The following is a 144179-nucleotide window of genomic DNA, read 5'->3' as shown; positions in this document are numbered from 1 at the left end:
TGGGCTAAAATTCCATGGCACGCCTCATAGACAAAATGTGTGGTCTAATCACTTACATTGATAAATCATGGTGTCTTGCGTCCGAGGCAAATGCTCACTGCATATTTGATTTATTTTAAAGGCCAAATTTTCCAAATCTCACAGGCCCTCAAACAGTCTGTTTTGTGTTGCTACAGTGTAAGCCCAAATGCGAATAGAAAATATGCCAGCAGGGAAGTCAATACCATGTTTGAGCGGCAGCACACAATAATCCATTCTTCATTGCAACAGAGTATGTGAAAATATCACATTTGTCCCACCAAAGACCTCAAAGTATGTGGCCGTTAAAAAAAGGAACAGCTCTACCTTCAGCCTTGAGGGACATGATTGTGATACTACTGCAAAATGTAGAATTGATGTAAATTAAGCTCTCAGTGATGTTGAATAATGGGTTGAAGCATGTTCTGGTGAGTAGGTTAGCATAAACATTAGTCATAGGCAGGAGTGGGGTGTTTGAAAAAGTTGGTATGTGCTCGTATGTGTGTGTGTGTGTGCAAGTGTGAGCATTTGTGCGCATTTTAAATAAACCAATTGGATGATGCTGCTTCATCCTCAGAGCACATACACCACATGCTGGCTTGCATACGGACACACCAAAATGGAAACCATTGCCAGCATTCCCCAAGCACAATAAACACAGCTGTGAACACAGAAAGACTGGCCTGGCACACACAAACACACCTGAAAAAGATGGCACAAACCATTAAAAAAAACTGCCACACAAAAAATACATTTACATAGACAATACATATCCCGTACAAATATTAGCTAACCTGGTATACAAACATAGCTTTAACAACCAACACTAAATGCAGAAGAAATGCTGTTGGAAAACAAAGCACAAGTAAGCTCAATGGCAAATCGCAATCAAACTGTCAACTATCTGTGTTTCATATTGTGGATTTCATGCAAAACAAATATTGAGTATTTTTCCGCGTCACCATACATAGATGCTCATCTGCTGTTAAAAAAGCTTTTGTTTCAACAATGCAATTCGAGCAGCGCCACTTGATAATCTACGAGAAGGTGAAAAAAGATTCAGATGGAATGAGGGCATGGCAGCAGCGACCTGAAAGTTGTATTGAGTTGTAGTACAAATCCAGATGGAACACATGAAATGTAACTATTGTGTAAAAATCACATAGCGAATTATTGCAGTTTTGGGTTTTCGAAGCTATGATGTTCTATCTGTACTGTGAATATCCCATCTATCCTGCACCCCATTACAGGTTTGAAATTTGAATATTTTATGTATCTGTCTTATTTATCGCCTCCTTGCCTACTTCGCCACTCTATCCTTCAGTGTCCTCCTTCAGATTTTCCTCCTCCTGCCAAAGGAGAAATTAAAGTGAAATCATGCCACAGAAAGGGAAGGATTAATGGCAAATTAGAAATCCGCAGCAACTTAACTAATCCCATGAGTTTAAGTTCTACTAAGCTGTCTGAAAAACCTGGGAATGACAAGAACGACTATGTGTGTGTGTGTGTGTGTGTGTGTGTGTGTGTGTGTGTGTGTGTACGTGTGTGAAAAAGGTTTCGTTACCTCAACCCAAGCACTAATGAACCTTCACTGGTGGTTCCATACCTTGCGTCCCAAAACTGACCAATGGCACACAAGGTTGCTGTCTAGCCAGAGTGTGGGCTGATCCAATCAAGAGAAAGCACAGTACATGCCATGAAATGGCCAGAGGACATGAGGAAGTACAAGCTGAGAAGAAGGAGGTGTATTATCCCAAATCCAAGAATTAAAAAAAAAAAAATCAAAATCTTATGTTGGAAATAAGAAGATTTTTAGGAGCTTATTGAGAATGTGCTGAGAATAATTGTATTATTATTATAATTAGCGTATGCCCTTATCTCTGAGCTGTATTAGGGGATTATTCTTTTATTCCACATTGCAATCCATATTACTGAGAAACCATTTCCACAGTAATTAGGTGTAAGTGCCCTTGTTTAGTTAGCACTACCAGTATTCTGTCAGCATGCACTGCATGTATTATAATCATGAATTGGTACCCCACATTAGTTCCTGGGTGACAGTTTGCTGGAAAGAAATAGCTAAGCTTTTTAAATTTTAACAGTTTTTCCACAGGAATGTCCCAAACTGTGGGAAAAGCTTCTACTTTGTTTTCAAACAATGGCACAACCTTCATTAGTGAAACCGCTGGGATTCAGTGAGAATGTAAAATTTACAAAGAGAGAAGTCATTACTGTGCACAAACAACAAGAACATAAAGACTGAAATCTCTGGAAAAAGGCTGTTCATGCTGAATATCCCTGCACAAGAACTTTACCCTAATAGCACCTTTATTTGAAATTGTTTGCATTGAGCTATAACAGATGTAATTTGTCAGCAAGTCATTGTGAGTCATTGAAATATATGAAATGCTAAAAGCAAAAGGCCACTAAACATATTCTCACAGAGACAGGAATCTGAACGTAGGTGAATTCTCTTCAAAACACTTTAAGAGCTGCTCCTTGTTACGCTCTGCCAATGCCAAGATTTTTGTGTGAGATACATTGTTCAACACTGTAATGGACTTCATTTTATACCCTCTTTTCAAAGTACGAATTCATGACCGCAACAAAGAGGCTATAACACTGAGGCTTACCCCTAGATCAAGATAGCATTCAATGGGTCTCCGAAATCGGGCATTCAAATCCTCAACCTCCTCTTGAATGCAAATTAAGAGAGAAGAAAGTTTGATGGACAGATGGAATTGCATAAGGCTAATAGTATAGCAGAGATTTTATGGGAAGCTGTCTCCTGTCATTGGATTTGCATTACCGTAGAATATATTTCTGCTGAATTAAGGGATTATTGTTGATAAAGGCATTATATAGGAAAAAAAATACATTTCTAGCTGTATTACAAGGAGTATGTATGAAATTAGTCTGTATTGTCAAAAACAGCAAGAAAATTCCATCAGGATGCAAATATCAAATGGTAAATGGCCACCACTTATATAGTATTTAATAACATTGCAGTTCCAAAACACTTTACACTGGATCCCATTCACCCATTCATGCCACACACATGGATGGTGGCAGAGCTGCCATGTAAGGCGCTTGTCAGACCATCAGAAGTAAATAGGAAGTTGTGTCTTGCCCAAGGACATTTAGACATGTGGACAGGAGCAGCCGGAGATTGAGCCACACCTTCCAGTTAGAGGGATACTCGCTCTACCAACTGAGCTACAGCCAAAGTAGTTCTATTTCACAAAGGAAAGTCGTGCATGTTGTTTTAACTGGAAATTAAAATCTAAAATACTACAAATCGAAATAACAGTGTTTGTGTTTGTGTTTGTCTTTGCAAAGGACATTCTCTGTAATTAAATAATGCTTGACACAGTAGAGGCCACATTTTGCATAATCCCCGGCTGAAGTGAGGAATGGCTGAATAAATAATCATTTGGATAAATAGCTAAATTAAATAAAACCAAAAAAGAAAAAAAAAACATCAGTCCTCCAGGAATGTCAAGGGTTGATCCCAGGAAAGCCAACAAGACCCATTCATTCAATAAAAGAAAAGAGACCCATTGACTTAAGTACTGTTCTGGCATTAAAATTCTTTAAGATACAAATTTCAATAGTCCTTTAGGATTAATGTCTGAATCCATAAAATATAGGGGGATGGATTGTGGGTAATGAATCTGCACCAACAAGAATAGTTCATTCTTTTTTCTTGCTGTTGTTTAGCTTCTCTCAGCACACCAATCTTTTAGAGCCTGCACACTGATAAAGGTGAATTACATGATCTTGATTGCACAAAGCCAACTTCAGAAAGAAGAGAAAACCCAAATTCCATTTAAGGAATAGCAAAATACACAGAAAGGGAGGAAGATTTGAAGAAAATTAAAAAAATAAGAAGGGAAGAATAGAAAGACAGAGGAGGATAAAAACAGTGAGAGGAGGTGATGAGAGTAGGGAATATCGAGAAAAGTGGTGAAAAAAAAGATGAGATGAATGTGGGGGATAAAGACAGAACCTAAGTTACAAAGAGACTTGATGCAGATGATGCATCCAAAAAAGTAACAGTTTTGAAAAACAGAAAACTATTTGTTGATGCATTTGATAAATTTGCTTGCCATTGTGTCCTGTATCAATACATAAATTAAAACAGATATGATAGGCTTTTCAAAAGATAAATTCTCAAGGTGCAACATAATAGACCGGAAAAAGGCCAGTTAATTTTAAGATTTTACAGTTCAAAACAAAGCAGCTGACATTCCAAGATGTACACGAATGTCCAACAAAGGTTTCCTGAGAAAAACCCATGTCAGGGGACCAGATTTACTACACGTCTACTATGATCTCATGCACTTGAGCCCCAGAATCTCCCCTTTCTTGCCAAGGCAGCCCAAGGACAGTTCCTCAAACAGGCCTATTTCTCTGATCCGAAACAAAATTTAAAGGTTTCTGCTGGTCAGTTCTCCAACCCTCTCAAATGCATTTGTCAACCAGTAATATCTGGTTAATCCTACCTTCTGAATAGAAGGCACACAACAGCTGTAGTTTGAAGCTGATAGCCTCCAAAGGGAATGGGTGCTTAGAGACAGGATACTCAAGATTATTGTTATGTACATCAAAGTTGGATTGAATGAAAACTGATGACTCTTTCAATTAATTTAGATTTCCCCGGTCATAGAAGAAAAATAGTTACAAATACAATATTTCCTATTCTTCTGTCAAAATCCAACCACATGTTTCTTGGTAAGACAAAATAAAAAGTGTGGTAGGTTGTATCAGCAGAGCCCAGATAATTCCAACCCCATAATTTCACGCTCAATACTTGATGCTGTTTCAACCTTATTTGCAGTACTCCAGCAGAACTACATCAGGTCGCCTCAGCACAGAACATCAGTACTTCCCCTTATCATTTAAGTTAATCTCATCCCATCTCTCATCTCATTCGTCCATTGTCTACCACTTATCTGTACAGTTAGGGTCACGCAGGATGCTGGTACCTTTCCCAGCTGTCATTGGGTGTGAGATGTTGTACTCCCTGGACTGGTTGCCAGTCAATTGCAGGGCCAGATATCAAGACAAACAACCATTCACACATAAAGACAATTTTCCCAAATTTTATCAACCTCATTATGTTCACAAAAATCCCCTCTTGCTTATCATTTATCAGCTGAATGCATGTTACAATATCCTGCCGGAGACTTCCTGAAGTTCCATATCTCGAGGACTATGATTGGAAAAAAAACTGCATACTTTTCCTCACTTTGCATTAATTCCCTGGAGTAAAAAATATTATATTTTGTTGGGACACACATACATACACCAACCTCTTGTTTCCCAGCACCAAATAAATCAATAAAATGTTTGTTTAAAATGATTTATCAAGACATGGTACTGAAAAAGAATGAATATATAAATACGTGACTTTTACAGCTTAAAAGATGGAACCATTAAATGGCAATATTTCCTTTCATGCCTGTTCTACGATCTAACCATTTTCACTGAACATGTTCCTATTTCTCTGCATTTTTTCCAAGGTACCTTCTTGGTTTTCAGAGCAAAAGCAAAGGGAAATGAGATCACTTGTGTCTCTTGGGACAATAAGAATTGCCTAAGTACTTTATCTCTCGTCTGCCTTTGAATGCCAAGGACAAACTGCAGCACGCAAAGACAGCTGTTGGGAGTCTGAAGCCTTGTTCATTCTGTAATGACTTGAGCTTCTCTATCCATCTCCAGCAGCACAATAACAGCAGAGCTGCGCAGATCAGCAGCACATCCAGCAAATGCCTCACTTGCAAAGTCACCTCTGTCTGACTGTGACAGGTGGTTATCAATGAAAAGGTGTTGAGGTGATTTGAGCACAACAAGGACAGGTAAAGACACTGCAACAGCTGTTCTGTCTTTAAGGCATATTCCCCTTTTTTGCTCTTTTCTTTTTTCACCTTCCTCTCTTTACTCTCATTATCTGTCACAAGCTGTGTTTTTTTAATCCATCACAAAGACTTGCTGAGGCTGATTTAATACAGAGAAATGCAGAATATATAGAGAGGTTCTACTCAAAAAAAATCTAATCTCTAATTTTCCTCATTCCTCATCAGCCAACATCTTTCAGATCCTTCTTGCGGTTTGACCTTTTCCCGGTTAAACTTCTCTTGGCTCACTGCTAAAGGAAATACTTGTCATCGGTGTGCATACATGAACCCTCAAAGTCATTCACGCACACTGTGGCCCGCACCAGGGTCTCCTAACATTTTCAAGGCACGCTGCCGGCGCTGCTCCAAGGATTGCAATGTGCGTTTGCTAATAACTGTTGGTTCAACAAATCGGTCAAGAGGAAAAAATCTGCAATGATTGGCAAACATATACTGCTAATTTTAAAATGGCATGATCAAGTATTTAGGGTATTCAAATACATGATTGAAGTGAACCATCATCTTATGTTGGAGAGTTGGAGTTGTCTGGATTTCTAGTACTTAACAGTAAGAGTGTCATCTGGAGAAACTTAATGATTTTTGCAGTAGGTGACCATTCTCAACATTCTCTGTCAAACTATATGACTTAGCCTGCTGTAGTTAAATCACTTCATTGAAGACACTTAATCCAAAGCTGCTCCCTATGGTCTGGTCAGCATGTTGAATGGCAGTTCTGACCCTGTAGATCAGGGGTGTCAAATTCATTTTCACCAAGGGCCACATCAGCATAATGCTTGCCCTCAAAGGGCCACATGTAGCGGCCAGTCTTCAGCCACAATGAAGCTAGGTTTCATTGCTGCAGTCTTTTTGGATGCAGCTTTTGTGAACACATTCTGCTGCCATCGTAATTTGGCTTTTAATTCTTGGACAATTTGCTGTTTTTCTCAAAGGCTAACTTTGGCATACTGAGCTCCATGCTTGGTGTCAAAATGCAGATGTAGATTGTACTTTTTGACAACCGACACTGCCTCATAACAAAACAGACATACCTTTTTTTCTTCTTGAAGCAAAAACTTGTATTCGCCTTCCCAACTTTCTTAAAACAGCCTTCCATCTGCATCAACTTTTGTCCTCCTGGACATTTAAGGATCATTTGTAATTCTCAATTCCACTTCACATGGTTGTGGATACACTGCAATCTAATGGTGGGATGCCGTCACTTCACAGGTAACATGAGCAGCATGAATTGTGGGTAATGTAGTTTATGGTCAATGCAAGTGTTTGGCTATTACTTTAAGACGTTCTCGCGGGCCATTAAAAATTACATGGTGAGCCACATTTGGCCCGCAGGCCTCAAGTTTGACACATGCTGTCAATGTTACTGTGTGTGCTATTGGTTTATAATGTGTGAGAGCACTATGTATGTGAGACCATTTCCTGTTAGATTTGATCATTAAAAATCTGGATTCAAAGCACTCACACGCAAAAAACAAACAAAAAAAAAAAACCACACACACCACATAATTATGTGTGTGTGACAAAAGAATTACAAAAACAATTAAGAAAACTAAAGAAATGTATTTCGTGTGTTTTGGAGTTAATTTTTGCCATTTACATTAAATTGTAGATGGAATATATTTAGTTAAAATAGGATTTATTACAGATAATTATTTGTAAAATTATTGAATTTTTGTCTTTCATTCTCTCAGAACTTGAAACAAGAGCTATTTTGCGATGAGGCACCATTTCATCCAAGTGATTTTTATGTATCTATTTTTTTCATTTTATTATTAACACAAGCATACATTAAGCAGCATACATTTAAGTCATAAGGCACCTTTGAGTAAACTTCAGCAATCAATTAAGTATCTCAAGGCAGAGCCGCATTTCCTCCTTTTGGGAATCAAAATATAATCACCCTAACTTGAAGCCATAGAAAGAAGTCAACCTTGCACCTCATAGATACCATTATAAATCACTTGACCATAACCTGTAGTTGAAAGTGTTTCCTGGCATCTTTTGGGCAACTGGCCAACATAAACATGTGTAATCTTGCCAACAGACAGAGTTGAGACCTTCCTGGTGTAGTTTAGGATTGTGTCAAGCTTCTATTTTTTGATGGCCTGAATTTAAAAGAAAGAGAAAACATTTGTATTTGTTTATTTTCCTCAAACAAGTTGCCTTTCACTAAATGCAACATGTGCAGCCTGATAATCTGGCACCTCTGTAGACTTTACACCAATGCAATATACACCAATGCATGTATAGTTAGAGCCCACACATGAACCCAAGCACAACACAAACAAGATGTGAGATATGCTACAAATGGAAAGATAAAGTACAGTTGAGTGATGGCGGAAAAATGATTCCCCTGACTTGGCAAGTGTTCTCACAAGCTCCAAAGATTGTATGTCATTCAAGCAAAAAACAACTGTGGAACTACTATAGAAAAACAGGCCCTATCCATTTGACCAAAAAGCACTGGCAACAGAGATTGGCAAGCGTGTTTTCATTCACACACACCGCATTAGATCTTTAATCAAACCTACAGCATCTGTCACTGCTGTGAAAGCAGGGCTTTGCCATAACAGATGGGCCCCTAGTTGAGTATGAATGTGCATTTGTGGACATGACCAAACATTGCACCCGTCTATCCATCACATCTGCATGACAGTTTGACTTTAATTACTCTTGACGTCAGGGCACGTGTAAGCCGTATCCTGTCAGCAAGGCTGGCTTTCCAGGAAGAAGCTGAATACAACTTTGTGTGAATTGGAAACTTTAAATTAAACGAATTCTTAACACTATTAGAGTGATCCTCTGTTGTCAAACAAAAAATTCAAGGTCTGATTTAGTAAACAAGCAAATGTACTGCAACTTTATCCAGACAAAAAGGTATGTTAATAAAAACTTGGGAAAAATAGCTATAGGGCTGAGATATTGGCGTCAGAGGGACGGTGTTGAAAACTGAATTGGACAGCATTCAGATTCCGATCCTCTCTGGGTCTGAATGGATCAAAGGGCATCTTTAAGAAATGAAGATCCTGACCCAGGAAAGCAGGAATGCACAGCAGAAAACCAGTTGCTACTCCATGCCCAACAATCTAACAAGGCTTATTATGCATGTTTATTATTGCTGGGGGGGCTTTCTTAGCGTGAATAAGGTGTCATCCTATAGAAAAAAAGTCAATGATTGTGAGAATGGTAGTTGGGGAGGAGTCCAGTGATGAAAATTGCAATAGTCCACCAGGGTCTCTTTGAGTTAAGAGTTGAAGGAATCAAGCGGGTGGTCGTTGGGAGGATTTCTTGCGTACGCAGGATGTAGTCTTACATCGGTCACCAGAATCACTGGTTTATGAGCGCAGGATGTTCAGCACCCTACAACCAATGCAAGTTGATGCCAGGAGCTCTGATTCCTCACATCATAATTTTATCAGGGGATAGCCTGCAGGAGAAAAACACAAGGGCCAAGTTCTGCACAGTCTGCACAGCTCCGTTTCAGACGCATCAACCTCAAGAACAAATACTTTGTGGGGGTTGGGCAGTATGAGGATGGGTGCTCGGGAGAACCTTCTCTTCAGGTCCAGGAAGGCTGAGTTTGCTTTAGGAAACTCAGAAGGTGAGCAGTCAATAGAGAAGCAGTTTGACTAATTCCTTATGAATAAGTAATAGAAGTTTGCAAATCCTTTGAATCTCTGGAATTGTTTGCAAGTGTGGGACTGGCCACTCCAGGACTGCGTTCATCTTCTCCGGATCAGTGTGACGCTGTCCGTCCTCTAGTATGTAACCGAGAAAAGAGACACATCGCTTGTGGAACTCACTTATCGGCCTACATAGCGACGATTCTCTACCAGGCGGACACGTTTCTGGTGTCCGCCTGGTAAACATCCAGGTAAAAATATGAAAATGTTCAGAAAGTCACAGAGTACATAATTTCAGGGCTTGAAACACAGCTGGGGCATTGCAAAGCCCAAAGGGCTCAGCAACACTGTAGGCAGCGAGACAGGCAGTTAGAAGACCAGGATACGATTCTGAGGAGTAAGAAAGGAATCCAAGGATAAACACTCTCAGCATCATCATGGGAAAGCAATGTGGTGAGCAATTGAAGGCCAGGGTGCACTGCAAGAGAACCCCCCAACCCCACCCACAACAGCCTACCTCACCTGAGAATTTCTCTGGAATGGGTGAACAACATCTCAGGAGGAGGTGAGGGCCTGGGAAATTAGCAGAGCAGTGGAGACCTCTGTGGGAGGAAGACATGGATTAGGCTGAAGTCTCAGAAGCAGCTGAATGAGCCGATCCAAGCACTGGTTCATGCTATCTTGTTGACAGAGAGACCTGAGAACAGCGTCATGTGAATGGATAAAAGAACTCTGTTCAGATAGGGCTCTCCTGAGAGTCTCTGCTGGGTCAGAATCACCAGATTGTTCTGTCATGTTTTCAGAGGGTGTGCCTGTGTCCAAATGCAAAGACACTCCAAGGAGGTAAGGCATTAGAAGGGTTTATTTACAAAGGGTATGAATGGAGGGCTGTGCTGGATCCAGATGTTTCTTGAGTCACATGAGTCTCAGGAACTTGTGAGGAAGGACAAGGCATAGGTTTCTTGGCTTGGGAACAAGGAAAGCTGAGGCATCAAACTCTGGAGCAAGGAAACCAATACAACAAGCTCTCCAGACTCAGGAATAAAACAAAGATGATGGCTCTTACTGAGGAGATGGCGATCCACCAGGAAGAGCTAAATGGCAATGAGTCCATATGGCAATAGCAACTGTAGTTTAACAATCTGGGGCGAAAGGGGTGGCAGCAGCCTCCTCTTATGCTCAACCTGACAAGACCTGATGACCTGCAGGTGTACACTGCACCCCAGCTGAAATCCACCCTCCTGTTCAATCAGACGCACTGGTGAAGGACTGAGGTGAAAGGACCCGCGCTCAGACGCATGGCCCCAGATCCCAACTAATGTCCTCATATTATTTAACATATTTTAAAATCTAAATGAAAACAAATTTAATTAACAGTCCATCTGAATTCAACACATGTGCATTAAACCACATGTTGACACTCAAACCTAATACATTTCAGGAGGAGAAACAATGAGTGCTATTTACAAAATAACCTAATCTCTGCAGCAAGTTAATTATCATGTCCTGCCTCCTGCATGGCAACACAGGTCAATGCTCTCGCCAGAATTTGCACACATTAACCAGAAGTGTGGGTAAAGGGGGCTTTTGATAAAGAATTTGCATTTGTGAAAGTATATCTTAGTAATTGAAATAATTTGCTGTCAATAAAGCACTGCTATGTTTCAAACTGTGGAGTTATATCTGTGCCGTTTATCTAAATGACAATTATTAAATGCTATTGTCAAGCACACTCACGTATGATTTCACAGTCCTTTAAATATTCCTCTCATCTTTGATGACTGGTGTCACTACTTGGGAAGCTTTAAACTGCTCCACAAATTTAGCCAATCACAGATATGTCAATGTCTTCATGTTGCACAGTAAGGACTCTCAATATCTGGTCTTGTTGACATTGACTATTTCCCCATCCAGCAAACACTTCATACTCTACTCACCCTGAATATACATATGTGTAAGATCAACTTCCCGTTTGCGTGAGAGCCCAACTGTACCCATCAGGTGTGTGACTCACCCAAGATTCCTGATGTTACATTTGATGTGGATGTGAGTTTGGAGGACAACCAGCATCACTGGGACTTGATTCCTATCAACACTGCATAATCTCTGTCATAGCCAAGATGAAAGATAGAACCTCAGATGGGCTTTAGCTGCTTATTTGCACACAGCGCTCACTAACAAAGGCCAGAAATGAACCCATCCCATATTAAAGAATCCTTGCTTGGTTGTTGAAAATAAGAGTGTAAAAAGAAAATACAGATAAAGAATTAAATCTTAAAATTTATTCAGCATATTCAGACTATCTTGATTCTCTGTTATACTTATCCTTGCTCAGGGTGCTGTGCATTGAAAAATATTATATATATATATATATGTTTTCATATGAACCTTGAACCTCTTTTCATCTCTTCAAACACAATAATGACTTGCCTTGCATCATCGTCTTTATCTCCCTCTGCTCTCCCTCAAGGGGACCATAATCACCAGCTATATCTTCACAATAGAAGTCTGGGGAGACAAACCAAAATAAGGTGACATGGAAAAAGTATGAGAAATGGAGACATCACACCAATACCATGAGGTCACATTGGATTCCCCTTCAATTGTTCTCTGTCTTGGGGGGGGGGGGGGGGGCTGCTATCGGGGTAAGGAGGGGGGGAGTGAGAAAAATCAAACCTAGAGAAAAACAAACTGAAGATGAAGTTAATATATTTGAGAGACAGGGCAATATAAGAGAATATATATAAATCTTTGGACTTGAAAGAATACATTTCACTTTGTCCATTATCCACTCTGTCATGGGGAAAGGTGCCTGTTCCGTCATTCAGTCCCTTCACAGCTCCAGAGTTCTCATTCCACCACAAGTCTCTTTCTGTCCATCACTTCAATTTGTTGTAATTTTTTTTTGTTACTATCTTTCTCCTTCCATCCATTTAAGAGGCCTCCTGCCCTGCAACCTTCGTCCTTCCAGCTGGCAGGTTGTCACAGGCCAGCTGCCATCCAGCAGCCTACAGTCTTAATTAGACTTTTGTGATCACAAGTCAGGTCAAGTTGAATCAGGTTTTTTTTCTAAGAGCCAAGTCACGCAATCATCTCATGACACCTCATATATAGAGCAGGTCTAGACCACACTCTTCAAAATGATTTAAAAAATGTCAACATTCTCCTATGAGCAAGCACTTGACAACAGTGGTAAGGAAAAACTTCCTTTTTGCCCGGCAAAAAACACTGGACTGATCTGAGGGTGGTCTTATGTTATATATACATCTATATACATCTTATGTTATGTATTTATACAGGTTGGAGTAGAAAGACACCTGGTATGTACCTTGTGTTTGACATACTTGGTCACTTTGTTATAGAGCCCAACACAAGTTGCTTTGTGGAAACAAATAGGTTGTGGCAGGAAAAAAACATCTTCGGTCCAAACTTCGGCTCCAACAGTGTCACATTTTTTAATCCCTTTGATTTTTTTAAACAAACTGCCTCACTGCTGTAAATTGAAAACGAGTATACCATTAAAAAATCTTTATAAAGCAGTAAGATTTACATTTGTCATTATTTTTAAACATTTTGATAATTCCTAGAGGAAGACTATTTATTCCAATATTTATAAAATTTATGTATCACCCAGAGTCATGATTAGTTCATTCCAGTGGCTGTAACACTGCATTGAATTTTACTCAGGGTTCCTTTTTATGTTTTTGTGGCTGATAAATTGTTTACCCAAAGATAGCCTGAGCATAGCCCACATAAATAAGACTTAAGCATGAGGTATTACTGCTCTGCATAGACAGTCCTATTGTATACTAATCAAAGAATTATATAGTTTTTTTTTCTCCCAACATTGCACTGTGGTCCAAAGGGTGAGTATGTGTAGAGTCAGAACTGACTGACTTGAAAAATAATTTAATCCTTCACATTAAAAAGACTGCACTTTTGGTTAGACTGCTGGGATTCATGAAGTTGTGCAAACAGTTCATATGGGGCAAATATGCTCTAAACACTAATTATATTGTTTCAGTCATTGGTATGACTATTAAGCAGGTCTCAGGTAACAGCCAAGTCTTTACATTTCGCTCTCATCCATCCATCTGACCGATGTAACCTTCTGCCGCTTACCCTGCACTCAGGGTCGCGGGGGATGCTGGAGTCTATCCCAGCTGTCATGGGGCGAGATGCAGGGTACACCCTGGCTTGGTCGCTAGTCAACCACAGGGCCACATACAAAGACAGACAACATTCACTCACTCACTCATTTAGGACAATTTTCCAAATATTTTTCCAATTAAACTGCTGCATGTTTTTGGACTGTGGGAGGAAACCCATGCAGACACAGGGAGAACATGCAAACACCACACAGAAAGGTCCTCTTGTCAAAATCGAACCAGGGTCCGTCATGCTATGAGGCCGACCGTACCGCCCACTCCACTCTCAATTGCGGGTTTTGTGCCCTCAGTGAAATGTAGTGTGGACCTTACAAATGTAAAACTTTGGCAACATTTTATGACAACTTAACAGAAAAAATGTCTGATAAAAAGGTATGATTATTCATTTTGTCCACACTTGCCATTTACAAACAAATGCTAAAGACAGAACACCTTACTTTAAGGAATTTGAATTCTTAAACTAAAAGCATACAACAGGGTGCTGAGAGAAGAACTCTGGTATTGTATGAGGAAGTCTGGCATGGCAGACAAGTATGTTAGACTGGTGCAGGACATGTATGCTAGCTGTGAGACAGTGGTGAGGTGTGCTGTAGGTGTAACAGAGAAGTGAAAAATCTAGAGAGGTGGAGGTATGCTCTGAAAAGTAAAGGAATGAAGTTTAGTCACAGTAAGACAGAGTATATGTGTATGAATGAGAGTAACCTGGGTGGAACGGTGAGCCTACAGGGAGTGGAGATCAAGAAGTTGGAGGATTTCATGTGCTTCGGGTCAACAGTCCAGTGCAACAGAGAGTGTGGAAAAGGGGTAAAGAAATGGATCAGAGCAGTTTGGAATGGGTGGAGAAAAGTGTCAAGGGTACTATGCAATAGAAGATTATCAGACAGAATGAAAGGAAAGGAAAGGTGTACATGACACTGGTGTGACCAGTGATGTTGTATGGTCTAGAAACAGTGACAATGATGAAAAGACAGAAGGCAGAGCTGGAGGTCACAGAGATTAAGATGTTGAGGTTCTCTTTGGGAGTGATGAGGATGGATACGATCAGGAATGAGTCTGTCAGAAAAACAGCATGTGTTAGATGTTTTAAAGAGAAGGTCAGAGAAGCCGGACTGAGATGGTTCAGTCATGTATGGAGGACGGATAGAGAATATATTGTTAGACGGATGCTGGAATTGGAGCTTCCAGGTAGGAGGTCTCCAGGAAGACCAAAGAGGTGATTTATGAACGTAGTGACAGAGGGTTTGAAGTTAAGTGGTGTGAGAGAGGAGGATACCAAGAATAGGGTTAGATGGAGAAGGTTGATTCCCTGTGGCAATTCATGAAGGGAAAAGCTGAAAGGAAAAGAAGAAGAAGATGCTGCGTCTCAGACGCTGTAATAGCTTCTTTTGAATTTTTTTTTTCCTAAGGAGAGTTGACCAGCCAAAAAGCCAAAGTCAAAGTGACATTAAAGGTTTCTGGGGTGAAAGTCATGTTGTTAGTCTTTTCTGATTTTGGAACTGGACTCTGACAGAAGTCTGTGGCTCAAGTCTTCATCTGCACCCCTGATGGATCTTGATACGGTTTGATTTAGTGGTTCACACTCCATCTTCTCACAGTTCAGTGAATCTGATAAAGTAATTTTGTTTGAAATAGCTGCACAGTCATCAGAGACACTTTGTAATAATCAATTTGTGTCAGTGTGATAATAATCAACAATTTGTTCCTCTCTAACAGGTCACTCACTCACTCGTCTCACTAAAGAGTAACTTGAAATATTTGTTCTTGAAAACTAAATCATTTCAAATCCATCTGGTATTTCCATGGTTATGTACTGTTGGTCACCTGAATATGCAAAAGAAAAAAGAAAATAAACAGACCTGCAATGTGTTTGCAGGCTTCTTTCATGGAAAGGAGAGTGGGGTTAAAAAAACACTTCAAAAACACTATCAATGCTTTCCAGTTAATAGAATAATTCACTTCAGATGTGCCCGCACATTCTAGTTTTGATAAAGGATTTTTTTTAATCTACAGACTGTAAAGAAAGCAAAGATTTGTGTTGGAGTGGACTGAAACATCAGCTTTTCATCCCTCCGTACAAATTACTTTAAACAAGCAGGAGAGTTTGCCTCAGGGTCTATTATGGACTATTTTGTGGGTTTTTGTCTCTCTCCCTTTCTCTTTTGTAGATGGGCATATACACATACACAAATATATATATTTTTAAGAGAAAGTCAAAGCTGCACAGAGAGTATGTTTAGCAAAAAGGGATAAATTTTGCTCTGGGCATTACGCCGGTTCACAAACATGGGCCAGTGCTCCAGAACAATGTGCCAGCAATAGACACAACCACCAGAATATCGTCATCCTGAAATGCCCCATCCGAACTGTTTGCACAACTTCATGAATCCCAGCAGTCTAACCGAAAAAAAAATAAAACTTTGTGGGGTTTTATTTCAAATCACATCTTTCCGAGATATGGCCAGGACAGATACATTTTTCAACATAATACAGAATTAAATTATTCATATGTGAACTTTGATCTCAGCTGTTTCTAATGATGCCTGTAATAGTTATATAATATGTAGCCATGGGGGAAAAGATGCATCCAATGTAAAAATTCAATTTAAACCAGCTTTGTAGTGGGTGGGTGAACTCTGGGGGGTGCTGGATAAGCAGATGTGATGCAAAGATCTGAAAATACAGTTTTCACACACAAATGAGAGTTTAATTTTGATTATTACAGATACTTGGAGGGACAAAGACTCAAAGCAGGTTTTCTCCCCCATTGTTAAATATGCCGTTAATTTGTCCAGCATCAATATATATTTCTTATTACTGCCAGGTGGAACAGTAGAAGTAACAGAAAACCATTCATCCATCTGAGACAAATGATAATCAAACAAACCATATGTTCTCTAGATGCAAACAGTAAACCTACACACACAGCATAACTCCTGGCCTCTGCAGGAGCAGATGCGTCATACCATCATACCTCAGAACGTGGGCACTATCCTTGGGATGACAGTATTAAAAATCTTCAAAATTTAATGACATTCTCAGTTATTTATTAGATTCCCACACATCCCTTGCCTCTGGCTGCGACACTCCATGCTATTTTCATACATGTTATATTTTTCAATTTTCCATATGCCTGACTGTGCATGTGCCCTCAGCAGGGAAGATAGTAACCTCAGGTGCTGACAAGTGTGTTTGCCAAACATAACGGGCACACTCCCCTGACAAATGAAATGCGCTCAGTGTTGATGACACAGGGCCTCCTGTGCCAGATGGCACAAACTCTACACAACTTTTCAGGCTTCACTACCAAGGCGGAGGTGCCAGAGACATTTTCGGGTTATCTCTTTCCAGTTTTTACAGGATATAGCTCCAAGTGCAGTCATCGTTAGTGTTAATTATGGTAAATTGTCTCAACTTTCACACATTGCGATTTCATACCTCTGTACAGAATGCATTAACCCATTCACAGACCTATGGCAGCAGAGCTGCAATGCATGACACAAGATATCAGGTGGAAGTTGGGGTTCACTGTCTTGTCAAAAGACACTTCAGCATGCCAAACAGGAAGAGCTGGGACTTTTACCACCAACCATCTGATTGGAGGGTTGCCTGCTCTACCAACTGAGCCACACCTGGTCTAATACTAATAGGAATACATACTCTTTTCTGAATTTTATTCTATTTTATTTCATCTTACAACCCACATATCAATTTCTCAGTCCCCTATAATGAAAGCCGCCAATCCACACATACACTTCCAAAGCATGTAATCTCCTCTTGCTAAATGGAGGTTGAACTTTGTGGTTGCCAGATAGAAATCCCTGATTCAGCATGCAAGGGGAACAAAGGATGAAAATAAATGCACAAAGGGCACAGAAGTTTACATAATCATACAGTGACTAATGGAATTTGTGAGAGTGTTTTGGTGAGCACAAAAAAGCAGCAATCTCTTTTTTTTCTATGGCCCTCTTCTTTTTGCCCCCCCCGACCCCTCTTTTAGATTAGTTCAGGAAAAAATAATCTAAATTCCCATTTTATAGATATTCTCAAACGTGTCTTGAAAACACGACTCCAATTTCCACTCAAACCATATGCGCATGTCTTTGAGTGCATCTAAAGTGCTTTAGCATGAAAGCACTCGGCACTGTGGTTGTACTGTACGTATCCTTACTTTTTCCCTGAGTCATCTGTTTGAGTGATCCAGAGATCAAAGTGGGGAGAGTTAGACAAATGCTGCGGCAAAGTTTCAGCAGCTAATAAATAAACATGAGGCGGGACATTTATGAAACATATACACATCTCTTTAGGATCAGCAGGCAACACACGTACACACACACACACACATACACACTAACCACTGCTGCACACATGCTGTCTGCTGAATCTTAAAGAGCAATCAACACAGACATTCCTATACACACTATAAAGGGCTGTCAGAGCTTTAACAGTCAAAGCTCACTTGTCTTCAAAGTTTAAAATAACAGAAGGAACATGACACCCAGCAGTGAGGAGTGTTTGCTTGTGTGTCTCGCTTACTGGGATTCAGCTCCTGCATGTTTGTCTTTGTGAGGCGAGAGCCAACTATTTAATCCTGCATTTATGAAAGACACACCTTCGTTGTTAAGAATTCACCCTCACACACACACAAGCCAAATGTAAGACGCACCATCACACAAACACACAGTGTAGGCATGACAGTGAATCAGAGGAAATTTGTTTTCTGTGTCTGTTTCACTCTCTCTCGGTCTTAAATCACATACAGAAACATGTTGAAATAAATTAATTTTTATCAAAATAAAACCTGCAATGACCTACACTTTGCATGTTACATTGTTGGCATTACTATTTATTGGCTTCAAAGATGTTTAAGACTGATTGGGACACTTAATGGTACTTTTGTGTTTCAGTTACTGTTTATGACATATTCATATTGTACAAGATTTTTAAATGATAATGCTCATTAATATTCATTTGTATTTTAAATATGTATTAAAACTATTTTCAGTATGACTGCTTATTCAGGAGACAATGAGACAGTCAACCTGCAGTCTGAGAACTTCCTGTTAGTCACTAATTGCATCAGTGTGAGGGTTTTGTGAGGTTCTGATATCCTTAACAGCGCTCTAAATAATGTAAAAGCAGTGAGAAGCATTGCATAATTTTGGAGAAGTACAAACAGTGTTCCAAAGCAAACTCCCAGTTTGTTTGAGTCTCATATATTGTAGTTATTTATTATTTGATCCGTGCAGATTAAAATCAATCAATCAAAGATTTCATTGTAACTGTACGTCCCTCTGACACTAATTTTTTTATCTGTTTGTTTCTGCCTGTGTTCGATTCAAAGGACCTTTTCTGGTTGTCATGTATTGTATTCCCTCAAGATAAAATGAGGCAGTGTGTAGGAAACATCACTGTGAGGACAATTTAGGCAGAATATACAATATGAAAACATTTCCCCAAAACATTGTGATCTTTTAATAAATATAAGCAAACATCATCTCATCACTGAAGATAGATTTAAAAGACAGAATCTGAACTCATAAAATGAAAACACCAAAAGATTTACCGTATGTTATTTGCATGTAAAATGTCCAACTTTTTGTGATGTGATGTGATGTGATGAGTTGTATTTCACTTAGCCATGAAATGAAGTCTATGTAAATAATGAATGATAAATAAGTCAACACAAATTAACTGTAAGCCTTCATGGGGAACAGATGTATAAAAACTAAGTGGAAAATGTCTGGATTTAATATACTTGAGGTTCTGAGCTTAAATTTTGAGTGAAAAAGGAACTAAATTAATCAGCCATATTTGTAGAGATCTTGAGGCAATCATGCAAACAAATGCAAACCAACAGCCCCATGCACACACCAAAAGTATTATGTGTGATAAAATAAATCATTATTTAGCATAATAACTGCACTTAAATTTATAATCCTAAACATTACTATCCTTAATGCACTTAATTACTTTAAGACAAAGTTATGCACATAATGTACTTAGCTTGGCACACTTAAACACGAACACACACACACACACACACACACACACACACACACACACACACACACACACACACACACACACACACACACACACACACACACACACACACACACACACACACCATGAATCACTGAGCAGTGTAATGATAGGTGGGTCCAGGGTAGCATCTCTGCAGCGATCTGTTTGACTAATGAAACAGCACCCTATCTACATTCAATGAATTATGCATCACGCACATTAAAAAATGTTCCACTGCATAGATTATTAATACAAACACACACCGCATTCATGTCGACAGATACACGCATATGCTGACACACAAAAAAAATTGATTTTGCTGGCTGATTTGGAAATCTCAAAGCAAAACATTTATAAAGTGGCCATTCTGGCACTAACCATGGTTGTAGCCACCATGATAATCTGTGATGAAACATCATGGAAACTTTTGCATCACAAATTGTTGCACTTTACAGAGGCCTTAAATTGTTACCAACTAATTATTTGTAGCGTAGTAAAAGAAATCCATTTCAGGTTCCTGTTTTCATTCAAAAACCTGCAGAGACCTGTGGAAGATTCATTCTTCGTTTTCATTCAGAGCTATGGTTTTGTCCTAGCATGCTTCAGGCCATGAATCAAGAAGTAAATGATGACGCTATTGGCTGCTGACAGAGGACTTCATGACAGAAAAGAAAAAATACCCAACAGATTTGTGTGTGGGACTTGGGATGTTAGAAGCAGTCTGAAGCTGCAGTTTCTGCTTTGAATGTTGATGGTGGAAAAGGTAGAATAACGGATCCTGACTTCAGTCTATTAATGATAATAAAACACAAGTGTGTTCAGTTTCGTGTTTAGAAAGTCTAATAGAGATCAGAACATATCCATCTTGAAACAATTTGTTCATCACTTCTGCAAATTAATTCCATAATGTTAGAAGACCACTTGATTGCTGCTTAGTTGAAGATCCACTACTCTTTTCTCAACAGAATTTCAACTTATCTCTTAAAAAGAATCTGTTGCAAGTGGGAACTATTTTAATTATCCACACCACAGTGAAAACCCATTTCTCAGTCTTTCATAAGGTGTTGTCGAGTGCAACCTATGAAAACAGAAATAGGCATATGAGGTCCCTTATGATTATGACATTCTGAAAAGTTCTCTTTCATCCTGACGGTCTTAGAGAAACACACTTGTAAACAAGTGCTGTGTCACCTGACACAACATCACTGATATGAACTTATGATCACATCCTAGTTGACTCAGGTAACCCCCCAGCCTTGATTGACATAGTTAACCCTTTGGATATTAATCATATTTAACCAATTTGGGGGCTACCATTACAGTAACATTATCTAATAACACTACAGAAATCCAGTTCTTTATCATTATAAAAGGATTTAAGGGATACGTTTGGCTTGTATGATTCAACACAATAGTGTAGCTGTCATTTTGGACCCCAAATCACTCATTATCTATACCGCTTATCCTGCCCTCAGAGTGGCAGGAGTTCTGGAGCCTATCCCTACTGTCATGTGGTGAGAGGCAGGTTCACCCTGGACCAGTCCCCAGTTGGCCACAGGCCCACATAGAGACAAACAATCATTATCTCTCTCACACATCTGAGCAATTTAGGGTCTCCAATGAACCTACTGCATATTTTTGGACTGCAGGAGGAAACCGGAGAACCAGGCCGAGACCCAAGCAGACACAGGGAGAACATGCAAGCTCCATACGGAAAGGCTCCTGTCGGAATCAAACAAGAGAGATTCTTGCTGTGAGGTCAAATCATCAACCACTGCATCACCAAGCTACCCCACCCCTCCAAAAAAACATGTTATTGTTAAAATGCTGCTGCAAAGAGTCACTGTACACATTATTCCTTTTGAGGTGACGAACATTCCTTTTTGGCTCGATTGTTAGCTCTTTTGAAAGAATTTAAAGCTGAAAGAAGCATCACTAGAGAGTGAATTATTCTCCTTCCAGCATAGCAGGCAGTGTTCATGCAAAATAGGCTGGTTTATGGTTTATCCAAACCCCGTCTGTCACTATCTTGTTCCTCAGCCACCATTACCTCAGTTTTACAGATGCATGACCCAAACCCTTGTGCTTCCACTGAACCACATTATTCAAATTTTATCATAAACATTTCATGTCTATGTAGACAACATGCATATTTGGCCTCTACCAAGAGGTTAATAAATGAAACTCATCTGAACCAGGTCCAAGCAGTTTGGAATGGGTGGAGAAAAGTGTCTGGGGGTACTATGTGACAGAGGACTATCAGCCAGAATGAAAGGAAAGGTATAAAAATTAGTGGTGAGACCAGCGATGCTGTATGGTTTAGAAACATTAACAATGACCAAAAGACAGGAGGCAGAGTTGGAGGTCACAGATATGAAGATGTTGAGGTTCTCTTTGGGAGTGACAAGGATGGAGAGAAGGTCAGAGAAGCCAGACTGAAATGGTTCGATCATGTACAGAGGAGGGATGGTGAATGTATTGGTGGACGGATGCTGGAATCGGAGCTGCCAGCCAGAAGGTCTAGAAGAAGACCAAAGAGAAGATTTATGGACGTAGTGAGAGAGGACATGAAATTAGTTGGTGTGAGAGAGGAGGATACAGGAAATAGAGTTAGATGGAGACAGTTGATTCACTGTGGCGACCCCTGAAGGGAAAAGCCAAAAGGAAAAGAAGATTTGAACTCAATAACTGTCTTAAAAAAACAAATCCAGCCAACATTCTTCTGCTCAGCTTTGGGGAAAACAATTTCTATTTTATTTGAACCAGCATGTAATCATTACTTCTTCTTATCTTTGTCCATTTGCCCTTTCTGTGAAAAATAAGAACGCATATGTGCATCATCTGCAAAGCAAACAACTTCTTTGGAGAGTCCTTTCTTAAATCCTTCATCATTGATTAGAAGTCAACAGTCTGATCAATGACAGCTACATGCTTTACAATTAAGGGAAATTTCAAAAAAAAGTCAAAAGGGGGAAGTGCATTCTGCACACTGTTTGTCCTAAAGGTTTTACATGACCTGCCTGGCAGAACAGAACTCCTGCCCTTTTCTCCCCAAACTATGGAATTATTTTCCTCCACCTCTTGGTCCTCTGCCTTGTTTAGTCAAGAGTCAAAAGGCTACAGAAAAAAATATGGAAGGGAGATAAAAATCTAATTGAACCTAGAGACATTTCTTAGTTATTTTAACAGATGCTGCAGTTCTCATTTATGGTTGGAGTTTGGCGCATATAAAAACTATCAGATTCTTTTCCACATTTTTTTTAATTGTTCAAATTTTGCCTAAAGGTTCTTCACTCTGATCGTTTGATCTACTCAGATTTCTATATTATTGTATATTATTATTTAATTTATTTTCATATTTTTTGGATAATTGGATAATGAAAGAAGAAACAGTGTATCACATTGAACAACATAAAGTCAACAATAAAGTGTAGCTTCATTTGCACATCTGCAGCAAAGGATTTTTATGAGTTTTGGGGGCCATATTTATTGGCTCTAACTTTAACAGATGGTAAACATTCATTGAGTTTAAGGTGAGCCAAATACATGTTGAGACAATGAAAACATTTTTTGTGCAGGAGTAAATATGTTCCAACTAATACAGGTCATAACAGGGCAGAATCCTGTGAGGAGGTGAAAAACACAGGTTCAAATTGTTTACAACTGTTTTCACTACATCAGAGGTCCTCAGCCAGCAGACTTCCAAAGTTCACGCAATTATTTTCTAGAATGACAGTGAAATTTGAAAGTAAGGAGTTATTTATCTTCTGCTAAAGGTGTTAAAATACTTAAGACTACAGCGGGGTCAGGTCAGACTTCACTGATGAATTTGGTGAAAATCAGTTCATTTCTGAAAGTTTGGAGAGTACATGTTTGAGTGACACTGATGAAGAAACTCCTTTATTATAAATCCAGTGAAAGCAAAGGGTTTTCAAAAAGCATGATTTTACATGATTATAAAGTGGAAAGAATGTTGTTTGAAGGATGCAATAAGGTTTGTAGAGGACAATATTAAATCAAGTTCTTGAGGCCAAAATCTTCCTGCAATGCACATACATGCAGTTTACAATAACTAACCAGTGACAATAATAAAAGGAATGTTTGCCTGGGCAGCAATTCATGCATCCTATTCATTGTTTGGAGATTCTCCATATGTCATTCTTATGCTGACACTTTAGAGACAAAGGTTTTTTCACTGCCATTTGCTTAATGTTCAACAGATTTAATAAGCAGAGGTGAGTTAAGAGGAAGTCTATGAAATTGAAGCAAGTCATAACTGTTTTCACTGGAGCAGACATGAGTGTATAGACTCTGCAATGCAGCAGATAGGCGATGACAACTTTCATAATTTCTCATGCATCACTCTACTAAGATTTGCTTTCCAATTAAAGCCAAGCCATCTTGAATGTTTCTCACTGAAGATTGTGTGTGTTGAAGTTATAGAATGAAATGAACCCCCCCCCCCCCCCCTTTATTTTCAGCCAGCTACAATAAAGTCTTATAGGCCAGATGTCACATGTGGAGAAATTTTGCATTTAATGAACCATCTCCAATGAAATACTCTTTGTTTGAAACTAGGGCTGCGTAGGACGTATCACTGCCCTACACAGGGCTGGTCTTCATCATTGTTAAGTAAAGGAAAAGTCATGAAATTTGAGTTCACAATATTGATGATATTGAAGGCAATACTTCTGTGATATCAGAGTAGTAGTGTATGTAGTACAGTTGTTCTTGAACAAGTCAAGCTCAGTTATGATATCCATTCATGATCATATGCATTTATGATAATAAGCATACATTCACTTATAATGACCATTCATCTAGTGCTCTAAAATCTGAATACACACATTTATGCCAGAAATGGTGCTAAAACCCATGAAATGCTTAACAATATATTGCTTTGACTTTAGAAACTGTTTAGTTGTACTGCATATTTGGTCGAGTAAAATTTTAAGTGGGCTAAAAGGTGCCAGCTTTTCCCTACTTTTGGCTGTAGTTTCTTTAGAGGAAATTGACTACATGTATAATTTGGGACATGCGACCAACCAAAATATTTTTAAAATCATTAGTTGCTCTTTCAGCCCTCCATCATCCAGTCATGTTTTCATTTCAGCAATATAATGACCCTTTGAAATCCTCCACCCAAGGTAAAGGAGCATTGTGGAGGAACGAACAGACATACACTGATTGTCACATATTGTTTAAGCACTTGCATCAGCAGTAACCATGACAATAAATAAACAATAATAATGAGGGCAAGCCATATCACAGTGTCAGTAGCACAGACTTTGCAGCTGCCTTTTCATCCATTAGTGTAAGTTCTGATAAGATGCACAAAGCTTTAAAGTGTAAATGGCAGCCATGAAGTGTGTCGCCCATATTATCCTGCATGGCAATGATACAAAAGTAGCTTTGGAAATAGCATGGGAATAGGGAGCTAGATAAATGTGACAAAGGAAACATGGAAGCCAGCCAAATGGAGGGAGGAGGAGAGATGGAAGAGATTTGTGTGTGACGGAGTTCAGATGGCTCTCACCGCTAAAAATCGAGAGGAGGAACAAAAAAATTCCCAGTATCTGCTGAATGCTGTAGATCAATCAACAATACCTTAATTTACTTTCATGAGCAGGCAGTAGTAACAATAATCATTGTTGCCTCCACGAGGGAGGGTATGCCAAGTCTATGGACAGGATCACAGAAAAAAGTCCTAGGAAGAAGGGAGTTGCAAGGGGAAGAGAAGAACCCAGCTAATGTTGGAGCAGCTTTTTAATTTACTATAATGGCCTTGGCTGAGGTGTTCAATCAACTCAAATATATATAAAAAAAAACAACATGAAAAATATGTATATATAAAAAATTAAAAAAAAACATATTTAATTACCTTAACACACATTAAAACACAAAAAAAATCACTGTGTGGGATTTTTCCACTGTACATTTGTACTTTTTTTATTTTATATCAGTGAAAGATGTACTATTAGGCAAAACCAGTATGGTAAGAGATTATTTTCAAAATAGTGATACATGTTAAAATATACCCTATTTCTGAGTCATACACTCATACTGTTGGCACAGTGGTCGAAGGCATTGGAAGCTAACTTTCCTAAATGAAACAGTTTGAATTGTTACTTCTTATGTTACTAGAGAATGTCCTACAACCAAAAATTATGTTTTTGCCCGTCATGAAATCTTCCCTTAATAATTATATCATGAGATCACAACTCATATGTACCTTTAATGAAATACAGTTTGAATATACTTAATACTTAAAGTAAACACCATAGTTGAAGTGTGTTAGATGATTGAACTCAACAAAAAATATATAAACAAAAAATAATTATCTAAATGCTATTTGTGACAAGTAGCAAACACATAGCAAGCAGAGATTGTTCATGATATAGGATGACCTGACACTCGTCAGTCATCAGAGAACCCTGCTGTACTCTTGCAGCCCCAGAAATATGGCCTCCAGGAATCAGGTTATTGCATATAAACCCTACCAAAGTGAATGCATTTTGCAGAACAGTGCACCTGATATCCAGTAATTCCCATCACTGACAAACTGCCAAATCCTTTCAACAGAACTATCATTCTTTAAACCATTGGTTACACTATACTATTATTGATGATGTCCTTTTGCCCAACATGATCACATCCAAAATATCAACAAACACTTTTGAAGACACATCTCAACAGACCTATAATCAAAGCCAAAGATCCCCAACTTTTCCATCACTAATGCTCTCCACCTGCCATGATACAAATCCCCAGCTGTTACCACCGCACAACCAAAGCTGCCCTGCTCCCAACCAGCTGCACTGTAAAACCCTGTGAATCCCGTGATAAACCAACCGTTCTGTTTTGACTCATCCGTATTTAATAAGAATACAGGGGCAAAAGACTGAAAATAAAAGACTGGGTTGAGGAAAAAAAAAGAATAAATAAAAGAACAGAGAGAATAGGACGAATGACCAAAAAAAGAGAAAGCAAAAGTTCAGGACATGCAACATTGACATAAGCACCTCCTATCCTTCCCTGAGTGAGGCCCAACTGTCCAAACAACCTTTAACTGTTAGAGGGTGAATCACATGACCAATGGTAAAATGCTGCTTTCCCCATTAAAAGCTGAGTTCACAGGCTTGTGAATAGGCACTGTGTACACACCCAAACCAAGCATTGTGGCTAAACAGGGGAGTAAAAGAAAATTACAATGACCAAGGGCAGGAAGAGAGTCCAAAGGACAGGGATCAAGGGAAAATACAATGAGGATAAGCTGGGCAACAGTTTTATTGAACTGTGAGATTTTGCATTCTGCCCGTTCCCCCTAATCCTCATCACACTTCTCAAAAACTCTCACGTGAACTTGTAATGTCTTAGCACATACCCAGTGGCCACAGGTGAATATCATGGCTCACTGGTGTGGATGAGAGGGGTCCAACTGCCATTGCAAAGTGTGAAAGGATACTTAATACAGTCCTTGATTTATTTGCCTTGTGAAATCACCTCTGCTAACCAGGAAATGAAACTGTGAATGGCTCTATATCCAGAAAAATGCCCACGTAACTGCAATTTCATCCACTTCCAGTCATATAAATTTTCCTTTTTTTTTCTTTAATCTTTGGGACTCCTATTATGCAACTCATCATATTCTCGGCACATGAAGACAACAAAAGCTACATCTTTTTCTCAAGTGGTTATGAGCCCTTCACTTTAACTGTTGTTCATCTGATTGAGATGAAATATAATTTTCTCTCCAGCCGAGTATTCACCATTGTATTACTTACAAGAATCCAGTAGCAAGTAACTAGTTAACACAAAAGTAGAGCAAGCTTTGGCTGCATCTGTTGAACTCTTAAAAGTCAAGAGTTAATGTTGATATAAAAAACTGTTGTTTTTTTTTAAATATACTTAAAAAAAACACTCCTGACCAGGTACTTTCTTTTTTCGGTTAGTTTAAAAAACAATACTTCATGTTAATAATTAGCTGAGGCTTCTGTGCGTCAGTTGTACTTCTTGTGTTTAAAGTCCTGCCTGTTAAAATCACTTCAAACTGGATGTTTTTCAGCCTATTGAGTCAACCTGATCCCGGAAATTAAAAGGTCAATCAAACACATCTTTTGACTGGTCTTTTCAACATCACTGACAAAACAATTTCATTGCCAAGGGCTTAAGGGAAAAGGAGTAAACCTCTGATGAGTATGAGACCTTGCCTCCTGCATGACACAATGACAGGTGTGGTGAAGGCTGGTGCACACTTGGGTGCAAGAGAGGGCATCCAGGCATGAAGAAGTCTAAAATAATTTCTTTAATCTGGAAATAAGGAGCACAAGCATGACTTCCTCGCTGCAGGGCAATGTCCAAGAAATGTGTTACACGCAAATCCCGTTCACTCGCTACTTTTTAGGATATTAAATGCGTGCCTAAGAGGTGGCTTAAATTCCACTGGGTGACAGGTGACCACATTGCTGTCCTCGCGAGAGGACAAATTCTCGTTGTACAAAAAACAAACAAACTGCAACCTGACACGAAACTCGTGCTTGTTCTTAGTGGTCCATTCATCCTGAGCGTTTCTAGTCCTAACTGCCGTTACTTGTACAAGTCTTTAACCATCTTCAATCACCTGGAAATACAAGAACACGAGCATGTGCTCTCTTCACGCGCACTGCAGGTCCATCTTTGTCCCTGACAGTGCAGTCCCGTCTCTGCAGGACCTCCAAGGGGCCTCACAGTGCCTGTGGTTGCTTTACTCAATTCACTACTTAATAAACTACTAAAATATTACTTACTGCAGGAGCAAATAAACATCTGTAAACTTGTGAGTGAACAAGTAAATGAGCAAATGTGATCAATACAAACTAAAAATGAATATGGCATACTTTGGCATCCAAGGGGTTCCAGCAGGGCCGTTGGGGTTCTGATTGTTTCAGTGGAACACTGCTTACACTTTGACACAAAACGATCACTCTTGGCTTTTCAATTGCCAGCCGCAGGCGCAAGTATCCAGCACCACTGCCAGGCCAAAATGTCAACCTCACCTTTTCTAAACAGCTCTTTCCCTTCATCCCCTGCTATGCTCAATTTTCTGAAGGCGATCAAGAAGGGGAAACACCAGAACAAACCAATTCCAAAAGGCCCTTTGTCCAATGGCAGAAAACACACTCTTTCCTTCCTTTGTCTGTCTGCCTCCTACATTCGTGCAGCATGAGCATGAGTCTTCCTCTGTCTCCAACTTTTAACAATGCTTCATCTCTGCGCCCACACATCAGAATACCATGGAGGGGTGCAGTGAACTTCTCCCTCTGTCAATCTCATTCATTGCCTCCAACACTCTGTCTGACTGTCTTCCTTTCGCTTCCTCCTCATTGGTATAATCTCTCTCAGAATCTCCATCTCTTCCCGTCGGCCTCCCGGCCCCCCACTCCTGTTGCCCAAACTGATGACCTCATCCAACACCCACATCTAGTGACTTCATCAGACAGCAGCTGTAGCCAAGGCCATAAAGCAAAGTGCTAGAGAAGTGGACAATTAACACAGCCACCATGTCTGGAGCTACACAGTGACATCTAATGAATAGAAACTTCTGGAAGAGATCAACCTCCACGGTGTCACATCTCAAACCCTTTCACAGTTTGCATCTCTTGATTTCTTTTTCAGCTCAGGGGCATCTAATTCACTTGTGTCGTCTGGGAAGGGAAGGGGTGTGTGTAATCATTCGAGGCTGTTATCGGGTCCATGTGAAGCCACCACCTTACTGACAAAACTGAAGCTGCGTTGTGGAATATTATCCCTCAAACAAACATCTGCACTTCTAATGTCAGTAGTTTGGTCATTTAATCTTTTTTTCATATTAGGACATGTGGACTCTGAAACTTTATGGTCTCTCTTTCAGCAGCTCTGACAACATCAGCCTCCTAAGAAAAGCAGCTTCTCATTCAATTATGCACTTAATCTAAAACATTAAGACTGACAGAATAGGACTCCCAGTCTTCAAGAGATTATTTTCCAAGACTTTTTCCAGACACAATTTAGCAAAAAACAGCTGTTGTCAATTTTTCAAATGTTTGTTGAAGTTAATTTTTTCCAGTAATTTTATACAAAGTTAGACTCCAAGTCATTTGTTGTTAACTTGCAAAAAGTTTCTCATTTCAATTCTTTTCAGGTAATTTGTTTTTTATACAATCTTTACCATGATTTCAAGTATTTTCTTGCTATTATTCTAGGTTGCTGTTGTTTAGTTTGTTTGTTTGTTTGTTTTGTTGCTTTCTTTTACAAATGTCTTATCTGCAAAATATTTTGACCTGCTCTTTTATGTATAGATTTTGCCTTTTTAAATTTATAGTTGTTGGAGTTTTGGGTGTTTTTATTTTTAGGAACCCAGAATTTTCCGAGATTTTTTTTTTACTCTCTCATTTCCAATGAATGAAACCCATGCATGGATGCCCATGCATGAATGCCATAAACCTGATAAAATTAGAAGTTTTATTTTTTTCAGACAACATGATTTAAGTAAGGAATAACTGGTTGCACAGATGAAGGCTGCCCCCTGCTGAAAAATTAACACATTGCATTTATACTTCAATTTGTCAAACTATCTTTAAGTCAAGTGATTGGATTCACAGTAAAATAGTAAAACACAAACGTGATGCTCATCCTCAAAATCATGCAGTGATTTTGGTATGGATTTGTGTTGACCATGACATGCATTAACTGTCATTTTTAAACTTTAAAAGAGAGCAGTATTGTTGTGTTTAGCAAGGACAATTTAATTGCGAATAAAGTCTCATCTGAAGATGACATGAGGCAGTGTGTGTTCAGATATGCCGTAGCAGCCACAGCGCTGTGTTGAGGAAGCAATCAGCTTGTGTGTCCACTCTGGACAGAGAGTGTCCATCCTCTGGAAACCACAACAACCTGGAAAGACAAAGTAATATGATTGCAGATGAAAACCAGCCTACATCAACAGTCTGATGACAGATGTGAGAGATTGTGACTCCATCCTGTGTCCTACCTGACAGGTGAAGCTCTGCTCTTCAGGGCTTTATAGAGCTCCAGACCCTGGTGAGGAGACACTCTGCGGTCTCTGGCTCCCAGCATGAGCAACACTGGAGCCTTGATCTAAACAAAACAAGTTTTTGTTGCAGGCACAGAATGGTTACCTCCTGTTTTAGAAAACATTTTATTTATTTATTTGTTTATTTATTTATTTATTTATTTGTTTGTTTGTTTGTTTGTTTATTTATTTATTTATTGCCAAAAAGTGTCCATAGACTCTCTTATCCAACATTAGATTAATGTCATTTGTGGTCAAATCAATAATTTACGCACACATTTTCCAAGTTGCATTTGAGGAGAAACATCTGATGGATACATTGTAGCTAAAACAAGCACTGACAATCAAGTCTGTCATGTGGTGTGAAATTTCTGACATTTTCAAGTCTAGCTAAGAAATCAGTTTTGTGAAAAGCATATAGAATAAGTTAAGGCTAAAATCTATGATGCCTATGTTTGTCACCTGAGCAGCATATGTGATGGGTGACTTCTCCAGCATGGCAACCAGAGCCTCCGCGGTAGGTATCTGATTGTAGGAGTACTGCAACCCCACACTGGAGTAACGCCTGTAGGCAGAGAACCAAAAGGAGTTTCTCAACAGTGTCTTGTGATGGTGGAGCAAATGTATGCGTGTGTGCATGTAAGATTTGTAGTGGTTTTAAGTGCCCCTCACCAGTCCACTATATCACTAGTTCCCAACAAGGTTGCAGCATTAATGACAGGGTTCCTTGCTGCACATGCCTTGTAGAACTCTGGGTACTGACCAACCAGATGACAAGACAGAAAACCACCATGGGAGCCTCCGATAACAGCCAAACGTTTAGGGTCAAGGGTCACATCATAGCTCAGTGCCGTGAGCACAGCCCTCTGGGTGAAGACAAGAGAGTCAGAACAAATCATTCCTCATGGCATTTTAATGGTGAAACTGAGCTTTACAGGCCTGTTTGTCCCTGTATCTCGTTCATCAAATTGTCTCCTGACATTTTCATTTGTTTCTAAATCAAGATTAATGAGCAACTCTTGCTATGGCGCAAAATGATAAAGAGGGAACTGTCTCTACCTGCACATCTTTTACATCCTGGCTTCCAATTTGACCAATGAGGGACAAAATGCTGTCCTGGCCAAAGCCTGTGGAGCCACGGTAGTTCACTTGATAGAAACAGAAGGAAAACAGATCAGTCAAAAGAGGAAATAGAAAAGAATTTCAGGAATGAGCGCAAAAGGCTTTGATCAAATGAATTTAAATTGCAAACACTACTTCTTATTTTCATATAGCAATGCTATCCTTGCACATCTTTGCCAAATCCAGTATTTAGAAATCATAGGAGTTGAAGTCCCATTTGAGCCCCATTTCAAAATATACTGGGATCATGACAAATACCTTTGCATTTAATGACTACCGGTATATTTGGATACTTTAAATTTGACATGACTTGCAAAAGTTGTGTAACAAACTTGGTGTAACAAGGGATATGACACATTAAGAGAGAAAAGGAAGAAATGTTTCTGAAATGGAAAATAGAAATCTTATATTCTTCACATAGTTGAAGGAAAAAAAATACAGTCGACTTATTCTTACATGAAGATGTAAGGGGGTACAGATATTTAGCAGGATTTGCTTAAGTTGATTCATCCCATTATTTTGTTTTTGCAAAATGTATTAAATTTGTGCTCAGACAACATATTTCTTGCGATAAAGTTGAAATGGTGTTGAGAGCCAACTCCGAATGTTTTATCGTGAAAAATAATATTGTGATTTAAAAAGAACTTGAACTCTCCTCCTGAGAGCTATGTTTACGTGGTCATCAGCCCCTTGGCTGGTTTCCCAAGGAAAAGTGGTCCAAGGTGTGGGTCCAGGGCAAGAACCGTTTAAAGAACCCTAATGATGGACAACTACAAAAACCAACAAAGCACCTCGCCTAGATTAGGGGGACCAAGGCATCCTTCTGGAGCCAAGCCTTGAAGGTGAGCTTGTCAGTGAGTGTCCAGGCCACAGGCCACAGGCCACAGGACTTGGATGGCACAGTCCAAAAACATCATGGAGCCATCCCTCTGTGTGCTCACCATCCAGAGACCAAGGTCACGTTCTCTGTACTTTGGGGAGAAACAAAAGGTGGAGACCTAAAAATGCTAATTGTCAGTGTGGAATACTGGCTTATGGAAAATTGAATTTAACCACTCAGCTGGGGAAGGACCCAGATATTGTGTGAGACATGAAGTGTTTCCAGCTAGAAATAGTTGGACTCTTTTCTATGTCTAATCATTGGACCTGGAGCCAAAATATTCATTTGTGAAGTTGTACAGGGTTAAATGAGTTGGGAAGGTGCGTGGATCACAAACGCACAGCTGAGCACCAGTATGTGGTCTTTTTCCCCAATCAAGGAGAGGGTCATCCCATTGCGATTAAGTTGTGAGGGAAGGAGGTCTCTGACTTTTTTTCTCGGCATTTATGGATCAACCAGAGTAATCTGCCTTTTTGGAGTCACTGGAATGTGCCCTGGATGGTGCACCACTTGGTGATTCCATAAGGAATGCTCATGTGGGCAACGATTGAGAAACTGGAAAGCGAGGGGGTGACTGGGAGGAATGGCCTGCCTGACTTCGGTGCAAGACATGGGTTGGCTACATCAAACGCTATGCTGGAGCTTTGGTTGTTCAAAAGTGTAGTAAGAGTTTAGAGAGACTTTGAAGAAGGACCACCTTGCATCGCAGCTCTTTGAACATCAGTGTGTAGGTGTGTGTGTGTGTGTTAATGCAATCCAGAATAAATCGCTTTGATACAGCAATATGTAAAAGCATTTTATACGTGGAGACCATTACTCTAATTAGAGTAACTTTACTCTAACTGCGGATAAAACCCTGAGATCAAAATGGAGGACAAGGAGAGATCCTTAAAGGCCTCCTTACAAAGTAGGAAGTCTGAACATCTATCGATACAAGGAGTGAATCAGAACTAGGCATTCAGAAGAAGAAAGCGTAATTAAAGCCTTTAGAGTCAATGCATGGGACACTGCTTGTCCAATCGATTAAACAAAAAGTAAAAAAAATTACTTGAAGACTCTGGGCCTTCATTCATCCACATTTCCCAATATTTCACAAGTGTAAAAGACAACTTTTTCTTTCCTTATGTATTTAGCTACCTCAGAGCACTGCACCTGAACTTGAGTCTCGTCCAATAGTTATGCTTCTTGTCTATATTTTCATTATTCCTGCTTGACTTTTCTTTGATAGCAATACATTTAAACATTTCTTAGTAATGAAATTTGCCAGTGCTTTGAGGTGTCGTATACTAGTGTCTCAGAAAGAAGAGTCAAATGTATCTTACCCATGAGAACAGCAAAGCCAAGAGAAGCCAGCCCAGCTGTGGTGCAGTTCCATTCTGCAGCAAACTGAGAGTGTGGGCCCCCTGGGGGAAAACGCACAATAAATTAACAACAATAAAAAAAATCTAATAGTATGTTTTATGTTACAGGAAAAATTACATAACTGAGTGAATTGTCTGAGAGAAAAAATACCCACCATGGATAAAAACTACAAGAGGCAACATCTTATCATTGAGGGAATGTGAAGGTTTAACCAGAATTGCTCCGAAGTCTAATCCAGCTATACAGAAACAGACAAAAAAGTAATCAAGAAGGAAATATCAGTTTGTCTTGAAAGAAAACTTTAAACTGATGGCAACTTATATCTCCATTATTTCCAAACCACGGTGTAAGACATGCTCACGGTAGTGTATGTTGTCCTCCTCTGGTTGAGGTTGAATTTTTAGAATAGTCCACTCAAAATCAAAGGTCAGGTTAGGCAGCTGCAATGTTCGCCAGATGACAGCCTCTCCTGCGGAGGGGAGAAATCCCACCCGCTGCATGCAAGAACGCACATGCACACACTGGTTACATTTAGACGGTCCTTAACAATGTTAATTGCTTTTGTAGTTTGATATCTCTGAGCAATCCATTACAGCAATCCGCTAGTTTTACCGCACTGCAATACAGCTTTGATTTGTCAAACTTTGAGCAAGATTTAAGCAGTAGAACCAAAATTTTGATTTAGTTTTTACTGATCTTGTCAGCGAGGCAGCAAATACTATAGAAGTGGGTGTGTTTGAGTATTCTGACCAGAGTGGGAGGTTTGTTTGGGCTGGAGCAGGACACAACCATCAGGTCTTTTTGCAACGTCAGTAGCTTCCAGCTGCCATAAACCTTAGAAGAATCAGAGAGACCTAGAAAATGAAAGGCCGATTACAACTGAGAAAGGAAGATGGAACTTTGGGACACAGTATATTAAATGACACTTCAATATTCCACTGTGGATGTAGATGACAAAGAAAAAATAGCAGAGTTTTAAAAAAAGGGGGGGTATACTACACCGCGTTCATACACACACACACACACACACACACACACACACACACACACACACACACACACACACACACACACACACACACACACACACACACACAAACACACACAAACACACACAAACACACACACACACACAGTTGGCACTATGATATGATAGTCTACAAGATACTTTGGTCCTATACAGTATTTTGTGTCATCTTCATTGTTGAAATTATTATTTTGATATTTCCCAGTAGAAGAGATCAAATCTGTCAGTAGAGCTATACCTTCAAGGTCTTTCTTGTGATTCATATGATGAAGGGGAGAGGGTAAAGGAGGAGGTGGTATTGGAGGGGGAGCAGGATCAGGAGGAAGTGGGGATCACACATGGTGGAAGAGGAACAGAGGTGTAGGGAAGAAAGAAGGGGGAGTTAGAAGAAGAGGGGACAGGGGAGTTGGAGGGACGGGTGTGGAAGGAGGGCAGCAGGGAACAGATGAGGATGCAGAAGCCGAAAAGGAGACGGTGGAGGCGGAAGCAGGCAGAAGAGGTGTCGGGGAGGGGGCTCTTACTATCAGAGAGGGAGTGAACTTTCTTTGATTTTCTGTTGACCATAAAGATATCCTTATAGAAAGAGAAAAAGATGAAAACTTAGTCAATCCATAAATCATTCCATATCACAAACTGAAAAAAAAAAGACTCTTTGAATTTAATGTGCTTTACCTTCCAGTTTGTGCAAGCACTACTGAACACAATCGTCTGACTGTCCGCAGACCAACAGCGGGAGGGCAGGGCTTCATATATACCTGCAAACTGGTCTGAGACACAGACAAATTTCTCTTATAGTTTAACACTAAGCTGTCACTTATCTTCCTTTTTGTATTTTAGTCTGACAAAGTGGGTCATCCTGCTTGTCTGTGATTTTCATGTTTTATGACTTTTCTACTTTAATGCTCTTGGAAATAGACCTTTAATGAACTCTAGTTACAGGATTAATAGACAACATCTTAAATAGGTCACAATGAATGAAAGAAAGAAAGATAAGCATATAAGTAGTCTTTCAGAAATTGTAATAAAACCTACCAGTCTGTTGTCTGTTGACCACATCTAACACTGTGGATGTCACCATAGTTCTCAGGTCCAACTGTAGGATGACAAACCAGTATTAATAAAAAAACACGCACGCACGCACGCACGCACGCACGCACGCATGCACGCACGCACGCACGCACACACACACACACAATACCTGCTGCAGACAAAGGCACTGGTTGTGAGGGCCAAACACTTGGCCCTGCAGATAAACCAGTGTCGAGCCATCAGGACTTAGCCGGGGACTGGATACAGCCAGGTTGTCCCCTGATAGACACTCTGATTGACATAGATAGGAAGCAAAGTGTTTCAAAATATTAAAAAAAACCCTTTCAACCGATACATTAGAATAGCTTCTTATATATGAAAAATCCCCTTCGGAGTCATTTAATTATTTTCGGTTCAAAAGTTTGTGAAAGTCTAAATCCACAGTTCATGGTTTATAAAATACAATAAAATACAATGTACAATCTTCATATCTAGACCTTTGCATGACAAAAACAATATCATCTTTCTGAATCATTTATTTGTAATCATTCATACATTTTCAGGTGATCAAGCCCCCAAGGGCCAGTGAGTTTCAGATGGTTAGAGTGGTCCTCTTTGAACCAAACGTTCCTCATTCGATGCAATAAAACTTCACAATACTGTTTTTTTAAATAATATCTAAAAACAGAACAGATTTTTGGCAGTGAACCATAGGTGGATTAAGATAATATAAGTTTGTTGATACCATGATATCACTATTGGATTATACGTAAACTATGTTAAAACCCTACAGGGGATTCAAGGGTTAATGGATGAGCGCAAAATGGACTTAAAGACATGCTCACCACAGTGTCCAGCCATGTCAAGCTTGAATAATGCAGATCTGAGAAAGAGATGAAATGCACTGTTAACAAAATGAACTGAAAATGTATTGATTCCAACAAGGAAGGTTGACTTAAATGATATGCCCAATTAAATCAATCAACCTATTCTTGTCTTCATGGATTATTCATTCATGAGATTGTGCACTTCCAGTTTTAAGAAATTGCTGATTGATTGGCACAACTTAAAAAAAACATTGAATATTTGTGCAATAACATGAAAAGTTTATTTTCAAACATGTAAGAAAAAATGTGTTGCTTTTTTTTTTTTTTAGATTATTTTATCAAGTACAACTACAGAAAATGACAGAGCTTTAACACCTGCGGTTGGAGCAGAACTTGAGTCCTAGTCTGAAAGGTTCATGGTACCAGCCCACAAAAAACACTGAGTGACTGCCAGGAGCCCAAAGAGCCTGAAGAAAATCAACATAAACACACAGAAACAACCCACAATGATATTGTCTTGTTATTCGTTACCTGCAGTGCAATCAAAATGTAATGCAAATTGTGGCACTTAGTTCTAGTGTATACTAAAAATAAGTCAAGAGTGCTATGAAATCATTTGAACCTGTCCAGGTGAGACATCAGGAGGAATCCCCTGCAACACGCTGACCACGCTGCTGTGCAGATCTACCACACAGATCACTGGAGTGCTCTTATTTGTAAGAGCCTCGCCCCAATCCTCGGAATACAAGCTTTTGTCCTGTTTGGACCAAAAAATGTATATTGTAATTTGAATGTTTGTGACATGAAAACAATTTCAGTGTCACAGACAGTCAGACCAGCATTTCTTAAGAGTTTTCACTGAGTCATTTCACATGCCATGACAAATTATACCTTAAGCCCATCCTTTAGTTAGCAGGGCTTTTCCAAGACCTTTTATGATTAGCCTTAGCTGTAATATAAATATTTTGTTGTTACATGTATGTAAACATAAACATATATATATATATGTATAAACATGTTTGCAGACAGACAGACAATATATTTTTTCATATTAGTTACTGTGATGTTAAGATGCAAAATTACAAAAAAAGGAACTGTCCAAATACTTACTGACCAGTTTATCTATGAGTGTGTGGGTGTCTGTGTGTGAGTGTCTGCGTGTTACCATTGGTTGTGCAGTTTCACCATCATTAGTGCCTGCGGTGTTCCTGCTCTTCTCTGCCACATATAGAATTTTATTCTCACACTCGGACCATGACAGACCACCAAACTGGGCTAAAAACAAAGACATATACATGTAAAGTGTATATATAAAGACATGCACACACAATAATATATGAACGGTACTACCCACACAGGAACTCTTCTTCTAATTGCCATACAACATAATAATATACCCGCAGAATGTAATATTGGAAAGAGGTCATTTTAAAAGTACATGTTTCAGGGATATATATGAATGATATAGCCAAGAAGGAAATGCATCTTAAGACTAGTTTCCTTTTTCTGTGTTATGAGGCAGAAAGGTAAGTAATAACATCTAAATCCCATCTTACCATTATCATAAACTCGGCCATGTTTGTTGAGGGCAGTCAGGTTGAGGCATTTCCTGAGGCCACAATGATCCCAAATCTAAACAACAGTCGACATAACTTAAGAAAAAAACAGTCTGGAAAAATGTCCGGAAATGAATCTTAAGCAACATTACGATATGATTTTCTTACCTCCAGGAGATGCTGACCAACTGTATCCCTGACAACAGCCCTAAGACCTCTTGTGGGAGATACTTCGCTCAGTAATCTTCAGAGAAGAAGCAAATTAAAACTTCAGACTGTTTTCCATCTTGCCACAAAGAGTAAAAGAATTTGAATTTAACTGCTGACTGAGTTTGGTCAGAAGAGAACCAGCAGATGTTAATCTATAATTTGGGGGTTTACTCCAGGCAGTTTTTGTTCAGATCTTGAAATTTGTTCTGCAATGTGCGCTCACTCTCCGGACACAGGTACGCAGGGTCCTGGAGGGTGGACTGCCTTGATGCTCTTGTGATTGTTGGTATCTGCGATCAGAATCCACTGCTGAGAGTAGCATAGTCTGGAACCTCGGACCAGATCAGTCTGACTCCATCCTACGTGCAAATAAAGAAGGGTTTAAGCATGTCCAGCTCAGTTATCTTTTTTTTAATAAAAACTTGGTGTAGTAACAGTAAAAGGAATTCCCTTAAGGGGTAATTACAAATGCAGAACAATTCTGAACAGAGCACTAAATAGACTTGTTTGTCTATAATTCTCTTTTGATGATCATATTTTAAATGAAATAGTTGTGTATTATTTATTCACAGTTGATTATTTTTCAATATTGATGAATCTTTTGTCTAATCACCTATAAATTGAAGTTGAAGTCGTGAGACTTATCGAGATATGGTATAAAAACTTCAAAGATCCCACTGCATTAAACTTAAATCAATTGGAATTGGTAGTGTGAAGAGTCTGTCTGTCACACTACATAATCCAATAAACAGTAGTCAGTTTGGATGGAAATATCTGAGAGAATCAGATGGGTGGACTCTGTAACCCTTTAAACCCTTAAGTCAAACTTATTGTTGGCACTAATCACCTGTTGACACCAAATCTCTTTGGCTGAATACCATAACAAAGAGCAAAAGGGGTTTTTGTTGTTGTTGTTGCTGCTGAATTAAAATCTAACATACACCTGCAATTAGCTAGTGCGAACATATTCTCTGTACATATTATATTGTGTGCTTGGAAAGCATAAGTAATAGACTTGAAATACGAAAAAAGAAAATCTAGTCTAAGTCTAATTTTGCGAGTTCAGTTAGGGTCAAAATTCTTTCAAAACAAAAAAAAAGCAAAACACTTTAATGTGGATACAAGTCATACATTATTTTATGCTTCATTACATTTATGGCAGACACGCAACCTGCTCTAAAACTTGGAAATGGTATCCATTTGTTAATTATGAGTTCAAATGGCCATAAGGCATAATTGTCTTTGACACCGTACTCAAATAGTGACCCAGACATAACTTGTTCACACAAATTAACCAAATCACTTCAAAGATGTGTCGTTTGTAGCAGGAAAAAAAATTCAAGCTCGTTTCAGTGTGCATATTCTTAGTGAGTTTACTGAGCCTACATACAATATACACAAACACAGTTTGTGCATGTTGCCAAGTTTATTATTTTAGCAATGTTTAAAGTAGAAATCAAAAGTCAATCACATAATCAGTGTTCCAATGAAAAGAATTAATAGGACCCGGAAAAACATGATTTCATTTTTTTTTTTTTTTTTTTTTTTGTGGGAAAAACAAAAAAAACTTAAATTTAACTACCAAAGTAATGAAAACGTATTTGCATGCAAAGCCAGCAGTTCACCTGCGGTCACGATCAAGAGCCTGTTGTCTGACAGGACTTCTTCTCTGACCTCAGCTGATAGAGGCGCGGGGAGGCTGCTGAGCCCTGAGTAGACCCCGCCGACCCTTTGGTCACTCTGTTGAACACACACACACACACACACACACACACACACACACACACACACACACACACACACACACACACACACACACACACACACACACACACACACACACACACACACACACACACACCTGACGTTCAATCACAGTCCTATCCGTTCGGAAAACACACATCAGGTAACAGCACTAACACGAAGCCGTTTGCCCATTAAAGCAGCTATGACGATTAAAAAAACAGAACTGTATTTTATAATCGCCTCAGATTCTTGCGTAAATAAGTCTAAATTACTACTTGAATGAGTTGTCGCCTCCTTTTATCGACAATAAACAATGATCAACCATACCATCGCCTCCATGTTGAACTTGTGGATGGACGATACCATTTACGGTAAGTTTATGGGGGTGCAATGGAGAAAAATGATCACGGGGGGTCAGCAAAGAACAAAGATGGCTGTCCTGTTGAATCATTTCAGCTCATCTGTCACGGCAAATGAAATGAAGGCTGCTATATTTTTAAATCTTCAAAGTTTTTTTAAGTATGCTCTTTACACCTATTTCAGTCGTTTGGGTGTCTGGTGGTGTAACTTGAATGGGGATTTTATGAAAAAAAAAAAGTTAAATTAAAAAGAAAAGTATGAGTAAATTAATTTTATCACAGACAGGAATAGCTTAAATTAAAATTTTATTTTGAGTAGATCACTGAAAAGAAAAAGCAGCCTGACGTGAATATACTTTGTTTCGAAAATGTAAACACTTGTTTTAATTTTTTTTTCAAAGGAGAGGGTGGAAAGGTTTTTCTTCTGTAAAATATGAACTGTTGTCTAAAAACTCAAATAAATGCCCATGACCTACAGAGTTCTACTTCTGACAACAGCCACTTGGAGGATCAGTTCAATGAATGAATGCCTTTTTATAAAAATCATAAAAATCATGGCTGAAACAAGCAAATTATACACATTTTATTCTATAAATGCAGAGCAAGCATACCTACAATATGCACAATTTTGTACAGTAATATATATATATGTCTATATATATATATATATATATATATATATATATATAAAACTATATGTATGAATGTACACACACACACTCACATATATATATACATATATTATATGGCTTTTCCCGTAAATAATATATATATATATATATGTATGAATGTACACACACACACATATATATATATATATGTGTGTGTGTGTGTGTACATTCATACATATAGTTTTTTTTATTTCATTTTATTCTTGATGTTCATGATTTTGATGCTGCTACCCCATGTGCCCACCCCCCACCCCCACCTCCCAGGGACAAGTAAAGTTGTTTTTTTTTCTGATCCTGATTTTATCGTTAAGTTACACTATCTGGTCTTCCCTATAAAACTCGGGTCTCGTCAGGTAATTCATTAGTGTCAGATACTATCCCAGTTGTCAAATTATAAAATAAAATCAAACCGGAAAAAAATACTATACTTCAAGAGGAACCTTTCAGGACAAAAAGTTAATGCTCAAATGCTCTTTATTTCAAGTGATCCATTTCTGTTCATGTGCATCAATACCAAAATTACTGATAAGACATTTAGGTCAGGCTGCAAAATAATCTTTGTTTGACCTTCTGAAGTTCACTGAAGGCTCACAAAAAGCTTCAAGACATGTATGTAAACTCCAAGACAAATGGTGACAATCAAAACAGTAAAATGGTGGTATACAAAGTTTTAACTTGTGGATCCTTGTTCAAAATAGTAACACCAAACCCTTCTGAGTGGCAGCTCTGGTTTGTGACCTGGATGTTTTTCCTGGTCATCAGAGGGAAATTCAGTCAAATGTATGTAATAATTCAAGTAAAGTTCTTTGCATTAATCCCTATGTACAGTTCAGCTGCAATACATACATATGTATAGAACATACATAAAAACATGTCATTATCATCCCAATTTTTTTGTAAACAGTTCTTTGCATTTTTAAGTTCCTTAAAAATAACACAGTACTGCTCTTTAAATAACTTAAAAGTAAAATATAATTACCCAGCAGAAAGTTGAAACTTTCTCAAAAAAATAGAAAATAATATATATATATATATATGTATATATGAAAAATGACATAGTTCTTTGATTTTTTTTATTCCTCATTAGGCATCGTTCTGTTTCATTAAGTGTTTTATTTTATGATCTTAAATTAAAGTCAAAGAAAATACATTCTCACACAAACATTTTCAGGCTGCATTACTTGTAAAGTCACTGCTTGGTCTGGCAGCTGAAAGAGAATAGCCCAGAGGAAATACAAAATTTCAATTAATAGTAATTTTCTGTTTGGTTTAATATGACAGAAGTACATCCTCAACTGAGCTTTTACAGATCAACCAGGAGGGGTTTAAACACAGAAAAGCGGTTGAGTATCAAAAAGAAAGTCAAGATTAATATGTGGAGAACACCTGACTGACCACCCAGGTATAATTTTAAGTGACTGGAGAGGACCAACCACTGGAGAGCAAAGTATTAAAAGTTATACTGTATTAGCACCAAAGAGGATTTAAGTCAGGTCAACATTGAAGGCTTCCAAACAAGTAATGTTCCATAAAGCTTCAAATTGGTTGATACTTACAATGAGATATAATTAAGTACATCAGTATTTTACCAATAAAATTATTTTAAAAATAACCCTTTGTGGATTCTTATTCTTTCTGATCCCATTGATTCTCTACGGAGCATTGCAATGTATTGCATACCTCAAAGTCTATTTTACTTTGTAGTTGAGTGTTAAAAATAGAAGTTTACTGCCTTGGCTCGGTAAGAAGGAAAAAAAAGCAACAGTAAAGCTGCCCTTTAAGGATTGCAGTTGTGTCTTTGTTTCTGACACTGCTGAAGGGTTGGAAGGCATCAATTAGTATGCAGCCAAGTAGAGCTACAGGAATTCCTCGCTAAATTTTCCTGTCACTCAGTCAGCTCCCTGTTCCTGTTTCACATGACATCAGCACGTTTGTCTCTGACTTTGTTCCTCTGTTTAGTTCTTGCCTTGAAAGCAGCAGAGTTGAAAAGATGCTGTGGAAGAAAAAAACAGATGAGATGTATATTTCAAACATCACCTAAATGTAAAGTAAATGCGATATTGCTTTAAATTTGAACTTATCACTACACATGATAAAACATGTCATATAATGTCTCGTACTGTCGTACAAGCTAGTACTCTAGTTCAATATCAATCAAATCTGGGGCCAGAGGAATGTTAGGCCAATTTTAGGGTTAAACAGGAACTGGAGGCAAAGAGAAGGCCTACAATCATGCAAAATGAAGGAAAATATATAAATTTTACAAACATTTCAAAAGAAAGGGACCAGCTAGGTTGGATCATACTAAGAATCACTTTGCAGATCATATTTCTTTTTAAGAAATAACTTTCTATAAATTCTATCATACGTAGGGAGTGAAGGCGACCCTCCAATTTTGAACTGATGAGTTCGTCCAAATGAGAAATACTTCTCTCATAGCTTTCCTGAGATTTGAAGTAAATGGAAATGAGCCAGAAAGACACTTGTAGCAATTGCTACAAATAGAATGAGACTTTGCTGTAACTTCAACAAGGAGGAATGAGCTTGAAGTCTGGAGGAGAAACTTTTACCTTCTCAAACCGTGAGATCTTGTTGCCTTTAACACTGGCATCCAGAATAACTGGAGGACCGAGGCCAAAGATGTCTCTTAGTAGTGGGTTAAACTGCAACAAATCCATTACACATTGAGCTTTAAATCACATCTTAAAAATCTAAAATTCATTATGAAAAAAAAGACAGTACAGAAATGAATTCAAAGAATGCAGTAACAGTCAGCTTTGTCTCTTTGATGTCTTAGAGGAATCACAAAACTTTGTTTCTTTACAGTATTACTCACCTGTAGATGGTGCCTGACTCCAGACTCAAGGATCTCCTTAAATGCGTCATAGATTCGTCTTCTCATCCAACTGTCAATGTAAACACTCTCCACTCCAAACCTGATCTTCTCTTCTGTGAAGTCTTCATTCTGACAGAGGCAAAGGGACATCACATGGTCAAAGGGCACAACAGGAAAAAAAAAAAACATCAGCAAAGACATACATAAAGAAATGCTTTGCATCATACACAATTTTCCCTGACAAATATGAAAGAAAAACTATTGAGCCTTCAACTGAGTGATCAATCTTACCTCTATGTAATGTAGCACTTCTCTGAATATGGATCGCTGCTTCCTGCGGTCATTCTTAGCTCGATGTTTGGTGCTGTCCGTGGCTAAACTTTTCAGACATTCACACAGATTTTCACTGTCAACCTCAAAGTCCTGAACACAAAACATGATGACAAAGAGTGAATTTTGTTAATAATGCTGTATGTGTTTATGCTTAAAATGTTATCATAATGATGAGTTTACTTCATCTATATCACGTCCTAGCTCCACCAGGAGGGCAATAGTCTCTCCCACTGCAATCCTGTAGTTGAGGTCATTGCTTTCCAAACAGGCCTGCAGTTTAGGGATGTGACTGCAAAGGGGGGGATGGGGAAGTTTCGGTCTTGAGTTTGTCATAGTTGATGATTTCAGTTTCATTACCATCCGGCTCAACATAATTACACTAAACTTTGTGTTTATTCCAGGCACTGTGCATTGTATCTTAAAAGTGTGAGAATGTTTTCAAAAGTGCCTTTGTAAGTTCTTAATTGATTTGCTCAGTAAATTCAGGCAAATATCTTTAAAATCATGGGGTAATGTCTTACAAGTCATCTCTGAGAGTAAGCAAAGCATTAATTTGAAATGAAAATTATCAAAATCTAAGAAGGAACTCCCTAACTGCTAAGAAAAAAAATGGCCATGAAATCGAGAACAAAACAATTATTAAAATGCATTATTACAGTCATAACAAAATCTAGAATACTAGTGGAGGGATTCTATATGCTCATCTTTAAAAAGTGGAATTCAACCCCTTGTTTCTGCTAATAATACACTAAATTAATAAACTCAATGATTTATTTTTTTGGCTATCTGATTTGAGACTTAACAGACTCCATACCTTAACAGATATCAAAAATACATTAAAATAGGAAAGAATGACTTCTTGAGGTTTATTATGGTGTAATTTCTTTGTTACAGAGCAGTTTCAACCAAGTTGCATAAGTCTGCACCTCATATATGAGCACAATTACACACCAAAATCAATGCAAAAATCACATTTAACCGAAATAGTAATGACTTCAAATAGCTAATGTGTTTACTCACATGTCAAGAAGGACAGCCAGTCTGGACGCAGGACAGAGGGTCACCAGCAGAGACCAGGCCTGCAGGGCAGCAAGGTGGAGATCTGACATGCCAGGTTTTGGTGTGGGCAGCATTCCTTCTTTGTTGGGGTAGGAGGACATGAATATGTTCTCCAGAAGAGCCAACGACTTGATCAAGTCCTGGGGGTGTAATATGTATGAATGAGAGCAAACAAGAATTCAATCAAATTCAATTTCCCTGTTGACAGGGAGCTGGTCTTACCTCTCCTTCATCAGGAGCCGACACATAACAGCACATCCCCAGAGCTCTGGCACACTGATAGAGATGTAGACAATAAGTAAACAGACATAGAAATGTAAACTGTAATTTGTGTCCTGAAAATTACAGGATATTAACATAAAAACATTTAAGAATCTGCTAATTTATGCATCAATGGCTCTAATTTATTTCCATTAATGTAAACCACATAAATCAAGTAGTACTTCCTATTGAGCAAGTTGAGATTTTTACTTCTGAGACGCTACTAAGTAGAGAACAGAGGCTATGATGGAAATTTTTAAGATGGCATTAATCAACCCGTTGGCTATGTAATATTACATGCTTCTATAATTTTAAGTTATTTGGGTGTTTTAAGAATAGACATGATACTGAGTCTATGAGAGGCACTGTATGGTCACTCACACTGTGGCGGGCTGCAATGCTGGCCGTGCTGTCAATCAGAATTGTGGTGAGGATGGGCCGAAGCAATTTGAAGCCCTCCTCTGCCTCATCTCCGCCACCCAATTGGATACAGAGCAGGGCAAATACTGTTGCTGCAGCTGCCTGTTCCTCCCCACTACCTGAATACATGCAATGATCATGTTGGGAAATTACAAGGGTTGCCTTAGACCTACAAGGGCAGCTGTTTGTTGACAAATTTGGTTTGGTTGGAGTAACAGAGGCAAAGGGGTGAATTAATACAAAATACTCCACTGGATTAATAAAACATCAGGTGAGTATAAAGCTCCTTACGACTCCAGTTCACACCTTGGATTCAACTCACCCTTTTTAAGGCTCCTCTCAAGGCAGTCAGTAACAGTAAGCCGTCTCTCTGTCAGGAAGTCATAAAGAACTTTGGAAGAAAAGGCGTTTCGTAATGACTCGAGGGCTGCAAGTCGAGTCTTTGTACTGAAAGACAGGCAGCAAAGGAGATTTTGGTGTCTTGAGAAGTTGTACAGTCATGAGATTCCAGTTTTCTAGAGATAAGTTACTTTGCCTTTCCAGGACATTTGAAGCTTTGAATGTCCATAATATGTGCCTTTTTTTTACAAAAGTAAAATGAAAACACAAAAATACTCCCCCAATAAATTTGTCCAAATCTTTGAAAATATACTGGTAATGCATAGCTAATTTCTGACTTGTATTTATGAGAATTTAAACCCATTTTTAAATTGAATCATTAATTCAGTTTTGAAATTAAGATGTTATCCTAATTTAAGTACAATCACAACACTTTGCAAATGTAGATTTTTTTACACCCTTAGATTTCCACGACACTATGCATTTTGTGTCATTTTGAATTCACTTTTCTATCCTGAAAAATTGGCATTGATTTCTTTTTTTAATTTATTTTTCAGTTTCACAGGATACATAAAAATTCTGATCAGCATACTTATTTGCAATCCATTATTTTTACGACTCAAGACATTTTGACCAAAGGAAAACAACCTCACCTCTTATCCATCAGATTGTCAATGCACTGTTTCAGTTTGTCTTCAGTTTCCTCCTGGGCAGTCACCTCATCCACCTGCTCACCTGTTTCAGTTTCATTACAAAATGCAATAGTGGAACCGCTGATTCATAATACACTTGAATTGCGTTATTTTAGTTGGTCATTCAACTTTTCTAAATAATATACAAAGTAAATCTACACTACAAATACTACTTTTTGCTGATTTTGATATTCACAAATAACCTAAGGACTGCTGTGAATGTTTTTTACTCCAATGTTAATACAGCTTATAATAAGAAAAAGGGGTTGTAAAGCACTTGCTTTGGTGTACTAACCTGTACTCTCTTCCACCACAGAAGCGGTTTCACTGGCACTGCTGCAGTGGCTCAGGACATCAGATGTCAAGTCATCATCACTGGCTCCTGACTCCACCTTCAAACCATTTTTAACAGCTGTAGAGACAATCAGAAATTGGAAAAAGAAATGGATCAGAAAAATGTAAGGTAAAAGACTGGTCTTGTGGTCTTGAAAATATGTGAGGATTTTTTTTTTTTTTAACGAACGATTTAAGTGTCAGCAGTTAAATGCATATCCCTCCTGAAAAGGATTCTTGTGACCGAATCTTGGTAACAATTTGTTTGCCCTGCTTTACTCAAAAATATATTAATTTCATTAGCCTGTGGTACTAACAAGGTTGAGGCTAATAAAGCCAATTTATATTTAGATATCAAAATGACAGGTGGCTGACTGCGACAGTTAAATGGGCACCAAAATGACCTTAACTATCTAGATTTGGCAAGCAGTCATTTCTCAGGACTGAGCGTGTTTAGAGAAGTTGACTATAAGCCTCAGCTGTCTTTGTGAGTAACTAAACACCAACAGGGTTCTTTTTATATACACAGCTGACCGAATGGCAAAAATAATTCAACATCAACAAACCTCAGCAAAAGCTTCAAGACTAGATGGATATCTGATGAATGGTTGCACTCTACTGGATTTAATGTCAGCTGTGCCCACAATGGGAGCAAATATAAATATTTGGAATACTTAGCAGGTAACAACATCAAAGATCAATTGATGATCAAGCAGCTTAACAACCTTTTCAACAATTTTACCAGTACTACTAATAAAATAAAATAAAAAAAATTAATGTTGCAATACTGCTTTGTTCTCTGCTTGTGTGGATCTGAAAGGGACAGAGGGGCTAAGAGCCAGGCAGGCTAAGCTAAGTTAACACTCAAGTTACTGCTGGCTCAGGACTTTCTACTGTGGGTGGGATTACTGATGACCAGAGAGACCATTCATTAGCTCATGCGTTCAGTGTGCCTGATCCAGAATGCTCAGAGTGTGTGAGTGAGTGTTTGTGTGTGTGTGTGTGTGTGTGTGTGTGTGTGTGTGTGTGTGTGTGTCTGTGTGTGTGTGTGTGTGTACTTTCCTCTTCAGAGGTCAACCAGGCCAGTCAAGGTAGCCCAGAGGTCATTACTGTTGTTTTAACACTGCTATGTTCAGGGTGTAGGTCACCCTCTCAATGATAGACATTCATAGTAAATCTTTTGAGTTGTAATGAACATTAGTTCTTAAACTATCAAATGGTATGCTAATGATTAAAAATACTGTCCTTTAACAATAGGCCAAGTAACTAACCACAAATATAGCAGAAACAGACAACTTCAGCAACTTCAACTGGGAAGCCACTCTCTTTTCCCCCTGCGGACTATAAATTTAGCTATTTATCATACAAATGACTAGGTGAAACCCTGATCCCAGTCTGTTAGAATTCAAAATGTGTAAATGGAGATATATTGGTTAAACAACGGCCAGTGAAAAGAAAGTCCCATTGTCAAGTCAATGTTTGGTTTTCTCTCCCTTTTTTATGGCATGGGCATCAGCCAAAAATAAATACTGATAAATGTCTAAAGCCACAAACAACCAGACCACTTCATACTAAACTCAGTTAAACTCAGCTCTTTATGCAACTGTCATTGGTATTTTTTGGTGTTATGTTGAAATTATAGTCACAATTATGACACACAATGGACCCTTTAACATTTAACATAAGAGTTCAATCCAATCCAATTTTTTGTGGTCATTTTATATATAGGACTGAACTTTGTAAATGTTCATAGTACCAAAGCTTTCAGCTAATGAGATTTACCTGAGAAAGCGGTATCAGTTGGATTCTTAGGTCAAATAAAATAATTTTTGTGCGATACATTTACACATTTCTTATATAAATATCCACGACTATTTTCAGACTTTGAGAGACTGATACAGTGAAGCCAAACAAGGAATATTTAATTTCGGATATTGAAAGATTCTTTTGTGTTTATTTATGTATGAATTACAATTCCTGCGAAAAGTCAGCATGGTCATATGTTAAAAAATATCTAATTCTCAGCAGTTTTGAAACACCCACTCTATCTTCGATAACTGCAAGTCACCATCCTTGACCCCCAATCAAGTACTTGTAACCACCTCACAACCAAACACAAATGTACACACCTTCCCACACCTACATATTACTCAGTTATCGCAAGTACTGGCTCCTGACACAACTCACGTGCAGTCTTCTATGCTTAAACTGTAATTGCTCACATCCCTTACAGTCAGTCCTCTCGCCACCAATCAAGTACGGAGCTTTAACTGAAAGTGTCATTTGGGAATGCTATCCTAAAACCTTCGACAACTGTGTTATAAAATGGAGGTGTTATGATTGCAGATTTCCATTGGCTCTTATTTTGACAGGTGGCTAATATTATTGCAGTATCCGAGGATTCTATCAGTTTCCTGAATGTTTATATGCTTGATTATAACTTACGTTATACTGAGCTGAAATTAAATGTGTTGCTGTGCGGGGAGAAGCTGACAGGCCCTAGGTAAGCCCAGGGGGCCTTGTATTGATTATTTTTTGGACATATTAAAAAAAATGATACGTTTGGATAGGAAATCAAAGTTAAAAACGGAAGGAGGGAGAACATACACTAGGAGATAGACCACAATTAGATGTGAGGTGACTGATATAAGAGAAAGAAGTTTATTTGACGAAGAAGAGAGGTGAATAAATTTTGTTAAATTGGCACTGTGCTTATGTGTTAAAACACTCAAGTCATGCATAATAACAAAGAAGAAACTAAGCTACCTTTTTTGTACGATGCCATATAATCGCAAAGAAGCTGTGGATCAGTCTTTTAGTCAGTTAAGCAGCTGGGGCAGGTGTGGGAAAGTGGAGCTCAAAATTGTCGGTGCTTGCAACTGCATGCACCAAAGTGACATTCATGTGCCAAAAACAGGCTACAAGTTGACCATGAAGGTGAGGCCGGGGGTCCTAGGAGTTGGGGTTACCTTTCACAGAGACTTTAGCAGACAGCTGGAGCTGAAGAACCTCCTGACGAAGAGAACCTGGAGATGGCGTTCAAGTGAATGGATGATTGGGGATAGTAGTATGTGGTAGGGGCGTTGATGGGTGAGAATGAAAGAAATGACCATGATGGAGAATAAAAGACCAGCATTTATCTCCAATTACCCCAATTTGAAATTTCACTGCAAAACTGAGATGCAAATAATGTCACTGGACAGGCTGACAGAAACCTTGGATTGCAAAACGTGCGTGTAGGCAGACGATACACGTGTGAGTTTCTATTGCAACGTCTCTCCACTAAACGTGAGGCCGTACCGCCCGACAAGCACATGTTCTTTCCGCTACAGCTGCAAGTTTTCTCTCGACTGATAGGGAGACCTTTGACTGACGACCTAAAGCAGTTCATCCGAGCCAGAAAAATACGTTCCACTTGTTGCATCAGTAGTTCCAGCTCTCACTCAATCCCTCCATACATATATATATATATATATATATATATATATATATATATATATATATATATATATATATATATACACACACATGTGTGTCGAACGAGAGGGGGAGGGTTGATTGCTCGCCCCACAAGAAGTCAAGTGGCCGTTGCAGCAGAAATACGCATCAACGTAACTCTGCAAGTGCAGCTTGAGCTATAAGTGTCCCAAGCCATTCATGCCTCTGGTGTAAGAAACAAATGTCAGACATGAACAGTCAAGAATTTGGACGCCGAACGTATAACATCTGCTGACAGTTACCAAACCTAACCAAATAATGCTGCGAGTAGGAATAAAGTTGGTACAACAAGCCGCGCGTTATTGCTCACGCCATATGGCGAGGGTATCCAAACTGCTAAACGGCAACTTGTCCGACGTTAAGATGTGATGAATAAGTATTTTCTCCGAATGGGTAGATGCGGTTTTGATCCCGTGTGATTTCTTGTCAGGTGGCTTAGACAAAAGAACATGTTAGTTAAGGTCATAAATATTGAAATGCTACTTACCCGACTTGCTGGAGCCACGTTTCCCTTTTTTGATCCGTGGCATCGCGAGCAGCACGTTGACCAGCCAGGACCCAAAACAGCTAACCAAGATTAGCAAACTCAAGTCGGCTAATTTTCGTTCAGGCTGGAAACAATGGTCCTTGCCAAGGTGACAGTAGGTTTAAATGTGGCGCAACAAAGGCGTGGGTGGTCCCAGTAGTTTAAATCGAAAGCAAGCAGATAAAACACACCCCAAATCTCCCAGTTACAACCTTTGGCTAACGAGGGTTAGCGTCCTTCACAAACATCCACGCTCCGGAACTCTACCCTCTCTTCAACCCTGGAATAATTTCTGTCCAGGGGCAAGAAATGTCAAAAAGTCTCCGCAGTTTTCTCGAAGTATTATCTATGTTTGTCCCTCGGTAACCTATATCTTACACCAGGTTGAGATATTAAGTATTTCTTAAAGTGTTTTGGACGGAGTTGTGAGCACGCTGCTGCGTCCACCATCTTCCCCTCAGTGATCGCCGCACAGCCCGACTGCCTGGGTTGCCAGGTTACTCCCGCTACCAACCCCCTTTCCAGTGTGAGAGCAAAGATAGCCAGCATTTTAGCAGAATGTAGAAATATTCAGAGTAACAACCGTAAACTACTCCAATGAAAACTTGTGAATAGGACATAAATATTGCCTGCATATCAGATAATCCTTCATTTGTCCAAATGTTGCAGAATTGCCCAAATTCCAAAGCAATACGGGAAAATTCAAATAAGTCAGATATCCACTTTCAACATTGCAGATAAGTGCATGTTAGATTGAATAGTAAGAGTCAGTCATATGAAAAGGAAATGGTCTTTATTAAGAATATATTTTGTAATTGAACATTTAAAAATGTTACACTAAATATACTAAATTAAATTTTATAATTTACACTCAAACAGGGCACAATCTAAACAAATAGCATCAGCTGAAAATCAGTAGTAAAACTTTTACATTCACTAAGAAGTTAATCTATAAGTTCACAGTAAAACTTAATGAATATATTAGAAGTCCGATTGAAGAAACATACATACACCAATTATATGTTTCAAGTTTGTCTTTCAAACCATGAAAAAAAAAATCTGGTCAAAATTTACATGGACCATCAACACTTTATCACTCTGAATCCTTTTAAACAAGAGCTTGATGAGTGCATCCTCAAATTACCATAGAACGGCCAATTCCACAAACTGCTGTATTTGTGATAAAATTAGGACATTCTAGGTTGGACTTTTTGTCTGAAGCACAATGTGCTGGCCCAGTTAGTCCTGTCTCAGTCCCATTGGTGATAGAAAAACGCCACTGTGGTATATGAAACAATAGAGAAAAACAAACCATTTGGTGTCGTATTGTTTTGGTTCATGTGTGACAGTCAAATCATATCCTTTAAGAAAAAATGTGCGATTACAAAAAGTACAATAAGTACTCGATTTAAGTAGTTTTACAGTACCTTGCTGTTAGAGCATTCTTATAAAGTCCAGTAGGAATTGGCTATTTTTAATACAAGACGTGTTATTTTTATTTAGATTAGCTTCACATCAATTTATAAAAAGGAACAAAAAAAGAAAACCATGTCTTGCAAACATTCTCTAACTCAACAATACTGCTTGTAATATTTTTCATTTTTTTCATCTTATATATAATTTTTTTTACCATTCACAGGTGAAATGTGTAGGAAACATAGGAAAATGTACTGACTCACTGTAACATGACATTCAGTGTTCTACAAGAAATATGTATTCACTTGATGTCCTGCCCGAATTTAAAACACATGTTGGTAAATAGAAATGTCCTCTGAGCCAGTCTTTGATAAGTGATCTGAGGTGGATCGCAATGGACACTGTGTGTGTGTGTATGTATGTGGCCAAGAGAAGGTATCTTGCTTTTCCTATCCTGAAAAGTAGTTTGTGGGAACAAATGGCATCTTGCTGACAGTGGCAGGTACTGCTTTCTTCCTGACCTCCACCTGAATCGCTGTTCCCATCTTAGCAAATGCAGCATCCACATAGCCCATTGCTATGTTCTTTTTCAGACAGGGGGATGGACAGCCACTTGTCACCTCACCTTAATAAAAAGAGAAAGACATTTGTTTTATCAGATAAAAATTAAAACAGCCTGTCTTGTATGAGTACAATACAATCCAGACAGAAGTAAATAAAAGCTGTGGAGAAATATGAAGTCTGTATCCTTATATCTATTTATTTGTCAGGTATTTCAAACTTTCTGACCTATGACCTTTCCATCAGGGCTGAGTATAGGAGTGTGTTGTCTGACAGGGGGGCCAACCGACAGGAGACCAACTCTCTTCTTGGCTGTCTTGGCTTTAATTTGAGGTATGATGATATCAGCACCTGGGAAACCCTTGGTCTGGCGCCGACGCTTTCCTGCATAAAAAGACAAAAGATGGGGATCAGCACCTCAAGATGATAATTCCAGGTTCAAGTTCTCTGGACTTTTTGCAGTCTCTAGAGTTGGGGTACATCTTAAGATGAAGCGTAAGATAAACTTCTATCAAAAACTAAACAAAGAAAAGCTTAAAACAATTTTTTCTTTATCCTGTTGGTCCTGTTAAAATTGTCTTGGTAATTAGTTATCCCTTTTTTATATTTCTTAATAAATCAGGGTTTGTTTTAGTCACAACTGAAATCCAAGAAATTAACTAAACCAGTAGTTTGGTAGTCTCCGAACATAAATTGGATTTAAGAAAATAAATGTTGTCATTTGATTTAATTAAAGCATCACCTATTGTCCAGACTAAAGTGGCTTCCACAGGCGTGGTGGTCTCGTCTATATCGTTGCCATAGAGACAAAGCCCCGCCTCCAGTCGCAGACTGTCCCTGGCACCCAAACCAGCCAGCTTCACCTCACTGTTTGCCAGCAATTTCTCTGTCAACTCCACCACTCTAGATTGAGGAACAGAGATCTACAGAAAAAAAACACAGATGAGTCTGCTCTGTATTCCACACCTCTAAATTGCAGATTTTTACTTGCTTAGGAAACCGAAAAAAAATTATTATTTATCAGTAATAGACAAGTAATGATAGTTTATTTTATTATAAATCAAACTGAGCCTCTTAGATATTTGTAGTATATAAAGACAGTGTCAGGTTGGTTTGAAGGACAGGTAAATAAATTGAATAGTTGACATAAAAAAGCAACTAAGGGAGCAGCAGATACAAACAATCCCTCCTTGTGACTGACATACTGGCAGCGTAATGCCACTTTCTGCTGAAATCAGACTTTATTAGTAACAGCACTAGCAGCAATATTATACTTCAGTGGTCTACTTATATTTACCCGGTATACATTAAACCAGAACATTTTGCTCACAGATATCTTCTATACTTATATAACATTTTATTATTCTTAGTCTTATTTAACATATTTCCCTCTTTTAATATACCAACTCCCACTCAAGTTGTATCGCCTTTTACATACCGCATATTCTTTCTTTAATGGGGTTTATTCTTGTTTCTTTCGGCCACTGGTATGTCCGCAAATGAAGATATCCTTTTGTCATTTATTGTTACCAGTATCCCATAATTATTCTAAAAATATTGACAATAGCATTGTTTTCACTTTTTCCCAAAATTGGATGAATAAACAGTGCAGGATGAATTTGATTGATTTAGATATCTTAATTTTTGTAATGTCAGAAAACAGTAACTGACCGCAAGGCTGTCTTCTTTAGGAATGCCTTCATCACACAGACACAGTAAAATAAATGAAGGCATGGAAGCTGCTGTTGTATATCTCCATTCTGACAACTTGTACAATGCTCGAATAGAAGGCATATTTTGTGTAAAACTGTAAAGGGCGTTTAAAATATATTTTGAAGCCATTGAAGAATGAAAATATCCTTCAACATTCACAATTACAGCAATGAGATGCTACTAGTAAAATTATAGCTTGATGTAATAAGATATAGGACAGACATAAATGTTTACCTCAACCCCATCCTCTCCAGTATATCCACAGCGAGTGACCCTGCAACCAGGGATCCCAAACACAGAAGCCAGAGTGGAGGTCATGAAGGTCAGTTTACTAAGATCATCTGTTAGCCCTTCTTGGAGTACCCGGGACATGGCTGGACCTGACGATACATCATATATAAATTGTTCAAATGCAACAATGTGGGTGTCTGTCACAGATGGTCAGATACGCCAAAGTGTATTGATATAAAGGAGGGAAAAGAGGCAGTAAAAGCAAGATGAGACAGTGAGGCAAAGATGTATCAGAGGAAAAGAAAAACAGAAAGGAGTTGATGGAAAACCCACTTATGTCCACAGTGGGAAATTACCATTTTCTGGGCTTACCTGACTGAGCACAAATCTAAAGATAGTTTTGAAACAGGTCATGTCGTGTTGGAGAATAATGTGTTTTCTTCAATTCGCAGTTTGTATACATTTTTTTGGGGGGGCTGAGATTTCCAAAATATGTCCAAAAGGCATTGAAGAGTTGAAAGAAAATAACCCAAATAAAGAAAAATGTCTGTAGAGTTTAGTCTGTACATAATGTACATAATCTTTATAGATCAAAGTTATATTGATGCGCTTAAGTTTTATTTAGCAGCGGCAGCAGCTCTATCTCTGACTAATATGTACAAAATGACTATGAGCCTTTTAAAATGACAATTATAATCAACACACAGCATTTTTTTTATTTTTCACAAACTGTAAATAAAAATATGTTGATAGTGCAATATAGAAGACCATGCCCAAGGTATTTATTTCTAGACCAAACTGAACAAGCGCTTGTATCTCAGAATAGTATCTTACCTTGCAGAGCAATCAGTGCTTCATCCAGAAACTCCAGGTCCACATCAAAGCCTGCTGCCTTGAACTCTGCCTGTCTGGCCTACAAGAAATAAAAACACAAATACATATCAAGCACTTGCCATCAACCTGACCCTCACTCTGTCAACACGCCCTCTGTAGTCACCTTCATGTGAGCTGAGTCCTTGTCTGCACAGCCAGCATTGGAAACCACATAGAGGTAGCTCTGGTCTGTCTTTGTTACTATGAGATCATCAATGATGCCTCCTTTTTCATTGGTGAAGAGGGTCAATGTGCCCTAAAGGAGAGGAGAGGAAAGGGTAGTGCTTTATGATCAAGCTTTTTGGTGCTTTGCACCAGAATTTTTAGCCGCCATGTGATTATGCCATCTTTCACGATGGCTTCAGTCACACGGTCTTAGAACAAACTAACTGAGCTTATTATTTAATTTGAAAAAATGGTGAATCGTGGTCAGAGTTGTAATAACAACCATTGCCACTGTGAGAAGGGTCAACGCCAACAACCTGGCCCTTTCATGTGGTTTGCTTTCCCTGTAGGTTCTCTTGCCCCCTCCAACACAACAAAAACTTTCATTAGGTTAATGACCCCAAATTGTTTATTATATTGAATGTGACTGAATTGTGATATATGCTGATATTTGACTTTGTGATTGACTGTTGACCCAGGAAGGTTAAACTGCTCCTTTCACCCAGTATCATCTTAGATTTGCTCCAGCCCCCCGGCACCCCTATATGCATGAGAAGTTGAATAGATAATGATTGAATGACAATTTGTGAATGTATCAGTGTTTTCATGTTTAAAAAGTGTAGAAAATTAGACCTTTAAAAAAATTCAGCTAAATACGAAACAATAACTGTCATATGTTATTAGAGAAATTGTAGACATAAAAATCCTGAAGAATATGTGATTAAATTTAACAACATATAACATGGTTTGGAAATGAAACATACTTACAAACATAAAAAACATACAAACATGCTCATATTTTAAAAACAAACATATGCTTTTTGATGAAACCACATAATGGTCATTTGCAATGAAAATTCAGAATGTTGGTCAGGATGAAGAAATCAGCAGCCTACGTCAGTCCAAATTTATCAAATACATAACAACACAATAAGATATCAAAACAGATGTTGGGACTCATGCATCGGCATGTTGAGAATAGGGAGTGATTTTATGAGCAAATACATGGCTTGAACCACTTTGCTGACCAAACCACAATGACTAAATTAAACACCCTTGCTAGCTGAGGAATTACCCTTGAAAAAGAAAACACAATACTTGATTAAAATAAACCAAAAGATGCAATAGTAGTAGCAGAAGTGGCACTAACAGTTGTAGTAGTGTTAGCTAAACTGATGAGGACAAATTAAATTGTTTAAATGCAGCAGAATGTAATTTCTGTTTAAGGTCAATGAAATTCAGGAATTGTTTACAACTGAATTTGAGTTTGGTAATCTATAATAAACAGAAGTCAGTTCAATTTCCAGAAAAGGAAAAGTGGGGGCCCTGAAGACCAGTTGAAGCACTACAATAACTACCAGTAGTATACATGACAAGGAGTGAGAAAGTAGAGGACGTACCCTGGTATGGTTAAGAACAATCCAAAAGCCAGAGTTTTATTATGGACAGGGATAAAAGTGATCAAGAGGTAACATTTAACCGACATTTGATAGCCAGGTTTCTAAAAGGTTTCTATGAAAATGTTGAAATAATCCTTCACCCACCTGGTTGTCCTTAAGTTCAGCGATATCTGCAACCACCAGAGACTCCATAAATTTCACTCTGTCTCTTCCATGAACTTTGGTCTGATGGAGGCAAAATCAAAATTTAGTTAGACATGAGTTTCTTATGTTGTGTCTTCCGTTCAAATATAGTTCTACAATGTGATATCACTTACATATATGTTAATCTGCTTATCTCTGCAAGTCCAGGTATGACTTTGACCATGAGGTGTGTGCATGTGTGATGTTCTTACCTGGAGCATGTGACTGACATCAAAGATGGAGCAGTGCTCTCTTGTGTGCATGTGTGAGGCAATGTGACTGTCTTTGTACTGGACAGGCATACTCCAGCCTGCAAACTCCACCATCTTTCCCCCGTGCTCCTGGTGGAAGTCATACAATGTCGTCCTTCTCAAGGCACCCTGAGAAGGATTGAAATAAAAAGATAAATTAAATAAATAAATAAAAACCCTTGGCTAAGAATAAAAAAGGAGCATGTGTTTTTCAAGATGAAGAATTTAGTTCATCTTATAGCAACTGTTGAATAGAATAAAATATCGCAACAATCATAGACTACAATATCGAAGTGATATAAAAAGACACTGTGTTCTGAATGAAGTTACAATGGTCAGATGAAGATTGCCACATAAATCAACCCAACTTTAGGGTATCTGAATTTTTTCATCTTTGATGACATAATCCCAATCCAAGAACATTAATGTTATGTAAGCATAGCCTTCCTCTTTTTGGAGTACTTCAACGGTCTGAAAATCTAGCCTTTGCTGACATCAAGTGGTGTATTCAGACATGCAGCAGTTTGAATTGAGGTGAACTCCAGGATTGCTAAATGAATCAACGTCAACGCCCAATTTTAAGCACTTATAATCACACTTTGCGGTGGATGATTTTATTTAAATATATAGACTTTTGAAAGGTGGTAATATTGATTTTTATACCCAAAAAATTACTACAATTTTTTTATATCTTGATGGTTACCATCTAGTACATTCCAGAAAAAAGGATACAAAAAAATAGCAATAACTGTCCATTAAAAGGAACATCAAGAATCATAATCAAGCTACTTTTTAACTTCTGAAATTTGTTTTGCAAGTAATTATCTAAGATCAAGAAATATTCAGAAAATAACTGAGAAAGTCTCAACAAAAATACCAAAATAGTAAATAGTTCCCTCTAAAACCTCTCATTCTACTAAACACACAAATTTAATGACATAAATATATTGTAAACATTTGGGTTTATATCTATACTGGAAAAAAAATTGTGTAAAATAGAACTACCATGTTATTTTTTCTGAGTTGAATAGCTCATGTTAAGATCCTCTTCAGGCATGCAATAAATCCTCTAAAATTCTGAAATGAACAATATGTCATGTCAATGATTGTTTTAGCCAAAACATGTTAAATTTACCAAAGAATAAATGGATGTGTAAGAACTTTTCATTTCACTAACTGCTTGCCAGGATGCATTGTACTTCAAGTTTCCTCATCAAACCAATGATAGCTGAATAGTAGACCAAGACTGGCTTCAAAATGTTTGCAATGCCAGAGATCGTTCTATTGTACACCCTCCAAAATTGACATTTTGCAAATACTCATAAAGAATATTTGAGTTCATTATCCAGCACAGTTAACTGTTGCTTTCGTCAAGCATTATCTTTACATTGAGATTGTGTTTGCTTCATTGTTAGATTCATTCTGCCCTAACCTTTGAACCCGCCAAGATGGGGGCTTATCAGTGCAGCAGGAGTGCATTATGGGAAAGAGCGACTCTGTACTTTATGTAAGGTTCAAATGCTGTTTGAAAGTTAGTTATTATCCTGAATGAATAGAGAAATAATTGTGTAGAACAGACTATACCCAACTACTTGATGGAGAACTTCAGCTTTTCTGTCTCTTTCCCCAGGTTCAATAAAACCCAGAGAATTCCCAGCATAATAGCTTTATGTTAGTAGTTTTGTTATTTTTTCCGTAAAATGTAATACAGTGCGTGCATTTAGACAGACACAGAATTGTAATCCCTCTGAGAAGCCTCACATGAAACTTAAATCAGTCACTCGTGCTTTTGATAGAATGACCCATTCCAGCTCAGTGGAGAGAGGCAGGAAATGAAGGTCTCCTTGCACAGATGTGCATTACGTCTGCATGAACTCACTGCACATCTGATGTCTTGCATGTATGTTTATAGATAATTTTACCTTTTTTGATGTTTAGCTCCTTTTCTTTCTCAAAATTCATGACGGGATCTCCTGGGATGAACACCACATTTAATCTAATAATTAGTAACATTAATACTTCTGGAACATATCACTTCAATGGTTGTAGTTGTGGTGCGGTTGTTGGACAACTATTAAGTTGACAGCTGGAGAGAGACGGATTTCTTCAGCAGTCTTTAGTATCCACAGATACACAACAATAACCCTTACTTCCTTGTTACTAACCGCATGGCAATGAACTGACCAATCAGAAGCGGAGAAACTCACACCCGGGGAAATGGGTGTGAAAATCACACTTATAACTCTGCTGTAAATATCTGAACAGGAAAATATGTATCTGATAATCAGCAACATGAGTGTGCTAACAGTAAACTATATAAACATTGCAAATTGCTTATTAATCAAATTAATAGCAATATATGAATTCAATTCACTTGTAAAGCTTACAACTCTGGTGATAATTCATCTGCTATCCGAGTGGGGTATGAAAACGGCTATTCAATTTGCTTTTTGTAGATTTCAAATGAACGTCTTGAAATAATATAAAACAGATTGGGAACACTGCTCTGGATGCATTGGCACTACAATCCACTCACCTCTCCACTTGCAGCAAGTCTCTGCTGCTGTTTCCTCCCTGTACGTCCAGCAACTCGAAGCAAACCATCCCTGGTAGCCCGGAGACCCAGCGCCGATCCTCCGGCTCCGGCTCCGGCTCCAGTCAACAACCGAGCCCACATCGTCCCCTCTAAAGCACGCAGAAGTCTCAAACTCACTCGGTGTTCCCAGGAGAAAGTTAGCACTTCCGCTGTGGTGCTAAACTGTCTGAACTCCACACTCTGGAATAACTGCTTTCTTGGCAAAAACACGAGAGCGAGAGCAAAGGCCGGTGGGAAGTGTAGTATCTCTCCGATTGCTCTGCGGGAGTTCATTGAGACTTTGGTTTCTTCAGTGACACGTCGGATCATACTTATTTTACATTGTTAACATCTCTTGTTTTGTATGAGGTTGCGTTTTATTTTTTCATTTAAACTGCTTTATAAACAAAGTTGGTTAATTGATTAACCAAGTCTAAATATTATGGGAAGAATCAGAATCACTTTATTCACCGAATGAATTTGTCTAGCCCTAAAAGCGCTCTATAGCAGTAAGTTTAAAAATGAGGAAAATAAGTAATGAAAAAAAGAAAAAGTTAACTTAGTAATAAAATAAAACTTGAACTCGTCTCTTTACCTCTTTTCCACACTCTCCGTTGCTCTAGACTGTTGACCCCAAGTACCTGAAATCCTCCAACTTCTTGATCTCCACACCCTGTAGCCTCACCGTTCTATCCGAGTTCCTCTCATTCACACACATAAACTCTATCTTGCAGCGACTAACTTTCATTCCTCTCCTTTCCAGTGCATACCTCCACCTCTCTAGATTTTCCTCAACCTGTTCTCTGCTCTCACTGCCAATCACAATGTCATCTGCAAACATCATGGTCCATGGAGATTCCTGTCTAACCTCATCTGTCAGCCTGTTCATCACCATTGTAAACAAGAAGGTTTTGATAAGATAAGATAAGATAAGATAAGATAAGATAAGATAAGATAAGATAGACTTTATTGATCCAATGATGGGGAAAAGAAGAGAAGAAATGTGTGCAAGCAGGTTGAAATGGGTGAAGAAAAGAATTGCGTGTGATGTGTGATAAAAGAGTATCACTCAGGATGAAAGGGATGGTTGTATGGTTTAGAGACAGCAGCACTGAGGAAAAGACAGGAAGGAGAATTTGAGGTAGCAGGGATGAAAATGTTGAGGTTCTCTGGGAGTGACAAGGATGATTGAATCAGGAATGATTATCGTAAAATGGCTGCTCTAGTAACTCATTGGAGGATGACCGAATCAGACTCACAAATCATAACAAAGATCAGGACTCAATCAGGAATCACATTCAGCTTTGCATTAAAAACATTGGACTGCAGCTGGATCCTTTTCCACTGCCTGCTTTCATAAACCTGGTTTCATCTAATTTCTATCTAAAGCCTCAGCGGATGGATACCTTAACAAGGAATATTTTTATTAATTCAATATTTTGTCAAGTGGAGTATTGATCCCAGTTAGCAATAAAAGGAAACAACAACATTTATCGCTCAAATCAATTCATCCACCAATCAAGTATTCTATTAAAACATCAGATTGTCTTAATTAATATTGTTTTAATTTGATTGATAATATGAAATCTGAAAGTCTATGCATATGTTTTGGGCTTACATGACTTGTATAAAGATTTTACACATCATGGTATTTGTTTATGTTTGTTAAATTCTGTCTACCCCTGCCCCCCTCCATTGCCCAGCATTCAAATGACTGACTCATCCTTTGTCCAAAGAAAAGGCTAATAATACCTCTGAGTCCCCCCTGCTATTTTTGGCCTGCAGGATTTGGCAAGTGCATATTTAGAGGGGGGTAATGGTGCTCAATACACGTCTGTAGCTATCTCCACCTCCCTCATGAAGCAACTGGCTGGGCTAAATCTGAACCTAGACACACACACATACACACAACAGGAGGGGGACACACTGAGGGAGACACAGTTTCGCTGAGAAGTACCCACTGATTTGGATTGGGACCTTGAGTAAAATGTCAGTTTCTTTTTGAATTTTTTTTTTTTTTTTAAATCTCAACTGTATGCTTTGGTGATTCTTACTAGTTGATTTAAATTCAACAAGGCTCTGGCCCTGTGAGCCTCCTGGATGAACTTGTACGGACATATTGTTTGTTCCTGCTGCTCACGAAGCCAAGATAATGAATGGTTAGTTGCGTGATTGTGTGTGAGGAGTTCAGATGATCATTGAAACACACATGAAATCCAAAACAACTCTGGCTCACAATAACTAGAGGTAAGTTATCAGCTCAGGGCTCAGTTGATATCACCTTATCTGTCTGTACAGTCCGTGGTACATGGCTTTAGTATGGTAATGAGCTAGTGAGGCAGTTATGTAGTTAATCATCAATTAATTAATTTAGTTAAACACACAGACTGTAGATATGAGTCCTTCCTGTTTTTCGGCCCTTGATTCAGATTCCAACTGTGTTTTGTCTGTATAGGTTCAACAACCAGCTCTAATAATAGCTGTGATTAATCAGCTGCTCATATGGCTTTTTTATTATCTTCACATAGATGTGAAGACTGCTTTATTGATGTTAACAACAGAATATCTTGTAATTCCCATGCTGATCCCCAACATTCCTCTGTTTGCCACCCTTCATCATATACTATTTATGTTTATGAGATTAATGAAGTCTGATCGATTTCCAACTCAGTAACCAGGAAACTATCAGTTATTGTGAGAAATTAAAATGTTAATTTAGATGGACAAAATGTTTACCTGTCCACTTATGAAAGCAATAATGGGTAAAACATATATACAATACTTAATAAAATACAAAAAGTATATTTGGTATATTAATCCAACAATCAGAGCTGACTTAACCGCTTTTAACAAACAATTATATAACATTCAATTCATGCTCCACAGGGCACAGGGAATAGAAGAAGAACCACAGCTTCTACTAGTAACAGTAAAGGAGGCTCTGTAGACAATTACGTGTCGAATTAAACAACAGCTGTGACTGTTGGAACAGATACTGCAAATGGAGTTTAGTTATTTTGATTATTTCTGTTGTTTTTTCTTTTAGTATGATATGTAAACCTGAGAGAAAAGAAGCAAAAAAATTATAATTTGTAGATCAAAGCAGCGTGTGTTGTATATAAGTGTTTTCTACGTGCAAAATTGTAATAAACTGGTGATATAACACATATGAGTACCAATATGGAAATATGAGTACCATAGTTGCAAAAACAGTCTAAGCTTCTGTACATTTGGATGTTCCCCTCAGGAGGAGGCAAAATGTCAAGACCTCCTTCACAGACCACCCCTCAATTTTCCAGGGTGAGTGACAGAGACCTTACCGAGATTGAGCTACACTCGGTGGACTCTATCAATGACCTCCATCGGACACACCCCGAACACAGCCACAAAGGTACAACCTCATTCTTGATCTTAAGTCATAAAAAGATGCACACAGATATTGACTAACTGTAGCCAGACATCTAACTGAATACACATACATTTTGAGAAGAAAATGTATTTTCACTTGAATGCAATGCATTTGGTTGAAAAAAAAGATGGGTACATAGACAAACACCCCTGACAGAAGCACATTCACGTTCCAGAGCAACGCAGGTACACTTACCACAACCCAAGTGATGTGTATGATTTCAGGTATGAGGCCTCCTCGTCCGGCTTACACTCCGTCTTTAAATGGGAACCTTTATTCATCTGAAATGGCAGCTGTCAACCAACGCAGCGGCTCAGGCAGCAGCAAGTGGCAGAGCCGTCTGCAGGACATGCTGAGTTCATCGCATGTCTATGCATTAGGCTGTGCAATTATCACGTTGCTTCTGGTAACGGTGTTACTCATTTTCTACTTTTTAGGTAAGATATGATTGTTATATCATTCTTGTTTTCACTAGACTCCCTTATGTCAAATTTCTGCAATCAGCCATCTTATTTGGGCAATTTAAAAACGCAAAGTAATTTATAGCTCTAAGAATGCCAATGTTTACAGGCAGTTGTGTTTGACTGTTTTCCTCCTGCAGTGAAACAGGACAGTGCATTCCGGATGTTGACTGAAGCTGTGAGGGAGAAGGAGATAACAGCCTCAGATCTGTCACTACTGATCCAAGAACTGCAGGCACTGCGAAACAATATAACAGCCATGGGAGGAGCAGCATAAAACACACAAAAAAAATAGATGCAAAAGTATACCAATTGGTCCATGCATGAGCGCATGCACACGCACATAAAACTTGAAAAGTTTACATGCAAACCCTGTTAACATTAAATATATCTCAAGAAATGTACATAGTGGAACCATGTAACTGAAAGAATTGGTAGAACATTGTTATTCCCTTGTTTGGTAACTTGAGAAAAGTGCTTTTGAGGATCATTTTATTTTATATTGATGTTATAAATGCAGTATGATTAAGTAAATTATAAAACTGTATATTTTCATTTAAATTGAAAACCACACTTTATATTAAACTCCTTGTAATAATGTTATCAAAGAAAAGCCATACAAAATGCTCATCACTGTTACCATATGTTGATAAGAGATAAGACATGCTTAATGTTGCATTATATGACTTTAATAAATATTTTAGAGAAATTCTATGAACAATTAAGAAACTGTTTAAACTATGAGTTTGGTATACTTTTATTAAGGAAGGAGTCATGTTTTATAGTCTTACTAATGGCTAATCGCTATTTGCTGTTGGGATTATTTCAATTTAGAAATGTTTTGTCTATAAATATCTATCTTTTAACTAACCAATTGTAAAAGGTAACTATACTAGTTGGCAGCTACTACCCCTATAGGGAAAGGCATATTAAGATTAATAGGAAATATATTAAGTCTCTCATTGTGCAGGTATTAATGTGACTGTTAGATATGTTTTTGTGTGGCAAGTAGGTCAGAACAAGACCAATGTTAGGAAGGTTGAAAAATACTCTATGGTGTTCTGAGTTATAGAGCTATTAAATTATGTGTTAGAATTGTTAAGGACTTATTCCCAACCTTTAAAGGTCAGACCTTTAATACAAAGTGTTATTGAAACATACATGCTAACAGATATTACTGTTACAAACCTTTAAAACAAAAAATGTATTAAGACATCAAATGATCTAATAATAATAGTAGTAATAAATATGTGTGACTTGATGTAAATCAATGCAACAAAAAGTTGTAACACCAAAAATAATTTTGAGCAACCAATAAAAAAGAAATCGAAGAGCATTTCATCAGTTTGAAATTTGTGTATAATTATTTTCATATAAGTATCATTCATCTTCAATCAAATATCCTATATTGTTAAGACTATATATTCAATTTAATCACATGTCAGCTGCTATCTGAATAAAAAAAAAAATTGAGTGGCTGCTATCACTTAATTAGATGTGATATCCATGGGAATGAACTGATATCCATCACATGAAAAGTGGGGTTTTCATTCACAAAGTCTCCCAGACTTCAAGTGAAACAAACTATTTCTAGGGGCTCTTCAAGTTTAGAGCATTTCAATATGGGTCAAATGTCCCAAAGTATTTAATCAGTTAATTCTCTTCAGCTTCTTTAAGTGTATTTGCTGTTTGGTACTTATGTGCAGACAAAAATATAATCATAATTACCTTATAGATGTGTAATCAAAAATAATTGAATAATAAAATCATCATTTCAAATGTTCAACTACTAGACACAAAACTCCTATACCATTCATTCTGTTTGTTACATATATGTTAAAGGGTCACATCACACTTCTTTTAGATGATATTGGACTACAATTGTCAAATATCATGACTTATAAGGCAACACTTATAAGCTGAACAGTAAAATGGCACTTCAGTGTCTATGCACACAAATTGCTACAAAAAGCACATTTATTTGGGAACCTTATATTAGACACTTGAAAAGAGGTTAAATTACTTCTCTTTATTTCAAGATCGGGTCATATATCAAAGAATGATATATCAATAAATATTTTTATCTCATTTTCTCTGGCAGTTCATTAACACGTGTCCATCAACACATCTTTAACATAACTCAGCAATCGCAAATAACAGGAGGAGGAGCATTGGGTGTTTATTGCCGTTGTCGTTTTACTTTCTCTTTGCAGAGGTCAAAAGAGACAAACAATAGGTTACTTCAAATATTAATTACCTGTTATTGGAAAAAGTATTTGCAATGAAAATAAAAAGAAGGCAAACAAAAACCTTTTAATCTAACTATGCCAGTTTTCAGTTCATCAAGCTTTTAAAGAAGTTAAGTAAACATTATTTGTGCAGTTAAATTGATCTTGAACCAGAAAAATGACAAGATTTCCTTTAAATCCATCTGCTTAAGTACAGCATGACTGTTAAGAAGTAAACAACGGTGACACCTGAGTTTTCAAAGTCATTGTTTTCTGAATCTCTGTGTATGTCATCGTTTTAGTCTATCCGACCTTTTTCTTTAGTTGTTGTTTCAAAGACCAGTATGAGTTTGTGCAAAACATTCCTGCGAATTTCTTCAAATGTCTTTGTGCATCCAAAAGATGGGTGCTCCTTTGGCATCTCTGTAGGGAGTGTCAGTGAGAGTCTGCACCACAGGACATTCTACAGCTTGGGGTTGAGCAGGGGAAGTTGGAATAGATGGAGGAGCAGAGGGAAGACTTGGGGGTGGTGGGATGAGGGGAGAAACAGGATATGAAGGAAAATATGGATGAGAAGGAGGAATAGAAGGAAGAGGTGGTGGTGGAGGAGGAGGGATGGCGGGAGGAGGCAACAAACTTCCTGGTGACTCAGTACCACCCTTAGGTCCAGAGTTCTGGTTCTCCTCTTTCACTTGAGTGCCCATTTCTGTTTGGATTGGTTTCTGGTTGCTCACATTGCCATTTGACATTTTGGAGAGTCTCAAAAGCGTCTCCATGGAAACAAATGCTGTCATGGCACCAGCACTCTGCACGGGCGTGGAAAGAGTATAGCCAAGGTGGGCATAGAAGTGCTGTTTATCATGAGTAGTCAGGCACAAGCGTTTGAACCCTCGGCTTTTGGCATAACTTTCAGTCTTGTCCATCAGAGTCCGGCCATAGCCCTTCCCTCGCTCCAACTTGGACACAACAACAGACCCAACAAACAGACTGCTGCTGTGACCAACGACCCGGGACAGCTGGGCATGACCGAGCAGTTGCTCTGTCTCTCCATGATTGCGCAGGAGAACCAGGCAGACAGGGAAATCTGGACAGGATTTCTGTAGTGAGTGAACACGGGCAGCTTGACTTCTCTGCCATTCAGAGTTGATCAAGTCAGCGCAGGGAACCAGCAGGTCTGGACGCTGATGGATGGGAACCACATACATCTTCTGTGAAGGGGCCAAGTCTATGTGAGGGGCGTTATCGCACAGTACGGTCTCGCAGACCTTCTCAACATGTTTCCTATAATGGCATGGGGCCGACTTGGAGTGCAGATCAATGTTTAGTCTATTTTCAGTCTTCAGTTTGGGATGTACAACCTCAGACCTGTATCAATCAAGATTTCATTAGTCAGTCTCCATTTAATGATATGAAACGTGGTAGAGAAGTCACATATGAGAGAGTTTTAGTATTGATGTTCCTAATTTATTGGTTAGTGAATTTATATGAGATACAAAGCTTGATAAAAAATCATTCTAATTGAGGGCCAAAAAACAAGAAATTAATATGCATCAATTTACGAAACATAAAAAAAAAACAATGTCCTTCAGAGAAAAACAAACAGTTTAATGAAATTAAAAAAAACCTACACTGACTGGACAGAACACATATGAATTCAGAATTGATAGCAGGAGTCCATAACCTCCAAAGTTCCAAAAGGATTCAGATAGGATTAATTCATGCCATTTTGTTAGGAACTAGCTGAAACTGCTTTCCCTGAAGGAGGGAATAATTGTCACTGCAATGACTACCTGTCTGGACAACAAAGAACACAGAATAATAAAAATGAATACCAAATTAAATGATCAGACTTGGGGTTGTCTTTAACATACAAAGAAATCACTTAAAATAAGCAGGGACTGTTTGAAAAGAGCAAGCAATAGTCAAATTACTTGCAAGCATTTGGCCAAAAAATTGCATGGTATCCCAAAAAAAAAAAGGCAACTGAGCATCACACATTTATTTTTATATGGCATCACCCATATCCTGCATGAACCACCTAACCTGCATGACAGCAGGATGTATTTTACAGTAGAACAGAATCAGTAAAGAAGTGGCCTAAAGATAAACTGCACCTCACCTCCCCTCTCCATTTATCCTGTTTCCGCTGTCAAAGTTAATACCAACAGACTTTATTGTATTCTAGTAAAAAAAAAAAAAAAAAAAAATTGGAAGTTTGCAAGATAATATTTGCTGTCAAAACAGATACACAGGTGTTGTTAATATTTAGCAACAAAGTATCTTTTTAATCATATGCAAATATTTGATCAGCTTTTCTCAGCTTTTGCTCAGAACAGAAATAAACCCTTTTAGACTTGTTTTGATCAAATAACGTATTATATCCTAAAAATGGTGATTACATAAATCGTAGACTACACATTCATGACCACTTTAATATTGACCTTTTATATATTTTTATTTTTTACATAAAAAAGATTTCCCGCTGGTGACATACTAATAGAAGGGAATTAGTACTAATTACGCCCGCACGGATACAATCATAATGAAATAAAATAAAATAGTGAAAAAAATTATACGAAACACATCTGTCCATAGACAAAGCTGAGGTTCAACGGCGCTAGTCCTTGAGATAGTAAATTTGAACCAATCACGTGCTGAGAAAAGTCCGAAATATAATTTAGTAAAAATAATGATCAAAAAATGCATTGCTGATTCTAAAGTAGATTCAGATAACATGCTGTTTAGAGTAAGAGATTATTTTAAAACCCTTCTCTCTTCCACGTCCATTTATGGTAAAGCTCGATGTGGCAAGAGGAGACGCTGCCTCCCGGCTAGCTCGTTAGCTTTAGCAGTTTATTCAGTGAACTTGACTCGCTTCTTTACTGTTCCAAATGAGCATAGGTTATATGGTTCAGCATTTAGTCATGGCAGGGTACAAAACTTTTGTTTCTTAACAAAATTAAATATTTACCTACATGCTTAGCATCGCAGTCTCTCCTTGTCAGTTACTTGTTCATGAATAGGCAGCTGGTCAATTTTCTTTTTGTGTCGTCGGCATCCGTGAAATTATTAGGATCCGGTCTTTATAAGATATCTGAAGTCCAAAGAATTGTCTACCACCGTACAAATGTCGCTCGATCGTTCTATGGTAAGTGTTTTTATTGCTCCGCACTCACCTATCGCAGTGTCTGCCACCATGTGGACAGGAGTAGCATTGCACGGAATCGGCGGGATTATTTAGGTGAATTGCAGAAACTAATTTTTACAAATGATTGAAACTTTGTTGGACTTGTACTGTTATCCAGAAAAATGCAATTTTAACTTGCAGTCCTTGCTGATTCTGTTCAGGGATATAAATATGAATTAGCATGAAAGTTTAGAAAATTAAGAATGATGTGATTTGCCTTAAAATCCTTACTTGGGGTTGAAGCACCAGAATCAGTGATTTTTATCAGTTGTCAGCAAACTCAAATGATATACTTGACACACAATTTAGTCTCAAGCTGTTGCATTTCCAATGTTGAGTCTTTGTTTTATCATAACTATAAGTAACACGTCATTTGCACTTATTTTCAAAAATGGGTACGTCATTAGAAACTCTGAAGGAATCAAACGAAGAGGCAAGACTTTAAGAAAATGTTTGCTTTATTTTTTTGTACGGTTTTCTTTTTTTTGTTTTTGGTTTTGTTGATTTTTTTCTTCAGTTTTTATCCAGGACAACTCATTCAAGGATAATCAAGGAGAAATAAGCACTAATGTTTTTTATTATAATTTTTTTCATTTTTTTTTTTTTTTACATTTTTTCAGAGATGGTGAAATAATCAGAGTTGGTCAAAATAAAACAAAAAAAATAAATGAATATATAATAACATTACATTAATAATTCAATACAATGAAGTGTGGCGTAGAATAACAAGGGCCCGGAAATCAAGGGGTTGTTATTGTTTTCACTGCTTCTTCTGTGGTACTGCAATAATCACCAGCACTAACTCAACTCAATCAACAACAGTAGAGGAAGAAATGGAGCGCGCTCACAAAGTTTAGCACCCCGGCCTCCCAAAGAGGAAACACTTTTTTTTATTTAAATAATATTTTATCAAAGCTTCTGTTTTATTCTTCATAAAATGTTTCTAAAATGTATCTGTATTTTTAAACATTTCTCTTTTTTTTGCATTTTTTGATCCATCTTCCTTTTCAGATATTAAGTTTTTGTCTCCATTTTTGCAAATGTGGGTGTCAAAGTGTTCTCCTGTATCTGTACCTCTGTGTTTGAGTGTGTGTGTGTATATCTGTGTGTTGACGTGTCCTTGGCAGAGGCAAATTTGAGCGCTTGTATGAATGCAAAGCCTGTGCATGACAATGTTTCTCTAAAAACTCATTTATGGAGTGTATATGCTTTTGCGTCCTTTCACTGTTTTACCTGTATGAAAGGTAACTGCAGCAAAGACATTCATACTGAGAGCTTGAAACTGGTTTCAGGAAAAATGGTCAGGTCTTTAGCTACCTGCCTGTGTGTGTATTTAGGTGTGTTTGTAAATTAAGTGAGCTTGTCAGGGAGTGCGTTGAACTAGATAAGTGTGTGCACGAGGGTAAAGAGACTAAGTGTCTACAGTGGTGTCAGCTTGTGTGAGAACGTGTTGGTTTATACACCTGCAGGTGACCAAAATACAACTTTCCATAGTTTTGTATGATCTGGATAAAGCTTATTAGTCTGCATGATGTGAGAGGACATATCAGGTCTGTGTGTATGTGTGTGCGCCTGTGTTTATGTATGTGTGTAATAAAAGGCACGGAGGGTGGCGTGGGAGGCTCAGTCTCTCAGGTCCATGCTAGAGCCAAACAGGGCCACCAGCTGCTCCTCGTAGTGGGCAATATTCCTCTTCATGATCTCCTTACAGGAACCCAGGAGGCGCTCAAATGCCTGCACATCTATTACTGTAGAAGAGAGACAAAACAGGTTACATACTGTATTGAAATACTGTAATTATGTATGATATACCGACAATTATCAGTGTTTTATTTTCTTCTGCACTCGATATTTGTAAGACTATTCCTTTTTAGACAGAAATTGTGTAACTGTCCGTCATAGTACAGAACTTCACTTGTCCATCAGAAACTTCTGACCCAAAATCTGAACCAGAAAGCAATTATGTGTCTGTAGTTCTGGATACTGTAAAGCTAGATCTGCAGGACAATGTAGATAAATTAACATTGTTTTGAAATACAAGACGTTAAACAGTCACAATTAGCAAGAACGATGCCCAACCAGGTCCTGGTTGTGCCTTGCCCTATAGAGGATCAATCTATTCTGGTGGTTGAAAAATGGCTGCAATCAGACACTGAGCAAGAGATGCCGTTCTAGAGGAGTCAGAAAATAAAGAGGTCTGACTTCACTCTGAGAGATATGTCATGTCACATTAGCAATGACAATTAGGGGGCAAACAGTCAGTCATATTTATTATTTGCAACCAAAAGTGCTAAGCGGATTCTAAACAAATGTGTCATCACATTGTGGAAACAACTCTTGGAAGAAATGACATGTCAATTATCAATGCTGTTAAAACCAGAAGGAAAGGAAGGACAGGTAATCTGGATGTATCTTAAGTTCTTGGTAAGGCAATTAGTTCTGTGTTCTTCAAAGAAAAGGAAAATCTAAGTACCGTGAGCTCTGTGTTATGATATTACTGTAACACCCATTTCCAATTTTCTTTGGTCAAAAGACAAAAAAAGACATTATTGCTAAAGCAGTAAAGCCTTTTCTTTGGATAAAAATAGAGTATTGAGTGGTGAAAATTGGTTGTTCTGGGGTACTACTTCATGGTAAGAGGATCATTGTTATATATGCTGCTATAAAATGACTGAGGGATATTCTTCTCAGATTAAAGCAAAACTTTGCAGGTCTCTTATTCCACCAAACAGTCTACATGCAAAGAATATAACTGAGTATATTGGCTGTGCGCACACTATAAATTCAAAACCAGGGAAGAACCAAATGCAGGAGTGACAACACATCTAACAACCCGTGAACATAAATAAAAGCAATACATTTAATACACATGGTTGCAGACATGGCAGCAGTGAGGGAGGAGGTGGAATCACCTCTAAATACAACCAGCTGTAACAAATTGTGGAGTTTGTTTTCAACACTGAGGGACTCCTCATTTACACTAGAACTTGACAAGAGAAGCACTCCATGAAAAAAAAAAAAAAACATGAAAGAATGTCCTTGAATTAACATTTCATGCAAAGCAGCAGCACACAACATGAAAAGCCAGACACCATTGTGTATTACTCAAACACAAAATACCACTTCATATCTCATGAAAAACCACTTTAATCAGTTAAATTACTTCAAATTTAATACCATAGTTTTGGAGTGAAGTGGTTTTAATATTCTGTTATAAATGCTTTTCATTTCACACACAGCTTAACCATGCCCAAGGGATTTATTGAACCTTTTAAGTGGCAGTTTTATTTGCTCCCATAGCTATTAAAGTATTATTATATAACAATTTACCTTGAAATAAAATCACCACAGGCTCATAGAAATAACACTGAATTAGGATTGAGAGAAATACTCTTTATTTCTCACTTTGGACTGTAAATGACTGCTTTTGTACAAATGTCAAAAAGCAAGTCCCCTGTTACAATAGTAAAAGCGGTCAAATCAGTTATCACTCTGCAATAAACAATCAAATGCACCAAATGCAACTGTAAGGAAACTTTAGTAGAGTACCTTCGAATAATGATTTGAGCACAACAAACACATTCATAAACTTCTTGGGATGAATAGTGTTAAATAAAGTGTTTGTTAAAACTCGAGGTCAAATACAACAGCAAAGGTCTTTCAAATTTGTGTCAAGTTTGATTTCTGATTATGAATTAGCAGTGGCAGCAATGATAATGACAAATGTGTCAAGGGACTGTTGCAGACTGTATTTCATCTTACCCAACAACTTGACGTTGCCCACTGCGTAGGCTGAGGCAGCCCGAGGCTTGTTAGTGACCAGGGCCAGTTCCCCAAAGTACTGACCCCTGCTACAGCGAGTTAACTCCACCTCTGCATTGTCTGCATGGTCCGCCTTCGTCTGTGGAGTGAATGAGAGAGCACAGGGGATGAGATGATACATTATGATAAACTGTTAAGAATCACTGAGCACTCAATTTTTTCTCCTCAGCAAGACAAACTAAAGGCAAAGGTGAAAGAGTAATCCCTACTGACACTAGGCAAAAACCTGTCATTAGTTATGTGCTGTGATGCTTTTTGGAAGTGGGGGTTGGGCCTGTTGAAAGTATCTACACAGACGCAATCTGGCAGAATAGTATCAGCTAATGTAACACTGTTTTTTAAACAATACAGGTGCATCTCAATCTATAAAAATATAATCCACAAGTTAAATTATTTAAATAATTGATTCATTTATTTCAATTATTCCATTCAAAAGGTGAAACTTCTATAGAGGTTCATTTCACATTGAATGATATAGTGTTTTATTTATTTTAGTTTTGAGAATTATGGCTGTTGCTAATGAAAACCTCAAATTCTGAAAATGAAAATTAGAATATTACAAAAGCTCAGCTAAAAAAGAATAATTAAATATAGAAATGTTTGCCTACTGAGAAGTACAGGAATGTCCATGTACTTCATATTATATGCATTAATTTCTCAGTTGGCATAATTAAATATAGAAATGTTTGCCTACTGAGAAGTACAGGAATGTCCATGTACTTCATATTATATGCATTAATTTCTCAGTTGGCACTCCATTTGGATGAACTAATGTGTCATGTATGCCATTGCATGTAGGCGATCAGCCTGTGGCACTGCTTAAGTGTAATGGGAACCTAGGTATAAGTGATGAACCTTCAGCTTGTCTGCATTGTTGAGACTGGTGTCTCTTATCTTTCTCCTGACAATACCCAATAGATTCTCTGTGGTGTATGTAATGAAATCAGCATCTCCACAAAAGCTTGTCAGCATAGGAGAGCATTAAATGCTGTAACATTTTCTTGTAGGGTAATACACTGATTTTGGTAACACAGTTGACAGATACCAGCAGAAGGCATGGCTTCCAAAAGCAGAACTGACTGTGGAAAATTGACAATGAACCCCAGCAACTTAAATTCTGAGTCCCTCCACTCTTGCCATCAAGATGCTCTGTTGGTCCACTTAGGAACAGTCCAGTTTTTTTGTCCTTAGCCAGGCTAAGACACTTCTGATGTGGTCTCTGGTTCAGGAGTGGCTTGACACAAGGAATACAAGTTAGTCGAAGTCCTAGATATGTAAGCGTGTGGTGGCTCTTGAAGCGCAGACTCCAGGTGCACTTTTTGTGGATTCCCCCCAAATTGTTGGACTGGTTTGCTTAACAATGCTCTCAAGGTTGTGATTATCCCTGCTGCTTGTGCACCTTGTTCCTTAAACTCAACTTTCCATTAATATGCTTGGATATAGTACTCTGTGTACAGCTTCTTTAGGGATGACCTTTTGTGGCTTAGTCCTTCTTGTGAACGGTGTCAGTGACTGTCTTTTGGACAACTGTCAAGTCAGCAGTCTTCCCTATGATTGTGTAGCCTCCTGAGCCAGACTGAGAGACCACTTATAAGCTCAGAAAACCTATTCAGGGGTTTTGAGTTATTTAGATGACAAGAGTATGACGCCACGAGTCTACAGTATTTGACTTTTTCATAATAATCTAATTTTCAGAGCCACTGAATCTGTTTTTTCCACTAGCTGTAAGTCATATTCCTTGAAAATTAAAAGAAATAAACGCTTGAAATATATCCCTCTGTGTAATGAATCCATATAATATGGGAGTTCCATATGGAATTCCTAAAATAAATTAACTTTTGGTTGATATTCATTGAGATGCAAGATAAAATTCCATTACTGCAAAATCCCTAGATATTTAAACCACAATACTGATTCAAGAAAATTAAGTTGCAAAGACAATTATCTTACTTTGCTCTTCATCATTATCTTGACATCCCCGGATTCAACAACATAGAAGCAGTCAGCCTTGTCCCCCTGCGAACAGAGAAAGGAGGAGAGAAGAATTAAAGAGAAGAATTAAAAATACAAAGAGGGTGGCACTAACCACCCTGCGTATACAGTTAACTACAACAAGTTAATCTCCAGATTTAAATTTAAATTGAAGTAAAAGCGGTTGAACTTTTAAAGCACATGCTTCACATCTTTAGAAGGCTTCAGATCAACTTCCAAACTTCAGATAATACTGACGCCATAACAAAACATGGTACTTGAACATTAGATTCAATTACATAAACAAAAGAAGTGAGCTTACCTGCGTAATGATGCGCTCACCATCAGGGAACTGCTTAACTCCTAAGACATCCACAATCTTCATCCTCTCTGTTGCCTGATTAAGACATCAAGATAAATAGTAATGTTTCAATCAAATTACATGTGTATTTTGTTAAACTGCTTAATTTCAGCTGTCCTCTCTTGACCCTTTCATCCTCACTACTTTAACTCAATAGGATCATTTGGTGTCCTTAACAGCGTTGTGGAAAAACATACATTTAAGAAAACGATATCTGCAGGGGGTGCTGGGCATGTCATGAAAGAAGATGGTTTGGCGAAATCTGAAGAGACAACAGCCCCTGAACTCACCTCTAGTGATTTGAGTAAGGGCACTGACTCTATGAAAGCTTCGTACATCTTCCGCTTCTTGGCATTGTTCTTCACGATGAGTCTACGAAATGTGGCGCGATCCTAGGGCAAACACGAAACCCCAAGATGGACAAAAAAAAGAAAAACGGGTTATAAGAAATAAAAAAACAAGTTCGAGAAAGCTGAGATACAGTTGATGGTTTTAATCTTTTCAGCCACAGGGAGGAGCTGCAACAGTATCAGAGCAATGGATCCATTCATAGAGAAGCAAACCCCATTCTTAACATTTGTCTGGAACAGGTCAATATACTTAATGTTAGAAATTAGACTCTTGAAAACAAGTAGACCATGCAATCAGTGGCGACAATTTTTCTAAAATATCTTTACATTTCTGAATGACATGTCACATTAACTTAACAAATTAAATTGGTTTTGCTGTTCATTTATGATTGCGTATTTTAGTGTTCTTACCAGCCCCCATAGTGCACCCTCCTCGGTGGCAATGATGGTGGCAGCACGTGGTGTGTTGTACATAAGAGCCAGTTCCCCAAAGCTGCCCTTATTGTTATACTGACCCACACATGTTCCCGATACCACAATGTCAAATACACCCCTGGAAAAAGAGAAACGTGTGAGTGATAAAAAAACAGAGGCAACAAATAAAAAAGGAAAAAGCAAGAAATAAATAAAAAATAATATTATTAATCCAATTTTTACCTTATTTAATTTAGTTGATCATGATTTTAGACTCTGACCTGAATGGTTTAATGTTTTGTCTTCACACATAATAAGTATTTGAGGCTAAATGCAGATGGTGCTGCGGGGCCGATACTCACGGGATAGACCCTGTGCACGAGGATGGGATTCGTGGCAAATGGGTGGTTGTATTATGCATGCACATGATTAGTCTATTTTCAGACAGGTCAGTGCATTTGTGAATGAGAGCAGGGAAATGAAGGCTTCTACTGTAAAGTGAACATCTTTTTATCTAACTGTTAATCTACTGTTTATATATATATATGCAACATACGGAAATCAGATCAATGCATAGGAAATAAAAAGATAGCACATGAGGGCAGAATAACACAGAAAGTAGCAATAGACCAGTTTTGTCTTCGCCTGAAACATCAGACAGGATTCCTTGAGAGGCAGCACTGCTTGAGCTAGCTATCTTAGCATCTAATGGCAACTACAAGCATGAACAAGGCCCATAGAAATGGAAGGCACACAGATTAAGCTACTTAAGGTTCCTCCACAAACAATATGGCTACAGTTTCAAACTTTCTTAAAGGCTGATTCCTAAACCACAAATACAATTTAATTATACTTAGTTACCAATAGACAGAGGTGGGCAGCAACCCCCCAAAAAAAGTTTCAAAGGCTGGGGGTTCAATTGAGATTGTATCAATGATGGCTTGGATCAAAATACTTGAAGTTTCCCATGCATTCTAAGTACTACTAATACATGTCTTGCGTATTGAACATTTCACTGCTTCCTAACCCAACTACAACACACAGAACATTCTAATACTCAATTAAAAAGGGAAAATGGTGTTGTAGAGCCAGTAGAAGAGGTATTTTCCTGTAAAAATTGGCATCTTTCCCTACGCTCCGCTTTGCGGAGGGCCAGTGGAAACAGGTGACAGACTAGCCACACTGGATCACAGAGTGAAGCTTTATGACATCACTAGACATCAGATAAGCTCCCAACATTGTAAAGCCAATCAGAGCAATCTGAACAGTATAAAAGACCTGTGGACACCTGACAGGGATATCATCCACTTCCTACACTCATTGACAAGATAAATAATAATGAAAGCAGAACTTGAGAAAGATAATGAAGTTTCCCTTTGCCAAATGTATGAATTGTATAATGTAACTACGTAATTGTAATTGTAACTTCTAACAATGTTCTTCTGAATTCAACTTAAGCTATCTAAAACTAAAACCTTCTAACTCTGCAGACAGCATACTGAAATAAGATATTATCAGAGCGGCACGGTGGCACAGTGGTTAGCGCTTCAGCCTCACAACACGAAGGACCCTGGTTCAACAAGGGACCTTTTTGTGTGGAGTTTGCATGTTCTCGCCATGTCTGCGTGGGTTTCCTCCAGGTTACTCCCACAGTCCGAAAACATGAAGAAGGCTAATTGGAAAAAATAGGAAAAATTGCCCCAAATGAGTAAGTGAGTGAATGTTTGCCTGTCTGGATATTTTGCCCTGCGATTGACTAGCAACCAGTCCCGGTTGTACCCCACTTCTTGTCTGATGACAGCTGTAATAGGCTCCAGCATCCCCTGTGACCCTTCAGTGCAAGATAAGTAGCAGGCGATGGATATATAGATAGATATTGTCATGAAAATTAATAAAAATGAAAACTTAATTTGGAAACTTGGAGCCACTTTTTTCAATAGAAAGTGAACACTACTAATGAGGAAGAAGACAAAAAAATGTCTGAAATAAATTCTTACTTTTGCCTTATCTAAATTAGAAGCCAAAAAAGGACTACAACAAATGACATTTTATACTCCAGAGAATGTCTTCCTATGGTGTATTACAAACTGATTGTTTCAAAATGTGTGTGCCTGTGTGTATTTCTTTAACATGGTGATAACTCCTCCACTGCTTGACCACTCCCTCCTTCATAGGGATTAAACTCAGGGATGGCAATTTGCAGTGTTGTTGCCTGGCGGGATTAAACACTCATTTTGTACGATAGCCTGTCCTCCTATTGGCTACGTAGAGGGGATAAAACCTTTCTCACTAGTACAGTATTAACTTGGACTGGATTACCATGAAGTTGGGGATGGTGACCACTTTTGTCGTACTGATAACACATTCTTACACTTGTCTGCTCACATATTTAGTATGTAAAAAGTGAGAAATGTATGATTTTAACACAATTTCACTCAATTTAAATAACCTGGTTTTCGGTCACACACCAAGAATGTAGAAGCATTTTTCATTTTTAAGAAATTTTCTTCTGATAATCAAATAATTTTGTTTTTAGATGATAACATGGAGTGGGCTAACTGGAAAATAAAACATTTTCAACAGGTTTCAGCGAGAGCATGAATGGCTGTTAGCCTCTATATATAGCCACGTAATAAAGTGGCAACTGGGATGGACCCAACTATTGCCCAATTGCAAGTGAGATTGGTTCCAGCACCCCCTGCAACTGTATGGAGAATGAATGAATGAAAGGATTTTAATTGGAACATCCATATCCAAAAACTTACTTCAGTGGTAACAATATAGCAGCTCTGACAATTCTGCACATTCCCCTTTCAAATTGTTTTGGTGTTATCTAACAGGTCAGACATTTTATTCCAATTACTTACTGCCTTATAGGCTGCATAAAATGTTAATTTTGAAGAGTAGTCCTTTCTTAATAGGGGTCCAGCTGAATGCTAGTGACATAGTAATTCTCCCTTTGAGCCATAAATTCTAGTATGTATAATTTCAGAATCATTTTTTGCCAAGTTGGTAGCAACAGTGTGATACTCACAGGATTTCAGAAGTGGTTGTGAATATCACACAACTGACATAACACTTGCTTTTATTTATTTTTTTCCTGCTTTATTTCCCTTTGCTACATGTGCTTTGTTGATATCCTTGAGTCATATGTGTATTACACCAGCCCAGGGACTGCTGTTTAAAATGAGTCATTTGGGTATTACTTGCGCATTTACAGAAATGCTCATTAATGTGCGCTGTATCATAAATAAACAAACAAATAAAAGACCACACAAACAAACAAACAAACAAACAAATAAAGCATTCCTCGGTCTTAGTCTGTGTCTCTTTGCCCACTACTCCTTCAGGTAACACTGACAATCACTGACACCCTCTAGGGTAACCTTGGGAGAATTAACAGAACAGGTAGATCTGCTGTTAAAGGTAATTATGTCACAGACAGACAGTATGTGTGTGATAGATAGATAGATAGAAAGAAGGCCATCATTCACAGGAACTTAGGAGGTGTATCAAACTAATACAGCAAGAGCAGCCAAAGTGTAAAATCAAACTTCCTACCTTTCTATGACGTAAAAGTTATCTCCATCATCTCCCTGGTCAATCACATGATCCTGAGTCTGAACCCTTAACTCAAACATAGCATCCAACACTTCAGAAAATTGCTCCTAGAAAGGGATGGAAGGAAAAAGCGGGAAAAGAAAAGAATTGTAAGAGTGGAACTCTCAGCTCAATATGGTGCAAAGCGCATGTGAGTACTGCACCTACAGGAAGACCAGAGGGAAAGGAGAGACTATAGTCATGACAGTTCTTTGTTTTATAGAGACCTCAACACAGAACTCAACAGTCTTATGGTCTCCTGAGTTTTATAAAAATCCTTCTGAGTGTCATGAACTCACAACTTTCACTCAAGATGTTCCTCGCTAGATAATTGACAATGTGAACAAAAAGTATTAATATTATCAGATAAATTTAAATCCAAAACAAATATGAATAAATCAAGTATAGTAACATTTGACAGAAATTAACACTTGATCCATCCCATGAGTGTCTCATAGCATGTCATTGCTGATTAAATAATTTCAGCCAAACAAAGCTGACTTTCTTAACATTTGACTAAAATGCATTTTGTAAAATTGTCTCCATTCATCCAGTCAACCAAAGCACAAATGCTGACCTAGAGTCAAACATTCATTCAATAAAACGATTAGTAAAAATCTGATACTACCAACAAACCATCCATTCGAATTACAGCACATGATTCTAAATAATCTTCAGCAGGTTTTGGAGGGTAGGGGTAACAGAATCAAACCAAATTCCAGGCAACTGTATGGTACACGGTATAAACTGTAACATGGACAGACAGATAACTAAGATATTAGGTAACTCAGGGCAGATGGGTGCATTTTTTAATCTTTTCAAAATCTTACCTGATCAAGTGTTTTAAAGATTAAGATGTCTCGACAAGCCTCCTGCAGTCTGCAGCGCTGTACATCTGTTTTTGGATGTACCACTCTGGGCTCTGTGTCTTCTTCCTCATCATCTGGGTTGAATGCCTCTGCACACACTGGAAGGAAGACATGGACTGTAAATTAACACTCACTAACACCCAGCACAAGGTTAGGAAGATGTTAGAAAGGAGTTTTTGCCAGGCCCCCCATCGTTTAAATATTGAATGTACTAAAGCCCATTGTGCAGCCATAGGCATTTCTGTTTGGATAATTTCACTTTGAGTTTCCTTACTATCTCGAGAGAGAAGCAATCATGCCATCAACAATATAAAAATCAAATATTATGTTAAAACACAGGGCGTAGTGTTCCCACTTACATAGGATTCAAACCAACCAAAGTTTGGTTGGTTCTCTGTTTGATACAGTATAGCTGTCAGTCTCACACTTTCTAGGGTAGTTAACATATTGTTTCGTCTGACATAATACAGCAGTTGCATTATAGACAAAAATGCAGGAATTTAAAACTGATGGGTATCCAGGGTCAAAGCCCTTTATGAACTTGAAAGCAACAAATTGCCAAACTCAAAGATGCAAAAAAAAGTATGGGAATATACTCAAGAAAAATAGATAATAATCGCTCATTTTCAAAATCCTAAATTAAATGGTTGATAGCTGTCCACACATTAGGCATTTCCTGCCCTAACCTGTATCCAACCAAATATGACAAAAATGGCAGCTGGTTGCCTTTACAGCAACGTGATAAAATACTTTATTTATGACATTGTAAATTTTCATGGTTGCAAATAGCAAAATATAGTATATTTTGCTCTAGTAGTTATTGATAAATAGGACTCTTCAACTGACATAAATCCAATTCAATTGAAATGAAAGACCAAAAAATACTTGAATAGATCCAAACTGCCATAGGACTCTTTTTCAGTACAACTGAAAAAACACCTTTGGAGCAAAACTGTGCATCGCATGATAGGCAGTAAACTAGCACTGTGTTTTTGTTTTGTTTTAACTAACACTTTCCTATCAGGGGCTGAAGGGAATCATGTCCAAAAAAGTCTTACACAATAAGGAAAGTCTATTTGGACAGCATTTCTAAAGAAAAATGAAACCCACTTTATAGTTTGATTTTTATATCCACCACTATGTATGGAACCTTCATGTTAGCATTACATAACAGCACAACTGTATGTTAGCTTAATTGAAGCCACATACAAATATTTCCTTATTGCTATGCCAAATGCAGGACAGGAGGAAAACGATAAAATGACACACCCACAGGCTGATCACTGTACCCTCTGTGACGGCTGATGGTATCCAATTATTGTGTCAACACCAGAGGGGTCAGTGTAAGTGTGAAAAAACAAGTATACATATAAGAAAACATACATCAACGAAGTAACAAAAAATCACACTGCACATGACACGTGATGTGCACAATTATCAAAAAAACAAAAAACAAAAAACTGACTCGTGTTTGGCATCAGCAATTGACACAGACATACATTAATGCTTCCAATGCATAGCCTCAAAAATGTTTGACATGCATGTCCCACGCAGAAACGCATATACGAGGTATGATGAACCTCTTAGAAAGTGATGTATGCAGTTTTAGCGGTCTGGATTACACTCAAAAGGATATGATGTCAAACACATACTATTTAATACACAAAAAAATCTCACCTGACACTCTTCTATTGAATCTGCTTGGTGGTGGTGCTGTTGAGAGACAAAGAAAGGTCAAGGTGAAAAGTGACATCATTGTTTTTACAAAATTAGATTGCTTAGAAATCTCCATAGCTATTATGTGATTTCAGCAGTTCATAAAAATAATTGTACCAAAAGAATTGTATTTTTAAACAGAAAAGAGATCAAATGGCAGACAGAGTGTCAAGAGTGACAGCTGGCAGTCGGCAAAAATTTGACAGAAATGTAACTTGATTTAATTAAATGAAAAGCGGGACATTCAGGGGTTGAGAAAACAACCCTGGAAAGAACAGCTGATTATGATTAAAAAAAAAATGTACTAATGTTAAATTAATATTTTCTTTCAACGCATTAATACACTGGGAAATTTTAGGTAACATTTCCAGCATTCAACACAATACTCTCTCTAGGAAAAAAAAAACAATAATAAAAATCAACATACTAACAGAACACAATTATATCCAGAGACAATACTATCTACCAAAATTATTCTCTGAACTCAAGCAAATATGAGTGAATTAAACTTTATTTGTGACACAGAGATAATGGAGAGGAAAAAGATGAGTTGAGACAGAAGTGACTTTCCTCTTAGTTTGAATTCCATTAAAGTCTTGCTACATTACACCATGTCCCATTAAATAATCAATCACACTGTCAAAATTTGTTGCTAGGATGCTGACAGAAGCAGTGTTCCAATTTTGGATGACTGACTTTATCCACTATCTGCATTCTGTAAAAATGGATAAGAGCTCTGAAAATGGTTTAATATTCACTTTAAAAGAGGACAATAAAAGCCAGACACAAGATGTTGCACTGCACTGTTTCAATGCATAGATCATGTTATACACCCAAAATCCTAAATTTCAGACTTCAAAAATGTTGTTTATTGACAACCCAGAACTACAAGCACCAGCTTTCATTACCGATATCCTGGAAAATGTTTACGTAGATAGCTCGATATTAAAGCTGTTCTTGTAGAGCAGGAAGTCAAAAACAACCTCCCTGCCAGAAAAATTATAATTATTTTCATTCAAATAGAATGGAACTGAATTACTTGAAGGTTGAAGTCCTTGGAAAATACTTGCATGTTCTGCAAGACTAATTTCTAATTTCGGCAAGGGTTATCTCAGGGGAAAGTTGGTCTTCTGAGTCAGTCTGTTGACATGGTCACTCAGGTGGCCCTTTTCTAAGATGGAATATATGGCTGTGACCAGTTGTCAAGAGCTGGCCAAAGCTGGATAAAATGGTACTGATCTGGAGGTGTGATCCAAGGCACACTATAAAGGGAAATTATCATCTGATTTGGGGGATGGCAAAATGGAAAATGTACCAGAATTGCAGTATTTAATTTGTTAACCCCACTCTGGTCAGTTATTAATAATCTTAATATACTCCAAACTCAAATAAAAATTCAATACTGAGATTAGTACAACATTGGAGGTTCAATGTAAATAACAGTTTATGGCATGTACAAGTTACATTCACTGTGTCAGTGGGTAGGCAGATCAAGCTGTAACAAATGAAAATCCGGATTAGTATAAGATCCAGATTGTAACTGCATCATTATGCCCAATACAGCTAGTCCATGACACCAGAGTGTCTCCACCCAAGTGTTCTGTGAAAAATCTGATGAGGAAAAAAACTAAGGAATTTTCAGCCTGTGTGGCAACAACTAAAACAGAAAAGGAGACAATAGCGTCATAGTTTATTCGAGCAGAGATTCTATGAGACAGCAATCTTTGCATAGATACAAACTGGGAAGACAAAGCACAAACCACAACACAGGTAGGCAGCCAAAAATTACCTGTGGATAAGGTCAATGTGCTATATCATCTAATAAGCTTATTTGGACAATTTTTTGCTTGTCTCTCTTAATGACAAAATACAGATTCTCTTCATATACCATTCAAACAAAAACAGTAGATACAAAACAGTAATACTTTGTTGTCAGGATTTAGACTAATGCTAATCTATATAAATGTGGAAGAAAGTAAAGGTCTGTATTAGTTGTAAGAAAAACTATGGGTTCTGAAATGCATGCCAGAGTACATAAAATGAACAGTGGGTTAACTCACACACTGGATTGGCAATACACCAAAACTGTCTGATTCTGCATGACAAGGTGTCAGAATATTGGGCTAGTGGCATAGCAGCAAGCTACTAGTACGAGCAGGTTCATGCAAACTTTGAAAAAACAAAACAAAACATGGTGCATGTATGTATGTGTGTGTAATAGGCACACACACAGAGAGAGAGAGAGAGAGAGAGAGAGAGAGAGAGAGAGAGAGAGAGCGAGAGAGAGCGAGAGAGAGCGAGAGAGAGAGAGAGAGACTGAAATCAAAGTCCTAAACACCTGCTGTCTAATGCTAGGTTTGTCATTCAGGCTCAGTACTGACACATAGACACAAGCACAGACATTATGGGTCCATTGCTACCTTATTACCATCCTGTCAGAGCCCATTAGAGCTAGACTGTGAAGATGGAGTCCTGGGGAAGCTCACATAAACACATCACTTTCACCAGTCACCTGGAGAGATGGCCTGAATTTAACACTATTCTTCAGGGTGATGACAAAATCAAGCTATAAGACCATGTCCTGCTTCACCAATTACCATTTATGAGGACAAATTACAGCTCCTCTTTTTCACATTTTCAAGATTGTTTTGTTAATCTCCTGAAACATATTCGACTTTTTAACAGAGCATAGGGAAAGTGACTTCAGCATATCATATTCATATGCATCTGTGAACTCTCACATATGTATTACATTCAGTCTTTCTTGGCATATTTTTTTTGCTTGGCAAGACTCAAAAGGGGCTGTGTCAATTAATTGTATCTATTTCTCTGAGCATGTGTGTCTTTAGAATTGACTCCAGTGAGAAGTGATTGTAGGAGTGTTGCCACTGAAAAGGCACTGGGTCGGAGCCTATTTTCTGAGCTACACCTTTTGTTTGCGCAGCTGTTCTGAGGGCTTCCAAGATGAATCTCTCTGAACTTCTCAGACAGGGGGTAGTGTATTGACCCATGTTTCTTTCAGGTGCCCAGTTCCAAAAAAAAGTTTACGATACAAGACTTCACATTCTGGTTACAAACAATTATAATACCAAATAAAGAAAATAGCAATCGTGTGAGCTGAATCAGATAAAAAAAAAAAAAAAACAACACAAAAACACGTTAAATAAGACATAAAAGACAAGGAAAGGCAAAAACAAAGTCAACAAAGTTCAAATAATTTGTTAAGATGGGATATGATTGCCATGGTAACAGACCATGAACAGCATTATTTCTGCTACTGTGTAGCACTTCATCCAAGCAATCTCCCATTTACTGCCATCAAAATTCCATTTGAAACAGACTATGTGGACACAGGCCCTAATTTTGTCAGATTACCTAATAAGTTGCAATCCATAAAATCCTCAACACTGAAGTATTCCTTAGTTGATTGTACATTCCCTGTAGGCTACACTGTACATTGACAAACAGCCAATCAAACACAAGTAAAACAACTACTCATTGAGCGCTTAAAACCGTTGCCATTTGGGCTGGCTCTATAAAATAGGCACGTAACATCTTCTAAGAAAACTGGATTGCTAATGTTAGTGTCCCAATTTCCCATTTTTTTTACACTGTAACACAATATGTCATATTTTAACAAGATTTTTTTTAGTAAATTCTCCCGTAGCATTGCCGGTAATTTACATTGTGGTTACTCTGTTGAAGAAATTAAATTCATGGATTTGATATTTGCATTAGAAATAAGGTACTTGTTTAATTGTGTCAGCACATCTTCAGTCACATCTTCGTGCATCCATCCAAGTTATGTCATGGAGAAGGTCTAAGACGTAAAATAGCTTTGTTTGTTTGTTGGCTGCCAGCCAACAAGACTTACTCATGACTGTAAAAATGAATAGAGCCAAAATGGAGGAAATTAGCCCCGAAGGAGACTCTACACCTTCCTCCCCTGTATTGCATCTACTGATTTGTGATTTCTACCTAATACTGAAAATGTATCATTCGAGTCTAGAGGTCTTATTTTCTCTTTTTGACTTTAAGGATGAATTCCATCAGCTATCCATTCATCAAAATAAATCAAAATCAATATCCAAATAACAGGCAATGGTTGCTTGTTTTAATACTGGTGCTTAGTAAATAACATGCTTTAAGTAGAAGCCTTAATGCTCTGTTTGGTCTTTCTCTGGTGCCTGTTGCTAGCAATATCTGCAATGCCCATGAATGATGACCAACATAAAAGCAATTATTGGAAAGAGAGTTACAGAACTGCTAAACTCCATTTATCTCTTACCAACCTCACGTGTACCACATTCCTTGACATATGCCCAGCTGGATGAACCTTTTCTTTTGATTCCAATTCTTACTGGCAAGAGCAGGAGAGTGACTGGCCCTTTTTGCTGAAGGATGCCTGAGGAAGTATAACTAGTGGTGACAAAATTGTGAAACAAAAAACTCATCATTCAGAGCTGGGAAACAACCTTGATGGTGAAGGACCCTGGTTCAGTTTGGCCAAGTATCACTAACATTCCCTGTCTCTCTATCTAATAATTAACTAAACCGTGTCCAGAGAATCTTTTTTTGTTAATTGTGATAATATTGATATTATCTATGTTATGTTTAGCAAACTGTTGCTAAGTGTACCTTTTTTTGAGGAACAAAAGCCTTTTTCATAATTATACTCTTTATCTTTGGGAATAGAAGCTGATTTGTGTACTCAATTGTGACAACAAGCCCAAATGATTGCAGTTTCAATTTTAGACCCTGAAGTAATGGAAAAGGAGTTACAGAATGACTCTCAAAAAAATGACAATTTCATTTCAGCAACCCACTTTTTACCCTTATAGCATGTCATAGTCTCTTCTGGCTGCCAATAAGCAGGACCTGTACTAAAATACTTAGAATGGTTTGACTTGAACAGGTCAGATCCCAGCAGGTTACTGCAGTATAAAAGAAAGACAAAAAACAAAACATAAAAGATAGGAGATACCAGCTAACAGAGCAGGCAAAACAGGAACAGATTGGAATTGGGTAAAAAAAACTTCAACAAATCTCACTTTCTGATACTTTTAAATTATTTTGGATTTAATTACTTTTGCTTTTCATTTCACATGTTCCTTTGAAATGTTCCTTTCAGTGAGCGCTTCAATTGAACAAATCAGAGGGTTTCTCGAGACCAGATCTGGGCATTTTACTGCCCACATGCCACATTCGGCCTGTTTTGCTTTTTTATCTGGCTTGCAAAACAATTTTCTTTGATGATTTCAATAAGTATTTTCAATCAATATTGAATTTAGAAATTCCTTATTTTTTCCTTTTGTTTAATTTTGTATGGATGATGTCATGCAAAATAATGCCGGTACATTTATATGATCATTAAGGATTTTAAAGCTGAAATAAAACGCCATATAAATAAAACGCCATATAAATATTTAAATTGCAATGTTCATTTTGTTCAATTTACATGATACCTCGTTGGCCGGCGAATAAAAATTAAATATGAAATGTGGCCCGCCAGCCAAAATAACTGCCCACCCCTGCCTTAGACCGAACTTTCTTTGGTGCCATATAATCGAACTATCTGGGGATGGGTAAACAAGCTGTAGGACGAAGAATTTAGGTTACTTGATAATTATAACAAACCATCCATCAAGCTATTAATCTCCCTTCATCGGTCAATGAAATTGGACTACAGCATTTATTATGGGCTTCATTTTTACGTTTAGTCTCAGTTATTATTCAAGGCTGCATGCTCTTCTTTCAGACTATCTCAATAATAAACAATATGTCTATATGTCTAAATCAAAACAATTTTAGCTATTGTTTAGACATCATTTTTAGCTTATATGACAGGGACTGAACATGTAGTGAAAGAAGATAAAAAGTTAGTTTATCTGAGAGGAGAGGCAATAGAGAACAAAGACAGATGGAGGAGGTTGACTTGCTGTGGCCACCCCTGAATGGAGCAGCCAAAAAAACAAGTAACGTAAATATTAAAAGAATTGTCTTCAAGAGACATCTACATTTCAGCACACTTTTAATAATGTTCAAGAAAACATACACATCACTTAATTAGTAAAATGATCCATTATAGAAGATAACTCTTTTCTGATGGCGATTTTATCTGGTAAGCTCTGACTGCATTAATAATAATTAGTTTGTTTCCAGTGTAATAGTTGTCATCTTAGATTAGAAGATTGTGAGAAAATGCATAGTTTGTGTTAACAGATTAAAATTTACTTCACTAAATAAAAAAACAACCAATTAAAAAAAAAAACACAAAAGAACATGGAAAAGAATGTGATAACAGCGGGTATCATTATTATTGTATGATCATAACTTTAACTTAGAGAGGTCAAATTACCCTTTCAAGTAGGATTTAAAATACCAAGACACAAATTATATTAAAGGAAAAATAAATCATAGTCATTCTTCTGCTATAGCAGCTATTTTCAATCTCACTGCAGCAGCTGAATCTAGATGAAAAACTTTACATGTGCAATTTACTAAAGGAAATATAATTAATTTGAAACCCATACAGATTTTAAGGTGAACTGATATGCTAGATTTATTGTTCAATATTGATATTTTATCAATTGATATTGATTATTGAACAGGTGGACATGGCATTAAAGCAGAGTGTGTGCTCCTGCACGTGTCTGTGTTTCGATGTGTAGGTGCACAAGTCTGAGTGTGCAAAGTGTGAAGTGCTCTTCCTACAGTAATACGGTGGGGGATTGGAGGAGGTGGTTATAGTGGCTGTATTAAGTGTACGCCTGAAGTTACCTTGGCAACCTAACACAAAGAGGATCGCATCACCATAACAACACTACCCCTTCAACCACCCCCCAACACCCCTCCCGTCTCAGTCGCCATCCACCTCCTTTCTGTATCCAGCTTGTAACAAGTGGTAGATCATCCCTCCATCACCATCCCTCTCCCAATCCATCTCTATACACCCACTCACTGCCATTGCAGCATTACCAGATGGAAAGATGGGGGGGGTGACAGTGGGAGAGGCAGAGATAGAGACAAAAAGGGAGACCAGAAGGGTTTTGATGAAGTGAAATATTTTCTGACGTAGTGAATAAAAAAAAGAGAAAAAAGACAAAACCTCAAGCCGATACAAAGACTTGTTAGGGAGAGAAGTGATTGTATAAGGATGTTGATAAAATAAAATGAAAAATATGATAATCATACAGGAAAAAAAAAAAATTGCTCAATAGATAGGGCTTAAGCATAAATTGTCATTAGTGAGGACTTCTGGTACAACAAAAATAAAACAAAATCAAATATCAAAAGGAAAAAAACGTATTTAAGGTATTAATTCATTTATATTTACAACGATTCACAACTAGAAAGAGGAGGAATCCAGGCCTATGCATGTACAATTTCACAGTGACTGAGATTCTGAGGAACCTTGGTTTGTAAATATTTGAAACTATGACAAAGAGAATGTGTATGTCTTAGCATGCCAGTCTCTGTTCACACTATCTCAGCTTTAAAACAAGACATTAATGCAGCTGGCCCCTGCAGCGTTTGGATTGATTTTCTTATAACCATTCTCAGTGGGTTGCATGACCTGTCAATACACCAGTCTCCAAGCTGGAGGCATAAGATCAATCTGCTTCACACAATTGATGTCAATATTTTACTTTTACTAATTTTATGACTTAGAATGGTCAAGCTGGTGACATGGATTAAGGGTAAAAAGAAGGGTAAAAAGAATACGCAACATAAAACTCTGACACCATTTCAAGGAGTGCGGGTATGCTAATTATTGTTTGGAAGCCCCTGCTGATATTACAGTGGGAATTTTAAAATAAAATGAATGTAATCTTTCTGACCGATAGCCAACCATTGTTAGTCCCCATGTGGAATGCTGATATATTCTGGTACTTCACAGGGTGGGAAGTTGGGCATCATACATTAATTTCACCCCCAAGTCATATTAAGCAAGGGGTGCAGACACAGAGAGTAAATGCCTAATTGTCAAGATGTATTTGTTAAACTCACATTTCGCACAAAACCTGGTCCAACATGTGCAGGATTAAAAAGCCTTCTCTATTTAATTCCATTGTAGGTAAGAGGAAAAGGTGAGAATATTTCTTAGTCAGAGTCTTATAGACATCTTTTTTAAAATTATAAAATGCTTGTTTTCCTTTGTCGGCATGAGTAATTCTCAACTCAGTGGCACAACTTCTAATGTATTTTATCAACAAACACTATACTCTGCCACAATGTGAGAGATCCCTAAAAAATAATTCGGTATGAAAACATTCTGAATTTTGGCAGGAATATAAGAATTCATCGGCTAAATCTATTATTCCATGGCAAGATAATCTAATGTATGAATTTAATTTTTCTTGTCAACAGCTTTATTCCCAAGAGTATTTGGGCAGTTCTTTAGTTCATACACTTCAGCCATACAATTGCAACACAGGACTGTGTTCAAGCTCACATTTATGGGAAAGAAAAAACAAGAATCCTTAATTTGTTTGACAGTTTGAATACTTTTTTTTCAATGTGACATGCAATGTAAGTGAAAGCCTTATATCGTACTATCATTCTCACGCTCTGTGCTTTTTCTGTTATTCCCAGTTATTCCTTCCCACCATCAGACTCCCTTTCCTCCCTCTCTACCTTTCTCATTATCTAACTTTATCCGTTTCCCTCCCACAAACATTTTCTTGGATTCCCCCGATACTTCCACTGTCTATGCCTCATATCTGGATTGTTTCATTTTCCCAGTAGTTCACTCTACCACCCTGACCCCCACCAGCTTTACACAAAATTTCAGACCTTAAAAGGCAAAAGAAAATGACCTGCTGAAAGCTACATTGGTGTTAACCCTTTCCTGGTATCACTTTCCTGTCATCACATTTTGTGATGTTAACTTGAACAATGGAAAAATCGATTATTGTCAATGCATAGAATAGAAGAAGACTTCAGGGGCTCTCTGATTGGTGCAACATTATCAGACAAAGAATCTCAAAACCCAAGTTTTAGGATGATTAAGGATAAGTTATAAAAATAGCAAAAACATCTAGCCCATTTAACATGCAGTGGTGAGAACAAGTATTTGAATCATTGCTGATTTTTCAGCTTTTCCCACTTACAAAGCATATAGAGGTCTGTCATTTTTTATCAGAGGTACTCTTCAACTGTGAGTGACGGAATCAAAAACAAAAATCCAGAAAATTATATTATATGATTTTTAAGTAATTAAATTGCATTTTATTACATGACATAAGTATTTGATACTTCACAGTATCAACAGAACGTAATATTTGGCACAGAAACCTTTGTTGGCAATAACAGAGATCAGACATTTCCTGTAGTTCTTGACCATGTTTGCACACACTGCAGCATGGATTTTGGGCCACTCCTTCATACAGATCTTGCCCAGATCCTTCAGGTTTCTAGGAGGTCGCTGGACAATATGGACTTTTAGCTCCCTCCAAAGATTTTCTATTGGGTTTGGGTCTAGAGATTGGCTAGGCCATTGTAGGACCCTGTCCCCTTTGCAGAAAAGCATCTCCAAAGAATGATGTTTCCACCTCCGTGCTTCACAATTGGGATAGTGTTCTTTGGGTTGTACTCATCCTTATTGTTCCTCCAAACACAGCAAGTGGCATTTAGATCTCAATTCCCACCTTCCTCATGATCATTGATGCCCCGTGAGACGAGATCTTGAGCCTCAGACCGAAGGATACTGACCATCATCTTGAACTTTTTTCATTTTCTAATAACTGTGCCAACGGTTGTTGCTATCTCACCAAGCGGCTTGCCTATTGTCCTGTAACCCATCCCTGCCCTGTGCAGGTCTACAGTTTTATCCCTGATGTCCTTGCACTGCTCTCTGGTCTTGGCCATTGTGGAGAGGTTGGAGTTTGTGTAATGAATTAATTATACAAATCATATAATGGGATTTTCTGGATTTTTGTTTTTGATTCCATCACTCGCAGTTGAAGAGTACCTACGATACAATGTACAGACCTCTACATACTTTGTAAGTGGAAAAAGCTGAAAAATCAGCAGTGTATCAAATACTTGTTCTCACCACTGTAGGAAAAACACAATAAAGCCACTATGGGGAGAAAGTGTCACAGCCTTTTCAGCCTGAATTGACCTATAAATCTTTCTTGTACAAACAAAGTTTCAACATCTATCAAGGAGAGGGTGATACATTTCAAGCGCAACCTACATGCTCACGTAGAGCTACTATTATGAAACCTGCAGTCAAAATTTCCCAATAACTTCAGATAAATTTGTTGCTCAGGAGGCACTGGGGGTCATAAATGCCAATATTACGTTCGGCCGTTATTTTTCTTTGTGTCATACGGGGTGACAATACCACGCAAATATGCATTCAAAACAGCCGTCAAAACAGTCCCTTTAGATTTTTTGTCTCAATTGATCAAGATGAATTCAATGATCATAAAGAGGTTATTGTCAGCTGGGACTCAGGTGGCATAGAACAGTCTTAGTAACAATATCAAATAAAAATTAGCAAAGACTCCATATTTATGTAAAGTGAAGTATTTCAGCACCTAAATACCTTATAATTTAAAACTCATTACAGACCTTTTACCAGCAAACGAATTTTCCAAAACCAAGTCATTTTGAGGTTAAAAAAAGCAGGGATGTATGCAGTAAGGAATGTATGAAGGAGCCACAGGTAAACAATGATCAAAAAAAGAAGGGGTAAATTCCAAATAATGTGTCATATGTTCCAGCCCCTCTTTGACCCTGAGTGCAGGATAAGCATTATAGATAACGAATGATCATGTACAGATAAGAGAATTATTAGCTCCTTTATATATTCTTAGAAACATGTCCCAAGAATTACATTCAAGCAAACGACCAGTTGACCATTATGTAATTGTATTTTAAGTTTGAAAGCAACATTTAGTTGTACTCGATTTTATTTGCTAACTATTCTGTGTCTTCTCTGGACAGTATGCTGGAGGCAATAAACTATTATGTCACCACTTACTTCTCACATTGAGATAGTTGAACAGCTTTACTCATTTTGCTTCAATAATCAAGACATCTAATGTAACACACATATTGCATTTGACATTATACAAAACCTGCACCTTAAAATATTAATTTGCTTCTGCTAATCAAATTCAGTCATGGAGGATTACTGTAACTGGGCCACTTATTCACCAAAGAGCACAAAAAATATTTGCATAACAGTTTCACTACTACGGTTTTATTTAATTCCCAGACCTGAAAAAAACAACATTTTACAATTCCATTACTGTCCCAAACACTCAATGCCGGTGGCAAATACAAAAATAAATGTTCAGAAGACTTTTATTTTTTGGGAAGTTAGAAGGTAACTAGAGACTATTTAGAAAGTAATTGTATGCATTGACTAATCAGCTTTCAATGTAAGTTTAATTAACGACTAGTTACTTAACCCAGTGAGCTTTCCAATACAGGACACACTGATAAGGAGAATGAACCCAGTAAGGTTACAGTTCACTGACGACTGTGAACTTAAGACTGTTCAGACGAGAAATGAGAGACCAAAGTGTTTCCTTTCCTGATGTTTTTTGTACATTATGTCACATATATTTTAGAATTCTCTGTTCCAATGCAAAGTATGATAAACCAGAAACAAATTGCATCATGCAAAAATTCTAAAATTGACAGAACACAAACATATACTATTCTGCAATGGTATCAGATTGCAGAAGAGAATTTGAAACAAACATTAATAATTTACAACACTGTAATTTGTTTATTGGTTGCTCTTCCCAGGCTTCTTTTCTCTAGGAGAAAGTAAGCAGTTTCTCCTGATGACATGTTGCTTATTCCTAACATATACAGAGCGGCAGGCACAAGTGACTTCCTTGTGCTGTCGTCACAGCTAGTGTACATGGTAATGTACACTTGTGCCAATGCTAAATGATATGTCTGCAAGTAATTTGTGAAGGACTGAACAATTACTTCTTAAGCTTGCATGAGTTATTTCAATTTTCTTTAATTCACTTCACTGGTTTCATGACTGTAAATTCTCAGATGGGGGACAGTCAGTTAACATTTGATCTTATCTCTACAGATGATATAAAAAAAAAAAATCAACAACAGGAATAATTTCTACAACATGTATTCATTTTTCAAGGAATACTTACATTCATTTGGACTTTAGGGGTAAAAACTTATGATTAATATCACTCACACACAAGTACTGCCCAATACCTGCCCCTGTAATGTTCTGTAAACTTTTAGAAACCAGAACTGCATAAAAAAAAGAAAAACACGCAGCCACCCTTTGGGTAGGAAAGTGCAACATGCTCTCATCTAATCCCTGGGGTTAAACATAAACAAGTCCAAATTTGTCTCCATTACATGACCATTTACAGTCACAAACGACATCCAAAACCTCCACATTCTGAAACTTTAGGGATAAGGTCATTAAATATAACACCTTCCAACCTTGATTGCATGCATACTTTGGGTGTCAATACAACAAATTAAAATTTCAATGTCGAAATTTGAGTATCACTGCAAAAAGAGACAAAACAACTACTTTTGAAAAGAAGCTTAAGTCTGGTAAACTAACCATACTCAGTGGTGTAAAAGTACAAAGATACAGCTTGGTATAATTCAACAATTTCCTTTGGGATTAATAAAGTTGTTCTCATCTCATCTCATAAAAGCATTTCAATTTGAGTTCCATAATATAACAAAAAACTAGTGGATATAAAAGTATCTCAGCTACTAGTAGAAGCTTTCTATGAAAAAACGTGAAGCCTGCAGTTTTTTGATCATAAAAGGTATGCTGATCAATTATTTGAAAGAAGAATGGTCCCCCTTACTTCTTTATGGTATTTACAGTGTCCATACCAAATATAAAACTAAAAATATTTTATAATACACTTGGGAAATTTGTGTCATTAAATAGAATTAGTGATTTCATTTCAATCTCTTTTTTAATATCATTCTTAAATTTTACCCAGTATAGGATATTCCAAATCTGACAATAAAGGAAAAGCACAAAGTTGCTGTTTGTTTGAGTTACTAGTCAAGACTGTAAACATGACCTGAATATGAACTAACCAAAAACAAAAACGAACAAAAAAAGCTGTGTTTCTATTGAGCCCAGCTCTGCCCCTTAAAAAAATAGCACTGTGTAGGGGAAGACCTGGTCTGTGTCTTTCTCTGACAGATTTATTTCTCACTAGCATAGAGCTGCTGCCCTTTCAAAGGATAAATAAGTAGGGATGCATCAATCAAAAGGGTTAGGTAGTGAGAGGGATCAAATTGGTTCCTGTAAAAAACACCCATCTCTTTGTATTTCAAATTTGAAAAATTCCAACTAGGAGCATTGCCAGAAGTTCTTGAAAAACTTTTGAACAACAAACTAGGTCTACTGTTGACCCCTAATGTGAAAATGCAAACACAAAGAGCAAATGGGAAGGGGCAGATAGCTGCCATATTCACTGATGCCAGGAAGCTATGTTGCCTTCAACTTTACAAGATGTTTAAAACCTGCATCCTGATCTTTTTATTTTCATAATGGAAGCAATTTCATGCAAATAAAGGCCTTTTTTGATGTTTATTTAAAGCTCTTGTGAAAGATTTTTAAAAAGCAAAGTGGTACTTGTAGGAACTTTCTATATTGATAATGAATTCAGCGAAAAAGAAAAGTTTTGATGCTAGTTGGCTGTACAATAGCTTTTTGAAAAAAAGCTTAGTCTGGCCAGTCCTCAAATAAGATACAATTTAAGGAGGCACTATGAAATTCTATCTAATAAAAGTTGTGCAAGTTTAGAACTTTAGAACTTTATCTTTATTTTAAATTATTTGTGCTTGTATTCCGCACTAGCGGTTTTCGACAGTGACTATGGGTATGCCAGTTCAGTATAATATGCACAAAATATTTGCAATATTCAAACTGACCCAAAATTAATCCCACTAAAAATAAAACAAAAACTTATCAAACAATGAAGCCTCACTCACTCTGAAAGTCAAAGGTTAGGGAAATTCACAAGGTAGGCTGTCTCTGTCTCTAAGATACTTTTTACTACAATGGAATCAATCAGTTATGAGCCTCTTAATAAAGGAACGCAATGCAAAGCTGTGTTCTGCTGTGAGGACACTTGATATGACTAACCCCAGCTGTCCTGAGCATCTGTTTAATTGTTCGTGTCTTCAGGGTTGACAAACTTGAAACCAATCAACCCGGAACCAGACCCTCTTGTGTCTGTGTGTCCCTGTTATATGTACTGAAGTAAATCGGTCGATTGAGGGAGGTTAAGAAGGGTTTTTAAAATCAAGAGCCCTGTTTGAGTTCCCATTTGAATAAAGCCAAACTGTGTTTGGTGAAAAGTCAACAAAGAGCATACAATCTCAGCGGCCAAAGTAAAACATGAATATCTGGAGCATTTATGCCAGCTTTAATGCCTTTCAAACCCATTCAATATGTTCTTGTCATTCATGTTTTCCTTTGCTCTATGCACCTATCCCTGAGTTAATTCTCTTTCTTACCATGCCAAAGACGGTTCCGCTAAACCGCCCTAGTAACCCTTTCTCCCTCTCTAAGCCATCTTCTCTAATGAGATTGGACCTGTACATTCAGGACAACACATGCAGACAGAGGAGGAGGAGAAAATGAAGAGAGCGAGATTGTAGGTTCAGGGAAATCAGGATGAGACTAATGGCTGCAAAATGCATAGGAATTGTTACAACCATCACATTTCTATGCTGCATTTGAAAAACAACCAAGATAAGCTGTTGACAGATAATGGTGGCTAATATGTTGTCACTGTGTCTCTTGAAGAACACTTAAAACTCATGTAACCACCTGAGAATAGATAATGAATGACTGAATTGTTAAAAAAAACTTGCTCAGGGAGTGCAGGATAGAAAAGATAGAGATTAATAATATTAAAGGAACAAAGCCTCAAATGTGAATAAATTTACCCCTCTCTCACCAGTAAGTTGGCAAAAGCTGACAAATTGTGTGTGGTTAGCCATCATGTGAGTAACCATGGTTTGTTTAATCATTGACCATAACAAGAACAAATCTGAATGGAGTGCACATTACACTCTGTGCAATAATCCAAGAAAGACCTTTTTTTAAAACTGCATAATATTTTTTCATGTTCATGGCAATGCACTACATCAAGCAACCATTTCCCAACTACATCACAATTTTGACTAAAACTGTATATTGTCTGCATTTTAAACTGAGCTTACCCTTCATATTGTTTATAAAAGACAATGCTCCAGGTTCCTAAAAAACTCTGAAGATTCATTTGACAAACAATGTTCAAAGAAACAGGGTTAAAAAAAGAGAAAAAAGGAAAGGAAGAAGATACTTTCATGAGGTTTAATTAATTGCCAGTCCCCCAAAATACCATACAAGGAAATATAAATCAATAAAAAAAATAAAAAAAAACACAAAAGAAATCTCACATTATAAAGCAGCGTGGATACAAATGTTGTGAATTCACTCAAAATGGCAGTTTTTTGTTTAACCAGGCAAAGGTGTGTATGCGTACTCTGAAGTGTTGGGGTTGGGGACTCAGGAACAGGACATAAAGCCATTGGTTAAAGGCCTGCCAATCCCTTCAACTTCCTCAATTTTCTGCTTTGCCACTGGAGATGGCTTGAGGACAGAGAATGAGGAAGTGCCAAAGTTCAAATGATGTCTATCAGTAAATGCAGACAAACTAGGCAATATTACCTGTCCTGCCATTCTTTTTCCCTCAGTGTTCTTGTCCTTAGCCATTGTTATTTTTCTCCTCTTAGATGAGTTCATACCATGGGAAGTGAGCAAACTAATAAATTGCACTCTTCATACCGGGCTAAATATGTATTGTTAGTTAACCAATCACAAAAAGAGAAAATATGGGTCACATTAGGATTGAGCCTGAGTATCATGTTTTATATTATCAAAAGTTAACATTTCTATTGTATATCACATTTTCTCATTATAATGCTAGGGCACAACTCAGTCAAAGGAAGACTTACAACCCTCATCACAGTACAGATGATTCTGTTCAGTCATATCACATGTGACACTGAGCTCAATCATTGTTCCAGTTGCCTGGAAAACAGAGAGGGAAGCGGCACAAAATCACGTGCTGTGCTCTATAATTAACAAAGACAGAAGAATATAGCAATTTTTAACTGTACAATATGAAGTAAACCCCTTTTAAGTCAATGTTTATGTAATAGCAAAAAAAGCCACATATAGGTTGATACAGGTAAAATACTATACTATGATAGTATTATAATCTGATCTTATATCTCATCAAATACTATGTGAGACCACCTTTTTAGAAAAGGAGGGAAATGTCACATAGAATTGTATCCTGTTTTGAACTGATTTAAAAAGTTCAAAGGCTTTCTTGGCTTACAACCCATAACCCAATAATCACTCTATCTCCCTTTGCAAATGTTGGCCACTTCCAATTTCTTCCTTTCCAAAATGTATAGCCAAACTGACAGCATAGAAAACAGTACTTTTTTTCTCGAACAATGATAGTTCAAAGTTCTCTTATTCTCACAAAAGAACTACAAAATAAAGTGCTCAAATAACTTCAAATGAGTTATGAATTGAAGTCTATTCATTTCCAACAGCCTTTTTAAAATAGTTGAGAACTTCAGCATGCTAAAGGCACTGCTAATCTCTTTATTAAGTATAGAATTTCAGTTTTTTCCTGTTTGTTTCTGAAGCTTGATCCTGCTCTTTAGAGGCTCTGCTTGTCCTTCACTCAGTGAGAGAACTTACACTATCTATGCTGCTACACTCTTGGTGATACTATTTTCACAAGTTGAACCACCACACAGCTCATGACAGTAAATTTTTACTCTTGCTATACTGTGACAAGTCAAATACTTATATCATGCATTACAAATGGAGCAATGAATTAAAAGTTGACATGCATTAACCAAAAGGTACTTGGCAAAATGACAAGTACAGTACAGTAACTATAAAAAATAGACAGCCTAACTGAATGGTATGAACTACCTTAAGCCTTTTTACACTTAATGCTGTCAGTTAACCATTGAGACAAGTGTCAGTGTAACTTTTTGCCCGCAGGGTACAAGCACACTGTACATACACTGCAGCCTGCTAATAAGGTCACCTGTTGCTTTACACCAAATGGGAACAGTCAAAGACACTGATACAGGCCAAAAGATGCTCATTCTCCACGTGTATGTACTCATTTTCATGCAAGCCTTTAAAGGAACCTCAGTCCCTCAGCTCATTGCACTATGCGATACTATCTATAGAAGTAATGTTATGCCCACTTATAAATCCAATCAAGGCATTTTTTTGAAACAAAGAACAGAGTAAAGACCTGAAAGTCTCACACATGAATGGGGAGAAAATAACAGAATTAGTATAAACCATAGACATATTCATAGTAGAGAACAGTACCAGGTTGTCTGTAACAGACAATGATACCATGTTTATGTTCAGACTAAATACAGTGCTCAGTCATGACTAAGACAAGAGAAATAAAGTAGAAATGGGTGAATTAAAGGAAAATGGAGACATACCACAGGCAGGGGTTAAAAGTGGAGGTCGTAGTGGCGGTGGGAAGCGGACAGGGAGAGTAAGTTGGGCCAAAAAACAAATGGAAGAACAAATACAGTATGAGGAGGTGGTAAAGAGGGGGAGGAGACAGAAAGAGGTCAGAGGCAGACTTTCTGTGTGTGCAATAATGCCCTGAGCAACACTAACCCTGGGTTTAAATACGCTAAAATGCAGAGTATTTATCTGCTTTACATACAAACATGCACACTGGATTATATAAACAAATTTGGGCATCTATTTACAGACTCGTTAAAGCCATTAAATGCAGGGCTGATTAATATTACCCAAAACAAATGTAATTATTGTAGAGATGAATTTTGTCTGATAGATTAAAAAAAAAATACATACGTCTAACAATTTCAAAAGCCCTGTTTCTATCCCTCACAGTAGCACTCATTCATGGTTTCCTTGGAATTCCAAAACCAACCTGACACAAGACAGGCTAACTAAAAAAATAGAGAAAAAAAAGCAGGAGAAAAAATATATATAGGGAAAGCCTACCCTGTACTGCATCCTCTGCATAAAGCTTACTGTCTATCATCTACTCCTCTCCCAGGTAGCTTGAGTGAATATTGAGAAAAAAAAAACACTTTTTTCTCTGTAACTATTTAAAGAGAGCATTAGATGATCTTAATATATTAAGAATTTCTCTTAATGTGCAACTGTGTTTCTTCATTTAGGTCCCACCAGAAAACATCCTTTGACCTGACTTGTAATTCAAAATGCAGCTCAGAAATTTGAGGTAAAATACTACTCATCTTTGCAGTTCTTCATCCCCAATTAACACTTACTTCAAGGGCTTCAGGCAAAATTGTAAGACATGCCAGAAGTACAACCATTTGCATTCAAAACTATACTGCTCAAAAAAACAAAGGGAACACTTAAACAACCCGATGTAACTCCAAGTCAATCACACTTCTGTGAAATCAATCTGTCCACTTAGGAAGCAACACTGACTCATTTTGTCTTGTTTTAGGGACATTACATCAAAGTTGGATCAGTCTGTAATGTGTTTTTCCATTTTAAATTTGAATGTGACTCCAAATTCAGACCTCCATGGGTTAATACCTTTGATTTTCATTTAAAATTTTTGTGTGATTTTGTTGTCAGCGCATTTAACTATGTAAAGAACAAAGTATCTAAGAAGAATATTTCATTCATTCAGATCTATGATGTGTTATTTTACTGTTCCCATTATTTTTTTGAGCAGTGTATAACACTTTGATAAAAGCTTAGGCCTGTGTAATGATACTGATGTGAATTGAAACTGCAAAAGCTAAACAAAACAACATGGAAAATAAGGCATTTTAATCTGTTCTATTCATGGGAATAAATTATCACTTTTTTTTAATTTCCATTTCAGTCCAAGACTCAGGGCAACCTCTTCTGTACAGAAAGTTTAATAACACCACAAGGAATAATTGTAACAGTAAGAATCTTCATAAAGAGGCGAGACAAATATCACTTTTAAATGAGACAGATGTCAGGCTATTTTTTTCATGTTATATGACTGAATAGTTTCCTTCAAGGTCATTAGAAAAGTAAATGTCCATAACAAGGAACTTATCAATGCCATGTCAGGCCAGGGCAATGCAACTTTGCAGTTTTCTTTTTTTGATCAAAAACTTACAGCACTAAAAATTGGTCCTATTAGCAACAACTCTAAGCAGTCAGTATTCACAAATATTTCAGTTGGTGCTTTTAACAGCCCCTGTCCTATCTGAACCCTGTTCTAAACAGAAACCTACATTTTCAAGTGAAGCGAGGCATTTTGATTAAAGCTAACAGTGGACAGTTTTATATACCTTGAAAGCAATCATACATTCAGAACCATTAGAAAAGAGGCTTAAGTGAAGACCAAATTTCTTATAAATGCAGTCATTCACAGATCATAATATATCCCACTGTCTGTAGATTTTTAGAGCTGAAAACAATACAGCGACCTTTGGAATGTGTCACCAGTAGACAGCTATTTTTGCTGTTTCCAGCACATGATCACACTGTTTTGAGGCATGTGCTGCTGAACTGGTAGCACCATAGTACTCTTTATACCTATAGGCTATAACAGTGGTCAGGCAAGAGCACATGATGCCTTTCTTTGTACAGGCCCATGTTGTTCCCATCTCAAATGAATGCAGCCTGGAGGCTGAGTACAAGCTTGGCTGAATAATCTAATGCCATGGATGTCATGTGTGTGACCCAGAGCAAGCAGGCAAAAGCACAACACTATCGTACCCTGTCATTTATTGCCACCTTAATTGATAAAGGTAATATAACTTCTTATCAGAATATACAAGGGAGCCTTGCTTAACATTGTCACCAAGCTAGAATTTGAACAGGTTAGATGGAAAATCAAGTCAAAACCTATTAATCTAACTCTATAACTTGCAACGGATGTGCGTACCATACGTAACTACACTTGCAAAAATAAACTCTGAAGGCTCCTGCAACTGAGGTCACTACTGTTTAACATCAACCCAACCCTACTTATGTGACCATTTGCATATATTGTCCAAATATAATGAAATGAAAAATGGTCAAACTTAAAATTTTCCTTTTGGTTCTCCTCATTTGCGTGGAATCCCCAAGGTTCTCAGGTTTCTTCCCACAATCCAAAAGCATGCAGTAGGTTAATTGAAGACTGAACAATGAGTCTAACACAATGACAGCTGGGATAGGCTTCTGCCTCCCCCATGACCCTCAGTGAACGAGGCGGTATAAATAATGGATGGATTGATGAATATTCGCCAAACATTACATGAGATTGACTTATGATAGATTCACAGGTCTTTTCAGTGGATCAGCTCATTGAGAAATCACAGAAAGGCCATACAGAAAGGTAACAGCCATTGACTCCACAGTGCGCTGATGTGATCTAGGCCATGCTGCTCTCAGCAGCACATGGGCAAGCTAAGTTTTAGAGCAGCTTGCATCCTCTGCCAGTCTGTGAAACACAGGGGAGTGATAAAAAAAGAGGAAAGGCTTTGCTACTGTTGAAAGAAATGCACTGGGTGGGACCTCAAAATTTAGAGCATCAAAGCAAAGTTTCAATTTATTTAGCGCACTGAATTATATGGAAATGATAAAGCATTTTCTGATAAGGCAATGCAAATTTTGGTAGGGCTTTAAATTATTGCCACTTGTTTTTTTATTAAGTGAAGCTATTAGTCACACTGTTAATCAGTTGCATCTTGTAAAATACAAGGTTTTTATAGATAGAAATGTTTTAAGTGGATTTTTTTCAAATTGCTTAATATACCAGTCCTAATACCCCATAACATATAATTTAGAAAATAAAATCCTAAAGAAATAGATATGTATGATCCTGCTGGATACTGACAGCCAGATAGATAAAATAAGAACAGATAACCAAAGTTGTAAATGAGGACTAATAAGCAAGTCAGTCATGAGTGAGACCACAGTTTAATTTTGTGTCCAACTTTCCCAAACACACACATCCCCACCACCAACAGCAGACTAATAAAGGAAAAATCTTACGTTCAAAGTCGGAATCATCATCATCATCATCATCATCCTCTTCTTCTCCATTGGACTCTGTCTGCATTGGCTCGCCATCAAACATCACTCCTTTCCCTGTTTTGCCACCAGCACTGGCCCCATCTTGGCTTCTGGTGTCCCGTAAACGGGTGAAGTACTGTACTGCAAAATCCACCAGATCTGACGGCCTTTGTCGCAGCACCTCCACGGTGTAGCCCTGCAGAAGCTCTGTCAAACCCACTGGTATCTCAATACTCATGGTTGTGTGTACCTCAGAGGCAGTGTTTGCTCTATCTAAAGGAAAAACCATGAAACAGAATTATTAGTTAAGTTACACTTATGTCTGAGACATGAACTGTGAAGTTGTGGTGGGCAAGAGGTTGATTTAAAAAGAATGGCTTTCATTATATCAGCATTGTATATGCTTCTGATTTTAGAATGTTATGGATTTGGTAAGAGCCCTGTTTGAAAACTGGAAAGCCTCAGGACAGCAACAAAAATAATACTCGAATTTGTCAGCTGAGCAGACCATGGACGTTGCCTTTTAGAAGCAAGGTAGATCAATGCCGTTTATGAAGCATTAGTGTGTGACATTGTCACTGAACAGCCACTTATTCTTGGTCTGAGCCAGGGAACACACAGTTCAAACAGCTGCACTGGATAGATATGAGCGAAACATTTACCGCGAGTCGACTGATAGCAAGTGACATTCGCTGGTTTCATGGACATTACAGAACGGCATTGTCAACGAAGCTGTCAACTTGGGTGGGTGGTACGCTGAAACTAGCTAGCTAAGGGGCTAATTTGCTAATACTTATGACATCTAGCCTTGGTAGCTGCGCCGTTATAGATGGACGCAAAAAATGTTTAAACAAGCCAATCTAACCCCAACAATAAAGAATGACCAGAGAGAAGTAGAACCGAAATTTAAGAGCTTACTTTATATCAATATGTAGTAGCTGTCCTACTAGCCAGTGTGCCACCTTCAAGAAGCATATACCCGTTAGCTTATAGTATGGCGCGCTGACTGTGTGCTAAGCCAAAGATAAGTGGCTAGATAGATAACGTTAAGCGCAGCAACCTGTAACGATGCAGTACCAGTAACACGAAGGCTTCTTGTTTAAGCTAACGTTGTCGACTATATTAAACGGTACACATAGGTTGTCACTTACGTATGATTCTGTCTCCCCGGCTAAACTAGCCCGTCCCCTCCTTCTTGGTGTCTTCTTCGTTCTCTTATTTCACCTCTTTTGTCAGCCAGTCTTTTCTCCAGTGGCCTTATATCTCCGCAGAACACTTTTGTCCGATGTAAAGCCAACAATTTTACGTTAGCGTCACCTAGCTAACGTAAGCTATTATAGCTAGCTAGCCAGCCAGCTGTACAGCGATGCTGGCTAAGTTGTTGGTAAAAAGCTCTCGACTTCACCGCTGCAGCCTCTCACGATGTCCACGCACTTGGTGAAGGGTGGGACTTGCTCTGTAAGGGAAATCAGCCTCACCGACGAGCCAATCGATTGCTTTGCTAACTACTTGTTAGCATTTGCGTTCATCATTTCGCAGCCGTCAAACAAACTCAATTTAAAGATCGAATATATATTCGATTGACCAAATACAGCTACTGGTACCACGAGAGTAATTTATCGAGAAATGATTGCAGCGTTACGCTACTCACTGAAATAAAGACGTTTAGTGCAAAATGAAATACCACAAAACTCAAAACTGTTTCGATCGTTTATCCAGCCCCACAGATGGTAGAAGCGATGGAAGCTGTCTGCAAAAATCGACGAAAGACACGTCTCATAATTCCTATCTTGGCAAGGACTCTAATACTGAACACTCAAGGATGGAAGGCTGGCTTCCAGAGTTGAGAGGGGCGGGAAGGTGGACATTGATTGACATAAAGCATGACAAATCAAAGAGGAGGAACCTCGGCAAACCACAGCCTGAGGCGGGTTTGAAGGATACCTGGCTCATTAGAGAGTCCACGCCCACACAGTTGGGTCTGTCATTGTGATGGTGAGCCACAGAAACACTTGCAAAGAAACGTGAAAAATTTCAGTCATAAAAACGTGTTTTGTTGAAACAATAGTTTTTATGTTTTTTCTAATTACTTGTGCTATCTCTTAGGAAAATATCCAAGATGTGAGGCAAAGAATTTTCTAAATGGAAGAAAAAGCTTCCATTTGGCATGGTTTCACCAGGTAGTGTCACTTAATCTCAAAATCAATGCTTTAAATAGTTTTAATGCTAATTGTAAATATTCTTTGGACAGACTGACAGCAAGTCTCAAGCATGATAACAATTTCCTCCTCCTTGTCCTACCTACTTGCCATTTTTCTATTAAAAAAAAATGGTTTGTGTCAAGTTTATCTCTGGTGAGTCAAGTCTTAATTTCCACATTCTTGTTTTCTTCCCAATCTGGCCTTTTTTTACATTATTACATTTAAGTCTTCGGTACCCTTCCCTGACAGACAGGAGGAGAAGTCAAGAAGGGGCAGGGTAACTGAGGATAGATCTCTAGATACCAATACTGGGAGGTCTGCTACCACCAGTGCAGAATCTCCTCTCTCCAATTCCCCGGATAAACCCCCTGTTCTCTTGAAGGCAAAGTTGTTACCATGGCTACAGAAAGCCCCGATTTAATTTCTTCTCTCTAGTTGACTACAAACAGAAGAAAAAATAATCCTCAGGCTCCCTCTGCTGGGAAAGGAATCTTCACAAAAAATAATTTTCAAAATATTCACTGACAAGACTTTTTGTGCCAACAATTTGTTCAACTCTATTTTTTTTTTAAGCTGTCCCCAAACTATTCTTATTAATGCTGAAGGTTCAGTCTCAAAGGGCACACATGAATAGCTGGAATATGCAACTTGTAAATCCCAATGTCCTTCACTTGCTAAGCATATTTAGTGTGTGTAGGCTAATGAATGTCTATTTCTCATCAAACTGCATTTTCTATAGATTTCCCAATGGACCTTTAAGAACATAAACAAGCGTCAGAACATTATGGAGTGTGGGATGATTATTCAGGTATGGAGTACATTCCACTTCAGGTTTTCCAGGAAGAGATTTCCGTTGGGGTTTTCTGGTAATGTGGTTCCAACAAACTCCAAAAATGTCTCAAGGAGAGTTCATAGCCTACATGTTGTAGGAGAAGGGGAAAATAAAATGAAAATGGGACAGAGAGAGAACAGTGTGTAGGATGGAGACACAATTTACATGTTTTAGTCTTGATTCGCCTCAGCATCTCACTCCTAGGCTAGTTATGTGCGGCAGGTCCTCCATCTGGTCCTTATTAGGTGTCATAGGGGGGTAAAATCTAATGCCAAGACTGACTTGTGAATTGGATTTTAATTCTTATGAGTAATATATTATGATTACAATATAATTAGTATTTTTTCAATATTCTGATTCTGTATCCCATGTTTATGCAAAAATGATTTTATCCATAAAGCAGTCTGAGGTGCAATTCTTGTCACAAGTGTTCAACTATCAACTATTGATCCTCAACACCATCACTGATGCGTTCAAACACAACAAATTACAAAAGAAAATTGAATCATTAAGTTGGTATTTGGAAAGCAGTGTTATGGTGTATAGCTGAGGTATTTGTATGATATATAATCTTACCAGGAACTGTTTGATAATAGGTATAGTGTAAAAAGGCGATGAAAAAAATGGGAATCGAATCGGATCTTTGGATCATTCATGCCGGTTCCAGCTAGTGTTGGAAAACAGCTCCGCCATTCATGCAGGAGAAACCAAACGCCTTGAATGAATTTATGATGCAGTACTGCCATCTAGTGGCTGATATAAGCTCTCTATGTAGATCACGAACCACACAGATACACCTATACAATTATTATTATTATTATTATTATTATTGTTGTTTTAATAATAATAATAACAATAATAACAATAATAATTATGTGACAGTTACATTTTTTATTCTATCACACATTGTGGAAATCATATGACTGCCTTTTGACTCTAACTTCCATTGAACATAATGTTGCATTCCCTTCAATGGCAAATGCTTTACTTTATTCTACATATGTCATTTTTGCTGTTTTATGAATATTGTGCCAATATCAGAACCAACTAAATAAGCGTTTTTAAAATGGATTGTACTACTCAGTAAACCAGTCATCTGATGGCAAACAACAAGATCTGGGATGCATGACAAACTTTGTATTGAGCTTTGATAATTTTCAGACTTATAGTAGAGGGGTAGAAAGCAGGAAAAAACATAGAATGACAAATTGACTGAAATTGAAATCAAAAGTTGACAGAGATGTAACAGCAGAAAACCTGAAGACACAGACAGATTGTATCAATGTGAGTCAACATAGCTTATCTATGTCAACTGACATGATTACACAAATATCTTTACCTTCTTTTCCTTTCGGCTTTTCCCTTCAGGGGTTGCCACAACGAATCAACCATCTCCATCTAACCCTACATCTTCACCCGTGATCACATAATCAAATAGTCCTTGTCATATCAATAAGGCACTACAACACCATACCACAATCTCAAACTGAACATATGATTCATTATTATGAAACTTTTCCTTTATGGGATTCTGATCTTTTAAGGTGCATGCTACAGTTGTATAATCATTTATTAATCAGTACTTTTATAAATGCACTTCACTTTTAATAACAGTAAGGTTAGGAAACACATATTTGACAGAATTTCAACATATTCCCCAACATGCAGTAGCCAACAACCTAGTTGTCATATACTGTAATAAAAAAACATGATAATATGGGACTTCTCAAACATTCAGTTCTGTCTGAAACTGCAACATGACTGGTGTTACAACACTCGATTAAACACAGTAGCAAAATACTCTTGATGCCAAATCACATCATAAGTATCTTATATTTGTGGACTGCTGACTGTACACATCTTTGAACCATTCTTATATTTATGTAATTGAACAGCAGTAAAAATTACACAAGTGTGTGGTTGATGGTATAAAAAGTGCCTCATCCTGATCTGTAATCAATATATAATATTCTGTACATAAAAGTAATTCCTATAAATACTTTAAACAAGATAAAAGATTTGCAAAATACAACACAGTCTTTTTTTCTTTTTTCCACTATGTAACGTTATTAATACTACACTATACAGTGTACTACCTTTTTTCTTATGAGAAATAAATCATCAATCTCTATTGATAAATACCAACAATAGTTGAATGAGTTTTTCAAAATATGCTCAACTATCTAATACTCGAAAATAACATCTGCTTTGTCAAATCAATTAACCTGTGTTGATTGAGTAATATATTACTTTAAAAGCCTGGATCATCTGTATTTTACAGATTTGATATTTGACAGTAGATATGGTGAAATCTGCATTGGAATTACAGCATTTTATAATAGTCATCTTCAACTCTTCAACCAAAAATGATCACTGACTTAATTCAAGCTGCATCGAATGGGTCAGTACTCATTTATACCCATGAAAACACAGAAAGACTGGCCTGTGCCCCCCAGTTCTCCATTAAAAATGTCACTTCTTTTCTAAGAAACAGTCATAAAGTCAAGATGCCAAAAAAAAGACAATGGTGACCATTATCAACAGACCCATATTTATAAAACAGTAGGCCACATAATTTTCAGCCCTCATTTTTTCTCCCTTATCCTAAATGAGAAGGGTACTAACAGTCAATTATTATTATTAGATATAAACATGTTCAATTATCATACAAAGCCCTGCAACTGTGCATGGTTGTCTCTCAGTATTGTGACCCTGTGTACAATTCCTTCTTGGATAGAGATGCCAGTGGAAATGAATGGTGTAATGAACAAATGTGAGGATTGGGTTAGACTCCAGTACATTGCTTGCAAAGAATGCCTAACAGAAGGATACCTTCCCACCCTGACAAAGGACAGGAAAGAGCAATTATACATAGCCATGGGCGAAAAAGTTCATTTTTTGACTAAATCAAAACAATGAATGTCTGTGGAGATTTTCAGTCATCCAGGTCATGGATAATTCTTGTCAAAAACTTCTGAAGAGAGGCGTCTTCAGTTTGAACTGAAGAAGCCTCTTGGTTGAATTGTGAAACATCTTCAAGGGAAGATAATGAAGTCCAGTTGTCACGAGAAAAAGATTTTGCTAAGAAAAAAATTAATCGCTTCATTCATCACCCTAATTTGAATTCAGAGTGCAGCGTTTACTGCACAATGCAACACTAATTGTTTGCTCTCTTATGTGGCTGTACACAAAAGGATAGTGACAGTGAAAGAACAAGAAGACTTGAAAGAAGAGCAGCATCTGTTGTACATCTTACATCCATAACCAATGCACACTGTTTTTCACTGGGTAATTTTGTAGGGAAAAAATGGTGCTGCCATGGTTACTGACAGCTTTCATCTCTTTCTCTCTCCTCCTCTCATTCCATCTCTCCACCCCCATGGCTAATGATAGCAGTAATATACACACGTGATCTGACAGGTAGAGCTTTGCAAAGTCTCAATTCCAAAGCAACACACATGGCTGAATGTATTGTGCTGATAGCAGACAACAGGGGGTCTATTATGAGTCTGAAGGACTAGTGCCTGCTGTAACTTCATCATCCCTGCAGTCCTGCCGAATGTTTAGAGGTCTGATTCCCACAGGGATGGCATGAACACATTTTCTAGACTTCCACCGATGCAACCTGACACCTTTCTGGCAAAATATTTTCTGTGGCCTGAGAAAATATAGAGATACCCCATTACCCTGTTCAAGCCTAATGTAATAGTCTTCAGCTTATGGCTTATTCTGTCAGTCTGATGTTTATATCATTTATTTTTAGATATTAGTCAGTCTGTTGTGTAATAATTTCAAATGATCATATTCCATCCATCCATCCATCCATCCATCCATCCATCCATCCATCCATCCATCCATCCATCCATCCATCCATCCATCCATCCATCCATCCATCCATCCATCCATCCATCCATCCATCCATCCATCCATCCATCCATCCATCCATCCATCCATCCATCCATCCATCCATCCATCCATCCATCCATCCATCCATCCATCCATCCATCCATCCATCCATCCATCCATCCATATACTGTTCTAAATCCAATAATTAAAATGCTTATGAATCATACATGTCATTGTTTGTCTTACAAGTACTACCAACTTAACTATAATTTTAGTAATACTTAAAGAGAACATGTCCTCATCCGTGCCTGTAGTAGGATAAGGATTTGTACTTATTCTACTATAAAGGAGAGTTGCACAGTAACATGGTAGGATGTATGGCAGTGTGAAAAATGACTCTCCGCGTGGAAATTAAATAAAGTGACATATTCCATTTTGAAACAGTAATAAATACTTTGTGTTACATTGCTTTTCATTTAGGTATCAACCCCAACAGTGATTTTTAAACGAGTCTGGCGGTCTTTTTAGATTGTGTTTAACTCTTGCATCTTAAATTTCCAAAGTGATGGAATCTTAATCACAGCAGAATAAAGAGCACATTAACTGATGGTGTCCTTTCTTGAATAAAATGGAAAAAAGGCAGCTGCTCTGATAACTGACCATTAGGGACAGTGTGGGTGTCTGACAGTACATGATGTTTGAATGTGTAGTAAAACAAGGGCCTCTGTGATGAACAAACAAAGGGAGCTGGTCACCACAGCAACTAAAAAAAGACCAGATGTGATGAAATGGGTTGACATGAGGTGAGATGAAAAAAAAGAGTAAGGGCAGGGAGTGAGGACGGAGATAGTTAGAAGGAAAATAAAGCAGCCCAAAATTCATTTCATTCTATCAGTGCGTCACTGATCGCCCTGGTTACTACTCATGTAACATGTAAAAACAAATCTACCACATTCTTTGTCTGCTGCCATGGTTAGTAATGGTTGCTGAGAATACCACAAAGTGCCGCCCCAATGCTCCTTGCACAAGTCCCTTTCAAATCTGGGTACTGCTGGAAAGAAAAATACATATATACTATGTATACTTATATATTTGACAATGGAATAAAAAAATAAAGCTTGAAGTTCATTAGTAGATAAATGAAAAATGACACAAACTAAAACACTGCATGCTGTTGATGCATGCAGATTTGCTTTTCGATTGAAGGGCTGATACAAACCCTAAAACTATTGTGTAAATAAATTATTTAAGTGGTAGAAAAATAACAACTTAAAATAAAATGCTATTTTTGCATTTTGGAAAAATCATGGATGATATGGCAATGTTTTAAGCATTTAAATGTAAAGGGGTGTAATTAATGTATATGTTGTTTGAAATATACTCTGATAATCAATATTTAATCTTAGAATTTCTAACCAGTAATATATTCATTGTCAGCTGATCTCCATATAATTCTGATGTTGATATTTGGTTAAGTGCTAGAGACAACATAAATTACAAGATATCTACTGAAAAACATTTAATTTATTTAATGATGTGAAATTAAAATTTTATTTATTTTGTTGAGTTCTTGTGAATGTCCAAATGATATTCAATGTGAAGATCAAAATGTCCAGGGCCAAATTTCATGATCTCGATTTACTATTTTGAGTTTAAAATTCGATTTTTTCATGAACGTTGATTTTCATTTCTTTAACAAATATAACGTTTCACATCTAACCAACATTAAATTGGTGCCTGCTGTAGCTGATTGTTGCAGATTATTTAAGTGTCTAGTGTGTATCACAAAAATGAAATTTAAGTGGCAGATACCAGCCAGGCAGATGTGTATCTAAAGTTTGTAAGAATCTTAAGTATTTAAAAGTGATGCAGGGAATGACTATCAATAAATTAAACTTTAATCTCCACTGTCACCGATGTGATCCTTAACCTTTCCTCCCTTCTTTTGTTCAGAAACTTAAATCTTTACATTTACCTATTTAACTTGCAATTGTCCTGAGTTCTCACTGAAATAGTACAGTACTGCATTCAGTATGGTGGCCATTTTTTGTTGTAGTAAGAACCTTGCAGAATATTACTGGGTGAGAAACCTAAAGAATATTTTTATCACTTTTTATGCCAAGTTAATCTTACATCCATCTAACCAACACCTCAATAGATCTTAGTAATCAAAATTTGTTTTGGAAATTCTGCTCAAGAGTAGTGCATTGCTACAAAACTCTTGTTTCCAGGGAAAATAAAAATGTGAAGATTAAACATGTTTTCAGAAAAGCTCCCTATGTGACTTGGGGTATTTTAGGTTAACAGCGCAGTCAAAGGTTCATCCGGGAAGAAACCGATGAAGAACTCACTGGAGTTTTGATGCCTCTATAGGCATTACAGCCTGAATGAATGGTGGATGATGTGTCCTCATTACTATATTACTGTAGAAATTGCTACTCTAGAGATATGCCTAAAGAGATGGCAACTTCATTATTGCATTACACAACCCAACACACTGACACTTGAACTCCATTTCGTAGAGTCTGGTGAAAATAATGAAATGCTCTGATATCACTGTCTTAAGTACATGAAATATTTTTCTGATCATAACTGCCTCAAGGAAACTGCATTAAATAATGAGCTCTGACCTACCATCTCATGTGAACCAGGATATTTTGCCCTGTGTGGACAAATAGCAGACAAGGAAAAAAAAAAAAATCATTGAGCTACCAAGAGAAATAAAATATTCTTTGAGTAGAGAGAGGGAATTTCTTTAAGTGTTTACCCGGAGACAACTTCTTTTTCTCATTGTATTCCCAGATGTAATTCCAAACAGGAGAATATTGTAGTTGAGGTACTCCTGAAAGATGACTGGAGTTTCTTGGATGAAGTGGGCATTTGCCTTGGAGCTTTAAGCAGGCTGTAGAAGTTAGACGTCTAGGAGCTCTGTGCCAGTTGAGATGTCGGTAGGCGTTCTGTGATCCAGCTGGTGACCTCCTTCAACACAGACTCAGCAACCTCAGGGAGGTCATGGTGAAGGGCATGGTAGCCACCCTCATAGACCTGCTCAGAGATGAAATGTAGGGATGGATGGAATTAGAAAATGTGTTGCAATTCAGAGGTGTTTTCATGTTCAAATCTGGTGGCAAAACTCAATATTTGACAAATCAAATAAGCTTTATTGAAAAAAGGTAACATCATTTAGTTTGTTACAATTTTCCAAAATAAGTTAAGGTTCACAAAGTACACAATGATAAGACATAATTGGCAACTTAAAGGTGGCGTGCATTGATTTGGTGGCTGACTGAACCACCTATAAGCTGTTGCCTGAAGTACATTAGGGGTTAATTGTGTTATTCCAAATACTTTGCAAAAAAAGCAGAAGGGGATTAAAGGAGCCCCTCAGCTGAGAAGTGGCATGTTTTCAAAGAAACCTTTAAAAAAAGTAAACTTGCAAGCTCTGCCCCGGAGAGCCACAAAAGACACATTTATGGAAAAGATGTTTAAAAATGACTTGCTAACTACGAGGAATTGATGACTCTTCATGTTATTTTAACACAATTCTCTTGAAATGTCTTAACAAAGTTAACAGAAATATTAAACAGCAATGTTATAGCTAATACACCAAAGTTTTACCTTTCAACAGAACCTTTCAACAGACTTCAATTTGTATCCTACATGAGTCCTATCCTATGTTGCAGTCACTTTTCCCGTTAAAGTATGTTATGGTGCAGAACTCTGACAGGGAAATACAATGGTGTTCCAATAATTCCCATGATACTTAGCTTTTCACACGTTTTTCTGTAAAATTAATTTTTGAAAACTGCCTTACAGTTTTTATGTGTTTTTGAGAACACATGCCATTCTTGTAATAACAACTATACTAAATAATATATTCATATTGACACAACCTTACCTTGATCTTCTTGTCTGAGCTAGGAGCATTCTCGTACATCATTTTAGAGCCTCTGATATCACAGAGTTTATCAGCATCTCCATGCAGCAGCAGGAAGGGCCAGCTGATGGACGAGATTTCCCTCTCAATACGAGCAGCTGCTCCCATCAACTGGATTCCAAACGACACCCGCATCCCACCATGAAAATTCAATTCATCCGCGTCATAGGCTTCAACCTGGCAAGAGATGGCAGGGCAGCCCCAAGTTAGTTACATGTCTCATTGTCATGCTGCACTGTTTAATTTCTCATGCCTTGTCTACCCCTATTCTCTTTCTCTGCAAAGACCCCCCAATCAACTTTAAACATTATAATGAAAAGAGACTAAAGAACTATAGAATTTTCAGTGAGTATTTGAACTACAGAAATTCTTGTAGATAAAATCATCAACCGAGTTATCTTATAGTGACATTCCAACAAAAATCATAATCTTATTGAAAATCAAAACAAAACATGCCACAAGTAGTTTTTAATTTGTCATGCCTTCTAAGCTCACTATGTATGGAACATGCTTTGTCTATTTCTATTGTGCCTTAATTTGGTGATATAACTTCCTGCAGCCGACCACAGAAAGCAGAGATCTCAGCATGCGACCCTTTTGTGAAAACATGCTATTTCTGAAAGTTTCAGCTTTGGGATGTTAGTACGCACTCATACACCACAGAGCATGTCCGATAAAGTACACACAAAGCTATGAACTGTTGAGGGAACGTTTATTTGTGGCAAAGGTACACACCGATAAAGTACACACAAAGCTATGTACTGTTGAGGGAACGTTTATTTGTTGCAGCCAAAGAAGGGGAAAACTGGTGTTATAAACCATAATATCTACACCCATGCGATTGTAAAATATGCATTTTTGCTCTTTGGTAGATGTCAAAAAATAGCATGTGTTCTTTTCAAAAACCCTCCATGCTCTTAACTGTAACACATACGTTTTTAGATCGTAAAATCTTTAAGATACCTACTAAAAAGGGACATTTCCTTACAGGCCAGTCTTAAAGTGTTGTTCCCTGTCTCTACACACAGACATAAACAATACTCTCCCAAGGCCATGTATATTAAATTGTCTTATCCTTTTATCTGAAATTTATACACAGGATGACAATACAGTTGGTCTCCCCCCGAGACTAAACAACTCCTATTGTTCTCTCACCTGCTTCTTGTCCCGAGAAACCCACTTTGACTCAATGGAACCAAGACTTAGGCTGGGCAGCATATGGTTCAGGACCTTTGCCAGAAAAACCTGCTCACAGAGACCAAGAAACAAACAAATGCAAACATTTTGTTTTCATAATGTCAATAACAAGACAAAATAAAAATCTTGTCGAGTAAATGTTGTTTGTTATTGAGTGGAGAAATCTACTGACAAATTCATCCAAGGCCCTGAACTCACAAAATAAAACATGCCCTATTTTTCATTGCATTTGGTAAAGTAGGAAAACTTGACCAAAATATGAAAAATGAATATGTACAGTACATGAGAAAAAAAATGACCAACATTCCATTCCAAAAATTTCAAATTTACAAAAGGACTGTGGGCAGCAAGAAACAAGATTTGAAATAACTTGCTATTTCTGCTTCAGTTGTTTGTTTTTTATTTATTCAAACAAACAAATAATAATGGATCCCTGCAAAGGGAAAATAATACATGAATAATAAACCTATACACAAAAACAGTAGATTAAGAAAGAATTTTGAAAATAATTGGGAAAATGGGAGAACTTTTGCTAAAAAAATCAATGATCAATTCATCCATCCATTAATTACAAACCTTTCTGTTTTTTTTTCTTTGTTTTGAATCACGCTTTAATAGTTAAGGGATTTATGAGTGGTGTTCACTCTTAATTTTCATAGTTTAAGAATCTATGAATCTTTCAACTGTTTAATTCAAAATTACATTAACACGAAGAAGAATAGAGAAGATAATGTAGAAAAAAGTACCTTAAATGGAGTGGCCGAGTCTGGGTTCATCTGGACCATTGGAGCAATCAGAACCACTCCAGCAAAATCACTTGGTCTCTCACAAGCCGTCAAAATGGAAATAGCGCCACCCTAATATAAAAAACAAACAAATAGAATAATTTTAAATTTGTGAATAAACTGAAAAAAATGGGTGTTCCCTTCGGGCAAGCCTCTATTTAACCCTATCATCTGCTCTCTCTCACCTGAACTAACTTCATGTATTCTTTCACCAAATCTATAAATCTCCTCTTCAGTCTTGCTCTAAGCCTCCTGCCTGGTAGATCCAACCTCAGCCACCCATCCTCTAATGATACATTGACCATCCCTGTATATCCACTGCATATTTACCAACCCATCTCAATTTGGCCTTGCTGATATTATCTCCAAAACATCCAACATGTGAAGTCCCTCTGATCGACTAATTCCTGATGCTATCCATCGTCGTCATTCCCAAAGACAACCTAAACATCTTTACCTCTGCTTCCTCCAGCTCTGCTTGTTGTCTCCTCAATGGCACTGTCCCTAAACTAGACAAAATCGCTGGTCTCTCCACCATCTTTTACACCTTTTCTTTCATTCTGGCTTATACCCTTTTAGCGCTCATCACACCTGACATTTTTCCACCTGCTTGAATGTATCTCCACACCTCTTTTCCACACCCTCTTGTGCTGGACTGTTGATCCTAAGTACTTAACATCCCCCTTCTTTATCTCTACTTCCTGACACCTAATTGATCCACTTTGGGCCCTCTCATTCACACACACCTTGCTATGGCTAACATTCAGTCTTCTCTTTTCCAGGGCATACCTGCACCTATCACACAGATCACATCACCAGTAAATTTCATAAACCATAGAGATTCCTGTCTCATTTATCATGCCTTTTCATCGTCATCACCTGATGCAATTCCACCTCCACCTTGAATCACAGTCACACCTACACCAAACCTCACCACCGTGTTTGCACTCATACATCCTAAACCACTCTGACATATTTCTCTGTGACTCTAGACTTCCCCACACAGTAGCATAGTTCCTCTCTTCAATTTCAGATCTTTTTCTAGATGTACAAAAGCACAAGCCAGCTCCCTCTGACCTTTTCTGTACTTCTTCATCAACATTATCAGAGCAAATATTGTATCTAAAATACTCTTTCTTGGCATGAAATCAAACTGCTGCTCACAAATGCTCATGTCTGCCCTCAGTCTAGGTTCCACTACTCTTTTCCATAACTTAACTGTATGGCTCATCAGTTTTACTCCTCTGTAACTTCCAAAATTCTGCAAATATCGGTTGTTCTTAAAAATCAGCACCAGCACAGTTCTCCATTTCTCAGGCATCCTCTCACTCTCCAAGTTCCTGTTGAACTATCTAGTTAAAAACTCTTCAGCAATCTCTCCTAGACACTTCCATACTCCCACAGGTATATAATCACAACCAACAGCCTCTCTACTTTCATCCTCTTCAATGCCCTCCTTACTTCACTGTTACTAATCTTTGCTACTTCTGGGTCCACAACAGTTTCTCTTCTACTTCTCTCTCATTTTCTCATCAACTCTTCAAAGCACTCTTTCAATCATCCAATCACACTTCTGTCACCTCCAGAACATTCCTAACCAACTCCTCCTTAAAGATAATGCCCACTCCAGTTACCTGTCTGTCAATAGCATTACAGAAAAAAATAAAAATGAATGACCTGTGTCCAACAAATTGGAATCACTGAGACCTTGTATTGAATCGGAAATTTGAACCTAATTTGATGAAATGATCTCTCTTGTCCAGGGAAATGGCATTCATGAGAGTGACAGACAAAATAACAGATGGGCAACCTGAACATACGATGCCTGTGCCCTTGACTCTATTACAGGCACGAAAACACTATTACAAAAACATAGTAGTTCGTGAGAGGATTGACTTTTTTACGTTCTATTACCAACACAATATTTTAAATCATTTGACAATGTCCAATATAATGGCTACATCATTTTGTCTGCCTTTACATGCTGTCACGTTTGTAAATCCAGGCTGTTCCATCTGGCAGCAATATGATTTAATATCAGATTTTTGAATCATGTTCAAAAATGCAGTGAAGCAGACATACAAATGCACATAACAGATATAGCTAAAACTCCATCTGTGAAATCAGCATTTTGGAAGACATATGAGAAATCATATTTTCAGGATTATTTTGACACTTGGTTTGAGCTTGCTATTGAAGTCGGTAGTATTTTATCTTTTTTTATGTATGAATGCTTTTTAATGAGATATTATTACATTATGAGGCATTCCATACATGGGTCTGTGAAAGTTCTTTCAGCAGTAAACTGAGTTTGCTATAACGACTTATCTGTAGATAACATCTCAGCAAAACAGTTCAATAATGTTTTTCATATGCTATCTGAACATTACTCAGAGTAAGTCTCTGGAAATTTGGGTTATTCAGCCTGGATCTAGGAGAAACATAAAAAGTGCACACAAGTCAGTTATTCTAAAACTGACTTTAAGAATGGAACAAAGACCCCTGATTCAATGAGGGAAAGATGATACAATTTTCCTCTTTAAGGCTGTGATAGAATACAAGGAGTGTCTTCTGTCTTCTTAGAAAAGTTGGGAGGTCTTTGCAAAATAGATGAGAGGCTCCGATGCAAGGAGCAGTGGGAAAACTGTTGAAAGGCCGAGTTGAACCTAAAACAATCTGTCTTTTGTTTAGAGCATCCACTCTTCTCTTTTGTGGCTATTGCTCTCCGCAGAATGGGAGAGAAATGCTAATGTGAGCCCACGACCCTCAGGACACAACATGAGCTCTGTCGCTGCTGCCAGCAGCAGTGCGAGACCACACCTTGGCAGCCAGGCTGACATGTGAGATTGTGATTTAAATGCAGGGATGGAGGGTTGCCATCATTAGCTGCCCGATAATGCCATCAGTTGATCGAAGTTAACACGGTTATGGTTTCTTTGCTCATGAGCAAGGTAAGCATGTGCAAGACCATGTGCACATGTATATTTACATGCACAGACACACAAGCATGATTCTGCATTAGTGAATCTGCCCCTCGAAGACTAATTGGCTTCAACTTTGTTTATGTAAGACGATTTTTTTTTTTTGCTTGCATGAATATTCATTAAGGTGGGACCAAAGACAGGCTTGTTTTATAAAAAGCGTCAGAAAGTAGACAAGGACAAAGCATTTCCCACCAGAAAATCTCTCTTACTGAAAAAACAAGAACACAACTGCGCAAGTGTGTGCACGCACACCCACACACATGCACGTACACACATCTTGTGAGATCGAAGAATAGGCTCAATCACTCAGTGTTTCTCATCCAAACAGTTTCTCCTCTTTTCACTTTTCACTAACAGACCAAATCACAAATTTGTGACACACAGTTAAAAAGACAGAGCAGTCAAAAGGATGAATTTGTAATGGCTGACGTGATCTGTCTGAGCATGCTAGTTGGTTTAATATTTTTCATGTGGTTTTGATGTAATATAACTAAGGTGGTTGAACTCCCTGGAGTGAATGGGGCCATTGTCGGTAAAGCTCTCACACACCCTCTGGCAAGCATTTTTTTGTCATGGGCATTGTGGGATAAAATGCAAAAAAAGACCAAAAGGGTGAGTTACAGAGATTAAGTTTGACTTGGACAGAGAAGTTCTTTGATAAGCTGATTAGAAGCGTTCATATTTCTGTCAACTTGAGCTTAACTTATCAATATGATGTTGAGGAATGCCAATGTCGTCATTCCAATGATATGAGGTCAAACCGAATGGCGTAAAAAGGCATCCAGAGCCACACATACTGATCACATAATCATGTATGGGAAGCTTGAACCAAAAAGCTTTATGACCTTTATGGTCACTAACATAGCAGAATTGAGTTTTCAAGGACTTCAAGAAAATAACTGATCCATAATAAACAAGGTAAACAAGGTTATAGCCTTTTAACATTGTTTTCCCATGTGTCAGGAGTCTTTGAAGACAAAAAAAATGCACATTCCATCACACACATAACTTGACAAGTAAAATCAAACAGTGGAGCAATCCTCTGACTGAAAACACATTCTATCTGTGACATCCCAATTTACTATTTTCATGCTATTAACTAATTGCTCACTTTTATAGAAATGGATGGGATGGCAACAATCAGTGTCTGATCAGTCTGGAGTTTGTGTTGCAATTTTGATGAAACAATACTGAAAGGCACATCAGTATGACATTTTGATAAGAAGCAATATGTTCAGTAAGAAAGCTCTTCCATATGGAAAATATTGAAATTTAGAATAACATGATGAAAACAGAGATTGTGGAGAGTCAAGAGGGCTCCATATAAAACATGTAAATGTGCTGTAGAGCGAGTATTAACATCAGATCGAGCTAATGATGCTATACAGATGAGCCTTACACAAAGACTTGTCATTACATAAAAATTTGGCACAGTGGAAGTAGGATAAATGAGCCCTTGCCAAAACCACAGATGAAGAAGGATTGGAAGAGTGGACAATTACCAGAACTAAAATTTGTCAGCATTTCCATGAGGTAATACATCATGCACCTCCTACTTTATGTGGAAAAGATATTGCTCCTCTCAGGGACACCAAGTGAAAATCTGGCTTTAGCATGCACAGAATATCCCTCCTAAACTGCACTGTCCCACAGTCAGTGTCTTCGATCGTCAAAGAACACTAAGCTACACAAGGCTGTTCGCGTGTCTAAAGAGTTGGAAAATGTTCCTTTGCTGTGATCAGATTATAATCAGTCTCACGTACGTCTCAGGATGTTATTATTGTTGCATTGTCTCTGAACACAGAGTTGAATCCCCAGGTGGTTTTATTGTCTTGTGTTTTTTTTGCATCATTCTGAACCCATTAGAAAGAGATTCATGAAGAAAGAGCAAAGGAATGGGCAAATACAAACAGGATCTGGAGTCACAACACAGGGAAATAGCGATATGAGACCTGGAAAAATACAAAGCTGTGTTTGATATTGTGCATGTTTGTACAGAATCGTTATTCATTTCAGAAGAAATGAGGAGAAAAGATTGGAAAGACTATATGAGATTAGATTATTAAAATAAGATTCAAAGAAAAACAAGTGGAAAGGAAAGACAAGATGAGTGACAGGCGTGGGATTCAGATGGAGGGAAGGACAGAAAATAGTTGAGAGAGAAAAACAAATAAAGAATTACTGTCATTTTTTTCATCACTGACATTTACAGCAGATGTGCCTTATTTAGCCTTTATTCGGTTTAGTTTACACAAAACTATTTGTATCACAGTTATTAAGGACCTCAGCCCTGTGCTCTATATAAATACAGTGCATGGTTGTGTGTACGATTACAAGCCCTCAAAGGTTTGTAAAAATAGAGCCTTGAGTTGAATAGAGTGTTGTTTACAGAAATAAAAGCCCCACTGATAGCTTTTAAATGTGACTTTGTGTAAGATACATTTATCTTTAATGTGCTTCATTCTCGGGTTATGAAACATGCATCAATAATTTTACTGTAGGAGAGAATAAAATTGTAAAACATAAGTCCAGTTTGAGTATTATTGACAGGAATGCACATTTTTTATTCTGATAATTTTAAGCTTATGTATTTCTGTGGCTGTTATCTGAGCTCACTGTGCCCAGTATGACAAATATACGTCACTCCAGTTTGTCTACAGTTCCTTCCAACTAGGGAAAGTATCAAACAGAGATTGTTATAAATCTTACAGTGTTACACAGAAGGATATCAACAAACCATTGGCATTTAAACCAAAGACATCCAAGATTTGGTTAAAGGCCGATCATTTTGATTCGTCTCTGTTGGTTCTATCTTTTCTACTTCTTCAGGGTTTACAATCCTTCAAACAAGACAGCCACTAGCAGAACTACTACTAAGCTACAACTAGCTTTCTCTATAACAAAACTCTACCTTGATATTTAAATTTTTTTCACTTTATTTGGAGGAAAAACAAACAAACTTGAACGCACACATTACCTCTCAATGCATTGCATAACAACCAGATCAGGACGCGGTTGGCAGATTATCAAAATGAAATGACTCATAATACTTGAGAACCCTTCATAAGAGCCCCCATCACTAACAACTATAGTTCAGCTCTCTAATCAATAAGCAAATAGCGGAAGGTGATTTTTTTTTCCAGATTTCAACAACGCTCTTTCTATCTGCTACAAAATTCTGTTTTCTGTTTAATCCAATTTGCCCGCCTAATCAAAGCTCCACTCTGAGATAACAAGACTCTCATCTTTTCATGGGAAAACAGCTCTAATGAATCTGAATTTCTCCATTGCTCTCCAAATAAAACAACTCTTCTAGCTAGAAATAAAAGAGTGAGAAAAAAAATCTAAACTGAATTGTGTCTGACAGCAGAGTTTTAAAGGAGCTTCTTTCATGTTTTGTAAGAGTGAAGTCAACTGTATTCTCACCACCAGGGTGTACGCATAAGATAAAGATGTTTTAATCCACTCCACTTTCAAGCACCTTGTTGTCCAACAGAAACATGTTCTGTGAGTACAAACTGAATCACCCAACAAACACTGATGGCAATGATTCATTTTTTAATACAACACTTGTGTTTTTATTCTAATAGTTGTATCAGTAGGTCAGGGCAGAACTGTGGGAGGCTGCCATGTTGACTCTAGCTCTGTGTAAAAGTGAATAAACTGATCATTTAAATATAGCTCCCTCGCTGGCCCTGAGGCTTCTTTGTGTCCTGGAGTTATGTCACTCCTCTCATTGCACGGTCTACAAAACTCCATTTAAAAACATTTTTACGGCATCTTCGTGGAATTCAAGACTGTTCCGTCTTGAAGAGTTGTCCCACTTAAACTCAAAGAAAACTCCAAAATCCTGTTACAATTATAGTGAAATTTAGAACAGTAAATTCACAAAATATTCAACTATAATCTGGGAGGAAAGTCTAAGTGTGTGTTCTGTGTTGAGGCTGAGGTCATTTGGAAGGCAGTCTCTCATGTTCTGGATGAAAGCTATTTCTGCTGGTGTGTAATTAGATTGCTTATCATAAAAAGCAAATCACAGATATGTATGGTTAATCTTACTGTTATCACAATAGATTTCTTTTAGTTTTTGTTGCTGGGATATTCATCCATCTTTTCAATTGAGTTATTTGTCAGTGTGGTTTTGGGACTGCAGTATGTTGTTTATACTTGTGAGCTGTGACCTATTACCTGATTACTACTCATGTTTGCTCTTCACCGCTATGTTTTGACCTGAAGGGCCACAATAGTGTTCAACAAAATACTAAAGTAATTCCGGCCCACTGTCTGCTTCCATGAAAAAGAAACTCCCTTACAGTTAACACAACATATTAGAATGAACATATCTGTTGCATTGTTATTTTTCACCGATTTAATTCATTATTTCACGTGTCAAAAGTTTCAGACAGCCATTGTCAGCCAGGTCAGTGATTTGGTTCCTGGAATGGAGCCCATTTTTACCCTCCTGCCTCAGACGATAAGGGGGGGGGTCACTGAACTTGTTCTTACAGGGGGTAATTTTATAAACCAGTGTGGGGAATAATGTCACTGTGTTAAAGGGTATCGGCAGGTGACTGAGGGTAACGCTTCCCTTCTTTTGCTGGAGTCAAGCACAGAGAAAAAATCCATGAAAACAATGTGTGTTGGTTAATTGTTGTTTATTTGCTAAATGAAACCTTGTATTTGTATTTAAGATAAATTGTATTTGGAACTAAAAACCTTAGAGTAGGGGTGTCAAACTCATTTTCACTGAGGGGGCCACATCAGCATTATGGCTGCCCTCAAAGGGCCACATGTAACTGTAACAGTATAAATGTGACCAAATGTCATGTAAAATTAATGTAACTACTCCTTAATGTTAAATATCTCTAAATGTATTACTCATTCAAATCCAAAATGTTACATATGTATTTGTATAGAATCTATGCAAATGCATATACAACATTTTGGCTTTTAATTCTTGGACAATTTGTTGTTTTTCTGGAAGGCTAACTTTGGCATGTGTGTCAAAATGCCAACATAGATTGTACTCTTTGACAACTGACGCTGCCTCATAATACAAAAATCATACCCTGTTTTTCTGCTTGAAGCAGAAACATCTATTCATCTATTCACCTTTCCATCTTTCTTGAAACAGACTTCCATCTGCATCAACTTTTCTCTTCCTAGATATTTAGGTAACATTTATATTTCTCAATTCCACTTGTTGAAAATCGTATTGATGTGGATACACTTTGCGGGTAACATGATCGGCGTGAATCGTGGGAAATATAGTTTATGGTCAATGCATGCGTTTGACTAATTTATTGTCAGACAATAAGACCTTTTAAGACGTTCTTGTGGGCCACATAAAATGACGTGGTGGGCCACATTTGTGGCCTGCGGGCCTTGAGTTTGACACATATGCCTTAGAGCATGCCTTTATTTACATCAATGTCACATCTGACAAAACCTCTTAACAGTGGTCTCAGTGTTTTTGCTCAATTTGAAATTGCTTTCTTGTTTCATGCAGCTCCTTTCTATGAATGTTGAGCTCTCTGTAGCCGGAAACCATTTTTCCCAACAAACAGCACAGGCAAATAAACCTGCCAGACAGCAAGGGTTTCACAACTCACAACTCAAAGCAAATTCCTGTGTTTACTGCAAAACACAAAAACCTACTCTGTCAGAGATGACACGTTTTTAAACGGTTAAATGTACATGAGATGTATACCCATAAATGCCTACCATTGAATGTCCAACAATGAAGACAGGTAGATTAGGGTGGCGGGATTTAATCAGGTCGATGTGCTGGAGGGAGTCTCTGATATAGACCTGAAAGTCCTTGATGTTCATTCTGTCACCTTCACTCTGACCATGGCCAACTGTGGAGGGAACAGACATGGAACAACCTGTTCAACAACAGCCCTTCCAAATGTAACAAAAACATTTTCATTGCAAACTTGTATTTTTTCTTGGCATACTTTAAACTCACCACAAGATATTCTGTTTGTACCTCCTTGTTTCAGTTTTGATATTATAACTTTAAACATCGTGGAACTCTTGATCTTTTCCTTTTCTTTTCACAACAGTTGTTGGTGCTATGATTGTCTCAGAATTAAAAATTGACTTTGGTCGTTGTCCTTGCAGTCATTAGTTGGCTGACACTCAGAATAGGAATTAAGATTTGTATCTTTCTCCCAATGGAGATGATTTCCATTGTTCCATTGTTGATACTGCTTATCCTAGAGTAAAAGACCAATTGATTCTACGCCCTCTATTAAAACAAAGTGGGTGGGTGGGGTTTCTGAATGAACATGACAACTAAAGTAGGATCAAGAGAGTGAGGAGTGAAAAAGTTTAGCAGGGAGAAAGTGGATGCAAAGTCAAATGTGATTTTGAGGAAGGAAGAAATAAGAGGAGAAAAATGTGATTGACAGATAGAGAGGAGAAACTATAAAAAGGTACATGTAAAACTAACTATATTGTGTGAGTTTGTTTGTATTTTCTCAATCTCTACGCAGTAGCTCAGTGAAGTGATGCTAGTTGTCACGGCAACCAGTGATCTAATACCACAAGTCAGCATCTATACATTTACAACCTGTGTTTCACTTATCGTCATCTCAGGCCATCAATTCAAAAGTGTGTATTTTCAATTATCTTTATTTTATGCAAGAGAAAACCTGTGCCTTTTTCTCTGCTTGTCAATACTTAAGTGATCATCACAGTGTGGAAATCAATGAGCTCCAGTGAGTGATGGAGCGCCACAAACTATAGATCAATACGATTCCATTCCCTCCTCCTGATGAGTACACAGCCTTTGAGATGCCACTTTAAAAAGCTTACGCAGTCAAATAGTCATGCATTAAAACATCAACACAATGTACCCATGCTGGAGTGTAATTAGTGAAGCTGTCAAGAGTGTTGGGAGGGGAGTGGAGTTGGGAAGGCTAAACAGTTTTTACACGTCCTTATAAATTCCTGGATTTCTTAGTGCTGATCAAGTGAAACCACCAATATTCTTATATTCTTATGCTCGGAAAATATATCAAAATGTGTTGATATGGGTTCTCTACAACTGAGCAACTGATCAAAAAACAACATGATAAAAATAACGAATTATTCATTTAATCTACTTAATTGGCTCCCCTAACAAGCAGAATCTAATAAACCCCCCCCCTCCCCACACACACACACAAACACCCACACAAGCACATTCAAATAGATTAGTTTTAAAGCTCATACTTTGAGGAGTTTCAAGTATTTCATCCCATAAGAACATAAAAGTCAAAGTTACTGGCGCTGAAGTGAATGTAGAGTTCTGACTCAGGACTTTGCCAAGAGGATTGGCAAAAATTTGTGATTAAAATCTATTTAGGATCTGAATTATGTGATTTGACAACCTACCTCTGCTGGTTACTGGATACAGATTTTGCTAGAGGATGAGAAATACAGTTTGACTGCGAATCATACAAATCTCTTTGAAGCTATCAACTTGTGAAGTCTTCACAGCAGCTGACCCGGGTGTGTGTATGAATGTGTGTATCTACAAGACCTTTTCCAGTTCAGTAGATTCCATTATGAAGTGTGGAATGTTATTGCAAACTCTGAAAAGCTACTCCTGTGTAAGCAGCCAAAGAGTGTCAGCTACTCCTCTATAATTTTTTCCACATTTTGATTTGAGTGTCTCTGCTGTTAGTTTATGGAGGTGTTTGCTGGACAACACCTGGTGTTGCTGGTGTTGCTGGTGTTGCTGCTCTCTTTCGGAGGCTCTCCTGCTCAGTCAGATGACTTCACACATTCCTGCTCTATCAGGGGCCTGCCCAGTTCAGCAACATAGCTGAGTAGGGTTTAGAACATATCCCTCTTTATGCAACCTCTGATAATTTTTCATCGATTTTTCATTAACTGTTTAAGCAATTTTATGACAATAATAAGCACTGATTTTAAAGAGAAAAAATACATCCATATTACATTTCAATATAAACTAAAACAAAGGTATAACTTCAAAATATTATTCAGTAATTTCTTGCTGATTTTGTTAGTGATTTCTTGACCATTTATGTGCATTGTGTAAATATTGATGAAAATATGTAGTTTCAGAAAAACAAGGATTTTACTTGAAAATTTAATGAATTACTAGACATCACCTCATGCCCAGAGGCACTCTTTTACCTCTCCTGGTCCCTGACAGGTGTTAAAAAGGAGAATGTACCTAATGTCCTGGAAAAATATAAACTTTTTCATCCACCTTTCTCTGGGTGTCTCAACGCCCAACGCGATGGGTTGGTCTGTAGGCTTACTTCCTGAAATCATTCTGAAACATAGCAATTATTTCTTTGTGACTTGCTCAGTTTTGTTTGCTCTAAATTATGGTTAGGTGGTCTGTAACTTGTGCTTAAAAACAAAAGTGTCACACATATTCTGTAAGAATCCAAGTACATTTCTGAATAAGTTGTCATCAGTGAACAATGTCCACCAGAAGGTAAGGGATTTATCTAATAAGATGAACACAAGATGAACATGTGTAGGTGTAAATATGAAAACATTCCTGTACACTGATCTGAGACTCACCGTGGTCATGTGCAAAAACCAGCAAGGATATTTTCTTAAGTCTTTGTGCAATTTCATCATATGGCCCACTGTGCTCACCGGCCCCATGGGCAATAAACACCAGAGCTCTGGGAAGAGAGAAAAAGAAAAAAAATAGTTATCTTCCTTGATAAGAAATATAAACCTAAAGACAACTAATATTATTTTCAAGGCAAACAGTGCTTGTAGTTTTCTTGTTGAGAGCTTTTCTACATCTTTATGGAGAAAAATTGCTGCTGGTCTATTTCTAATTTTGATCAATAAAGAGAAAGAAAGAGAAGAACTTCTACAAAAATAAAATATCCAACACAGTGTTAAACTCATTGTTATAGATCTTGGAGAGTGTGCGCTGATTTTCCATCATTGCTTTCCATTAACTACATGTGTATTCATTTGGGAAACACCAAATTTAGGAGGAATGAAAATAGAGAGGGAGTGGAGAGAATTACTTAATCTATCTTTATTTCATCATTCCTTCTTTCTGTACACTGTACTTTGGGTCATTGAATTACAATCCTCTAATGCAGATAGGTATAAAAGCAAGGGCGTCATTTTACTACATAGCTGGTATTTTGGCAGGGAAATACAAAAATGAAACAACCTCATGTCATCATGATTAATTATACATGTACATTAAAGCATATATCAATAAGTCAGAAGTAACTGACATTTTACTTTACAATTCTAAACTAAAACCTTATCAACATCTTGTCATTACCAGCAAAAGATGGGTTAGATAAAAAAGGCATTCAATCAGCACTTCTATCAAACAGCATGAATCCATCTATCAGTCTGTTTCAGCATGTATAAATATATTTACTCAAAAATTTGAAAGAGTTTTCCTGAGTTCCGATACAGGAAAATGTAAATTCATTCACAACTCAATATAAATTCACCGAAGTCTATTTATATCAATTGTGAGACACAGGTGCTTGTAATGGATGAAAAATGTTTTTTTTGCATGTTACTTGAGTCATTGTACTTTGTGGGACAAAAGTGATACCTCATTAAAAATTTGATACCTCATTAAAAAGAAGTAATTTTATAACCTTTGACATATACAGTATATGTGACTTTTGCTATTGTGGAGATTAATACTAACTCGCCAAACAACATTTTTATTATCGAAACATTAGCAGCCTAATCTCATGATACATTCACTTTTTAAAAATCCCCCAACAACTCCTGGAAGATGATTGGGAGAAGCAGGTTTCAAGTTCAGCCATGAAGCGATTTAAGTTTAAGTTTTCAGTGGAAGGGACACATTTCTCAAACGAATGTAGCCTCCACCAGGTCCAGACAGGGTTTTGATAGTTTGCCTCTTCTATCAGTGCATATTAAGCAGTGAAAAAGGTCTGAAACGCCGCTGTGTTCCTCTTTAAAAAGCAGCAGCTCTCAGGAGCCTGTGAGATCTTCAATCAGTAGCAGCAGACAATTATCTCAAATGTATTCAGTGATGGAGAAAAAGGGAACAGAATGAAAGAGAGATGTGTATATGTGTGTGTGTGTGTGTGAGTGTGTGTGTGTGTGTGGGGGGTAAAGACGAGTGGAATGAGTGTGGCTGTTCATCAGGCTTCATTAGCAAATCATTCTGATTTCTCAATCTTCTCTCCCTGTAGGAAGCCTTTGCCTTGGGGTTAGACTTCCTTGGCATTTGTTGGCACAGAGCTAGTATGTGCATGCATGTATGCGTGTGTGTGTGAGAGTGCATGTGTATCAGTGCGTGAATGACTGTCTTTGTATGAGCATAATCGCTTTTCCCCGCACAAGCCGAGGGCCAGTGGGGGATTAATATGGCTAATCTAGGTTTATTGTAAATACGACTGTAAAGAGAACAACAGACTGCACATTGCTGAAAACCAGAATTGTGAAATGACAGATTTTATTAATTACCATACTCTGTCTAAAAATTCTCATATGCATCATTCTCCAAATAACTCTTTTGTCTGGTAGCTTATTGATCTTCTGTATCTCCCATAATCGCTCCACTTTTAACTCCTATTGTGCTATGTTGATTCACATGCCAAAACATTGTTTCTAGACCTTATATAAGAAAAGGAATATGACAGAAATAAAAGCCAATAATGTGACAAATAACTTTGAGACTGAAGTTCACATTTAGCAAGAAAACCAAATATTCATTCATCTGCAGGCAACAGAAGGCAGCAGAATATTCAAGCATTGTCATAACCAGCTCTCTAAATCCACTTTGCAGAAAAGTGGGCTGCTGAAGCTCAGGAAGCTTGAAAGCAATTGTTCCCACTAGCTTGTGTTATTTCATCATTTCACCCTTTTATTCAGATATAACAGTACCCTTAAGTTCAAAGGCATTTCTGCTCTGGTCGGCATTGATCTTTTTTACAGAAAACTGCAATTAACCTGCTGCATATTTTTGGAATTTAGGAGGAAACCAGAGAAAACCCCAGCTGACACAGGGAGAACACACAAACTCTATATGCCCCCCATCAAAATGGAACCAGGGTCTCTCACACTGTGAGGTTGAAGCGCAAACCAATCCGCCTCAGGAAAACTTCACTGTCCTACACTTTTCACATTATTTTTTATGAAGAATAGGTAATGCTGATCCAGAATTATGCATTTTTTCATATATGGAATGAACTCTAATAATTTGTTTGTAGACTGTGGAAGTTTATGTGGTGGGAGTATTTTATTTCTTCGCATAGTTTTACTTATTTTATTGCTATGGCATTGGTTCCTGAGTTCGGTGGCCTATAGGAGACAAGTCAAAAGACTATTGGAAATGAATAGTATTTTCAACTCCAAAATATTGCTCAAAAAATTGGTCAACAAACATCTCTAAGGGGTGGTCAATCAAACTGAGGGAATACGGAAGTATATGATAAGTATACAAAGTACACAATTTCCAGACTGTACATATGACGATAAACAGTATAAATCTGAATCATATCTTGTGAGGTAATTTCATGCGCAGGCAGCACAGTCCCGCTGTGGCAAGTTCTTCTACCTCACAGCAAAAAGTTGCCTGGTTTGATTGTGATAAGTGGCCTTTCTGTGTGGAGTTTGCATGTTCTCCCCATGTCTGTGTGGGTTCTCTTGAGTTCAGTTTCCTCCTACAGTATAAATATATATATATATATGTGTGTGTGTGTGTGTTTGTGTGTGTGTGTGATCATGCGATCAAGTGTTGACTAGTCCAGGGAGTGCTGCCTCTCGCCCAGTGCAACTGGCATAGGCTAACGTCCCTGATCCTGAGACAGTATAAATAATGAATGAAGGTTCATGACAGTCTTAAGGAAAAAACATCACATATTGTTCAGACCCTTATTATTATTATAAGTATTAGTAGTAGTATTAGGGGTAGTATTATTATTAGTAGTATTTGAATAAAAAAAACTAAAATACAGATATAACCCTCAGGACATGAGTCAGACACATCTGGGTAAATATTAGCCATTCATACAAAAAGAGAATAAGCACTTTCTCTAGGCTTAATGTGAAAATTGGAATATTCCAAATAGCTGTGAGTTCCTTTGAAAAGACTTTTACACTCTGACTTCCATATGAAAATATATTGAAATGTAAAACTAATCTGTTCCTTTTACCTCTTTATTCAACTTTAAAGGAACAAAAAGAAGCTTTCTATTTCATTTTCTCATGATCTAACCTCACTCTCATCTCCTCTGGGAAACGGAGACCCACTTGCCTCCCACACTGTTTCAGGAACTGGAACAACCAGCCTTATTAAAACACCCAGGGAGAGTTCTCCCTCTGTCCTCCCTTGGGCTCTATGCAAAGGTTCTCTAAACAGACATGGAGAAAAAGCCTAATCCCATTTATGCAGTTCTGACTGCATACTGGAGGATTATTTGAAAACTCACACACTTGCCAACTGAGTAAGCAATTGTAGTTCTGCACCTTAAAATGAAGAATAAACAAAGTTTTGGTCATTTTAAGTAATTTAGGTTCTCAGCCTCATGCATCCTATCTACTTTTATCAATAAACATTCAAGCAACCAAAAGCAGATAACATAGCTTGAAACCTAAATAATAAGAAAGTAAACTTAATTCCCAAAAGCCATCAGATTAGTACATTTTAGTAAGAAAAGGTACCTATTACATTGAATAAATTCCTTGTCAGTATTTCTCATGATACGAAAGAGATTTTTTTTTTTTGACCATCCTCAGCAAGCCAACCACAAAATACAAACCCTACAAAAGGGGTATCCTGCATTTAGAATGTCATGCTTACTGTATGTTCACATTAATCAGTTCCTTTATTTGTACATTATTCTCATCATCATCTGATACAATAGCATCAGAAAGAGTTAATGCACTTCATGACCGGTTGCAAGTGGAAACCACCGGCATTAAAATATACAGCAAAAGATTCCCAATTTGTCATCAGCCTCTCAAATTGGGTGATTCATCAATCTTTCAACCAAATATCTTCATCCCAACAAAGCAGGGATTTCTTATGTATTCATAAATGCATTTGGCAGAAAAGCAAGGTGTCGTTCCAGACCAAAACCAAGGTTTTTTTTCTCATTGACTCGCCACCAGACTATCTTTCTATCCATTCATCCATTATCTATAGCTTATCCTGCTGTCAGGGCTGGGGGGATGCTAGAGCCTGTCATTGGGCAAGGGGTGGGTCACATTCAGGACCAGTTGCCAGTTGAACGCAGGGGCAAATATGCCACCAGACTTCTTCTCCTTTCGGCTTTTCTCTTTGGGGTCACCACAACGAATCAACCCTCTCCATCTAAACCTATTCTCTGTATCGTCCTCTCTCACACCAGCTACCTTCATATGCTTAAATACGCCACCAGACTGATGATGGTAAATAAATTGCATCACTTGCACTCTGAGACTTTAGCTAAGTTCTCTAAATTGATATAATCCTTATTCAATCTGGAAGTGTGAATTTCATTGTATTACATCAATTTACAGCTAATTCATTGCATCAGAACAAGAAGAAAATGTGCGTCTATCTGGGTGGGGTTGCTCCACACGCACATTCGAGTGGTGACAAATTGGCATTAGTTCAGGCTCTGAACACAACATCACATATTCAGCTGCTTTTTCTTTTAAGTTACTTTTAATCTGACATTTCAAACTATTTTGTTTAACATCACGTGGCTATTAGAAACACACAATAGTGATAAATACAGACCAGTAAATTAAGACTAGAGAAGTCAGTGTCCAGACTGGGTGGGAGTCATAAAAGCCAAACAAAACAACTGAGACTAGCATGTTAAGCTGATTATTGGATTTAGACGACTTAGAACTTCTAAGGAAGTGTGAGAGTATGTGTGACAACAACACTGTTGGTCAATTCAGACTGGTAAAATAAAAAAAGCTATCTCAGCTTGTTCCTATAGCTGTGTCTGGAATCTGCCGAAGCTAAAAAAAAGAGTTTTAAAAAGGATTGTGTATAGAAAATGTATCATTTTACATTCTACATTGTAAAAGTTGTCAATAATCTAATATTCTCAAAACCCAATTCTCAGAATTAATCATTTATATTATACATTTTTATTAACTAAGGTTTTATTATGTGTTTATCCATTCCTAAAAAGTGTTGACACTTTTAGGGATGGATGGAAGAAGACAACAGTCTTTTCAGAAAAGCCAAATTTAAAAGGTAGCATTGTTTTCATAGTTAATTATAAACTGTTTGAATAAAAAAGAAACTACTTCCCTTTGTTGCTATGTGCATTTATGAGTACAGAGCAGCTGATGAGCATTTTCACTGGTAGACCTAAGTTATGATCATTTTAATTTCCAAGTAAATATTTGCACCTGTTACGCAAAAGTCACCTGGAGCAGCAACTAAACCAACCTTTTATTATTTCATTTTCATGTTCTCATTGACTGGACTCCTCCCTCAGGAAGATAAACTTGACCTTCCTGATTGTTTAGTTCATCATTTTACAGTGAAATACCACTTGGTAGATAACATCATCATTCAACAAGACATAATTTCAACTAGCCCCAGTGGGACTGGGCAGTTAGAAGTCACGTTAGACCAAGACTGTGTCACGCACAATGCACAGTTATATGTTCAATATATTTATAAATGTATATGTATAAATATTAGATGAAGGATGGTAGAAATTGTACAGTAAAGTGCAATGCGACAAACGCAAGAATTATAATACATACATAAAAGTTCAAAAACATATCATCCAACAATGAGCAACCATGATGAACATTCTATGGCGGTCAACTCTAGTTATGTTGACGAGAGATGCACTTAACTAAACCCACCCTGAGACATAATAACTGCATTAGACAATTAGACATAATATGTGGGATAAGCCCTTTGAAATATGGAGGAGGTTATCGAGGAAGTTGTGTACAAATAATGTTGAAAATTCAACTGATACCTAGCGTAAAGACTACGACCTCTTTGGAAATAGCAATAGACTGGGGTGGATCAGTGCATATTTCAAAAACATAGGAGAAAAAAAATGGCTCTTGAATTTTTCTTTTTACTTGCAAAAGCAAGCCAAAGAGTAAACAGCAAAGATTGGCAGTAAATTGGAAGAACACTTGGTTCTCCATGATTTTCTTTTTCTGGTTTTATTAGTTAATTATTTATCATTCATTATATTAAATGGATTGCAAATAAATTAGGAGAAACCTCTAACCTCTCTTACCTTCTACTTTTTGTTGCTTTTCATGAGGTAGTTGGTCTAGCTCAAGTTCAAGTCACAATGAAAATGTGTTTTAATGCTACAACATATAGGAAAGATACTTTATTTCTTCTGATCGATCTGTGACATTTTGAACTCCCCAACCTAAATGAAATATAAGTCTATAATATTAATCTGCCCAATTGTCTTAGAATAAAGGTTACAAGTTTTCATGAGACAAACAATGATCTTTATTATATCTGCATACGATAGATTGAAGTGCTAGAACTACTAAACCCATGTTAAAGCATTATCCGATTTCAATTTAATATGTCCTCTCATTATTGAATTCGTAGTAACCTATAATGCACATCGCAATTCATTTCTGGGTGATGCTGTTGTCTTGTCCTATTAACATACAGGAAGTGCTCACAGCTGGCAGCTGCCATCTGCTAAGTCAATTTCAATAGACAAACAAGTGGCCCTAATATCTCATGCACCACATTAAATTCTCCCCTTGGTACACACAGACGGGGAGCCATTACAAGCTTCAGTCAATCTTACGTTGGCTCCGTTAACTAATATAACAATAGCAGCATGTGACGGCAAAAGTAAACAGCACAAATACAAAGAGAGAAGGAAACCGATCCCTATCAGCAACAACTTCAACACTACGACCCATTGACACAAACTGTGTATGCTGTCATGTTACATTGCGCATGTAAATACAGGTGATGGCATGTGGCCACCAGTCGCCATCTGACCCGAAAGTTCCTGTTGGCGTCTGTTTGAAGATCCGTCAATCATTGTCGAGGCCCCTACTCTCCACTGCGGAACCTTTCACCTACTTCCTGATTCTAATGGAAGTCTTTCAAAGGCAGGGGCCCTTTGACCCCTTCTCATTCATAAGTACCCAATAGGAGACTAACGAGGGAGACTTATTTGTATACTTTCTACAATTTTTAAATTCTGTGTTACTCATGATTTACTGTATATTTAGAGATATGATGGTAAATAAACAAATACATAACAATAATAATTATTATTATATTTATTAATTGCTTTTCATCAAAGTGCTATTTAAATGAGAAGAAGTAAGAATAGGACACAATGAAATTAGATTTAAGAAAAAAAAAACAGATATTAATTTATTCTCTGTTGCACCTATCATGTGTGGTTGGATGTTTCCAGTTAACCTGCTGCGTATATTTGGTATGGTAGGAAAACAAAAAGGTGGCGACTCTATAAAACTTGGCAAAAATACATCCAAAGTTATTATGATGAAGGGCACGTAAGAAATACTGCAACATTGGTAAACATCACAGATGTAACTCAGAATACGAGAGTAATCATATTATGTTTATCTTGAAACCCTCAGTGTCCAGATTAAAGCTGTGGAGCAGGAAAAGTTTACATAATTATGTAGAGGTTTTCAAAAATTGACAATAAAGTACCTTTCTGACTTACACACTGTGCTTTGTTTATATTATCACTGTCATTGAGGGATATTTACAATCATAACCAGTTACATTTGTCCTTCCATCCATTTGCTATTTTCATGAACATCAGAACAAAACATGTGCACATATTCTACTTTTGCCAAGTCATAACAAACAGCAACATTGTTATTTTCTGGCCCCAGAACCCCATACTGGATACACTTGTTTCTGATTCACTGTGACAAATTCTTAATCTGAGGGAGAGAGCGAGAAGCTGTGAATGTGAAAGCTCAAACCCCTCAGACAAGTGAAATCTTTCACTGTGAAACATCAGCAGCATGATAGACAACGGGGTGTTTGTCTTTTTCTGTGACACTTGCTCATCGGGTTAACCGTCTAATTGGAAACTTTGATGTTGCCCTCACAGCCTAGGATGGCAGCATAGCCAGAAGTTATGCAGCATATCATTGATTTGACCACTAGCTGGAAAACTGAACTCTGACTGACACCATCACATTTCCAAAAGCTGAACAAAAGCTGAAAGTTTCCAGACAAAGAAATTAATATTTAGGTCATGCTAATTTCAGATTATATCTACATTTAGAAAGATTGCCAGACCTAAACATGGCATTTTCTCCACTTTGAAATCAACTGTTTATGTTTCAAAATCAATTTGGGGTTTTTGATCATCCAATCCACATTGAGTGAGCACTGGTTTGGTACTGCTGAAGAGTGGACATTCTCTTTAGTTTGGGAAAAAAAAAAAAAAATGTCAGTATATGACAACACAAAATCATAATCTTGGTGCAGCAGGCCATAGTATTAATTTACAAGGAAAATTATTTAAATAACTATAATGAAACATTGACTGTGTATGTTGGCTTCATTTTTGAAGTACAAACAAAACTTTCTTATAAGCTAATTTGTCATTTTATGATGATTAATGTGACACCAAATTAAAGAAAAATCAATGGGTTTGCTTTAGAACTTAAACCCATTGAAGTCTATAACTGAATCAATGTAAATAAAATTTACACAAAATTTAACCAAGGGGTAAATGTATGTTTGATGCTACTGTATTGTATATTTTCAAGTGTCTTTTCAACTGACATCGAAAACCACCAATCCAATACCTCTTGAAAAAGAGAGGGAACATCATTAATGATTTACAATATAAAATGATGATCGTGATCGATAAGCGCAAAAAAAAGAAAAAAACAACTGTTTTTCTCACTTCAGAGGGATCAGTTTTCTCACTTTGACAACATAAATAAGCTAAGTAGTGAGTCTCAGTGCAAGTGTGTTCTGCTTTTACTCTCTTAACTTGAGTTTCATGAAGATCCTGCAGAAACATTACAAGCAGAGTATCAATATTCTGATCAAAGCTGCCCATGATTGCAACAAGGACAACATTTTTAGTCAAATAAACCTCTTTGAAGATGCAATGATAGGAAAATTCTTATGAAAAACTAGTATGTGTTTTACACTCTGAGTCTCTGGGTATTTAAACATAGCAGCCAACTCATTCAGTCTCCTGTTTTTAATGGAGCTGAGGGTGCAATTTTACTGAATAGCTTCTGTCTGCCTATAAGGCCTTCAGAGTTGCCAGCTCAGCTGAAATATTTTAATTAGACTGGGTCTCAGTGGGCGGATGGTCCTGTGAAAGACTAGATGTGAATTTATGAGTTTTTTTCCCACTAAAAGCAGGCACACACTGCACCAGAAACATCAATACTCTGGCTCTCTCTACCATTACGGCATGCATTTTCAGGGAGAAAATGTCTTACATAAGCCACCCGACAGTTGGACAACATTCATAACACAGGGAAGGAGCTATTTTAAGCCTTTCATGATTAAACCTTAAGAAACATGAGGCTACTTTGTTATGGCAGGGTGATTTCTTAATCGCCTAGTGATGTTGTCCTGTGACATTGTTTGATTGATTTCTATTTTATAAAGTAAACTCCCTTAGAAATTGCAAATAAAATTGCAAATTTCATCACAAATTGCCAGAAGGACTGCCTTCATATTGCAACACAACAGCATTACAATATTTTCAGTAAAATTTTGAAACAAATCAACATATTATTCATTTGTAAAATGTATCTGAGATGTGACTTTCAGAGTCTAAAAGACTGTTTGTATAAATGATAATGCAATTGTTATTGAATTCTGATAGAAGTGGAATTTTCTGTTTGGTTTACTGCTACTTCTAATGTGCATTTCTGTAGTTTCCTGTGAAATACGTTTTAAAATAGCATTGTGGAAGTGCTTAAAAGGAACACGAATATTTTAACAAGCTAAAAAGCCCAGAGCTTTTCATTTGATGGATGGTTACTGACACAAGAACATGTACTTGCAAATATAGAATGTCTTGTATGAACAAATACAACATGAATCAAAGATGGCCACAGAATAATGCACAATCACATGCAGTATTACAAACTACGGCTGCTGGTTTACAATAATTTCCCACCAGAGTCACTGACTGGCTGTCAGTTAATGAATCACTTCTCTGCTGAGGCTGTGCAGCTCAGAATGTGTGAAAATGTTGGGTGATATCTTGCCTACAGATGTTTTGTGGGCCTCAGGTTTCTGTTACATCTGTTCCAGTCACTGCTCTCCAGTTCCATGCAATTGCATGTCTAGTAATTGAGATGATGTGACTTCTTTGATGTGTTTCATGCCTGAGATGTTTAGAGGGACATCTGTGGTAATCTTTTATCCTGAAACCTCAGGTTCCAGATGAATAGGGTAAAGCCATTTTTGTCAATGAGCCAATGTTGAAGATTGAAGAAGGACTCTGAAAACAAAGTGAGCATCTGGGAAACAAATGTTAAAGCTGTTATCTGAACACATTCCTTTCTTTCCTCTGTTACAATCACATTTGTTTTGACTTTAGCTTTCATACCTTGCTCTGTGTTTTGGATGCCAGTGAAGAGGTACAGCCTGTTGTACGGATTGCATTTCAGACTAACCGTGTTGTAAATTCAACACATCCATAATAAGACCCCCGCATTGCGGCTTCAGATGAAATATGTAACTTGAATTCACCGTTGAGTCTCAAAACTGTGTCCTATTATAGTTAATGCATCCATCATTCCATTATCTACCACTTATCCTGCACTCAGGGTTACGGGGATACGGGAGTCTACCCCAGCTGTACACCTTGGACTGGTCATCAATTGCAGGGCCACATATAGAGACAAACAACCATTCACTCTGTCATTCACATATCTGGACAATTTTTCCAACTTTTTTTCATAGTCAATGCATTTTAGTTAAAAAAATATACATATTCTCATTTAAAATCCCCATTTACCCAGCATCGGAGCTGAAACGGCGAGGCTGTGACGATGCAGTAGGGGAATGGCATGCTGGAGTTTCACGAGGAGTAAGGCCAAAAAACAGGAGCAGCGCATGTTAGACGCAATGGAGATAAAGTCAGAGGCCAGACTGAGATGGTTTGGAAATGTACTAAGAAGGGATATAATGCCCAGGCTGTGTATGGATGTAGTGAAAGAGGTCATGAAATTAGTTGGTGTGAGCATACAGCAATAGGGTTAGATGGAGGGAGACAGTTCGCTGTGGGGGCTCCTGAGGGGAGGAACAGAAAGGAAAAAGAAGATGAATAAGGCAAATGCCAATCAACCAACTGCTCATAACAAAGATGGGAGGTCCTCAAATGATCTAGAAGGCTCACCAAGTAGCTGCTCCTTGTGTTTTAACGAGGTTATGACCCAGCATGAGTCATTAGTGCTCATGGTGGGTCAGAAAGATTAACATAATTAACATTTTCAACGCAGCATGGCTGAGACAATGAGGGGAAAAACATTACGGATTCACCATAACTTCCGAGACAGAGTTGCTGTTTTACTTAATAGATTTACTGCTCCATCCGGCCCATTTTGCTTTTTTATCCAACCCGGCAAACTGTTTTCTTTGACTATTTTAATTTTATTTATTTTCAATCAATATTGGATTTAGAATCTCCTTATTTTTTCCTTTTGATTTATTTTGTATGGATGATTACTGGTACATGCAAAATAAAGTCGGTACAATTATATGATTACGAATGATTTTAAAGTTGAAATAAAATGCCGAAATAAAAAAATAATATTTTAATTTTCATTTTGTTCAATTTATATGATACCTACATGACCCGTGGATAAAAAATAAATAAGAAATGTGGCCACCCAGTCAAAATAATGCCCACCCCTAGGTTAAACGCTCGAATTACTAGTGGAAGTTGGAGGATCGCGCTGCACCGACGAAAAGAGGTGCACAATCCACCGCCCGGTGTTTACTTTTGCTCACGTCCACATACCCGCGCATCAACAGTCCGGGTGTTGAAAAGCTGATTCTAAACACCGTCTCTTTAAACAAAACACACCACTGACCTTGGCGCGCCGGAGGGTTCCCAGTAGCGGCAGAACAGGTGCAATCCGTCGGCGTTGACGATATGCCGCAGGTCGCTGTAGGGGACTCCCTGCGGGCTCCGCCGCGGAGCAGCTCCCGGCTCGGGCATGGAGGAGTCTGTGACGGAGACACGGAGCAGCGATAACAGCACGTCGCTGCCGTACAGGAAGCAGCTGACGCCGGCGACCAGCAGGCAGGTGGCGGTGGTCACGGCGTTCATTGTATAGGTTATATATATGTATGTGTGTGTGTGTGTGTAAGAGTTTGGTTTGAGGGAAGGCGACGGGTTTAGGTTAGTGTGGGTTGTTTAATCTGCCGAGCGACCTAGATACACATGCACACGCGGGTAGTGTTGTCAAAGCGGAGTTACGTCATAAGGCCATACGCCCCCTTCACAGACATGCTTTAATATTCAACATTAAAAACATTCGTATCGGGAGGCATTGGGGGTAATCGTCCCGTGGGACTATAACAATAACAACAACAATAAAAATACAGACTGTAAAATTTCTCAATCGTGCTTTTTTTGACGTGCACAACCAATCTGACCACCCTCTTACGCGCACCTCCACCACCCGGAACACCCCCTCCCTCCCTCCACCCTCCGGTCCGCTCACATCGCCCCGTTGCGTCAACGATATGTGCTGCATGACAATGAAGCACTACGGTGACTGTAAAAATAAACAGCCCCGATGTGAAACCCGGGTCGGGTTTCAGCCAACTGGCCCGGCACTGACACAGACCTTTAATATTTCACGCGTGTTTTTATTGAAATATTCATACATGGTCAGATTTGTCAATGAACTCCGTGTCCTTGACGCGCCGCGCCGCAGTGTGACAGCAGCACTGGATGGATTCTAACTCCGTGTAAATAATCGCTCAAGTTGCGCGCGGTTTATTGGCAAAACTACCCGCGTTGTGTTTTAAGCCAAGGTTACAGACACAGCTTTCGGTTTCCCGCGGACAACAGCTGGTCACCGTCGGCTTCTGAGAACAGAAGGACAGCGAAGTGTTATTGGAAATACCAGTCGTGTGGTTGGACTGCTGTTTTCAGGATGCCTGTGGTCAAATAATCAGTTAATTAAATAAATGAATGCATAAAACGCACACCGTCACTAGATACAGAAATTATGAATGGGATGGCACACATCGGCTAGGATTCAGTTCATCCGTGCGCAATTTCTCCGCGAAATAGTAAGTTACCCCTCCGTCCGGTGTCACACAAGCACACGCCCGGGCTGATGCTGCGGGGTGAAACCTTTCTGATGGTCCGTCAAAGTCTCTTTAACTACCACAACAACAACAACAAGGGGTAAGAAAAGGAACCAACCTGCGCAGGAACCGATCAACTTTCAGCTTCTTTTTGGATTTTCCTGTTCTGTCCGTGTGTACGTGTGCGTGTCTTGCGTGTTTCTCTATTCCTTTCCTCTCTCGATGCTCCGCTCTCGCCACCCGCCAAAGAAGGAATGCAGTCAGGGACGTTTGGGGTGAAACCAAGTAAGTGTGCTTTCTCTCAAGCGCGCACACGCACATACACGCACGCAGGTGGAAATCCAAACGTTCACTTTTGAGCCTCAGTTACTCTTCAGGGAAAGTCCATGGGTATTTTAGTGGCGTTTTACTGCATTTTGGTTCATATACAAAAGATGAATTTCTAGAAGTAGTCTGTAGTTCGTCAAGTCTATTTTGAAAAAAAAAAATGAACACAGAGACCAGTTTTTCAGGTACCTCCACTGGAAGTAGAATTATTGCATGTATCCAGTCTATTTTTCATTATGTCAAAAATAACACACTGTACATAAGAAAAAGAGATCAAAATGTTCAATCAATATTCAATCAATATTCATAAGTGCATTTGACTTAAAACACTTTCAAAACCAAGGATATGTCCAATATTCAAGAGGCCGGAAAACACCCACAAAGTGTAATTCCGGATGTAATATCTTGATTCCGGTGAGGGGACCTTTCTGTGTGGAGTTTGCATTTTTTCCCTGAGGAACTTGGTTTCCTCCCACATTCCAAAAACTGGCTAATTTGAAAAAAATTGGGAAAATTGCCCCAAATGAGTGAGTGAGTGAATGTTGTTTGTCTTTGTACGTGGCCCTGCGATTGACTGGCGACCAGTCTCTCACCCCATGACAGCTGGGACAGGCTCCAGCATTCCCTGCGACCCTAAGTGCAGGATAAGCTGTAGAAGATGGATGGATAGGAAATCAACCAGAATGAATGAGTCATTAAAAATCACTTATGAAATTTAAACTTTTGACATTGCATTTAAATCAAACAATCCAAAACAGACAAAAAGATTACTGATAAGTTGACCCGTTTCATATGTTACATGTTATTCTATTTTGAGGCAGCAATATGATCTTGCGCCTTGACTGTGACACTGCTACTCTCTGCATAGCTTTATTTGTTAAACAGTGACATTTGTTTAATGATTGTTTTTTTATTTTCTCCAGGCAACTGGATGAATACCAAGTAGTTTAAGGAACCCGCTTAAGTAAAACAAATAGAACCTGCAAAAACAAAACATAAATTGAGCTCTTGTGTTTCTATTGCTAATTGAAGTGTTCATATTCAGAGATCAGGTGTTCAAATGCCTTCGGTTCAAAAAGATAC

At 37.8% G+C, this 144179-nt stretch overlaps 7 protein-coding genes across 11 annotated transcripts; 1 reads left to right on the top strand and 6 right to left on the bottom strand.

Annotated features, from left to right (window-relative positions):
- Positions 1 to 30220: 30220 nt before the first annotated feature.
- apeh2 (acylaminoacyl-peptide hydrolase 2) lies at positions 30221 to 40927 on the bottom strand. The gene is made up of 22 exons (XM_086159627.1): positions 40889 to 40927; positions 40441 to 40555; positions 39039 to 39174; positions 38774 to 38849; positions 38606 to 38681; positions 38215 to 38324; positions 37672 to 37806; positions 37425 to 37516; positions 37068 to 37105; positions 36392 to 36513; positions 36226 to 36286; positions 35866 to 35960; positions 35715 to 35766; positions 34917 to 35020; positions 34528 to 34660; positions 34321 to 34404; positions 34127 to 34207; positions 31862 to 31950; positions 31475 to 31668; positions 31265 to 31367; positions 30761 to 30867; positions 30221 to 30663 (listed from the first exon to the last, which is right to left on the bottom strand). Exons 1-22 carry the CDS (start codon positions 40925 to 40927, stop codon positions 30564 to 30566), a joined length of 2142 nt encoding a protein of 713 aa, XP_086015753.1. The 3' UTR covers positions 30221 to 30563.
- Positions 40928 to 42051: 1124 nt separating this feature from the next.
- Positions 42052 to 52350, bottom strand: ifrd2 (interferon-related developmental regulator 2). 2 transcript variants are annotated; one of them, XM_086159621.1, is made up of 13 exons: positions 51850 to 52345; positions 50834 to 50890; positions 47827 to 47943; positions 47493 to 47574; positions 46823 to 46947; positions 46462 to 46619; positions 46042 to 46095; positions 45781 to 45959; positions 44941 to 45049; positions 44719 to 44850; positions 44428 to 44556; positions 44162 to 44254; positions 42052 to 43584 (listed from the first exon to the last, which is right to left on the bottom strand). In XM_086159621.1, exons 1-13 carry the CDS (start codon positions 51890 to 51892, stop codon positions 43504 to 43506), a joined length of 1359 nt encoding a protein of 452 aa, XP_086015747.1. In that variant the 5' UTR covers positions 51893 to 52345; the 3' UTR covers positions 42052 to 43503. The 2 variants fall into 2 exon arrangements, with proteins under 2 accessions (XP_086015747.1, XP_086015749.1); XM_086159623.1 differs by lacking the exon at positions 50834 to 50890 and having other exon boundaries at positions 51850 to 52350.
- Positions 52351 to 52664: 314 nt separating this feature from the next.
- Positions 52665 to 61490, bottom strand: amt (aminomethyltransferase). The gene is made up of 9 exons (XM_086159488.1): positions 61218 to 61490; positions 58643 to 58810; positions 58392 to 58472; positions 56807 to 56938; positions 56644 to 56722; positions 55813 to 55958; positions 54608 to 54788; positions 54094 to 54249; positions 52665 to 53929 (listed from the first exon to the last, which is right to left on the bottom strand). The coding sequence occupies exons 1-9, from the start codon at positions 61356 to 61358 to the stop codon at positions 53754 to 53756; spliced, it is 1260 nt and encodes a 419-aa protein (XP_086015614.1). The 5' UTR covers positions 61359 to 61490; the 3' UTR covers positions 52665 to 53753.
- Positions 61491 to 63132: 1642 nt separating this feature from the next.
- Positions 63133 to 67155, top strand: LOC147227251 (uncharacterized). The gene is made up of 4 exons (XM_086158969.1): positions 63133 to 63503; positions 64504 to 64647; positions 64890 to 65102; positions 65267 to 67155. Exons 2-4 carry the CDS (start codon positions 64515 to 64517, stop codon positions 65401 to 65403), a joined length of 483 nt encoding a protein of 160 aa, XP_086015095.1. The 5' UTR covers positions 63133 to 63503; positions 64504 to 64514; the 3' UTR covers positions 65404 to 67155.
- A 139-nt stretch (positions 67156 to 67294) lies between these two features.
- On the bottom strand, positions 67295 to 70762 carry naa80 (N-alpha-acetyltransferase 80, NatH catalytic subunit). Of its 2 annotated transcripts, none has more exons than XM_086158968.1 (2): positions 70326 to 70762; positions 67295 to 68719 (listed from the first exon to the last, which is right to left on the bottom strand). In XM_086158968.1, the coding sequence occupies exon 2, from the start codon at positions 68557 to 68559 to the stop codon at positions 67732 to 67734; it is 828 nt and encodes a 275-aa protein (XP_086015094.1). In that variant the 5' UTR covers positions 68560 to 68719; positions 70326 to 70762; the 3' UTR covers positions 67295 to 67731. The 2 variants fall into 2 exon arrangements, with proteins under 2 accessions (XP_086015094.1, XP_086015093.1); XM_086158967.1 differs by having other exon boundaries at positions 70330 to 70762.
- A 219-nt stretch (positions 70763 to 70981) lies between these two features.
- On the bottom strand, positions 70982 to 106801 carry prkar2aa (protein kinase, cAMP-dependent, regulatory, type II, alpha A). Its single transcript, XM_086158966.1, has 11 exons — positions 105881 to 106801; positions 104709 to 105002; positions 83606 to 83641; positions 81890 to 82026; positions 81021 to 81127; positions 77457 to 77598; positions 76986 to 77087; positions 76657 to 76731; positions 76314 to 76379; positions 74304 to 74442; positions 70982 to 72289 (listed from the first exon to the last, which is right to left on the bottom strand). Exons 2-11 carry the CDS (start codon positions 104965 to 104967, stop codon positions 72165 to 72167), a joined length of 1188 nt encoding a protein of 395 aa, XP_086015092.1. The 5' UTR covers positions 104968 to 105002; positions 105881 to 106801; the 3' UTR covers positions 70982 to 72164.
- A 2085-nt stretch (positions 106802 to 108886) lies between these two features.
- Positions 108887 to 143025, bottom strand: mgll (monoglyceride lipase). 3 transcript variants are annotated; one of them, XR_015107076.1, is made up of 8 exons: positions 141539 to 141854; positions 129062 to 129168; positions 126236 to 126372; positions 117489 to 117599; positions 116701 to 116790; positions 115507 to 115722; positions 114376 to 114653; positions 108887 to 114270 (listed from the first exon to the last, which is right to left on the bottom strand). XR_015107076.1 is itself a non-coding variant. In XM_086158964.1 (8 exons), exons 2-8 carry the CDS (start codon positions 141664 to 141666, stop codon positions 114528 to 114530), a joined length of 915 nt encoding a protein of 304 aa, XP_086015090.1. In that variant the 5' UTR covers positions 141667 to 141674; positions 142888 to 143025; the 3' UTR covers positions 108887 to 114527. The 3 variants fall into 3 exon arrangements, 2 of the variants coding, with proteins under 2 accessions (XP_086015090.1, XP_086015089.1); XM_086158964.1 differs by adding an exon at positions 142888 to 143025 and having other exon boundaries at positions 108887 to 114653; positions 141539 to 141674; XM_086158963.1 differs by having other exon boundaries at positions 108887 to 114653.
- Between the last annotated feature and the right edge of the window lie 1154 nt (positions 143026 to 144179).

Source organism: Fistularia commersonii, chromosome 14 (genome assembly GCF_037954325.1).
Source record: "Fistularia commersonii isolate RoL2024-O1a breed Wild chromosome 14, RoL_Fcom_v1.0, whole genome shotgun sequence".
NCBI classification, from domain to species: Eukaryota; Metazoa; Chordata; class Actinopteri; order Syngnathiformes; family Fistulariidae; genus Fistularia; species Fistularia commersonii.
The sequence above is the reverse complement of the archived record's forward strand: the minus strand, read 5'-3'. Positions and strand labels throughout refer to the sequence as shown.

What these genes read in the sequence shown, in the direction of transcription:
- LOC147227251 (XM_086158969.1), top strand. Translation starts at nt 64,515, where the DNA reads ATGTCAAGACCTCCTTCACAGACCACCCCTCAATTTTCCAGGGTGAGT. An exon ending in CCCCGAACACAGCCACAAAG is followed by an intron (nt 64,648 to 64,889) that starts GTACAACCTCAT and finishes GTATGATTTCAG; the next exon opens with GTATGAGGCCTCCTCGTCCG. An exon ending in ACTCATTTTCTACTTTTTAG is followed by an intron (nt 65,103 to 65,266) that starts GTAAGATATGAT and finishes TTCCTCCTGCAG; the next exon opens with TGAAACAGGACAGTGCATTC.
- mgll (XM_086158963.1), bottom strand. Translation starts at nt 141,777, where the DNA reads ATGAACGCCGTGACCACCGCCACCTGCCTGCTGGTCGCCGGCGTCAGC. An exon ending in GGTTTTTGCACATGACCACG is followed by an intron (nt 126,373 to 129,061) that starts GTGAGTCTCAGA and finishes TTCCCTCCACAG; the next exon opens with TTGGCCATGGTCAGAGTGAA. An exon ending in ACTCGGCCACTCCATTTAAG is followed by an intron (nt 116,791 to 117,488) that starts GTACTTTTTTCT and finishes CTCTGTGAGCAG; the next exon opens with GTTTTTCTGGCAAAGGTCCT.
- ifrd2 (XM_086159621.1), bottom strand. Translation starts at nt 51,892, where the DNA reads ATGCCACGGATCAAAAAAGGGAAACGTGGCTCCAGCAAGTCGG. An exon ending in CTGGCTGTCCTTCTTGACAT is followed by an intron (nt 45,050 to 45,780) that starts GTGAGTAAACAC and finishes CCCCCTTTGCAG; the next exon opens with TCACATCCCTAAACTGCAGG. An exon ending in AGATCTCACGGTTTGAGAAG is followed by an intron (nt 43,585 to 44,161) that starts GTAAAAGTTTCT and finishes TTTCTTCCACAG; the next exon opens with CATCTTTTCAACTCTGCTGC.
- prkar2aa (XM_086158966.1), bottom strand. Translation starts at nt 104,967, where the DNA reads ATGAGTATTGAGATACCAGTGGGTTTGACAGAGCTTCTGCAGGGCTAC. An exon ending in TGATGATTCCGACTTTGAAC is followed by an intron (nt 83,642 to 104,708) that starts GTAAGATTTTTC and finishes GTCTCTCAACAG; the next exon opens with CACCACCACCAAGCAGATTC. An exon ending in AGGGTGCACTATGGGGGCTG is followed by an intron (nt 77,088 to 77,456) that starts GTAAGAACACTA and finishes TGTTTGCCCTAG; the next exon opens with GATCGCGCCACATTTCGTAG.
- apeh2 (XM_086159627.1), bottom strand. Translation starts at nt 40,927, where the DNA reads ATGGTATCGTCCATCCACAAGTTCAACATGGAGGCGATG. An exon ending in TGACATGGCTGGACACTGTG is followed by an intron (nt 36,514 to 37,067) that starts GTGAGCATGTCT and finishes TATGTCAATCAG; the next exon opens with AGTGTCTATCAGGGGACAAC. An exon ending in AGGATGTAAAAGATGTGCAG is followed by an intron (nt 31,669 to 31,861) that starts GTAGAGACAGTT and finishes GTCTTCACCCAG; the next exon opens with AGGGCTGTGCTCACGGCACT.
- amt (XM_086159488.1), bottom strand. Translation starts at nt 61,358, where the DNA reads ATGTGGGCTCGGTTGTTGACTGGAGCCGGAGCCGGAGCCGGAGGATCG. An exon ending in CTGGAGAGGATGGGGTTGAG is followed by an intron (nt 54,789 to 55,812) that starts GTAAACATTTAT and finishes TTTTTTCTGTAG; the next exon opens with ATCTCTGTTCCTCAATCTAG. An exon ending in CCCTGATGGAAAGGTCATAG is followed by an intron (nt 53,930 to 54,093) that starts GTCAGAAAGTTT and finishes CTTTTTATTAAG; the next exon opens with GTGAGGTGACAAGTGGCTGT.